This window comes from Rattus norvegicus, chromosome 17 (assembly GCF_021556685.1).
Source record: "Rattus norvegicus strain SHRSP/BbbUtx chromosome 17, alternate assembly SHRSP_T2T, whole genome shotgun sequence".
In the NCBI taxonomy this organism is placed as follows: domain Eukaryota; kingdom Metazoa; phylum Chordata; class Mammalia; order Rodentia; family Muridae; genus Rattus; species Rattus norvegicus.
The window spans coordinates 68,471,530-68,615,708 of record NC_141550.1 but is presented as its reverse complement, the minus strand read 5'-3'; the positions used below and the strand labels follow the sequence as shown (position 1 = coordinate 68,615,708).

Here is a 144,179-nt window from a genome sequence, read left to right as displayed (position 1 = left end):
GACCGAACCCAGGGCCTTGCGCTTCCTAGGAAAGCGCTCTACCACTGAGCTAAATCCCCAACCCCTAGACTCTTCATTCTTAGACTATAATCACCACAATACTTTTTTTTTTCGTGTTCAAAATCTTAACTGGAACTAGACCTTCTTGTCAACTAGAAGGTTCTGGTCTGTTGGTGTCTTCCACTGGAGGCAAATTTCGGAATAGTCCTCAGAAGATACTTGATACCGTAAACCGGGGACAGTTGGCAATTCTGTACATGTACTGGATTATTAAGTGTGTGCTAATGTATTACCTTGAGAATGTTGTGGGGTGGGTCTTAGCAGGACACATTGTGGCCGCCTTTTATTGTGTCCTTATAAGTTGGTTTTTATTTATCACTGTATTAATATGTTTTAACAGAGAGTCCCATGTAGCCTACTCTCTGTATAGCTGAAGATGACCTTAAATTTCTGCCCTCCTGTCTCTCTCCACCTCCCTAGGGCCAAGATTATAAGCATGCGTCACCATACTTAGTTTTATGCAGGTACAGTGCTAAGACTCAAACCCAGGGCCTCAAACATTCTAGGCTACCTCCCCAGCTCACCATGTGACTGTGTTTTAACATTAAATCTTTTCATGTTGCCTCATGAAGAATAGCCCCTGTGATTTATGCAATGTATTTCTACATCTCTAACCATAGAGAAGAATACGTTAAGCACAGAGAAGTCTTCCCCTTCCATGCCTGCGAGGATGTACCGCCATCTTACCCAACAAAATCCAAAGCCTAGCTAAGCAGTATGGACCCTAATGGTCTTTAAACACTTTTAAAACCAATCTTCAGTGGCCTGGAAATGGCCTACAGTGGATACCTACAGTAGAGTAAATGGATGGACTATAAGGGGGGAGAAAAAAATCTCAGGTCTAGAAAATGACTCAGTAGATAAGAGAGCTTTCTGTGCAAGCTTGAGGACCTGAGTTCAAATCTCTAGCACCTACTACGTAAAACCCAGGCATGGACATGCCTGCCTATGACTTCAGCATTGAACCACAGAGACAGGTAGATCCTGGGTACACACTGGCCAGCCCAGCCAGAGGGTAAGTTTCAGGTTTACTGAGAGATCATGCCTCAGGAGAGTAAGGCAGAAAATATAGAGGACACTGACATTTGACAACCTATGTGCATGCACATACACCATACACACTACACATGTAAACTCAAACGTATATAGCACTGACATACATAACATACACAAAAAAAGGAAGGAAGAGATGGGAAGAGGGAGGAAAAGTGGGGAGGAGATACAAAATCTACAGCGTTTCCATCTGTGTGTATATACAGGACTACCAAAAACCGTACCTGGAGTGTTGGCTTAAAATTTACAAAATCTACATGTAGTGAGCTCTTTTAAATATGTGAAAACATTTTCATAGAAAATAAATGTCTCCGTATGGACCAAAAAACAAAGAAAAGTCTGGGTGTCATATCATTATCTTATTAACGTATCCTCAAAGCCCCCATTCACATCCAAGGGACTGTGTGTTTGAATGTGATGGGGGTGGCCAATGGGGAACAAAAACAATCACCGGAAACAGAATAAAATGCAAAAACAAACAAAAGTGGCACAACTGAGAGGGCAGCCTTTTCACCATGACGCAGAGTGTTGTCACCATGCCACCCTTCATCACCCCACCATCATGGTCCTTCTCATGGAAAGAGGTAACCTGGTGTTGACCAGTGGCTAAGGAACTAGACTCCCCCTCACTCCAACACAACACCCAGAGACCATCTCCTGACACTTGACATTGTTGCCATCCTTGCAGGGTTTGCCCTACAGCAAAATACTGTGGTGCTGGACTGATGGGAATGCTCTGGGAGGTAATCATATGTTTCATTGCACACTGGTAAATCCACACATCGCATTCAAGTGAGTCTGGCACAGAGCTCCACCTCCTTTACTCTAATCAAAACCAATCATTAATTATAGCAATGCCAAAATTGTTCTGCTGGCACTAATATATTTCGAGTGACATTTCATTGCGGTGATTTTTTTTAAATGACATCAAAGGTTGGATTTCCATTCCCATCAATTGCTTTAGAGAGGATTTTTGTTCTTGCAGGCAAAGGAATAGAATAAAAATAATCTTTAAACTAGAGGCTCAGACAATGATAACTCCTGCAGAAGTATTAAAGGTAAATGTTGGACAAATGTATAAATGTCATAACGTGTATGTTTAATATAAAAATCCTCCTGACTTCTGCTTGTTGGTTACTCCACCCCCAGGATCAATCAGGTAATCTATCACTAAACCCGAGATATTTCCTGTCCTATAACTGGGAATATTTTGGTGTGTGGTTTGGAGAAGACTAAGCAGAGTAGAGGTGACCTTCAAATCATTCTTTAAATAACAATTGGTATAGCATTGGATGTCCAGACAGTGCTCTTTTCTACAGCATTTGACCTCTGCTTAACCTTATGAGATGAAGTTGCTGTCATCAGAGAGCAAAAGAAGAGAATGAATGATGTGTGCAGTCTTCAGGATGGAGAGAGGTTGGAAACCAGGTCTCTCCAGTTCCTAAGTCTTGAAACTTGTCTTCACGTTGAATCCCACAAGTCTATTAGCCTGCGGCTCCCATCCAATGTACCGCTCACGCTCCACTCTTCCCCTACATTCTCCATGGGTAGAAACGTGAATGTTTAGGGCTAACTTTCTGGGACAGCTGAAGCCCTGGCGAGTCAGACAGCCAAGGACATTGAGAGCAGAGCCCAGCAGCCAGGCAGCAGCTGAGCCTTCTCCAAGGCAGGTGCGTCTGCTTGCTGAGAGCCAATGGCGAAGCTCAATGCTGTCTCCAGGAAAGTAGAAACAGAACAGGAAGCAGAGGTGGGAAGAATTGCAAGGAAGGTCATGTGTTGAGATCAGGCATTCAAAGGCATTCCTCTTGAGTTCAGACTTTAGGATTTTGGAGAAGCCCCAAATACGTGCTTCAGTGGTCAAGCCCAATGTAAAAGCAAGGGAGATGAGAGACAGGGAAGATGGAGAGAAGAGCCTGCAAAGAACAGAAGAAATTGCCAGTCGACTGAGCCTGGCTGCCCACAATTCCAAAGCAGCTATCACATCCCTTTGTACCCAGTCGTCCCTGACCTCAACAGCTGCCTCTTCCTGCCAACATGGTCCCTGCCCAGTAGGACAGTCTATGGCTGCCAATGGGCCAGATTGTTTCCCCCTGCCCAGCTCTCAGGGGTGGGCAGTCACAATAGCAAATCACTTCTAGGGGAAAGAGCTGACGTGGATAGAATTTGCCTGAATGTCCAACATTGCCCATCCATGACCAGAAGAAGGTCACAGGGTGACTTTCAGTCCGGGCTCTGGGCTGTTTAGGTGGCAATTGGCAAAGTTAATGACCATGTGCTAAGAGAACACGTCTCCGTTCTACCCAAGAATACTGGACACACAGTTGAGCAGGTCTTCTGCTGAGATGGGAACTATTCCCACACATGGAGTTGAACACAGGCCCTGGCCTCCTGATGTGCCCTTCCAGTAGTGATTTATAGCTGGAATGCTTCCCAACACCTGGGCTTCTCTACTCAGGGTATCGCATCCCAGGAACACCTGAGCAGCCATCCTGCTGGAGTAAATACAATGCTCTTGCAGAAATCTCTGGTACCTCCTGGCAGGCTCCATACAGTCATGTGATAGACAAACAGACCTGAGAGTTCCAGGGTATGTTCATCCCTTTGACGCTTTCGGCACAATGTTTCCATCTGCAAAATTCACGTGAGAGAACCACACAAGTCACAAAATAAAATACAAGGACAACAAGGAAACAACAGGCTTATGTCCTGAGTGTCTTGTGGTTTGAAAGTGTCTATGTTCCCCATAGACGCTTGTTTTTCAATGCTTGGTTCCCACATGCTGGGGCTGTTTAAGAAGGTTGTGGAACCTTTAAGAAGTACAGCCTTGATGAAGGAAGTGGGGCACAGGCTTTGAGATTGTATAGACCAACGTCACTTCCTATTCGCCCTCTGCTTCCCGATCGTAAAGGAAATATGGCCAGCTAGCTTCCCACTTCCGCTGCCTGCCATGCTTTCCCCATCATGGTGAAGTGTGTCTCCTCCAACTGTAAGCCAGGAAAAAGAAAATGTTTCCTTCCTTAAATTGTTTGTCAGCCATTTTATCCCAGCAGTGAAAAAAGTAACTGGTGCAGTAAGTTACTGATTTTATGGTGGGCCGCATTCGTAGCTATCCTTGGCCACGTGGAGCTGGTCATGGTTAAACACGTCTCCTAATAAGTCCACCTGTCTAGTGTCAATGGCTAGAGAAACAGAAGAGAGTATGCAGGGATATGTGGATGGCAGGTTTGACCTACACAAAGTGAAACTAGACAAGAGGAGAGAGAGGTCCATCTGGACTGCCTTTGGACCAGGACTTATACAGGTGAATCTATAGGAACTGTAAGGGATGAGAGACACAAGAGACATGGCAAGAGGGCAACTGACAAGGGTTTCTGGGTTGGAAACAGAACCTTCCAGAACACCAGTGAAATGTCCAGACCCAAGATCAAATTCCTTGTCTGCTTATATTCATGGTGGGTCCCTGAGACTCTGAGCAAAGACTGGCCATACTGTAGATCGCTTAGGACATAGGATGGTGCCATTTGTTGTGCATGAGGTTGCGGTGGATACCATCTGGCAGCATTTATCTGGGCCACATGGCTCCAAACCATGCTTTTATCTACGTGATCCTTTCCCGGGGTGATGGGTCAGCAAACATAACCTTCAAAAGGGAAAGAAAATGAGAAATCACCAGACAGATGGCTGTGTTGGGTGGATCCTAAGGATGATCAGAGAGGGCAGGTATTCACTGTAGGTTACCAGAAACCTTCCCCCAACATTTCTGGGAAGTCCTAATCAAAGATGAGGAGTACTGCAAGATAACCAAGCAGGAAGTAAGGCTAGAGCTGAGCGTGTAAGCCAGAAAGCATAATGATATGCCAGGTTGCTGGGGAGAGCATCTCCCACAGTGGGGCGTCTTGGCTTCCTCTCTCTGCTCTGTGGTATGAAGGATTGCTATAAGGGTTGCACCCTACCTGGACTTCAGAATTCATGGTCTAACAGGGGAGGAGAGGTACTCTGTAAAACCTGGGTTTAATGAAAATTCTGGAAGGTTCATAGGCAAGATTCTTCATGAGTCCAAGATCCACCCAGGTACAAGGGAACCTTAGCTTAGAAGAACCCAAGCTTGGTTTGTTCTTTGTTGTCATCTAGAAAAATGGAGTCACTGTGCTGAGAATTGATCCTAGGGTTTCCTATGTGCTAGGCAAGTGTTCCGCTCCTGGGCTGTATGTCCATAGCCCTCTTGATTCTTTTATACTTGGAAGCAGGTATCTCGGCTGGCCTTGAGCTCAATTTATAGCCCTGTGTGTGGTGTGTGTGTGTGTGTGTGTGTGTGTGTGTGTGTGTGTGTGTGTGTGTGTGCGTGCGTGCATGCGTGCGCACATGCATGTGAGCATGTATGTATGTATGTATGTATGTATGTATGTATGTATGTATGTATCCTTTAATTAACTAGAGGTCTTTTCCTCAAAACTAAACCATAAGCCAAAGGGTCTTTCAGGAACTGTTTACTAATCTTGTATTTGTGGTATTGAGTGAGTGGCCAATAAAGTCACCTTCTTAGAATTTTCAAGTGGCTCTGGTCATTACTTCATTCAACAAACATATATTCACGGAAGATGAAAGATCTGCCCATAAAATCCTTCCAATTAAAAGGTTAGCAGCAGATCCCGGCAATGGGTTTTAATACAAGGCTCTCATCGGAGTTGAACTTAGCTTTCAACCTCCAGTTAGACAGGTAAAACCATGCCTTCGACACTATTTGTTATTTTGTCTCTTCCCCGCCCCTCCCCCCCAGAGCTGAGGACCGAACCCAGAGCCTTGGCACTTGCTAGGCAAGCACTCTACCACTGAGCCAAATCCCCAACCTCCTAAGTCTTCGAAAGAGGAAAAACAGGATGGTGTTTATGTGAATGTCTCATTCCAGTTCCAACCCAAACTTTACTTAGGATTATCTGCTCTCACAGGAGCCCTGTTTGAGCGGAAAGCTTGACTGCCTCCCATTTCTCTCGTGACAGGTGTGAGTAACGCCGAGGCCCGGCAGCCAGGAAAGTCTCCCCACTTCAGTGCCAACTGGGTCGTAGGCAGTGCCGACCTGGAGATCATTAATGCCACAACTGGGAAGAGGAGCTGTGGGGGTTCATCCCGGCTCTGCAAGCACGTGTTTTCTGCTCGGTGGGCACGGCTGCATGGTAGGGTAGGTCGCACCGGTCCTTTCCGGGGAGAAAATTAGCTGTACCTGGGCTCGGGTTAAAACCCCGAGGAAGCTCTAGGAAAAAGAGACATCATTTGGTCTGCAGTAACCACGAAACAGGATGTGCGAAGTGGTCCCCAGGGTTACTGCTGCCCAGGAATTTCCTCCGTGCCCTCACAGCTTTGCTCCCCAAATGAACCATCCGGGCTTGGTGAATGTGTCTCTGTGAAATCAAGTCGCAAAGAAGGTTATTGGTGGACACCTACTGCCACCACACTAGGCCAGTTGGTTTGTGCAGGGTGTCATAAGAAAGGTATATAAAGAGGCTGGAGAGAAGACTCTGTGGTTAAGTGCACTTGACTTAAACTTGTGATTAAGTAAAGCTTCAGAAATCGTGGCCACACACAACTGTCTGCAGCTCCAGTTCCAGGAGATCTAGTGCCCTCTTTTGGCCCCTGCAGGCACTGCACACTTGTGGTGCACAGCCATACACCCAAGCACACACATAAAATAAAATAATGTAATTATTGATTGATGTTGTCCGTAGGTGTTGCAGTAGAAAGAGAAGCTCACAAGATGCTTCATTTTCTGAAGGAGCAGAAGGGTATAGCCTCTCAGGGAAGACGGACACCCAGCAAGTTACTTTATTCAAACATTATACAAAGCCAATTGGGCCTGGGAAAGGTTCCAGCTACCAAAGTTATCTTGCCCTTTGCAGCTCATGAGAACAGACAACCCACATAAATCTCAATCCTTTTGACTATAGCTAGCCATAATCAAAAGTAAGAACTTCAATTTTTGCCGGGGGTGTCTTTAGGACCAAGATTAGTGCAGCTGCAAGCTCTCACATATAATAAACCCTTACCTATACTTTACTTGATGAAGTGCACACTTTCCAACAAGACAACATTTCTTCAAGGTCCAAACAGCCTCATGACAACTTCTCAGCCTCTACTGATTGACCCAAACATAGCAAAGGCTTTGCTGGAACAACATACTCAAAGTCACATACAAAATCTTTCATTTAAAGCCAAACCACGACATACATAGTAGATCTCTTTCTTAAACATTGAAAAAGAAAGAGGGGATTTCATACTATTCCAAGTTCATAGATAAAGAAATTACTCCTCAGAGAAAATAGACAAGGGCTGGAAAGGTGGCTTAGTGGACTCGCCACCAAGCTTGAGGACCCAAGTTCAGTCTTCAAGTCCTGCGTGGTTAAAGAAGAGAATTGACTCCCACAAGTTGCCCCCTAACCTTCAAATGCATGTTAGGTCATGTACACACACACACACACACACACACACACACACACACACACACACACACACGGGAGGAAGGGAGGGAGGGAGAGAGGAAAGGAAGAAGTAAGGGGAGAAAGTGGGTGATTTCCAACTAAATTTCAAAAATGTGACTGTAGGGGTTAGCATTTTCCCGAAGCCCAAAGGCTGCTCATTTCTACCACAAGAATCTTTCAGAATCTGCTTCCACTCATCAATAGATAGCAACTACAATTGGGTGGTTAAAACTGAAATGCAGGCTTTTATGTGCTTTTAAAGAATAGCAGACTATAATTAAAAATATAATGCAAATAGCAAAAATGGGCTAATGAAGAAAAGCATTTTGCTCATTCTTCTGTATTGGGATATAACTCAATCAATGAAACTCTTGCTCTGCAAGCACAGGGCCTTGAGTTCAAGCCCCAGAGATCATGAGAAAAGGTCCAGCAGGGTTGACCAGTAGTCCCAAAAATGGGGAGGCAGAGATTAATGGATTTCTGGACTTAGCTGTCCAGACAACCAGCCTAGCCTAATCAGCAAACTCTAGGCCAATGAGAGACACTGCCTTATAAAAAAAAAAAGAGAGAGACCCTGCCTTAGAAAGAAAGAGGAGAGAAGAGAAAGATAGAGACAGAGATAGAGAGGTGGAAAAGAGAAAGACAGAATAAAGTTGGCTGTTCCTGGAGAACAGTACTCCTGAGGTTGATCCATGGTCTTCATATGTACCTGCACACATAGGTTCACCCATATGACATGCACACCCAATAATCATGTCTGGATTTGTATATCAACCAGTAGAAAAGCAGATATACAAACAAACATTTTTGTCTACCCGAAGAATGTTAAAGGTTGCAGTTATCTATTTGGCTGTAACTGTCTGCCTTTCTGCCTCTGCCTCTGCCCCTGCCCCTGCCCCTGCCCCTGCCCCTGCCCCTGCCCCTGCCCCTGCCCCAGCCCCTGCCCCTGCCCCTGCCCCTGCCCCTGCCCCAGCCTCTGCCCCTGCCCCTGCCCCTGCCCCTGCCTCTGCCTCTGCCTCTGCCCCTGCCCCTGCCCCTGCCCCAGCCTCTGCCCCTGCCTCTGCCCCTGCCCCTGCCCCTGCCCCTGCCCCTGCCCCTGCCCCTGTCTCTGCCTCTGCCCCTGCCCCTGCCCCTGCCCCTGCCCCTGCCTCTGCCTCTGCCTCTGCCTGTCACAGTCATGCAGATGTGGGTCTAGGGCACAATATGCTGCAGTCCTGATTAGAACTCTCTGCCTTTTCTAATCCCTTCTCCCATGTCTCAGTTCTTCCAAAGAGTTTGGAAGGTTTGGGGAAGCACAGGCTCTTCTTGCTTGCTAAACAAATAGGTCCTCTTCTTCTTGTTGTCCTCAAAGTTGACACATTGGTTACAAACACTCTGGGGAGAGCTTGCAGTGTTATCTAAAGTTTCCCTACCGTGGGCCTGCCCTTTGCCTTCCTGCCCTTCTGTTGGGGAACTAAAGACATCAGTGATGTTCTCCCTGCCTCACATTGTTCCAACTTTTGCCTCCTATGAATCTGAGATCCAATAACATTCTACTTTTACTGCCTTCCCAGTTGACTAACAACATAACTCAAAGTCCTTCTCTCCTGCCTGCCATGATGCTGTTAGTACACAAACCCAACCTGGCAACCCTTCTCCACCTAATCAGGTTTTATTATCAATGCCATCCTGATTTTTTCTGGGGTTTACTGGGTTTTCCTTTTGAGTTGGGGTCTTCTTATATATCCCAGACTGGCCTTGAACATGGCTGTCCTCCTAAGCCTCCCAAGTGCTGAGATTATAAGTATGTGTCATTACACTCAGCTAAGAAAGCAGTGTGCAATTCTTAATAGAAGGTAAGTCACGTGTCCCATTATACATGTGCTAATCATCTAAACTTCTGATGAAGGAAAGTATCCTTATCAATTGGGTTTTTTACAAAATTTTCCAAGAAAACTCAGACAAATGCACTTTCGTTTAGTTTGATCTTTCACATGTATGTGTATGTGCGAGTTCATATGTTCATGGTAGAGAATGCATATGCATATGCACACGAGTTTGAAGGCCAAAAGTCAATGCTGGGTCTGATATAGGGTCTCTTGCTGAACTTGAAACCCACCAAGTGGCTGACTAGCTAGCCAGCTAATCTCAGGCCCTTACCTGTCTCCACCATCCCAGTGCTGCACAAACTCATCCAGCTTTTTACCTCATATCAGGGATCTGGACTGAGGTCCCCAAGCTTGTGAGCCAGGCACTTTACCAAATAAGCCATCTCCCAAAGCCCTGCCACTGTAGTGTTAGGAGAAGCAAAAGGTTGAGATTGAGCTAGTATTTGGCTTGTGAAACTCCTTGTGTTCACATGACAGGCTGAACAGACTTTCTCTTTCTTTCCACAGCTAAGCACACGGATCCCAGGCCACGGAGACACACCCTCCATGTACTGTGAAGCCAAGCGGGGGGCTCACACCTACCAGTCTGTTAAACAGCAGCTCTTCAAGGCTTTTCAGAAAGCTGGTCTTGGCACCTGGGTGAGAAAGCCACCAGAGCAAGATCAGTTTCTACTAAGTCTCTAAGTTGCTAGACTCCTTGGCTATTGGACCAGAGTGAGATGCCCGGAGAGGATGAAGCCGTATGATGGTGTGGTGTGTCCATCAGTTCTTGACCTTTGTTCTCCTTCATTGTTCAGGAACACATGGCCTCATGTGTGGATGAGAGACTACACTTGAGTTTGGGTCCTGCTGCTTCTCCCTGGGCTGTTAGTTCCAAGTACCTGTCCACCATAGCTAGAGATAGAAGGAAGCATCATTGTATCAGCCCCATCCCTTACTGGGTGTCAAAAGGAAATTATCTGTCCAGGCAAGGGGAGCCCAGAGGCGAGACTGAAAAGTGGTACTAAAGTGGAGTATCATGCACCTTCCTCTGGGCTTCCCTCCCCTTCCAAGGGCCTCTCTAGTGGTGTGATCGAGTCTCACCAGCACAAGTTTATATGGCACTTCAAGATAAGCCACAGGTGAACAGGAAAGCCATGGGCTCCCCAACTCCAAAGAACCCAACAGGAATGCTATGTTGTTCTCATTATTTATTCAGACCTTTCCAACTTTTTTCAAGAAGGACTTGAGACAGACAGTGTTGAAGAGCAGCTAAGGTGAAAGCTACGCTTATGACACAAAGGGATAGTTACCTGAGACAGGAAAGAGTCATGATCGATGAGCTAAGAAAACTCTGTTCTTAAACTGGTCAATGATAGAATGTTGCAAACAAACCCAAGCCTATCCACTTGATGACAATGTCTCCATTGCTTTTCACAGACAAGGACAGCCATGGAAGAGAGAAATATAGGGTGGTTAACCACTACCCAGTAACCTCTCTGCTAGTTACGAGTAACGAAGCTGAGTCTTAGGTCAAATTCTAAATTGTAAGTGAATTTTTATTAGAAAGAAGGCATGCGCGCGTGCGCGCGCGCGCGCGCACACACACACACACACACACACACACACACACACACACACACCACTCAACATGCTCTCAATCAATCATTTTAGGTTCCTTGATCATCATGTTGCATGAAGAAAATAACAATGATGATGATGTCTTACCATAGCGGCCGCGATTAAAGGGACAGAGTCATGCCACTTTTAGAACAGGCATCAGCGTTCGTGGGTAGACAAAGATTTCTTTAATATTTAGCCTAGATCATCATCCCTAAGAGGGAAAAATTACAGGCCAGGGGGAGGCATGCTGCTAACCAATGTTTCTTGAACTAATTGTTTTTAACACTCGGAGCTCGTTTCTAACATTCATCAAGCTAGTTAACATGTGTCTAATCTTTTCTATTTTAAGAAATCCCATCTGATGGGCTGGAGAGATGGCTCAGCAGTTAGGAGCATTTGCTGCTTCCATAGAGGGCTCTGGTTGAGTTCCTAACTTCCACACGGCAGCTCCATACATGACTTCAGCTCCAGTGACTCCACACATGCATGCAGTACACCTGTATAAATGCGGGCAAAGTATCATAGACATAAAGTTAAAAATAAACAACTCCCTTTCAATCCCATCTGAGATGCATTACAGTTTCTGTTTCATTTTGTTTTGTTCTTCAAGTATCAGAGAAACCACTTCTAGGATGTGGGATTCTTGATTAGAATTCCAGCTCCTCGGTCCCCAGTAAATTTCAACCATTACATCATGTCGCATTTATCCCATCCTATATTGCAGATATCATAAGAATGCAGCAAGCATGAAACACATTGAATTGCCACTATCTGGTTCGATAAAAAAGAAGAGCAGAGATATTAATTCCTTGGAATAATATGAGATTGCATCACTAGTGTCCTTTGAGAAAAGAATATGTGTGCCATTATAGGAATACTTTCAAGATAAACTTTCAAAGACATGCAGTGTTTCTGCAAATAAGTGACTCGGGTCACTCGCAAATGGAGAGTAAAGTGGAATCTTAACTCAGGGTAAAGGCTAAGATCAAAAGGCCAACTTACAGGAATCTCAGATACTTGATATATCACTAGGAGGAAGCTTAGAAACCCAAGAAACCTTGAGAGCTGAATGTGGCTTAGCTGCAGTCCTTCAACCGTTAGGCACACTTACTTCCTGGCTGGACTCTATGACCCACCCTCCAATCATTTGTATTCTGAGCTGTTGACTGAAGAGCACACAGCACTTCAGAGACGTGAGCTCCAAACGGTGTTGTTGGTTATAAAAATAAATAATAATTGGCATTAACCTCGAGGTCTAAAACAAGATGGAAAGAAGCAGAATGGGCCCCTTTCAGATTCTCATGAACACCCACACTTTGGCCATTGCATGAGACAGAGAAAGCAGTTGCTGCCCGGCACCATCGTGTGCATAAATTCCAGGGCTAGGTCCATGACTCACGATGTCTAAAGTGCTGTTTTTCCAAACACAACCCGAACTCTCCTAAAGATTATTTTCTCCTTCTGAACGGAGGATTCATTCCACCCCTGGGCACTAGCATAGAGATTTGTTTATTTATTTTAGTTACATGTATGTGTGTGTGATTGTGTGTAAGTATGTGCATGTGTGTGCAGGTGCCTGCAGGAGGCTGAAGAGGGTGTCAGGGCCACTGGAGTGAGATGTGTCAGGGCAGATGTGAGACACCCTGTGTGGGTGCTGGGAAGCAAATATGGGTCCTCTGGAAGATGCTTTTAAGCACTGAGTTAACTCTCCAGTCCTGAGAATCACTTGTTAAGCCAACAGGAGACTCCTATATAGGAGAGCTAGGGGATCCACAGTTTTTATAGTGGTAAAAGAATGTTTTTAACGCTACAAGTGCAATTTTAAGAAACTGGGGATTTTCCAAAGAGACATCGCAGGAAAAAAAATTTTTAAGTAGTTGACTAGCTTGCAAGATACTTGTCAGAGTGACTGTGAAATAAAGGAGGTGGGAGGAAGGAGGCAGAGGGTCCCTGGATCTCTTCAATGAAAAGAGGTGTACTGAAATGATCCAAAGTGAACCCTGCCACATGCTTGGAAGCAGAAGTCAGGGGAAGACGATCTTCAAGAAACTGGAAAACACAAAGAGGTATTAAGGACGAAGAATGAAAGGCTTGGGTACATTTATTATCTGAAGCAGGCAGGTAGCTACATCAGGATTGCACACCTCTACCATATTGGACCATATATGTGTAGCCCTTAACCTGCAGAAACCCCACCCACTCATAAGTAGTCAGGCACTGAATCTGGTGTAGGGTCTGGTGTGCATAGATGTACAGAGTGTGAATGGCATAAGACATTGGGCATAGCATCTAGTGTACGTGGAATAAACCCTGAAAGGGTCAGTGACAACACTGCTGTAGGCTGCCTTGCATTTTAACTACTGAGTTAGTGTCTTGGGGTGCCTCAGCGATACCCCTTCTGAAGTTTCCACGAGAGTGAAACGTAAATAGGTGATATTTATCTATTAGTCACCCTGAAAACAAATACAGTCAAACGAATCCAAAAGAATGTGGTTAGAATATAAAGAGGGCGGGCAGGCAGCTTAGCCACCTTGACTGTTTCTTATATATCCGATTTATCCCAAAGCCATCCCTCCTCCCCTAGCCCAATCTCTTTGATCTTCACACCCTTCGTTTTCAAATCCTCTGTCTTCTGTATCTACCTCCTTTGAGTCTCATTCCTAAACTCCATATAGGAGTCAGCATTATCTTTATCTGTCTCCAAAACACATGTTGCTTTCCTATTGGGGAGATAAGCACATTAGGGTTTCCTGCCAGGCTCTCAGTCAAAACACCAGTGTCTGATCATTTGTGAGCCTCCCCATAGGACTGAGGCCCATGGTAAAGGCCCCAAGGACACGAAAGCACTGCTCACTCACCTGTAGCAAAAGATTTCACAACAATGTAAAATATCAAGTTATTGGATTTAGGATTTCTTTGGATTGGGGTTTTTGCCAAGGAAAAGATTTGCAAGTCTCTAACAATCGTTTCCTTTTGATTTCTGTGCTCCTCTTAGAACCTGTATATATCTATCACACTATGATTGATTTTGTGATGTCCTTTTTGTCTCTCACGGATGTCAGGCTAAGTTGCTTTTCCAAAAGATGCATAGCTCATATTTTTTTCCATATAATTTCCTTCTCACAGGACAGTTCTTATCAATAAATTTAAGTGCTTTTTTGTATAGTGTTTACCATATTTGATGAGCCATGAACAGTAAATACATAGTAATACCAATGCCCAGAATAGAATAGTTACAGTATTTTGATGAAATACTATTTTTAGATTATAAATTTCAAGACGAGTCTATAGTATCTTGTTTTAAAAAAAATTTAAAGAGACAATTGAAATTTAAATATAGTAGACATTTTTTTTACTTAGGGAAACTTCTATGATCACTTTTAAGAAGCCATTCTAATAAAATGACCCAATTGGCCCGAAAGATAATAATGACCACTTTCTAATAGCAACCAAAGGAAATTTAGAAAATGTCTTTCCTTTTTACGTGCTACCATTTGACTGCTGTGACCACTGCTTCCCGCCCAAGTCTCAGCATTCAGCAAAGCCTGTTTCTCCATCACTCCTATCGAGGAGAGTTCTCAGAATCTACAATCTTGTATAGGACTAAGAAATCGACCATGCTGAACATTTCTAAAACTACCCCCAGCTCTGGATGTTTACAGAGTTCGTGAAGGAGTGGAGAATTCAAAGTGCTGCCCCGGGAAAGGTGATAGCACCAAAATCAACCTTTAGCTGGGGTGTGGGGCAGGGAAGTGATAGGGGAAACATGGGGTGCAGATCGTTATATTCTATGGATAGAAGGCTTGGAGCCAGCAGATTGACTCCTGGGCGCTGCCCATGGTTCTGACTCGTAGTTGATCGTGGAAACAACTATTTTTGGGAATGCTAAGGTATCGGTGGCTCTTGTTAAACTTCTTCCACATATGAAGCAGATAAGTGATGCTGGAGAAATAAGGAAATAGACACAAAATGGCATATGTGGAGGCCACCGGAGAGATGCCATAGAGAACAGAGCATTGTCCCCATACAGTTCCTCCCACCCCAAGTCTGGGAAACCAGAAAACGAGTTTGCTCATTTTCCCGGCAATTCTACTTCTTTAGACTCACTTCTCCCTTCCCACCACCACCTTCCTTTTGTCCGTGCTTCCCTCCTGCTAAACGTCTGCTGTTTGTTCTGATCCCCTGGTGTACCCGAGAGAAGTGAAGTACCAGACAGACTGCTGCTTACGGTCAGGAAGCTCCCTATGTGTTCACGTGATAGCGTGACTTGGGTGGATTTACAGCGATCCTTCTGGACTCCCAGAGCATGTCCATCTCATCTGACCTCTAACCAAAAGAATCGCCAGTGGCCATGTCGCAAGAAATTTCAACCAAACAATAGCGCCCCTGCAGGGAAATGTACAGTCTCAAAACCTGGAGAAAATACCACCTTATTTCCCAACTCGTGTTTTTTAGAGGTTGGAGAGATGATATACCCTTTTGAAAATAAAAATAAAAATTATCTGGATTCTAGTGCCTCTTTCACATGGGCACCCGATTTCTATCTCCCAGAAGTCTGTGAATCAATTTAAAGAAATCTTTCCCAACAGTGCCCAGCTAATTTTCAGCACTTTTTAAGTAAAATGAACATTAAAAAAAAAAGTCCATTCTTAGTTGAAGGTATGTACATAAAAAAAGCATGATTGAATGGCAATATTGTATCAATGGATGTATATTTGTAATATTTGTAAAATAAAAATCCAAAACCTTACAACATGAATTTACATATGTTAATTTGCCTCTTCTAAGTTCTGTAAATTGCACTTTGGTGATACCTGATAAGTGAATGTTTCTCTTAAGTGAATAAAAATATCAAGTAAAGTTGTTCTTTCCTGGATTGTCTGGCCTTTTTCATCAACCACTATATTAAGGGTTGTCTGAAACACTGTAATATAAAGGGCTTAGGTAAAGCCTGACGTGGGCCTACCTTCTTCAGAGAAATAGAATATTCATCTCTAAAATCTTTTTCTCTAGTAATGATCACGTCAGTTATCAGAATATGCCAGAGTAAAGGCTCCTAGCCCAGATGTTGCCCTTTTAGAATGTATGTACTCAAATTAGTAAAACTATCATGGACCTAGGAATGAAACTGCCTGTCTTCAAGCCTCGAGTGACTTCATGGGTAACTTTGAACCTCAGTTTTCTCACTGTTGAGTGTTGGAAATGAGATTTCTACAATTTTACAAGATTTCCCAGGGGATTCAAAGAAGTCACAGTGTTACAACGCACTAAAATGTTAACACATTGCCAAGATTCGATATGTTCTCAGTTATCAGATGAAATACGGTAATGGCCAACAACTGTCCAGTTGAACACTGATCCTAATGGATACTGGGGCATACAATAAGCCTAAAGCTTCCCCAGGGGGTGGCTACAGCCTAACTCTAACTCTGCATGGACTGAACACTCTAGAGTTCAGTCTAATATCACCCCAATAGCATATGTTGCTTCTTTCCAGAGACATGGGCTTAGGCACAAATATATTCATAAAGGGACATTTGCTAATGAAAAGATCTTTGGGGTTTTTTTCTCCCATTACCCTAGGAATAAACAAAAGAATAAAAAATATGTTGAACAGGTGTCCTCTACACTAACATATTTGAAGGACTGAGTAATATCTTTTGTTTCAAAGTATTCTTATCTTACAATGTATCTGAAATTCTACTACACATGCGCTTTAACCCAGAATACGGATTTCTCCCCCTTTTCTCATGTTATATTTAGTTTGCATTAGTGAGAGTGGTGCTCAGGTTAGGTGAGGGTGTGTGATGTGTCAGGCAGAAGTGGAAGTAGGATCTAAAACAGACTGTGGGAAGATCGGTTTCCTCCATACTCGGTTTAGTATCAGTATTCTAAGAGTGTGTGTGTGTGTGTGTGTGTGTGTGTGTGTGTGTGTATGTGTGTGTGTGTGTGTGGTATATGTGGTATCTGTGTGGTCTGTCTGTGTGTGTGTATGTGTGGTGTGCGTGTGTCTGTATGTGGTATCTGTGTGTGTGTGGTGTGTGTGTGTGTGTGCGCATGTGTGGTATGTGTGGTGGTGCTGGTGATGGTGGTGGTGTATGTGTCTGTGTATCTCTCTGTGTGTGCATGTATGTGGTGTGTGTGTATCTGTGTGTCTTTGCGTGTCTGTGTGTATGGTGTGTGTGTGTCTGTGTGTGCATGTGTGTATGGTATGTATGTGTATCTATGTATCTGTGTGTGCGTGTTTGTATGTGTGATATGATGTGTGTGTCTGTATGTGTGGCATGTGTGGTAGTGGTGGTGTGTGTGGTGTGTGTGGTATGATGTATGTGTGTGAATGTACATGTGCATGCATATGCATATTCAAATGAATATGGGCATATGGGCACAAAACCTGTGTGTGTGTGTGTGTGTGTGTGTGTGTGTGTGTGTGTGTGTAGGCCACTGGTTGATGGCAGATGTCTTCTTTGAACATGAACCACTTTATTCACTGAAGCACTGAATCTGGAGCCCACCAGTTTAGCTAGTTATAGGTAGCCAGCTTACCACAGAAATCCCTTGCTTCACCTCCTGAGGGCTTTTGTACAGGGTCTGGACACCCAAATGCCAGTGTCCATATTTGCACACAAACACTTTATCGATGAAGCCATCTCCCCAGCCCTGAGCCTGATGGTTAGTTACCCCTAGCGGAGAGAATACTAAGATAGGACTACTAGTACAAAATAAAGGATACCATCTGGGGGGTAGGGCTATAGTTCCATGGTAGCACTCTTACCTCGCATGTATGAGGCCTTGAGTTTAATGCCCAGTACATTAAAAAAAAAAAAAAATCCGGGCTAGAGAAATGGCTCTGTGGTTAAAATCACTGGCCATTTTATTTTTTTTCAAAGAGCCAAGTTTGAATTCCCAGCACGCACGGCCATCTGTCTGTCTATTTTCAGGGAATCTGATGCCCCCTGCTGGCCCCTGAGGGCACAGAGGATTCGTGTGGTGCCTGTGTGGGTAAAATCCTGTTCTCGGATAATAAGATGAAATAAAACTATTTCCACAGATGGTTTTTTTTTTTCTTAAGCTAGGCATAATGACTCACACCTATAATCCAGTACTAAAGAAGCTGAGGCAGGAGAATTGTCATGAATTTTAGGGCAGCCTAGGCTATTTAGTGGCAGCCTGTCTCAAAACTACAAACAACAAGTCGTTGAACGTGTGGCCAAGAGGTGCGCGAGACAGCTCTCGTGTGCGTCTGAAGTCACCCTGTTGGCATTACTAAGCTTCAAGAACTTGAGCATCAGCCATTAACAGGAGTTGCCTCCCATGTGTAGGAGAGAACGGTCTCTGAGCTAATTTATATTATCTCCCCGAAGCTGCTTTCAGTGCCGCTTTACCCATTGCTTGATATTACTCACAGCGAAACCCCCTCTTACGGGGAAAAATGGTCAACCATGTTTGGAAATGAGTGGCCAGGGTCTTGGTAACCCCTTTAAACTTAATAGTTCTACATACCCATCCAAAGCATTCCTCAAGCCAGTCAGATCCCTGCCTGCCCTAGCCTGGAGCAGAGACATCTTTCTGGTGGCATTTTTCTTTCTTGTTGAGATTTTTTTTTTTGAACACGGAACATGAAGTTTATGATATATTGTCTTTGTAAAAGGTTTCAGCTCAGCGTCTGTTCCCAAGGAGAGAAACTTAGAATCTACTCCAACTCTTAAAATGCGATCAGTACACATGAAGGTTGAAGGACGAAATGGCCACAGCTGTGGGTGTTCAGCTCTGTGATTGATCACACCCTTGTCTACTTTGGAGCTGTTAAATCAAGTTCCTTTAGTCGAGTTTCACACGATGACAGAAATACACTCCTTCCACTGAGGTTCGGAAAGCCACTCTCCTTAAAGGGCCAGCTTCAAAGAAAAGACACGCAGAAGATGAAATGCAAAGGCATGAGTGGGGTTGCAGCTCAGTTGGGAGCATCCTTGCCTAGTATGAATGAGATTCTAAGTTAGATCCCCAATACCACATCAACTGGTATGGTGGTGCGTGCAAGCCTGCAGTCCAAGAACTTCAGAGGTAGAGTCATTTGGAGGCTCAGAGGTGCTCTGTCACCCTTGACTCTAGATTGAATTTGAGACCAGCTTTGGCCAGAGACCTTGTCTCAAGAAGAAGATGAGGCATGAATAGAGCTCAAGATGATCGAGATGATGATCACGATACTGACGACGATACCGACAACGATGGCCAAGTAACGATACACCTCAAAGCAGTCGCTCTCAGCCCCCTACTCTTCCATTAAAAATTGCTTGACTACACCTAAAATCGAACTCAGAAAGAACTTCAGAGGTATGTCTGTGTGTGAACATTTTTGAATGTGCATGTACATGTGTGTGTACATGCATGTGGAAGTCAGAAATCAACCATAGGCATCATTTTCTTTCAGTAACTGTATAACTAGTCTCTGAGCTCGAATCTGGAACTCTCCAAGAAAGCTAGCCTGGCTGGCTAGTGAGTCCAGTAATGTGTGTTTCTAACTTCCCGGGGTTGGGATTATAAGCATATGCATATGCTACGAGTGCCTGGCTTTGGTTGTTGTGCGGTGCTAGGGAATGAACTCAGGTCTCTATGCTTATAAGGCAAGCCCTGTACTGAATGAGCTACCCCAGGCCCTAACACTGGCGTTTTTAAATGTAGCCTGCTTCCTTGCTCAGAACTCAGGTTAGCTATACCATTTTGACAAATACCTGGCCCTTATTCTAAAAAGTAAATTTCACGAACTCTTCGACAAGAGCTAAGTTTGCTTCTGAGAAGAAGTGAGCTCAGGCAAAAGAGCGGAAGCTTGATTCTTCAGATTCAGAAAATGGATTTCTAGTCCCGGCAGGGTCATCGGTCATCTCTCTGGCTGTCAAGCTGCTTTGCTCTGTCAGGAACTGTAGCCACACTTAACAGGTAGCTCAGGGGAGTGACTTACCTTTATAAACAACAACACTTAAAGATATCATAATATTAATGACAAGAGCATTAGTCCCCAAGAGGCAGGAAGTATTGGAGAACAGAACAGGGAATTTAACTCCCAGATGACAATGAGTTGTCCTATAGAGTAACATGGTGCAATTTTTAGAATCTAAGAGAAGAAGAAAAAAATGTCAGAAAAAAGTGATTGGTCAGGATATAGCTCAGTGGCAGAACACTTTCCTAACATGCATAAGCAACATGGATAAAAACAAAAGTACAGAGACTTAGAGCAATTGTTCACTGCAACTAAGAGAAGGGGTGTTAGTGTTAAGACCAAGATGCCATTAGACGTTCTGACTTTGTAAAATAAGGTGATACTGAGACCATAGAGAGAGACTGTAAATATAGGTGGTTCCTTAAGAGACTTCACTGGAACAAGATAGAGCAGTGGAACCGAGGAGGCTAGTCGGAGGGGTGAGCGTTCAACATACGGAGCTCAAGTGGGCATGCTCAGAAAAGAAGTTTGGATCTTCTAGACATAACCAGGACCATTCAGGGACCAGTACAGGCAGGGGAAACCTCCAGAATTGACCTTGAACATATGACCTTGTTCCCACTGCTACCCTGGACCCAACTCACCTTAGGCACAAACCAGATGTCACTGGAAAATCTTACGGGAGGAAAACCTTGGCCAGCATGGAAACTCTACCAAGACCCAGATTTGAGGCTTATGACTTTGCTCTGATTCTTTACTAAGGCACCCTCGGTGCTTTGCACACAGCTTTATTTAATAACTGTTCAAATAAGCAAAGGAATGTGCATTTCTATTGATGATGGGAGCAACGCAGTAGGCAACATAAAAGCAAGACTCGAGCAAGGCCAGGCTAATCTTTGTAGGCACTCGGCACAAATGCAAGCATTACTACCTTGCCATTTTAGCTTCTCTAAGTTAGACAGCACTCCGAGACTCAACACTGAGCAAACCTAAAAGTGCTTCTACCCTCTTTCCTTTTGAAACCAAGACCTTAAACTGGAAATGCTCAGGAACGCACCCCTACTGCGCATGCTCTATAATGTGCCTGACCCTATCACACATACCAACCCATACAGACACACTCGGGCTCCCAAATGAAATCCTCACGCTTCCTTCATTCAGAGAAGTCAAGCATTGGAAACAGCTCCTATGCATTCCTTAATGCTGGAAGTGTTAAACCTTTCTCCTCTTTTGTGCTTCTTGGATGTACTTATTCAGGTTCTGCGCCCACCACCATGCGAACCTATTGACTTTAATTCCATCATCTTCCCCATTCTCAGGGGAGTCCATAATCCAAGACTGGCATGGAAAACAAAAGTTGCCCTTCTTGCCCTCGGGGAGTGTAATTCTTCTTTACAATCTCCCCATGGAATCAAGCTGAAGCCCAATTTATCCCTGGCACTCTTCTCGATACCTTTGTTCTGAACGCACGAACGCTCTCTCAGTAAATCCCGCACCTCTGGCTTCCTCTCAGGCTCTGCGTCCGGCATCAGCCAGATGGGGAAGTCTCCCCGCTATGGAAATGTGTCCAGGAGCTTGGCGTCCACAACGAACTGCGGCCCTTTATAAGGAATCTTTTGCTGTGTTTAAAAAGGGGAAATATTTCTTCCTGCTCTTGAAAATCGTTCTTCGTTTTTGTTCTCAGCATAGCAAGGGTCACTTTTGTTGAGATTCTAAGCTTGTCCTGGTGAGTTAGAGAGTTTCTGAGAATCTGTTTTCAAAAGAGACCAACGAGACTTCTCGGCCAATACTTACGCTAAACTTCACTCAAGTCTACGGAGTGGGAGACACTCACGGTCTGTCCCATGCCTTCATCGTTGTGAAGTCATGAGACGGATGAAGAAAGCAGAAGGGAACGAGCTATAATTGTTCGTTTTTATTATTTTAAACAAATCTCCATAACATATGACTAAAAGGCAATGAAGCTTTATGCTCGTGCGACTAAATATGGAATGGAGAAAAGACGCGCCTTTACTTCCGCATGAACTCTGGAGGATCAAGAGAGCACAGGGTGCCTGAAGCCCTGAAGCCCAGATCTAGGGCACCTCCAAATGACAGGAATGCCCCCATGCACACCAACCAATATGGCTCCTAAGGAGCCCTCACACAATTTCTCAAGTAGGTAGCCTGGAATATTTTTGCAAATATTTAATTGACATAAAGAACCTTCCCCCACCTTAGCATATGAAGACTTTAGAGGTGCAGTTCCCAAATTAGCATGCATGGCAAGAGTCCAGGAACAGAGCTCATCTTCTCTGGAGGCGTGTTCTAATCTACTGCTCAGGAAAGGTGCCCATTGCCTTTCCTAGGTCTTCCTGTTTCCTAAACTTCTTGTCCTCACAGGCCCTGACCCAGGCATTCTTCCTAGCTGGAGTTTCTCTTTCAAGGAAAGCAGTCTAACTCCTGACTGCATAAATTTAACTCGGCCATTAAGCCTCTTTGCATAAATATCAAAGACTGGTGTCTTGAAATTTTCTGTTCCCTGGGAAGAGCTATTTGCATTTCAAAAGAACCAGTACTACCCTGAAAGATCACTTGTGAAGACAGGGGCTACTCTGTGGATGGCACAATCTATTATCAAGTTCAGATTATCATGTCCATCCGTCCAAAAGAAAGGGGGAATGTAAAATTCAGACTGGGATCCACTTTGCAACTTTACCCTTAAGTGCATTTTGTACATAATCGAGCTGCAGAACACTCTTCGCTGCTTTTCTTGCCCTGTGCCAGATTTGTGTGTGTGTGTGTGTGTGTGTGTGTGTGTGAGTTGTTTTCTGACAATGAGCAGAAGATAATTTCACAAAGGCCGGCTGATGTCAGAAAGACCTCTGTCCGCTGTGTTTTCCGAAAGCTTCCATACTTACTCTCTTGCACCTCCAACTCTTCACTTGTTAATAGAATGATAACACCTGCATTGAAGGACCATTACAAAGGGTGACATGAGATGAGGTCCTAGAAGACGAAAGTAAGCACAAAGTGACTAACAGTAATGGTGGAGTTAGAATCAAGGCAGATGCTTTCCCCCACGTCCTACTCTCCTGGATGATCCCCATTTTCCCACCATTACTGGAAAATCATCTGCTCATCGTACAAAGGGCTCAAGGTAGCTACCATAGTAACCCTTTGAGCTCCCAAACTCTTTAATAAGTAAATATGTATTGAGCCTTACTGAGAATAAATCACAAGACCAAGTCCTTGGGAATAACAAAAAGAATAGGTGTTATCCTGGCTAGCTTTAATCGTTATCCTGACCTGGAATTACCTGGGGAGAAAATCAATTGAAGAATTACCCAGGTCATGTTATCCTGCAGACATGTGTGTAATGGATTACCGTGATTGCTAGCTGATGTAAGAGTGGCCAAACTATTTTTGGCGGCACCATTCCCTAGGCAGGTAGTCCGGACTGCGTAGGGGCTGAAGAAATAGCTTAGCAGTTAAGAATGCCAGCTGTTCTTCTAGAGAATCTGGGCTCAATTTCCAAGCACCTACAGGGCAGCTCATAGCCACCTATAAATCAATCCCAAAGGATTTGATACCCTCTGTGGCCTCCTCAGGCATCAGAGGCAGACATGGTGCACAGACATACCTGAAGGCACAGCACCTTTACACATAAAATATTTTTTAATTAAAAAAAGAATCAGAGAATTTGCTAGCCGGCCTGCCTGCTAGCAAGAATACATCCGCCATGATTCCTAGCAGACTCCTTTAGTTGTGGAGTAAGATTCTTGGTCAGAAGCATGAAATAGCAGATAGACATGTCTTCAAGCTCCTGCCTTGACTTCCCTTAATGCTGGACTTGAAATTGTCAGCCAAATAAACCTTTCCCTGCCTCCTCATGTTGCTTTAGGTCATGATGTTTATATCACAGCAAAAGAAGAAGAACAAGAAGGAGGAGGGAGAGGAAGAGGAGGAGGAGGAGGAGGAGAAGAAGGAGAAGAAGAAGAAGAAGAAGAAGAAGAAGAAGAAGAAGAAGAAGAAGAAGAAGAAGAAGAAGAAGAAGAAGGAGGAGGAGGAGGAGGAGGAGGAGGGAGAGGAAGAGGAGGAGGAGGAGGAGAAGGAGGAGAAGAAGAAGGAGGAGGAGGAGGAGGAGGAGGAGGAGGAGGAGGAAGAGGAAGAGGAAGAGGAAGAAGAGGAGGAGGAGGAGGAGAAGGAGAAGGAGAAGGAGAAGGAGAGGAAGAGGAAGAAGAGGAGGAGGAGGAGGAGAAGGAGAAGGAGAAGGAGAAGGAGAGGAAGAGGAAGAAGAGGAGGAGGAAGAGGAAGAAAAGAAAAGAAAAGAAGCTAAAGCAGACACTTCCTGATATCTGGTATCAGAACTTGACAGATATGTTGATTAAACAGAACTTGAAAGCATAAAGAAATTGAATAGCAAACACGGCATAGAAGTCGTATGGAAAACCATAATAGCTCAGTGATAATGTAGAAAGCGTAGCAAATGAAAATCAAAGAAAACCATCAGAGCATTTCAAGCAAGAACAGACTGGAGCAGTGAGTGGCAGGTGATATTTGAGGAAAATAAGGAGACAAAGGTAGGAGGAGGAAACAAAGTCGGAGGCACGGAAAGGGACTCGGGAGAAAATAAAAAGCAGCGGTTTTATTTTTAATTAGCACACGAAGTAATAGGTTTCATCTGTTACGGCGAGGAGAAAGCACTGAGAAGCGGAGGGCCTCAGAGCGACTGCGTGAAGCACATAGGATAGCACTCAAAACCCGAATTCCTGGCGTATGTGAGCTGTCATTGTGAACAAAGGTTCTTGGAACCCAGCTGCACCTTCCACTGAACTCTCCACAAAGCTTAACTGACTAGAACTCCACAGTCATGGAGACGTTGAAACATTGCAAGTTCGGGCCCCTAAATAGCTCTGCCTTGGCTACCTAACCTAACATCTTCGTCACTAAGAGGTGAAAGATCTCTTGGAATACATCAGCAGTTTTCACCAGCAAAGGGCCAAGAGTTTTCTCGAGACAGCGTCTGAGGCCAGAGGTTGCCCTGCTTTGCTTTGGCCTCCCACCGATGTGTTTGAGAAGTGCCTTGATTCATGACTCTTTGTTCTGTCATTCATTAGACTCTTGTCACACTGGAACAGAGAACTTGAGGTGACCTGAAACTGTGTTCCCAGGCCGTGGTCATTCAGAGGAGAATAAATTATCCCTTATCACTGAACCCACAGTGAACTAGTCTATGGGGGGAGGGCGGCAATGGGGGGAGGGTTGGGAGGGGAACACCCATAAGGAAGGGGAGGGGGGAGGGGGATGTTTGCCCGGAAACCGGGAAAGGGAATAACACTCGAAATGTATATAAGAAATACTCAAGTTAATAAAAAAAAAAAAAAGAAAAGAAAAAAAAATTATCCCTTATCCCCTTTGAGGTGAGATATTGACAGTGCAGTTGCTTTGTTTTGTTGTTTTGTTATTGGTGTCATTGTCGTCGGCATTTAAGAGAGAAGGAAAATAAAGAAAATGTTTATTATGTATATATCATACAGCTTTCTGCCTGCATGGATGACTGCAGGCCAGAAGAGGGCATCAGATCTCATTACAGATGGTTGTGAGCCACCATGTGGTTGCTGAGAATTGAACTCAGGACTTCTGGAAGAGCAGACAGTGCTCTTCACCTCTGAGCCATCTCTCTTCAGCCCAAGAAAATATTTCACCAGCCTGTTAACTGACCCATTATTATTAGACATCAGGAGAAAACTGTGCCTTGTGTCCAGATTTATGTTATTCCCACTTTGTCTACACTGTATGCCGAAACAGCACCTCTTAGTCCTTGGAATAATACATTAACATGTGATCCAAAACTAAGAGCATTGCTAGAGGACCTAACTACACCAGAAAATTTTATAATAGATGGGCAGTGGTGGCACAAGCCTTTAATCCCATCACTCAGGAGGCAGAGGCAGGCATAACTCTGAGTTCGAGGCCAGCATGGTCCACAGAGTGAGTTCCAGGACACAGAGAAACCCTATCTTGAAAAATGAAAACAAACAAACAAAACTCGGTTATAGTTGGAATCTCATGGAGAATCACAGAGGCGACTGATTATACATGGATGGGTTTTGGGGTTATTCACAATAGCAAAGAAGCCGGGCCAGTGAGGAAAAATGGAAGTGGAGCTGTAGCGCACATGTGAGGAAGGGGGACAAGGATAAAATGCACGTGAAGTGGGGAGGAATTACTAGAGGCAAAATAGTCCAGGTGAGGACAGGAGGATGAGGGAGATCATGCAGAAGCGGGAAGGAAGGTCATAAAGAGAGAGCACTGTCTTGATACAATCACAGACGAGGGTGGTTCAGTGACCAAAAAGTTTAAAATATAAGGTTCCACAGCACATAACCGGTCCGGAGCAGGCGGGTCTGCATTTGCTAAGAAACCCAAGCCAGTTCCAGCGCCTGTAGTGTCTGCTGCTCTTCGGCTGGCCTGTAGAGGGGGCACTTTCCTCCATCTCAAGAAGCTTATCTTATCATCAAAGGATTTTTATTGGTCACTGAAGGAGAACGCAAAAAAAAAAAAAAAAACAGCGCTGGGAACGAGATCTTGTGTCACAGAATACACGGTGCTAGTGGGCAAGGCTGCCTGGTCCGAAGCTTCAGTCGACAGAGAATCGCTCACGACTCAACGTCGTTAGATCTGACTAATTGATGAGCGTCAACGGCGAATGCTTTTCCTGACCGTTTCAAGAGCCTCTAAAGACACAGCCTCTCCCTTTGAGAAATTAGAGATTTCAGTATACTTGGGGGAAAGAAAGGATAAGAAAAACCTAGTTCGTCTGCACAGTGTGATTTTCTTCAGTCACCAAGATGTAGACAGGAACACATAGAGAACTGAAGAGCATTACATTCTTAACATAAGCCAGGTTTGGGACGACAAATACCACTGTTTCCTTTTGTGTGTGGCATCTAGATTTAAATACGCGTGTGGGCATGCCTGAAAGCAGAGAGGGAACTGTGAATGAGGATGGAGACAAAGATGTTAATGGAAGGATATTTGGGGGAAATAACGGGTTACAGAATACATGTAGCACAGAATCAAGTGCACGAACCCGCCCGTGTGCTGGAAAGGGTCTGTGCTTCGTCACCGCGCAGAAGCTTCTGGACTTGGGATCCATGCACACTTCGTCCGTGTACCTCTTATCTGTCTCTTCATTATCATCTTCATAATAAGCTTAAATGTTTCCTTGAACCCTGTGGGTCTTATTAGCAAATAAACCCAATATATCCAGGTAGATAGTATCAAAACTAAACTAAATAGCACCCTGTAGGTGACCGCTGGAGAGATACGTGGTGTGGAGGGATGAACATGCATGTGATCGCGGTGCTGAGCTGTGAATGTGTGAATGAAACTGTTCTTCTTAACAGTGTGGCCTCATACTGTGTGTTTATATATACAGAATGCATGCATATTTCCTTGTTCTGGCCAAGAAATAATAGCCCTCCCTCCCTCTCTGCAGCAACAAGAACTACAAACACCCGAATCTTGGCTGCTGTACATCATCCAGGAGGAAAATGTCCTCGCCCAGCGATTCTATGGAGAATTGGGTCGTTTTTGGTCAGGGACAGGGAAAATGCACTATGAGCCTCAAATACCTTGTTGTATCAAAAGGTAATGGTGTCAAAAGAAGAAAGTGCACACGCACAATAGGGAGGTGGAGTCCAGGAACAGAGATATCAACCTGAAAGAGATCCTTCCAATAGCCATGCATGGAACTGCTGTAGATGGACAGAAAGGGATGAGTTCCGGGTCATAGCACTAAGTAACACAAATGCGCATGTAAACTGGTTATTTAAGCAAGGGGTAAGAGGCTGGTGAGGCCATTCTTCCAGAGGTCCTGAGTTTGGTTCTCAGCACCCACGTCAGGCAGGGCATAACCACCTGTAACTCCAGGTCCAGAGGCATTGTTCACCTCTGGTTTCAGCAGGCACCTGCACACACACACACACACACACACACACACACACACACACACACACACATAGACACATGCATACTCATAATCAAAACCAATAAAAATCTTAAAACTACTCAGAACAATGTAAAACACAAATGATTGCTGAGAATAGACAAATTTTCCTCATAGAATATTCCCAATGAAATAAGGAGGTGCCCCTCCCCCTTAGAAGGTAGAAATTACCTCACCCACACTCCCAATTCTAAGGAAAGGCTAAATGAAAGAAATGTTTCCAAAAACAGTTGGGGGGGGGGTACCTAGTTGTGGAGGCAGAACCTAGTTTTAAAACATATATTATATATTATATGTCATATAGTATACATTATATATTATATATTAATTATACATTTTATAATCTATATTATATGTTACATATTATATATATTAGAAAAAAGTGTGAATATGTGTGTGCAAGTACCACAGTGTGTAAGTGAAGGTCACAGGTTAACTTTGAGGGATTAAGTCGGTTCTATCCTTCCACTGTGTGGGTTCTGGGATAGAATGTGGGTCAGCAGGTACAGCAGCAAACATCTTTACCACCTGAGCATCTTGCTGGTCAAAAACCTAGTACTCTTAGAGTGGAGAGACATTAACTACGGCCAACTCTTTCCCATACAATAAGGAGGTGCCCCTCTCCTTTAGAAGGTCTTCCACCTTCTAAATGTGTCAAGTCACACTGATATGATGTGTCCCCAGATTATGCCATGAACATGAAGCATTCTTCCATAAAATATATCCCAACAGCCTAGTCTAACTGTGATACGAACAAGGTAGAAGCCCAAAGTAATGACTTGACCTCAAAGGACACCACTCCTCAAAACTATCAAAGTCGGAGAAATAGGACCAAGCTGGTGTCTTTCGGACAAATGACGGTGAAGTGCAGTGGGGGGGGGGGGGGTCTTGGACGGAACCCTGGGACAGAAAAATATAAGTGGGAAAACTCAGAAAGGCAAAGAGAAGTCTGAAGAGTTTAGTCTATGCTCTTGAGCTATTGTCAATCTGTTGGTGTTGAGTTTTCTCTAGTCACAAAGGGTATACACAGGAATTCTCCCTGCATGCTGTTTCCAAGTTTTCTGAAAGTCTAAAATTATCCCAACATATATAACATAAGGAAAAGGAAAACAAGCCCTTAGGAAATTTAACCTATTAAAATCAATACCAATATTAATTGCTTTTCCTTTTTTGGACACCATATAGAAATACTTTCGATTTTTTAAAATATCACGTGGGTGGTTGTGTCTATGTGAGGTAGCCTGTGAACAAAATGTCTGAAGAGGCCAGAAGAGGGCGCCAGATCCTGTGGAGGCGGAGACAGAGGCAGTGGTGAGCCACTTAAAATGGGTGCTGGGAACCAAACCAGGATCCTGTGCAGCCAACTGTAGTTTCAGGTCCAGAGGGTCGAACGCCCTCTTCTGGCTTCCATGGGTACTGTATGCATACAGTGCACAGACAGACATGCCAGGAAAAACCCCATACACATAAAATAAAAAGTTATTTTAAAGACCTAAAGCTCTCTCACCATGTATCGGAGTGAGAAATCCTTTATAAGATTACATAAAAAACTACATCGTCCTTGGGCTAGGCAAGGACTTTATGGATAAGATATAAAAATAAAACCTTGTAAAGGAAAAAAAAATAGGTAAACTTGAGAGATTAAAATTTTTAAATCCCTAGATTGGAAGATATGGGCAGCCTGCACAGTTGTCAAAATATCAGTTAATTATTCAAGGCGAAAAATCCAACCTCAGCAAAAAGTGAAACAGTTAGATACTATCCCTAACAGGGGAGATGTTCAGCAAAGACAAGGAAAGATCAGCCAAACCTCTGTGATGGCAGAAATGCAAATCACGAGCCGAGAGTAAATCTAATTACATGATAACCAGGCTAATACACGATTTAAACGTTTGAAAATGCCAGACACTGATGAAATGTCAAATATGAGATCATTTTCACATATGGCTGGCGGACTACACTCGGGTCAACAATTTTACATAATTCTCAAGACCAGCTGCCCACTATTCCTAGTACAAAATATAAAAGCAAAATCCCTACTGATAACACACATACGAAGACGGCAGTAGAGGTTTACCAAGCTATCAAGGTGGCCCCATATCCATGTACACAGGGGAAGGCCAAATTAGACTTAAGGAAGGAGGAGGGGGAGGGGAGAGGGGTAAGAGGGGGTGGGTGGGGGAGAAAGAGGAGGCGATGGGGAAGGGAGAGGGGAGGAGGAGGGAGGGAGAAGGGAAGGAGAAAGAAGAGGAAGGGGAAGGAGAAAAAGGAGACAAAAGGAATCGGAGAGAAGTCAGCCTTTGTACAGCAGCATGAAGTAGAGAAGAGGAAGTGAAGGGTGATGTGGAAGAAACTATGGGTGAGATGGGGCAGATCTAAGTGTATTTCATTACATACATGCAAAATAAGACTAAAGCCAGCAAGATGGCTCAGTAGGTGAAGATGCTTGCTAGCAAGCCTGACAGTCTGACTTGCATCCCCAGGATACCTGAAGTAAAATGAGGGAACTGACTCCCAAAGGCTGTCATGTAACTTTCACATGCACAGCACACACATGCACAGCACACACATGCACAGCACACAGCATGCACATGCACATGCACTAAATAATAGTAATAATAATAATAATAATAAAGTTTAATAATCAAAATCAAAATGGCAGTAACTGAACTATACATCAGGTGAAGACCCCTGTGTTCCCAAGAAGCCAGATCCGATTATAAACATGGCTAAACATGTGAATATCTGACAGCACATGCATTCAGCATCTGTGATTGGCCCAAAAGAATGTCTGTACATGCACACAAATAGACATATAATGTTTTGTTCATAACAGTAAATCTGCACTGTGCACCCAGAACAAGGAAGACTTAATGGGGAGCTCATAAGAAAGTCTGCACTAAGAGCGGCTGGAGACAGAATTGTCTCCGTCGTGACCCCAGAGCAGCAGGACTTCCTCAGTGTTCCTGTCCCTCCACCAGAGACCGTGGGTTCACGGCTTGAGGATGCCGGTCCTCGCACCGGGTACAGAATCCCTCCAGTGTGACATACAAAATCACCACGTACCACTCCACAGCTGACTCCACACTGAGTCATTTTTCAAAATAAAGCAAAGTGTCAGGCAGGTTTCCGAAATTCCCTCCCAGGCCTGGCAAGCAATGGCCCCGGGGACTCCTGAAGGTGTAGGGAGGAAGCCAGAGCTGGGGATGTGGACAGGCAGAGCCAGGACATTCTGAAGGTTGAAATTAATCACCAGATGGCCTCAGAAGCTCATTTCTCCACACACCACCAACAGGAGTGGAATTTCTCATGCAATCTCAGAAGCAAAAACAAATGGGTACTTGAAGAAGCTTGAGGGTTTCGTGGAACAGTGTTCAGCACCTCCAATACCTGGGGTCCTATGCTTGTTGCTAGGAGGTAGAGACAGATAAACAAGGCTACCTTTGTGTAGCACGGTGTTCTGCTGCAGAAAACAGGCAGGTGGGGTTTTACAGGACATGGAAATCCTGAGAAAGAGCAGCATCTGTCTGCTGATCACTATGGTAGGTAAATGCTTCTTCATACATGATACCGGGAAAAGGGCCTTCACAACCTGTCACTAGAACACACCAGATAAATCTGCATCCCAGAGGGCTAGGGTGCTAAACTTGGTCATACAGTTCATTTTTTAAAGGTTACCAGTGTGTTACAAGATCCTGAGTTTTCTAGAAAAATCTGGAACAAGCCAGTAATCCCAGATTTGGGGAGACAGAGACAGGAGAATACCTGGGTCTTGCTGACCACCCTAATCTAGTTTCGTTAATGAGACCCAGGCCAATGAGAGATCCTATCTCAAAGGAGGTAGACATTTACTTCCTGTAACTCCAGCCCCAGGGGATCCAACACCTTCTTCCAGACATCAAGTACAACTACACTCACATGTACACGCTCAAACACAGATTCACACACATACACGGTGTGTATTTAACAGTGGACATAATGCTCCTTCTGTGGTAAAGGATGAGTTTTGATGGTGAGGGGAAACAAGAGGAGAGGTAGCAGCTAGCCTGGCCACTGGGAACCGGGCAAGAACACAAACTCAAAGTTTCTCTCCTTGGGCTTCCCTGTGAGGCCAGCTGCTTTTGTTTCAGACGGAGAGAGCGGTGTGCTGACTCCTTCCCGTCTGCGTGACCCTATTTGGATCTCCTCTGTTGGTTATTTTTCTTACTGTTCTGACAAAAGCTTACGGGGAAAGCTTTCGTGCCACCCAACAGTCTGCAGGCACAACCCACGAGAGGGGAGATGTCCAGTCAGCGGCATGACATAGCCCAACATGACATTGCATCTGTTGTCGGGACCCCAGCCCACGGGATAGCACTGGCCACATTCAGCATGGGTCTCCCCTCCTCCCTTAAATCTTTCTGACAATACCTTCACAGACACCCCCAGGGGTGTGTCAACTAGCAGATTCTAATTTTAGTCTGGCCGATAGTGACATTAACCATCACACACAGACTCCAAAGCCTGGGGCTCTTCTGCACATTCCTTTCCGGCCCACCAACTGCGCTTAGTAAACCTATGTGCTTAGGTGCATGGATGGATATCTATGCCCATCAGCTGGCCCTCACATGGGTCCTGAGTTTATACAGATGCAGACAAGGCAATGCAGAGAGCCTGTCCTGACATGGAAGTCCCCTCCTCAGAGAGTAGCTGTAGCTAGATCTTAAAGTGGAGTCTTTTCTTTTGCGGGGGTGAGGGGGTGGGGGGAGTAGGGGTGGGGCTAATTGGCAGAGTCTTACCGTGTATCTCAGGCTTTCCTGGAACTTTCTCCCTCCTCCACCCCCTCAGGCCTCGGCTTGCAGACATGGGCCGTGCAGCCCAACTGAAGACATGTTGAAAGCCTTATTTCCAGTGTTTGCTGGCTACTGTGGGGGTGACCACAGAAGACCCAAAGGTGAAGGGTTTTCACTCTTAAGCTCCAGATCCTTCCCGTCTAACTTCTTCCTCCGGGGCCCACTGCGGCAGTGTTGTGAAGATATAGCCTTTGTGCACCAAGTTCCCTATGGGATGTGTTCATGCTACTCACCCTTAAGAGATCAGAAGAGAGGGAAATCGGCAAGATGATACTCAGGATCTCTGCGTATGGCTTAGGAGTTGCTCACTTAGATGTCTGTATTGACAGATAACAGAAGGTTGTTTTTTGGTTGTTTTTTTTTTTTTGTTTTGTTTTCCTCCAGAAGGCATCCCATATGGAGGCTCAGAAAATGGCGCTCTTCCTCTTGCAGTAAGAGAGTGCACATGCACACACGCATAAGCTAACACACACGCCTTGCTAAACTCTCCTGAGCCAGCTTTGGAGAGAGTGTCTTCCCTCCATTACCCTCCTTAAAACGGATATCCGTTACACATCGCATCCTTTAAAAAAAATTGTCTATGTATTAAGGGAAGCCATCGAATGCAGTCGCAAGAGTGCTTATCGGGCTCAGAAACAAAAACCACACCGCTGTTTTTGATGAATTTGTTCTGTTCGTCTAAACACGGTGTGAGGAAAGTTAATGAGTGAGGTCCAGGTAAGCCTGAGGGGCTTCTCTAAATCAGTGCATCAAAAGTCCTAGCACACTCCCAACGGCTTTAAGAGCGGCTGTTGATGGGCATATTTCAAAGCAAACAACACCGCTGCTCTGACAAGCCAATTATATTACCTTACAGTGCCTACAGGCACATAAATTATACACTAACACATTATAGCCTACTCCTAAGAAAGCGGGTGCTTCTCCGGCAGACCCGACAGCATGTCTGCCCTCTGGTGGGCTCTCAGGGAAATACTCTGTCCCAACTGCATCATGCCCAGGGAGCTTGTGGAGAACCAAATACGTGAGATCAGAGCCTTAGGACAGTGATTTGCATGCAGAGATCTGAAGGGTGAACCCAGCCTCAGAGTCTGTGGGGGGCGGGAGAGTTAGGCACCCTTTTAAAAACTTTTTAATTATTTTATTATCTTACGCTTACAAATGTTTTTCTTGCATGCATGTATGTGTGCCCGGAATTCCTCGGAAATCAGAAAAGGGTGTTGGATCCCCTGGAACTGGAGCTATGGGTGTTTGCGAGCCGTTATGTGGGTTCTAGAAACCGAACGTGGGTCCTCTGGAAGAGCAACGACTGCTCTTAGTTGTAGAGCCGATCCTCTGGACCCAAACAACCAGAACCCTAGGCTTCTGTTCTGATGTTAGGCACAAGTCAGGAAGAGATGGTGAATTCTCAGTCTTTCACAGCTCTCATCGTGGGTCCTGCCAGACCATCTCCGAAAGCAGTAGACAATTTCAAATCTTCTGAAGTGGCCCAAACAAATCTATTGAGAGCTTTCCTCTTTCTACACCCAGCTGCTACTCTCTCAACGGTTATCAGAAAAGTCCTGCAAAGAACCCAGGACTTGGGATGTGAAACACTGGTAGAGGCTGGAGAAGACGTTCAGTTGGTAATGTGCTTTAGCATAAGAACCTCAGCTCAGTGTCCAAATGTAATAATCCTGGTTCTGAAGAGGCAGACAGATCCCTGGGGCTCACTGGCCAGCCAACACAGCCTGCTTGTCAAGCTCTAAGCTATCGAGAGTTCTTATCTCAAAAATAAGGTGAATGGCACCTGAGGAATGACACACAGCATTGACCTCTGGCCTCCATGCATGAGGTATACACACTCACACACATACACATATGCACACATATATGTACACACATACACACATACATATATGCATGCAACATACATGTATATGTGCACATGCATACATATATGGATACATACATACATACATGGGTACATATATATACACATATGTGTATACATGTGTACATACATACTGTCTTAGTCAGGGTTTCTATTCCTGCACAAATATCAGGACCAAGAAGCAAGTTAGGGAGGAAAGGGTTTATTCAGCTTACACTGCCACATTGCTGTTCTTCACCAAAGGATGTCAGGACTGGAACTCAAGCAGGGCAGGAAGCAGAAGCTGATGCAGAGGCCATGGAGGGATGTTCTTTACTGGCTTGCTTCCCCTGGCTTGCTCAGCTTTCTTTCTTTTTTTTTTTATTTGTTTTTTGTTTTTTGTTTGTTTTTGTTTTTCAAGAGCTGAGGACAGAACCCATCATCTTGCTTTCTTATAGAACCCAGGACTACCACCAGCCCAGGGATGGCACCACCCACAATGGGCTGGGTCCTCCCACCTTGACCACTAATTGAGAAAATGCCTTGCAGCTGGATCTCATGGAGGCATTTTCTCAAGGGAGGCTATGTTCTCTGTAATAGCTCCAGCTTGTGTCAAGTTGACACACAAAACCAGACAGTACACACACATACACATATGCATACATACATACATACATGCATACACACATACGTGCATACATACACACACGCATTCACACATGCATGATTTTCGTGATTTTTGTTTTTAAGATTGTGAGAGTAAAGTGTAATCTAACTCCCATTTTCACTGGAACTCTTCAAATATGAACCACTGCCAATATTTCTTTCTACACCTGACGTGTATGCATATTCACAAATCAAAGCAATTTCCCATTTCCCAAACAAGCAGGAAGAAAGCAAATAATGCAAAACTGCTGTGTCCTCTGTGAGCATTTCTGGCTGAGTTCAACCTACATTTTACAGAGGTTGGCCTTGAATGCCAGGAAGACTTCCGATGAAGCCTAATGTTCTGGTCTCTCCCATTATAGACATTTGGTGCAAGAATTTGGTGCCGTTTATTGCTTTACCTATAGCAATATTATACCAGTTATTTCCACAACTTTAGGAAACATAGAAAATCTACTTACTGGGATTCATGCTGTGATACCAATTAGTATTAGGCTCACCATGACCATCAAAGAGGCGAAGTCAGTTCAGCATTATACTCTACCTTCCCACGTAGCAAACGGAGTCCTTTCACACCATTTCCTGTCGGCATAAAGCTCTGTGTTCCGAGTTCGGAGAAATTAGATTCGGGTGATGGGGAACTTTTGATTCATCCATTGCCAGAGCCAACAGTCTGAAGCTTCTAAAGAAGAATTCAAATGCTTGTGGGACAGTTTCAGCTTTCAAAAGAAGAAACTGGGAGGGTTTAAATCTCTGTGTGTGTGCGGGAAACTCGTGCACAAAATGCCAACCATATGGACATGGTGTGGCCTCGGTACGCTGTAATATAGAAAGTGAGCTTGTTGCAGTGAGGAAAAAATGATTCTCTTCCTCCAAGGACCTGAAGTTTTTGGAAGAGAGAAACCCTCCTATGTGGCTCACCGTGGCACAGCATAGCGTGGGTATCTCTTTTGGCTGCCCCTGAAGCCCCTTTTGCAATTTGGGAAATCCTTACTTTCTATGGGAACCCGATGAATGCGTGGAGGCCACGCCCTGGCTGAGGGTTTGTTCGACTGATGGTTATGAACACTACAATGCTCTCCATTTTTTAAAAATGTGTGCATGTGTGTGGGCTTGCACATGACACAGCATACAGACTGGTATGCACCGTAGAGGACACCTTTCAGGAATCAGTTCTCTGCATCCACCCTATGGGTCCCGTTGGTCACGACAAGAGTCCGTTCACACGAAGCCATCCATCTCACCAGCCCAGCAACATTAACACTTTTGATCAAGCTCTCTAGGGATTCCTTATGGGACGTAATCTTCGTTTACAAATGTTGAAAACTCAGGAAAGACTGTCATAAACCTCTGAATTGTGTTTAAAGGGGTAGCAAGGAACAATGGCGGACTCCTGGGACATTTTCCTCTTACTCCTTTCCATTACTTCTTGTTTAAAAATGTCTTCATTCCATTCACTATACGATGCATTTCTGCCATTTCATCCCACTGTGCCTCTCACCTCTCCCCCTCCCAGGGGAGAAAAATCTCTGGGTCTTAGTGGAAGGTGCATAATTCTCTCTGCCACGAATGACACTGTAAAAGGCTTAAGCTTCGACTCAAGACTGTTACTGGTTGTGCTGTGAGAGCTGCCATTCTTGGGGATGGTGACTTCCCACTATGTGGCCTTTACTAAGAAGACTGGAGCTGTCCCAGTCCAGAAGATTATCAGAATATGGTCAAAGTTTTTTTTCCCATTTAAATCCACAGATTTAATGAACCGTCATCTGAGGGATTTGGCTGACTCTTGCGGGTACCTGATAAACGGTACTGGTAGAAGTCCTGGTAAAGACCTAGATCTGTCTCGCAACTCATCCAATAGCTACAAACCACAGCGTCCCATCCCTTAAAGATTTAGCTCTTTTCACACAGCCACCTTCCACCCTCCAGTGAGTTCCCACATTAAGTCAAGAATTCAGGTGGCACTGCTCTTAAGACAGCCACTGCTGCTTTTGCTCTATGAGCCATTTGGGTAGGGAGGTGCTATGGTTACTCTTCACCGTCAACTAAACTGTACTGACGTACCTAAGAGGGGAGACTTGAGGCACATCAATGAGGTGTTTCCATAGATGCTTAACTAAGGTGGACCATCCATGAATTGAATAAAAGGGTGTGGGGTGAATAATAAAGCAAGCCAAGCACAAGAATCTACCTCCCTCTCTCTCCTTCCCTTTCTCTCTCTCCTCCCTCTCCACCTCTGCCCTGGCCACCAGACTGGAGGAGACACAGTGTGACTAGACATTGTACCATGTTCCTTCCTCAGCATGCCTTCCCTGTCATGGTGGACTGTGTGCCTTTCGTCATATCCTTTGCCACAGCAACCAGAAAAGTAACTAACACAGACCAGAGAGTAAGACTAGGTGCTGTGATAACCATTCACATGAAGAGTTTCTTTCTTTCTTTCTTTCTTTCTTTCTTTCTTTTTTTTTTTTTTTACTAATCTGCAAGAGGAGGTGGGAGCTGTTTGGAACCCTAAAAATATTGCGAACAGAAAGCTTGGTGGGCTGTTATAATGATGCTGTGGAAGACCAGAATGTGAAGAGACATGTGCACCATGAGATCCCGGCTCAGGATGTCTTAGAGGAGGACAAGGATTCTATTGGGCATTGGACTGGGCCGGTTCATTTTACAATCTGGCAAAATTATGGCTATATCCTGCACATGACGTGAAAACTAAAAGGAGACTGGAATACAAAATACTGGACTGCCTGTTTGACAGAGGAAATGTTGGGGGAGCATGGCAGTGAGGCTACCACACAGTTACTACTCAGCCCTGTGATGGGAGAATGGAAAGATAGGAAAAAGGCTTGGCAGAGAACAGAATGTGAGTCTTAAGATGCAACAAGGCAAACGGGGAAAGAGCAGCTGTCACTGCCAAATTGGTTAATGCCATTAGAGAGAAATCAATCCTCTCTACAGGAAAGGCTTCCTTAGGACAAGACAAGGAGCTGTAGATACAAGCATCACCAACAGAATACAAGAGATAGAAGAGAGAATCTCAGGAGCAGAAGATTCCATAGAAATCATCAATACAACTGCCAAAGATAATGTGAAACAGAAAAAGCTACTGGCCCAAAACATACAGGAAATCCAGGACACAATGAGAAGATCAAACCTAAGGATAATAGGTATAGAAGAGAGTGAAGACTCCCAGCTCAAAAGATCAGTAAATATCTTCAACAAAATCATAGAAGAAAACTTCCCTAACCTAAAGAAAGAGATACCCATAGGCACACAAGAAGCCTACAGAACTCCAAATAGATTGGACCAGAAAAGAAACTCTTCCTGTCACATAATAGTCAAAACACCAAATGCACAAAACAAAGAAAGAATATAAAAGGCAGAAAGGGAAAAAGGTAAAGCATCATATAAAAGCAGACCTATCAGAACTACACCAGAGACTATGAAAGCCAGAAGATCCTGGACAGATGTCATACAGACCCTAAGAGAACACAAATGCCAGCCCAGGTTACTGTATCCAGCAAAATTATCAATTAACATAGATGGAGAAACCAAGATATTCCATGATAAAACCAAATTTACACAATATCTTTCTACAAATCTAGCCCTACAAAGGCTAATGAATGGTAAAGCCCAACACAAGGAGGCAAGCAACACTCTAGAAAAAGCAAGAAACTAATTGTTTTGCAACAAAACCAAGAGAAGACAAGCACACAAACATAATCTCACCTCCAAATACGAAGACAACATGAAAAAACAATCGCTATTCCTTAATATCTCTCGACATCAATGGACTCACCTCCCCAATAAAAAGACACAGATTAACAAACTGGATACATAATGACGACCCAGGATTTTGCTGCCTACAGGAAACACGTCTCAGAGACAAAGACAGACACTACTTCAGGAAAAAGGCTGGAAAACGACTTTCCAAGCAAATGGTCTGAAGAAGCAAGCTGGCGTAGCCATTCTACTATTGAATAAAATTGATTTTCAACCACAAGTCATCAAAAAAGATAAGGAAGGACACTTCATATTCATCAAAGGAAAAACCCACTAAGATGAACTCACAATCCTAAATATCTATACTCCAAATACAAGGGCACCTACATACATAAAAGAAACCTTACTAAAGCTCAAAGCACACATTGCACCTCACACAAAAATAGTAGGAGATTTCAACACCCCACTCTCATCAATGGACAGATCATGGAAAAGAAATTAAACAGAGACATAGACAGACTAGTAGAGGTTATGAACCAAATGGACTTAACAGATATTTATAGAACATTCTATCCTAAAACAAAAGGATATACTTGTTCTCAACACCTCATGGTACTTTCTCCAAAACTGACCATAAATTCGGGCACAAAACAGGCCTCGACAGATAAAGAAAGATAGAAATAATCCCATGCGTCCTATCAGATCACCACGGGCTAAAGCTGGTCTTCAATAACAATAAGGGAAGAACGCCCACATATACATGGAAGTTGAACAATGCTCTACTCAATAATAACTTGGTCAAGGAAGAAATAAAGAAAGAAATTAAAGACTTCTTAGAATTTAATGAAAATGAAGGTACAACATACCCAAACTTATGGGACACAATGAAAGCTGTGCTGAGAGGAAAACTCATAGCTCTGAGTGCCTGCAGAAAGAAACAGGAAAGAGCATATGTCACCTGCTTGACAACACACCTAAAAGCTCTAGAAGAAAAAGAAGCAAATACACCCAGGAGGAGTAGAAGGCAGGAAATAATCAAACTCAAAGCTGAAATCAACCAAGCAGAAACAAAAAGGACTATACAAAGAATCAACTGAACCAAAAGCTGGTGCTTTGAGAAAATCAACAAGATAAATAAATCCTTAGCCAGACTAACCAGACGACACAGAGAGTGTGTCCAAATTAACAAAATCAGAAATGAGAAGGGAGACATAACAACAGAGCCAGAGGAAATTCAAAAAATCATCAGATCCTACTACTACAAAAGCCTATATTCAACAAAACTTGAAAATCTGGAGGAAATGGACAATTTCCTAGACAGATACCAGGTGCCAAAGTTAAATCAGGAACAGATAAACCATTTAAACAACCCATAACTCCTAAGGAAATAGAAGCAGTCATTAAAGGTCTCCCAACCAAAATGAGCCCAGGTCCAGATGGGTTCAGTGCAGAATTCTATCACACCTTCATAGAAGACCTCATACCAATATTATCCAAACTATTCCACAAAATTGAAACAGATGGAGCACTACTGAATTCATTCTATGAAGCCACAATTACTCTTATACCTAAACCACACAAAGACACAACAAAGAAAGAGAACTTCAGACCAATTTCCCTTATGAATATCGATGCAAAAATACTCAATAAAATTCTTGCAAACCGAATCCTAGAACACATCAAAACAATCATCCATCATGATCAAGTAGGCTTCATTCCAGGCATGCAGGGATGGTTTCATACACAGAAAACCATCAATGTAATCCACTATATAAACAAACTGAAAGAACAAAACCACATGATCATTTCATTAGATGCTGAGAAAACATTTGACAAAATTCAACACCCTTCATGATAAAAGTCCCGGAAAGAACAGGAATTCAAGGCCCAAAGCTAAACATAATAAAGCCATATACAGCAAACCAGTAGCTAACATTAAACTAAATTGAGAGAAGCTTGAAGCAATCACACTAAAATCAGGGACTAGACAAGGCTGCCCACTCTCTCCCTACTTATTCAATACAGTTCTCGAAGTCCTAGCCAGAGCAATCAGACAACAAAAGGCGATCAAAGGGATACAGATTGGAAAAGAAGAAGTCAAAATATCACTATTTGCAGATGATATGATAGTGTATTTAAGTGATCCCAAAAGTTCCACCAGAGAACTACTAAACCTAATAAACACCTTCAGCAAAGTGGCTGGGTATAAAATTAACTCAAATAAATCAGTAGCCTTCCTCTACACAAAAGAGACACAAGCCGAGAAAGAAATTAGGGAAACAACACCCTTCATAATAGTCCCAAATAATATAAAATACCTCGGTGTGACTTTAACCAAGCAAGTGAAAGATCTGTATGATAAGAACTTCAAGCCTATGAAGAAAGAAATTGAAGAAGATCTCACAAGATGCAAAGATCTCCCATGCTCATGGATTGGCAGGATTAAGAGAGTAAAAATGACCATTTTACCAAAAGCAATCTACAGATTCAATGCAATCCCCATCAAAATTCCAATCCAATTCTTCAGAGAGTTAGACAGAACAATTTGCAAATTCATCTGGAATAACAAAAAAACCAGGATAGCTAAAACTATCCTCAACATTAAAAGGATTTCCGGGAGAATCACTATCCCTGAACTCAAGCAGTATTACAGAGCAATAGTGATAAAAACTGCGTGGTATTGGTACAAAGACAGGCAGATAGACCAGTGAAATAGAATTGAAGACCCAGAAATGAACTCACACACCTATGGTCACCTGATTTTTGACAAAGGAGCCAAAACCATCCAATGGAAAAAAGATAGCATTTTCAGCAAATGGTGCTGGTTCAACTGGAGGTCAGCATGTAGAAGAATGCAGATCGATCCATTCTTATCACCCTGTACAAAGCTTAAGTCCAAGTGGATGAAAGACCTCCACATCAAACCAGATTCACTCAAACTAATAGAAGAAAAAGTGGGGAAGAATCTCGAACACATGGGCACTGGAGAAAATTTCCTGAACAAAACACCAATGGTTTATTCTCTAAGATCAAGAATCGACAAATGGGATCTCATAAAACTACAAAACTTCTGTATGGCAAAGGACACTGTTGTTAGGACAAAACGGCAACCAAGAGATTGGGAAAAGATCTTTACCAATCCTACAACTGATAGAGGGCTTATATCCAAAATATACAAAGAACTCAAGAAATTAGACTGCAGGGAGACAAATAACCCTATTAAAAATGGGGTTCAGAGCTGAACAAAGAATTCACAGCTAAGGAATGTCGAATGGCTGAGAAGCACCTAAAGAAATGTTCAACATCTTTAGTCATAAGGGAATTGAAAATCAAAACAACCCTGAGATTCCACCTCACACCAGTCAAAATGGCTAAGATCAAAAACTCAGCAGATGCTGGCGAGGATGTGGAGAAAGAGGAACACTCCTCCATTGTTGGTGGGATTGCAGACTGGTATGACCATTCTGGAAATCAGTCTGGAGGTTCCTCAGAGAATTGGACATTGAACTACCTGGGGACCCAGCTATACCTCTCTTGGGCATATACCCAAGAGATGCCCCAACATATAATAAAGACACGTGCTCCACTATGTTCATAGCAGCCTTATTTATAATAGCCAGAAGCTGGAAAGAACCCAGATGCCCTTCAACAAAGGAATGGATACAGAAAATGTGGTACATCTACACAATGGAATATTACTCAGCTATCAAAAACAATGACCTTATGAAATTCATAGGCAAATGGATGGAACTGGAAAATATCATCCTGAGTGAGGTAACCCAATCACAGAAAAACACACATGTATGCACTCATTGATAAGTGGGTATTAGCCCAAATGCTCAAAGTACCCACGATGCATAGAACACGTGAAACTCAAGGTCGACCAAAATGCAGATGCTTCAGTGCTTCTTTAAAAGGGGAACAAGAATACCCTTAGGAGGGGATAAGGAGGCAAAGTTTAGAACAGAGACTGAAGGAACACCCATTCACAGCCTGCCCCACATGTGGCCCATACATATACAGCCACCAAACTAGATAAGATGGATGAAGCAAAGAGGTGCAGGCTGACAGGAACCGGATGTAGATCTCTTCTGGGAGACACAGCCAGAATATGGCAAATACATAAGCGAATGCCAGCAGCAAACCACTGCACTGAGAACGGGACCCCCATTGAAGCAATCAGAGAAAGGACTGAAAGAGCTGAAGAGGCTTGAGACCCCATATGAACAACAATGCCAACCAACCAGAGCTTTCAGGGACTAAGCCACTACCCAAAGACTATACATGGACTGACCCTGGGCTCCAACCTCATAGGTAGCAATGAATAGCCTAGTAAGGGCACCAGGGGAAGGGGAAGCCTTTGGTCTTGCCAAGGCTGGACCCCCAGTGACCGGGATTCTTGGGGGGAGGGCGGTAATGGGGGCAGGATGGGGAGGGGAACACCCATATAGAAGGGGAGGGTGAGGGATTAGGGGGATGTTGGCCTGGAAATCAGGAAAGAGAATAATATTTGAAATGTAAATAAGAAATACCCAATTTAATAAAGATGGAAAAATAAAAAAGAAAAGAAAATCGTATTTCGTCTGAATGAAGAGACCCTGAACTTAGAATGTCAATAAAGTTCTGTCCTTAAAAATAACCACCTAGGAAGCCAAGGGTGGCAGTGCTCCCCTTTAATCCCAGCACTCTGGAGACAGAGGCAGGCAGGCCAGCCTGGACTAGAAAGTGGGTTCCAGGACAGCTAGGTCTGCTACAAGGAGAAATCTTATCTAGAACAAACACCACCTAGGGACGTCTTCCTCTAAGCTCAGCCACCAACACACACAAAGTCCACACAGCTGTGTAAAACGTACAAGTTCTGCATCAGATCCTGACCAAGTTATCCACATGGTGATGCTTCTGTAAGCATGCAAAATCCAGGTGTCCAGGGGTCATGGAGGCTGCGCCCCAGCACGAGAAAGCCGCAGGCTAGCGTTCTACGGCAGAGAGATCCGTACGCGAAGCTGTGAAAGCGAGGCATTCTCCGTTGCATTTACGACTCCGGGCCTATCGAGAGTGTTTTCAGAGAGGCTCTATGAGAAGATGTACTTTAAATGTTGGTGGAAACATGCCGGGGCTCCAGATTAAATTTTAAAAAAGTTTAAAGAGCGAAAATGAACTAAACACAAGCACTCACCTCTCTCTTCTACCTGAGTGCAGGTGCAATGAGGTCTCAACTTCCTGCTGCGCAGTGACAGCTGCCTTTATGGCCACACCCCAGACTGTGGGGTAAAATAATCCCTTCGTGGAAGTTGCTTTGGTCAGGAATTTTCCTATAGCAATGAGAAAAGTCACTAATAAAAAAAGCATTAAGGTCCCCATTTAGTCAATGTGACTGTATCCCACAAGGGTACACCCTCTCCTAGTTATCACAAACAGAACAGAATACATCCTCTAAAAGTATAGGGTGTATCTTATTTTAGAAAGACAGTTCAATTTATGATTCTGGAAAACTACCCATTGAACTGTGATGGTTTGTATCTGCTTGGTGCTCGGAGTGGCACTATTTGGAGGTGTGGCCTTGTTGGAGGAAGTGTGTCACTGTGGGTGTGGGTTTTAAGACCCTCCTCCTAAACACATGGAAGCCAGTCTTCCCCTAGCAGCCTTCAGATGAGGATGTAGAGCTCTCAGCTCCTGCTGCACCATGCCTGCCTGGATGCTGCCATGTTCCTGCCTTGATGATAATGGACTGAACCTCTGAACCTGTAAGTCAGCCCCAATTAAATGTTGTCCTTTTAAGAGTTGCCTTGGTCATGGTGTCTGTTCACAACAGTAAAACCCTAAGACATAAACCAATTCGAATTCTATCCTTCTTTTATTTTTCCTAAATTTCCTGAACTGGACCATGAAAACTATTGTATATGATAAATACGATTTAGTTCTTTGACGTGTCCGATGTTCTCATGGAGACTCTTTCTGTCCACTGCTTCTCATGAGGAGGCCTTCTGACATCACTTATCTTAGCTTTCTTCACCAGCAGCCTCCATTAGCTTAGCTAACCCCCCACCTCCCCACTTGTGACCCCTAGTCTGACAGGACGCCTTGAAGACTCCCCAGGCCTTCTTCCCAACTCCATTTCCTGTCACTTTGTAGGATTAACTACAAAGATCCACAACACCCTGAGAGTATCTTTCCAACCCTTTATGCTGCCAGCCACTCACTCATCCTGGAAGGCAGCACATCGATGACACCACGTTCCGTCCAAGACATGGTAAAAGATGGAGCGCCAGGGTCAGGGTATCTGCAACTGAGACAGGAAGAGCCACACAGGTGCCTCTGCCATGTTTCCGTGGTGCACATGTACATGAATCTCCTCAAACATGCCTGCATGTGACTACTCCCCTATATTCACACACGCAGTTGGTGTGTGGTCAGAGGTCATGTGTGTGTGCAGTGATGTGTGCTGTGTATCTCCATTGTATAGTGTGGTTGTATATGCATGTGTCTTCAGCACTGTTCTGTGATTGTGAAGAGACAACCATGACCGCAGCAACTCTTACAAAAGAAAGCATTTAACTGGGGCTTGCTTGTGGTTTTAGGGGTTTAGTCCATTATCACCATGGCAAGGAACATACAGGTAGACAAAGTGCTGGAGAAGTAGCTGAGGGTTCTAATCTGTATCTGCAGGCAGTGAGAAGGGAGACATACTAGGTCTGGTTTGGGCTTTTAAAACCTTAAAGCCCACCCCAGTGACCCATTCCAACAACACCACACCTCCTAATCTGTCTCAAGTCGTGCCTCTTCCTGATGACCGAGCACTCAAATATATTCACTCACCTGTGGGGGCCATTTGTATTCAAGCCACCACATCGTACCTACATAAGTATGCTGTGAGCCTGTATAGGCATGTGTGTGTGGTGGGTACGTGTTTATGCTTCCCTGTGCGTGTGCATATTTGTGTAGTGGGTATCTGTGTGAATGTGTGAGAAAAAGAGAAGAGAGAGGAGGAGAGGAAAGGGGAGAAAAGGAGGGGAGAGGAAAGAGAGGCGAGGAGGAGAGGAAAGGGGAGAGGAGAGAAGAGAGGGAAAGGAGAGGGAGAAAAGAGGAGAGGAGGAGGAGAGAGGAAGGGAGGAAGAGAGATCAAATGGAACTGAAGACCCAGGAGAGACAAACAACAAAAGGAAGCCCAAAGGCAAAGCTGACCGTTGTCTCTGAGCATCCCCTGCAGCACCGCTTACCAGCTCCAGGCCTGGGTCAGGCCTCCTGTGTCACATGGGCTCTTGAGACCAGTTAAAAATGTCCCTGCTGTCAGTTAGGATCAATAGCTTCAGAAGGGCAGAGATTGTAGAAAATGTTCCCTGTGTCCTTATTTCTCTCTCCTCCACAGAGAAAGGCAGTCAGAGCCCCTCAGTCTCACAACAGATCGGGGTGGGTTTTTGTTTTTTTTTCCTACCGGGCACTGATTTGCAGACAGGACTAATGTGCAGATTAAAACTGGACGCTGCTGAGTAAAGCGATTTCCACCCCGTGACATTTGAAAACACTGATAACTACCATAGAAACCCACCCGGTGGACATCAGCTTCATCAGCCGTGACTATGATGGCTAAGAGGTTAAGACAGTGTTTGTGCCAAGCCAGGCAGAAATGTGGCTGGGACACTTGAAAGAAATTGGATGCTTTTTAAATTAGGGTCACATTGAACGTATTTGTTTACTTATCCGTTGACTTGTGTGGGGGTCCTAGGAGTTGAACTTGGGGCTTTGTGTACGATCAGCATGGACCCTACAACTAAACTACAGCCCCAGCCCCAAGAATGCAGAATACTGATCGCAAAGGCTACATGATAGAAGTGCGGACTTCTCACTGTAGGAATCTTTCCGTTGTTTCTCTATGGCCTTAAGATTTGGGAGTCTGGAACTCTGTGGAAACACTTTTCCTGCTATAATATTTTTCATCCAGGGCCTAAAAAGCCTCCAACACAAAGTCTACCAGATGTTCTCAACCTGCTCACATAAAAAAAAACGACAACGTCATCAACAGAGCCTGTGCTGATGAACTGAGCAACTGAGTGTCATCAAAAGTACATTTACCCAAAACTGTCACAATGTTTCAAGTAAGTTTATAATTTTGTCCTGAGCTGTGTTCATCACTATCCAGCCACAGAGACACTGTGGATGATGGGTTGACATGTCTGACACCATAGAAGCTGTCTCTGGAGATAACCATCTAGGCAATGATTGGCACCCGTGTGATGGACATTCACAGTCCTTCAAGATCCAGGTGGTTAATGTCACTGAGCAAAGTAGTGTAGAGTTGCTCAGGCTGCCCGAGATCACCCTCAGCCATGCAAACAGACCCCTGGCTCTCAGCTCCAGCTAAATGAAATATGGAAATTCTGGTTGCATTTTGTCTGGTTCCAATATTTTCAAGACGGAGTGGGGTGGGGTGGAGTCAAGTTGTAATTTGCCTAAATAATGTGGTAGCACTTGCCTGGGTCAGTTCCTTTCTGCTGGCCCAGTTGTCTTCCTCCATGTGTTTCCGGACTATGAGACGGTAGGATGTTTCCTGTCCTCTTAACCAGTCATCTCTGGAAATGCCTTCACAGGTACAACCAGAGGTGCTTCGCTGACTTTCCAGAAGCGATCTTAAGTGAACACTGGGGCCGCATGAGGCAGAAGTGACAGTGTTTAAAGCACACTGACAGCAGTAACTGACGGGCTCTATCAGTTACTTGTCTCACTGCTAACACAAAGCGCCTGACAGGAAGCAATTTAAGTAAGTAGGGGTCTATTCTGGCTTACAGTTCAAGGGGATAGGGAAAGGAAATGGAGCCATGGTATAAAATCTCAAGGCTCACACCCAGCGAGCCACTTCCCCCAACAAGGCCCCACCCCTTCCACAGGGCCACCAGCTGGGAGTTCAAACCTACAAGTCTCTCAGGGGCCTTTCCCATTCAAACCACAGCACCAGTACCTTTTAAAAATTCTGCAGTGAGGGGTTGGGGATTTAGCTCAGTGGTAGAGCGCTTGCCTAGAAAGCGCAAGGCCCTGGGTTCGGTCCTCAGCTCCAAAAAAAAGAAAGGAAAAAAAAAATTCTGCAATGAGTAAGTCACACAAAAGTCTCAACGCCTATTGCTCTTCCAAAGGATCCAAGTGTAGTTCATGGTGCTCGCACGCCTGCTTTTTAATGTCTCTCCTCACAAATCACTGTTCACAAAAGGTGCTGCTGTCTCACTCAATCAACATACCTAGAGATGATAAAGTCTGTTTCTGACAACACTGACAAGGAAGCGTCATGAAATCACAGGGGCACATGATATCACAGGGGAAGAGAGATGTGAGTGGGAACATGGGCTCGATAGAGTTTTGCACCCAGAATACAGTGACTATTGTGAGATCCACAGAGATCCTACGCCATCCAGAGCTACTGGCGGTGTTCACAGCACTTCATTTGCACTCTTCCTACTGAATCAGCCCTGTGCATATTCCAAACAGAGGCAGACTTCAGCTCTTTTCAGGCTCTGATGTTTACAATTCTTTTAAATTCAGTTCTACATTTTGAAAATACACATCCATTCTTCAGGAAGTGACTATTTGATGATGTTTTGTATGGACAAAATTTTTGAGAAATATTATTTGGTTAAAGTAAACACAACCATAACAATAACCTTTGCCAACTTAACACAATCTAGCATCACCTGGGAAGTGTCTCTCAACAAGGGATTATCTTGAGTTGGCATGATCATGAGTGTATCTGTAAGAGGCTGGTTGTCATGAGTAAATTATTGGTGAAGGCACAGCCCTCTATGGGCAGGACCATTCCCTAGGCAGAGGGTCTGGAGTTATGCAAAAGTAGAGAAATACAGCACAGCTGACCAAGGTAAATGAGTATGTATACATTTGTTTCTCTCTGCTCTTGATTGTGGACATAAATATGATGTTGAAGCTGTTTGAAGTTCCTGGATATAACCTGGAAATGTGAACCCTTTCTAAGTTGCTTTCTATCAGGGTATTTTATCACAATCACAATGAAAGTAAATTACCCACCATTGGGTATTTTGTGTATGTGTGTGTGTGTGTGTGTGTGTGTGTGTGTGTATGTGTGTGTCTACTTTTATTAAAATGTTTTTGCTTTAAAATAAGAGGAACAGGGGTTGGGGATTTAGCTCAGTGGTAGAGTGCTTGCCTAGCAAGTGCAAGGTCCTGGGTTCAGTCCTCAGCTCCAAAAAAAAAAAAAAAAAAAAAGGAACAATAACCCAAAATAAAAATCATATATTATCAGTATTAAGAGATACTCATGAATATCAAGATTTTCATTATGTATTCAAAGCTGGCTTCAAACTTATAATCCTTCTGTCTTGGCTTTCTGAGTTAATGTTTCATGTGTGTATCAAGGCCTGCATGGTTTAATTCATCTGTTACAAATACAAAAATGGCCCGAGTTCTGACTAACCTTGCAAAAGCAGCTCAATAGCACGAAAGGTAAAGGCTGGTAGTGTATATAGGCCTATGTTTTCTCTCTGCTTTCCACAAGGAGTAGTTCGTGTAGTGTAGTGAGTTCTCCAGAATCTAGAGTCTACACTGAAGGAGGGCCCTTCACTTACCAACTGACCACTGACCAGTGTGTCCACATGAAAACAAACAAACAAACCAGAGACCATAAGAGACAGAGGAACTGTTAAAGATAACATGGAGTTAAGACTAATGAATGATTGTCCCCTTTAGACAGAGCAGTGGGCACTGTGTAGTGTCAAAAAGATCTTTCCTCTGTTGTATAAAGTACCTAACGTGGGGAAAGCATCATTCTGGTTCTACCTAACACATCTTAAAAACAAGATCCAAAACCAAACAAACTACAACAACAACACAAAAAAACAAAAACAAAACAAACAAAAAATGCATTTAAAAATGACCATATGACTAGCCCAAAATCAAGAATATTTGTAGAAATATTAAAATATCCAGCACATTAAAAGATAAAATTCACTAGCTAACATATAATCAAATCTCACCATCTATATAAGAATACAAAATTAGAGTTAAAAATGGAAAAAAATCTGACCTAGAGTTTCCTGTTGTTAGATTTAGCAAACATACTAAATGATATTTTAATTATTCCCCATGTTATTATTATTCCCCACACAATAAAGTTGATGAGTAGAGAGAAAAGAAGACACTAGCTGGAGTACCAGAGGTGACCACTTCAGTCCAACTTAACAGACATGAAGCTAATGTTAAACACAAGGTTACAAAACACAACACACAAGCATCAGGTTTATTGCAGAGACAGTGTTGGTGAGGATGTGCAGGAAAGGTCATACTCTCGCACACTGTTGGAGAAAGGTTAGGTAGCATATCCACTAATAAAAGAAGTATGAATATTCCTTACCCCAAATAAAAACAAAACCATCAAGTGATCCAGAAATCCCACCACTGGGCATTTATCCGAAGCAGAGGAGAGAGATCTGCATCCCCAATGTTTACAACAGCACTCCTCCCAACAGTCAGGAGATTAGGTCAAGCTGATGAATGCTTTAAAGAGACTCTGGCATACACACACAGAGACAGACAGACAGACAGACAGACAGACAGACACACGGACACGGACACGGACACGGACATGGACACGGACACGGACACGGACACGGACACAGACACACCATAGGGACACACCACAGGGACACACACACAGACACACCAGACACAGTGGCAGACAGAGAAATTCACAGTCATACAGAGAGACACATGAATCCTTTTCAGCCATTGAAAGAGATGAAATCAGACCCAACCGCCTGGTCAGGTGGGCACTCCTGAGGCTGCAGAGCGGAAGAGACCACCAACACTGCTCACCCCTGCCCACATCCCTGGCCCAAGAGGAAACTGTATAAGGCCTCTGGGCTCCCGTGGGGGAGGGCCAAGGAGCAGCAGGACACCTGCCAGAGACACCGCCGGACCCTGAAGGAAACAGACCGGATAAACAGTTCTCTGCACCCAAATCCCGTAGGAGGGAGAGCTAAACCTTCAGAGAGGCAGACAAGCCTGGGAAACCAGAAGAGACTGCTCCCTGCACACACATCTCGGACGCCAGAGGAAAAAGCCAAAGACCATCTGGAACCCTGGTGCACTGAAGCTCCCGGAAGGGGCGGCAAAGGTCTTCCTGGTTGCTGCCGCTGCAGAGAGCCCCTGGGCAGCACCCCACGAGCGAACCTGAGCCTCGGGACCACAGGTAAGACCAACTTTTCTGCTGCAAGAAAGCTGCCTGGTGAACTCAAGACACAGGCCCACAGGAACAGCTGAAGACCTGTAGAGAGGAAAAACTACACGCCCGAAAGCAGAACACTCTGTCCCCATAACTGACTGAAAGAGAGGAAAACAGGTCTACAGCACTCCTGACACACAGGCTTATAGGACAGTCTAGCCACTGTCAGAAATAGCAGAACAAAGTAACACTAGAGATAATCTGATGGCGAGAGGCAAGCGCAGGAACCCAAGCAACAGAAACCAAGACTACATGCCATCATCGGAGCCCAATTCTCCCACCAAAACAAACATGGAATATCCAAACACACCAGAAAAGCAAGATCTAGTTTCAAAATCATATTTGATCATGATGCTGGAGGACTTCAAGAAAGACATGAACACACTTAGGGAAGCACAGGAAAACATTAATAAACAAGTAAAAGCCTACAGAGAGGAATCGCAAAAATCCCTGAAAGAATTCCAGGAAAACACAATCAAACAGTTGAAGGAATTAAAAATGGAAATAGAAGCAATCAAGAAAGAACACATGGAAACAACCCTGGATATAGAAAACCAAAAGGAGACAAGGAGCTGTAGATACAAGCTTCACCAACAGAATACAAGAGATGGAAGAGAGAATCTCAGGAGCAGAAGATTCCATAGAAATCATTGACGCAACTGTCAAAGATAATGTAAAGCAGAAAAAGCTACTGGTCCAAAACATACAGGAAATCCAGGACTCAATGAGAAGATCAAACCTAAGGATAATAGGTATAGAAGAGAGTGAAGACTACCAGCTCAAAGGACCAGTAAATATCTTCAACAAAATCATAGAAGAAAACTTCCCTAACCTAAAAAAAGAGATACCCATAGACATACAATAAGCCTACAGAACTCCAAACAGATTGGACCAGAAAAGAAACACCTCCCGTCACATAATTGTCAAAACACCAAACGCACAAAATAAAGAAAGAATATTAAAAGCAGTAAGGGAAAAAGGTCAAGTAACATATAAAGGCAGACCTATCAGAATCACACCAGACTTCTCGCCAGAAACTATGAAGGCCAGAAGATCCTGGACTGATGTTATACAGACCCTAAGAGAAAACAAATGCCAGCCCAGGTTACTGTATCCAGCAAAACTCTCAATTAACATTGATGGAGAAACCAAGATATTCCATGACAAAACCAAATTTACACAATATCTTTCTACAAATCCAGCACTACAAAGGATAATAAATGGTAAAGCCCAACATAAGGAGGCAAGCTATACCCTAGAAGAAGCAAGAAACTAATCGTCTTGGCAACAAAACAAAGAGAATGAAAGCACACAAACATAACCTCACATCCAAATATGAATATAACGGGAAGCAATAATCACTATTCCTTAATATCTCTCAATATCAATGGCCTCAACTCCCCAATAAAAAGACATAGATTAACAAACTGGATACGCAACGAGGACCCTGCATTCTGCTGCCTACAGGAAACACACCTCAGAGACAAAGACAGACACTACCTCAGAGTGAAAGGCTGGAAAACAACTTTCCAAGCAAATGGTCAGAAGAAGCAAGCTGGAGTAGCCATTCTAATATCAAATAAAATCAAATTCCAACTAAAAGTCATCAAAAAAGATAAGGAAGGACACTTCATATTCATCAAAGGAAAAATCCACCAAGATGAACTCTCAATCCTAAATATCTATGCCCCAAATACAAGGGCACCTACATACGTAAAAGAAACCTTACTAAAGCTCAAAACACACATTGCACCTCACACAATAATAGTGGGAGATTTCAACACCCCACTCTCATCAATGGACAGATCATGGAAACAGAAATTAAACAGTGATGTAGACAGACTAAGAGAAGTCATGAGCCAAATGGACTTAACGGATATTTATAGAACATTCTATCCTAAAGCAAAAGGATATACCTTCTTCTCAGCTCCTCATGGTACTTTCTCCAAAATTGACCATATAATTGGTCAAAAAACGGGCCTCAACAGGTACAGAAAGATAGAAATAATCCCATGCGTGCTATCGGACCACCACGGCCTAAAACTGGTCTTCAATAACAATAAGGGAAGAATGCCCACATATACGTGGAAATTGAACAATGCTCTACTCAATGATAACCTGGTCAAGGAAAAAATAAAGAAAGAAATTAAAAACTTTTTAGAATTTAATGAAAATGAAGATACAACATACTCAAACTTATGGGACACAATGAAAGCTGTGCTAAGAGGAAAACTCATAGCGCTGAGTGCCTGCAGAAAGAAACAGGAAAGAGCATATGTCAGCAGCTTGACAGCACACCTAAAAGCTCTAGAACAAAAAGAAGCAAATACACCCAGGAGGAGTAGAAGGCAGGAAATAATCAAACTCAGAGCTGAAATCAACCAAGTAGAAACAAAAAGGACCATAGAAAGAATCAACAGAACCAAAAGTTGGTTCTTTGAGAAAATCAACAAGATAGATAAACCCTTAGCCAGACTAACGAGAGGACACAGAGAGTGTGTCCAAATTAACAAAATCAGAAATGAAAAGGGAGACATAACTACAGATTCGGAGGAAATTCAAAAAATCATCAGATCTTACTATAAAAACCTATATTCAACAAAATTTGAAAATCTTCAGGAAATGGACAATTTCCTAGACAGATACCAGGTATCGAGGTTAAATCAGGAACAGATAAACCAGTTAAACAACCCCATAACTCCTAAGGAAATAGAAGCAGTCATTAAAGGTCTCCCAACCAAAAAGAGCCCAGGTCCAGACGGGTTTAGTGCAGAATTCTATCAAACCTTCATAGAAGACCTCATACCAATATTATCCAAACTATTCCACAAAATTGAAACAGATGGAGCCCTACCGAATTCCTTCTACGAAGCCACAATTACTCTTATACCTAAACCACACAAAGACACAACAAAGAAAGAGAACTTCAGACCAATTTCCCTTATGAATATCGACGCAAAAATACTCAATAAAATTCTGGCAAACCGAATTCAAGAGCACATCAAAACAATCATCCACCATGATCAAGTAGGCTTCATCCCAGGCATGCAGGGATGGTTTAATATACGGAAAACCATCAACGTGATCCATCATATAAACAAACTGAAAGAACAGAACCACATGATCATTTCATTAGATGCTGAGAAAGCATTTGACAAAATTCAACACCCCTTCATGATAAAAGTCCTGGAAAGAATAGGAATTCAAGGCCCATACCTAAACATAGTAAAAGCCATATACAGCAAACCAGTTGCTAACATTAAACTAAATGGAGAGAAACTTGAAGCAATCCCACTAAAATCAGGGACTAGACAAGGCTGCCCACTCTCTCCCTACTTATTCAATATAGTTCTTGAAGTTCTAGCCAGAGCAATCAGACAACAAAAGGAGATCAAAGGGATACAGATCGGAAAAGAAGAGGTCAAAATATCACTATTTGCAGATGACATGATAGTATATTTAAGTGATCCCAAAAGTTCCACCAGAGAACTACTAAAGCTGATAAACAACTTCAGCAAAGTGGCTGGGTATAAAATTAACTCAAATAAATCAGTTGCCTTCCTCTATACAAAAGAGAAACAAGCCGAGAAAGAAATTAGGGAAACGACACCCTTCATAATAGACCCAAATAATATAAAGTACCTCGGTGTGACTTTAACCAAGCAAGTAAAAGATCTGTACAATAAGAACTTCAAGACACTGAGGAAAGAAATTGAAGAAGACCTCAGAAGATGGAAAGATCTCCCATGCTCATGGATTGGCAGGATTAATATAGTAAAAATGGCCATTTTACCAAAAGCAATCTACAGATTCAATGCAATCCCCATCAAAATACCAATCCAATTCTTCAAAGAGTTAGACAGAATAATTTGCAAATTCATCTGGAATAACAAAAAACCCAGGATAGCTAAAGCTATCCTCAACAATAAAAGGACTTCAGGGGGAATCACTATCCCTGAACTCAAGCAGTATTACAGAGCAATAGTGATAAAAACTGCATGGTATTGGTACAGAGACAGACAGATAGACCAATGGAATAGAATTGAAGACCCAGAAATGAACCCACACACCTATGGTCACTTGATTTTTGACAAAGGAGCCAAAACCATCCAATGGATAAAAGATAGCATTTTCAGCAAATGGTGCTGGTTCAACTGGGTGTCAACATGTAGAAGAATGCAGATCGATCCATGCTTATCACCCTGTACAAAGCTTAAGTCCAAGTGGATCAAGGACCTCCACATCAAACCAGACACACTCAAACTAATAGAAGAAAAACTAGGGAAGCATCTGGAACACATGGGCACTGGAAAAAATTTCCTGAACAAAACACCAATGGCTTATGCTCTAAGATCAAGAATCGACAAATGGGATCTCATAAAACTGCAAAGCTTCTGTAAGGCAAAGGACACTGTGGTTAGGACAAAACGGCAACCAACAGATTGGGAAAAGATCTTTACCAATCCTACAACAGATAGAGGCCTTATATCCAAAATATACAAAGAACTCAAGAAGTTAGACCACAGGGAAACAAATAACCCTATTAAAAAATGGGGTTCAGAGCTAAACAAAGAATTCACAGCTGAGGAATGCCGAATGGCTGAGAAACACCTAAAGAAATGTTCAACATCTTTAGTCATAAGGGAAATGCAAATCAAAACAACCCTGAGATTTCACCTCACACCAGTGCGATTGGCTAAGATCAAAAACTCAGGTGACAGCAGATGCTGGCGAGGATGTGGAGAAAGAGGAACACTCCTCCATTGTTGGTGGGATTGCAGACTGGTAAAACCATTCTGGAAATCAGTCTGGAGGTTCCTCAAAAAATTGGACATTGAACTGCCTGAGGATCCAGCTATACCTCTCTTGGGCATATACCCAAAAGATGCCTCAACATATAAAAGAGACACGTGCTCCACTATGTTCATCGCAGCCTTATTTATAATAGCCAGAAAATGGAAAGAACCCAGATGCCCTTCAACAGAGGAATGGATACAGAAAATGTGGTACATCTACACAATGGAATATTACTCAGCTATCAAAAACAACGAGTTTATGAAATTCGTAGGCAAATGGTTGGAACTGGAAAACATCATCCTGAGTGAGCTAACCCAATCACAGAAAGACATACATGGTATGCACTCATTGATAAGTGGCTATTAGCCCAAATGCTTGAATTACCCTAGATTCCTAGAACAAACGAAACTCAAGACGGATGATCAAAATGTGAATGCTTCACTCCTTCTTTAAATGAGGAAAAAGAATACCCTTTGCAGGGAAGGGAGAGGCAAAGATTAAAACAGAGACTGAAGGAACACCCATTCAGAGCCTGCCCCACATGTGGCCCATACATATACAGCCACCCAATTAGACAAGATGGATGAAGCAAAGAAGTGCAGACCGACAGGAGCCGGATGTAGATCGCTCCTGAGAGACACAGCCAGAATACAGCAAATACAGAGGCGAATGCCAGCAGCAAACCACTGAACTGAGAATAGGTCCCCTATTGAAGGAATCAGAGAAAGAACTGGAAGAGCTTGAAGGGGCTCGAGACCCCAAAAGTACAGCAATGCCAAGCAACCAGAGCTTCCAAGGACTAAGCCACTACCCAAAGACTATATACATGGACTGACCCTGGACTTTGACCTCATAGGTAGCAATGAATATCCTAGTAAGAGCACCAGTGGAAGGGGAAGCCCTGGGTCCTGCTAAGACTGAACCCCCAGTGAACTAGTCTATGGGGGGAGGGCGGCAATGGGGGGAGGGTTGGGAGGGGAACACCCATAAGGAAGGGGAGGGCGGCAATGGGGGGAGGGTTGGGAGGGGAACACCCATAAGGAAGGGGAGGGGGGAGGGGGATGTTTGCCCGGAAACCGGGAAAGGGAATAACACTCGAAATGTATATAAGAAATACTCAAGTTAATAAAAAAAGAAATGAACATGAAAAAAAAAATAAAAATGGATTAAAAAATAACATCTGTAACTAAAAGTGTAAACATTACAGCATAAGTGCATTTTAATATCTTCTTTTGTATTTATGAGCAATGCTTTCGTCTTATTTGCCATTTTGTTATTGAAATTTCATATGCAAAACAATGAGTTGTTATGCAGAATATCTATACCGTCTTGCATGGAGGTAAATATCAGGGTAGGACAGGTCCAAGAGAAGGTCTCTAAGGAGTGGTAATTGGAAGGGGCAGAATGATGACTCTTTGTACATACAATTTAATGCTGCCTTAAGTGTTAGCCATTGTATATATTCCCTGCACAATTGTATAAAAATAATGTAATTTTAGAAATTTACAATGTGTAAAAAATAAAATTATTCCTATACACTTGCTCCCCCCCCCAATAAAAAAGAAAGAAAACCAAAAAAAAAAAAAAAAAAAGAAAAGAAAGAGATGAAATCTTGCTATCTGCATCAATGTGAATATAATCCAGCGAGTCACGACAAATCCAGAAGGGTAAAGGGCACACAATTTCCCCACACATGTGTGGTATACAAAGACTGATTCTCTAGAAGTTGAGAAGTAGAATGGCAGTGATTAGAAGCTGGACGGTGAAGAGGGAAGGAAGGGATGAGGAAAGTCAGCCAATGGTACTGTTATGATTAAATAGGTTATGCTAGTTCTGCTGCAGAGCAGAGTGACTGTAGGATATATATATATATATATATATATATATATATATATATATAAACTAGGATCAACAGCAAGAAATGTTTGTAGAGATAGTTACACAATTTTAACACTATACAATGTACCCTTGTATCCAAACATCACATGGCACTTCATACATATATGAGGTTATATATTGGGATATATACATATATAGGGATTATATATATATATATATATATATATATATATATATATATCTGTATCCAAATATCACATAGTACTCCGTATGTGTGTGTTTGTGAGTATATGTAATAATATTGTACTATAGTGTCAATTTAAACATATATATTTTATGTGTCAATTTGAAAATCCAAAATTGGCCTAGCAAGATGGTTCAATGGCTAAAAATGCTTGCTTCCAAGTCTGACATGAGTTCAAGCCCCAGAACCCACACAGGAGAAAAGACTCTCATTAAGTTGTCCTCTGACCTCCACATTCATGCCATGGAGTATACACACATAGTAATACATACATACAACATACATCAAACATACATGCATACATACATGCATGCATACATACATACATGCATACATACATACATACAGGATCTCATTATGTAGCCTTGACTGTCCTGGAATTTGCCATGTAGATCAGGCTGGCCTCGAAAGCACAGAGATCCTTCTGCCTCTGCCTTCCTAGTGCTGGGACCAAAGGCATGTCCCATGATGCCTGGGTAAATATAAAACTTTTTAAAAATGCAGAATAAAATGTTTTGGAAGAAGAAACAAGTGAAAAATCATGAAACATGAGACACAAGGAGAAAAGGGACTAAAAGAAAATTTGAAGAGTCCATTATAGAAAACATCAGGCAATTGGATGGATAGATTGATTACTGGGGCCACCGAAACAGAACAAGGAACAGAGTGAGGTGAAATATTTGAAGAAACCATAGGCGAGTGAAACTTTGAAGGCACAGACATTTAATCCTATATTACAACTGCAATCCCAGTATGCAAGATTATGAGCTCAGATTGAACCCCCTGGCTTACAGCAAGACGGGGGGGGGGAAGGGAAAGAAGAGGGAGATGGAGTTAAGAAATGAAGGAGGGAGAGAAAGGGAAGCAGAGAGCATAATGATGGGTAAATATGTACAATAAAACTCAAGCTCAACTCTTGAACTGTTTAGTGTCGTGTGTCCATGACAGCAAAACACAGCTGCTGAAAAACGGAGGGGAAGTGAATTTAGCTCCATCTAACAGAAATTAGTTACAGGAGAGAAATACATTTACCAACTGTACATTTTGCTTTCCTGCAGGGCTAGGGATAAGACCCAAGCACCACACCCCTGGGCTACACCCTGGCCCTGTTGCAAAAATGTTTTAGTATTTTTGGAGAAGCAACTGGAATCAGAAAATGTGTGTAAAGCATACGTGTGGGAGAAAATGGTCCGATCTTGCAGAACATCCCCACCTATCCCTAAGATGCTGTTTTCACAAAACACAAACTCAAAGAATAAAAATGCATCTCTGCTCAACACAATTCTTGGACCGCCTCCCAGATCTGCAATGATCTTCGGTCTCAGTGTAAGAGCAACATAAGAAAACGACTTTGTTGTTTTATGTTCACACCTGGTAAGTGAAATCCTTATTACAGTTGCTGCTTGGACACATGGAGTTGTAAAATGTATTTGAAAACAGCCCAATTCTGACACAGTATATAGCATACTGCCTTTGTCCAATTTCCTTAGTGACCATTTTTTCAAGAACACAAAATTGGCTTCATGGCCTCTTATGGGATATGTACAAACTGAATGACTGAGGATGAGCCGTCCATAAACGACGAAAGAACTGAAGAATCTGAAGTGAATAAAATAGACTATCATGAAGCATCAGCATTCACTTTACACACATTTGAAATAGCACACATTTTCCTTTTAATAATTACTCTTAATTATATACTATTATGATACACTAAAGGAATATTACATGTTATGAATTATGAAAAACCAAAACACCAAGATCTGTCTTCTTACCATCCTTAAGGACAGGCGCAAGATGGCTCACAATCAGAGTTCAATCCCAACAAACTACGTAAGCATAAAGAGAAAGCCTACTTCACGAAGGCGTCCTTTGACCTCCACACGTACGCCCTAGCATGTGCACGCATGCACACATACTTCTTAAAACTTGTCTTCACGGGGTTGGGGATTTAGCTCAGTGGTAGAGCACTTGCCTAGCAAGCGCAAGGCCCTGGGTTCGGTTCCCAGCTCCGAAAAAAAGAAAAAAAAAAAAAAGAACCAAAAAAAAAAAAAAAAAAAACTTGTCTTCACACAAATTAAACATGGGACTTGCAAAGCCCGAGCTTTCCCTATTTGACCCTCTGCCTTCCTAACCCGGCCATGCCAGTCCAGAAAACGTTAGACTAAATCTTGCATTTTGGTTTCTGTGTGATAACAGATAAGATGTGTAATTGTGATAGACAGACTTACATCTTCACTCACCATAAGGATCCAAAGAGCTCCTTGGGTTTAGCTGATAGCAATATTTCAGTGTGTAGACTTACCATCACTTATATATATGCCTGCCCCCACAGATATTTGCACCTTCTAACTGCCGGATTATAGAAATAAACATTGTACCATACGACTTTCCAGAGACTGCAGTATCTCCTATCCCAGCCGACAATGTGCAAAGGTCCAGTAGTCAGTATCATTAGTAGCTCCTTCAATCTAATGATGGGTCTCATTCCTGATCCCGGTCTTCATTCTTACCTGCTGCCAGCTTCCGGTTCTCCTGTCGACATGTACAACTTTGATACAATACTCTCACGTATATCGACTACTGACTTTCACCTCACTTTGTTTTTACAATGTCTCGTAATGAATGAAATCCATTATTTTACTTAAAAATAAGCAAAAACCCCTTTGCCTTTAATGTAATTTTCTTAAACCTTTATAGCACAGTCAACACATTTTTGTTGACTGCTCTTTTTGACAAGTTCACTCATATAAGCGCACACACACTCGTGTCTTTCTTTTAACGCTACCTTTGGTAGTAACTGATGGACTGAGTAACCACTTTCTATTATTTTAATGTGTTATTTTGTGTGTCTGTTTGTCCAAGGAGGCTGGAGAGTGTATTAGATCCACTGGAGCTGGAGTTACTGATAGTTGAGAACTGCTGATGTGGGTGCTGGGAACCAAATTCTTAGTCTTATAAAAGAGCGGCAAGCACCACTAACTGCTGCTGAGCCACACTGAAGTCCACGTGTTTTTATTTTTAAGTGATTGCACTTGAAAAACTTACATTTACCAATTTAAAAAGACTGCGATCCCTATCTCAATGCCCCAATTAAAGAAAGCTAAAAAGCCAGTAACATTAATCAGACATAACTGTCTGCTGATGCCTTTGGTTCATTTTAAAACCATTTCCTCCCTAACTTATTTCACACTTATTCTTCACATGTAGTTTCTCGCTGAGAACACACTTTGAAACACTCCCTGCTGTTTTCCCCTCAGATTAAAAGCATCACTAATAATTCTTGGAGCTTTACAGTTTACTTAAGAGAGAAACTGGCTCAACCAAGTCTCAGTCCAAAAGTTCAAGGGAGAGTCCTGATTGGCCATAGAAAAGAAGGGACTGGGTTGGGGATTTAGCTCAGTGGTAGAGCGCTTGCCTAGCAAGCGCAACGCCCTGGGTTCGGTCCCCAGCTCCGAAAAAAAGAAAAAAGAAAAAAAAGAAAAAGAAAAAGAAAAAAGAAAAGAAGGGACTGCTCCTACTGTGTGTTTGTGGCTGAGTTGCGGGCACTACGTCAACTATGCCAACACTAGTGACAGTGCTAAGTGATAGTGACAAACTATCAAATTAACTTAGCAATGCTAACTTAATGTCTCACATGGTTGAAATTTCCTAATGTATTGTTTTTAAGGGGGAAATCCTTACCATCAGTATCTTAAATGACTTAGAGACCCTGACGAATGTGTTCACGAAGGTAGAATAGGCAGCTCTTCAGATACGTTCTGGATTGTGGCTGAAGTAATGCTTTCTTCCTGCAAGAACTACCTGTGTTAGCCCCAAAATAAACCTCAACCACATCTCCATGAAGAAGGAACAGATGGGGAGTGAGATGGTACCTGGCCCCAGGTAACCCACCTCACCCTGTGCACCGCCACACTGTGGTGAGTGCCTGCATCCCGCCATCTGTCTGCGCAGCAACCTACCAGGAAGTGGTCCTGCAGCTTCTTATCTACTTACAACATTTAGGCTTTGGTTAAACGTTGTCGTAACAAAGGCTTCTTGGCTAAACGATGTGACAGAGCTACTGAACGCCTCTGGACCTAGGCCCACAAGTCATGAGTCCCTAGGACACTGCCATCATTTCTTTCACACAGGATGCCCAGCATGCCAAAGATCCCTGCAATCTACTGTCATTTTGACCAAAGCTGCTGAACAAAAGCTATTTTAATGAAGCTAAAGTTAAATCTTGCAACCTCCATGACTTCATTTTCAGCTCCTTTCCACAACATGGCCCATACTCTTTTGCATAAGTGAAATGTTCCCAGTTTTGAAACATTTTTTTAATCCTAAGTTATTAGCAAAACCCAACATCTATAGATCTTATGCTATGAGAGATAAAAGATGAAAAAATATAACTGGGTTTATGTCTAAGATAAAAATATTTTCAAACAGGCATTATAAGCAATGCATTCAATTTCTGGACAGCTATGATAGTTCTGTAACTCAGCAATGCTTCACAAAGTAACACATGAGGGGCGCAGTAAGAACACAAGACTCTCAACAACATAAGTCTTTATAATAGTAATTATGGAACACAGAGGTTTTAATGAACTTCGTATTTCAATGAAGACACTGAACGTTTACAAACAGTTACATCAATACAGTAAGGATAACTGATTCCACAGAACACTTATAAATGCACTTTTCCCTCAAAAAAAAAAAAAAAAAACCACAAAACAAAATACAACCTTTTTTCACAGATTTAAGTAACAAGTGATTTACATAGTCTTCAGATTCCCAAATATGTACAAAGTTTTTTCCACTCTACAGAAATCAGTATGCATCGGTTACGGTGGGGGCTGGGATATTCTGTTCAACAAATCTCTTGGGAAATTTTGTATTAATGCACATTTAGTAACCACATATTTCCCCTCCATTATTAAGTGAAATTCTGGACACTCCAGCACATAATAGTTCCAAACACTACTTCTGATAAGAGGACTTGTGGCTGACAGCTTGACTTATTGTTAGCCACATGCACACCAGCCTACAACATTCATGAGCCCACGCCCGTGCCAGTCACGAACTCTTAAAGATAGCACTGTGGTCACAGCAGCAGTGTGATGAGAACAGATGACGAACAGCAGCTAAGAGAAGTCACATCCCGCTCCTGAGCTCTCATCGAGCACCATTAGGGTCTTCTGCCCTCATGGAATGAGTGAGGAGCCTCGATTCTGGGTCAGAGGCTGGTCCCTCCAGTTAGCCAAAGAAAACAAGCAGCCACTGGCAGTGAAGATCACTGGACTGCACACAAGTCGATGGTCACCAGGAACGATTTCTAAAGCTCCAAGACTATCGGGTAGGTCTTCTGTTTGACTCTGCTGCTCCCATTTGCATGCACATTCTCAATGCTCCTAACTATACCTCGACCTTCAGATTAAGATGCCAAGAACAGAAGAATGTGGCTTGTCACCGACATTAACAACTCTGAAGAGAGTGGACTGGAGGGGATACAGAAACCTGCAGTGGCTGTGAAGTAGGCCACTAGGAACATCATCATACAGTACTCCACCATCAAGCAAATACATTCAAGACAGCCAGAGCTGGCTCTTAAAACTCTAGTCATCTACAGTGACCAGCCTGACTCAGCTCTCAAATACGCCGTGGTGAGACTTGTCATCAGAAAAGGTCAGACTTTAAAAATACAACCTCTTTTTTTTTTTTTTAAGTTGAAAAAACAAAATTACTCAAAGAATCTCTCTAAATGAGTCAGACACAAAGTTCCTAAGATCAGCAACTTTGGCGCCCGAGTCAAAGATGCCAATGACCAAGTTCCCAGTCGTGGAAAGTTACACATTACACATCTTACAGCCGATTCCTACCACTGAGTAGTTCAGCTGCCCTCCTGTGCCACCCGAGAGAGAACCAGGGCTAGGGGAGGGCAGGAGGTGAGGTAACCATAACAGCATACATCACTCCTCTTCTCCCTAGACGGTCACTCTCCAAAGGGCAGTATGGACAGGATTAAGATACGAGGGGCAGTAACTGAGATGTCTCTTTATCAAAACTGTAACTCTGTACGAAACACAAACTCACGAACATCAGATGAACAGTGATCTCTAGAAGGCGAGAACAAAGGCTCACTCATGCAGTAGAAGGACTGGTTTAAGAGGTCTCCAGGCTGCTCAAGACCTGTGAACTATCTGATATCACCTTCCGGCTACCTAGAGAGCCTTTCACCGTCAAGGTACATACGGTATGGTTGTCTTTCTCCTTCTACCTTGAAGTCAGTATTCCAGCTTTAAAGCAAGTGCTTATCCAGGCAGCAGTGAGACTCCAAAGGTTTCCCAATATTTATTTTGAGGTAGTGCTCATTTATTTGCATTCTTGGCTCTCAAACACCACCAAGGAAGTGAACCCATTTAAAAATATGAAAACTAAAGATGTAGAAAATAAATAAGATTTTGTCTTCAGGTAGCAGGGCCTTTGTATAAAGGTCAAGTCACATTCAATGGATAAATCATTTGAAACTTCTAAAAACTGTTTATAACCACAGCTATAAATTAAAGTGCTTTGAATTTTGTTTAATGTCTAAAATCAGTGATTAGAATAATCGTATTTTAAAATTTGCTTGTATGAGACCTCAAGAGATTGAAATAATTTTCTATAAAATAGCAGAAACATTTTCTTCTCAAAAGAAATTCTGCACAAACGTTGCAAATCCAGGTTACTTTTACAGAACTGGAACAGAAATCAAGAGTTGAAATGGAATTACACGACAGCGCATTCTACAACTTCACATAAACCAAGTACAAAATCCGTCTGTCCTGCCTCTTGCTAGCCTATGCGAATGAGCTCTGCAGTCTTCCCAGGACAAGGCAGTTGTGCAGTTACTCCAGACACGGATACACAGTTCACATTGGATTCATACAATGTAACGTAATGCCCTACTGCTCATCCCTCAGCATCAAGAACTCAAAGCATTGTGTATGCTACGTGGGAGGTGAGCTTCACTTCTACTGACCAGAGGATGCCAATATACACAAGACAAAAATAAAAACAGAATCACACATCTCTCTGTACACTTCATGCAAGCTGGGCACAATGTGAAAAGAACATATACAAGGCACCCTTCCCAGGGTCAAACGCTCACTAAAATGGCTGATTAATATGCAGAAGAGCCTGCATCAATCAAAAGTCCATGGCAAACTTCGAGCTAAGGAACATCAGTGACTTATTTTTCTTGTAACAGTGCAGGAATATTGATGTTCCAACCAATAGCTTGCCTATCGAACCCACAGGTAAACAGATTGCATATGGGGTGGTCTTCACTCCACGCTGAGCAGCACACCATTCGTCTGTGACCCTAGGAACGAACACACAACACAAAATTAATGCATTATTCCTGAAACAAAATTTAATACTTGTGCCATGCTAGCTACCATCCTTAAATGAATAATGTAATAGCGAAACCCAACACACATGTAGCCAAGGGGGCCAAAAGCTGCTGTGCATGGCAAGGGGCTTTCAGAGCCAAGCATCAGGTGGGCAGTGTGCCAGAATGGGGAGTGGATGGGGCTCGCACCAAATCATCACTAGTCTCTTGACAAAACGACTAAGTGTGCAGTCATACACACAAAAATGGTCACTTTGAAATTTTTAAATGAACAAATGAAGCTAGAAGACATATTTTCATACACACTAAACCAAATTCACTCAAGGACCTCAAATATCATATAATAAAGAGTTCCAATAATAAAAGAACTAAGTATGTGTGTGTTACACATACATATATACATATATACGTACATATATATATGATACAAAATGAAACAAAAATAAGAAATGACCTTTTGTCTAGATTCTAGAATCATCAGGATTTCTAATTAAATATCAAAATATTGAAGGAAATTACTACAAAATAGTTTTGTAGTTTTGACTAGCTCATCATCTCATAAAACACATGCTAAAGTTAATTTTTATGTCTTCTAAATGTTTTAATGTATCCTGTTTCTATTTCCCCATGGCACCACTGATGTAAAACCGGAACTGTAAATTCCTTCATGTTCGTAATGAACCACCGTAACCAATACCTGTCGGCTGCTCCGGGGGAGCCGTGCCAGTCGCACGCCTGACATGTCAAACAACCGCACTTGCCGGTTGTCATGGGGGAGAGCTATGATTTTTTGCCCAACACATACATTGATCCTACAAAGAAGATACAGAAACAAGTTTGTAAAAACACGACAGGATAATGTTTTGAAATTACAGAAAATAATTTACATTTCAAGACAAACTAAATGAGTAAACCATAGGGCTAGTCCATCTATGACACTGGACAGAGATTAAGGCACACTCGACTGCCAGATCACAAGTGACCCCACACACATGCGCAGTACAGTCACACACTGTCCAATAGCAGACAGGGCCTCAGAGAGTTATCAAAGCCCTAAAACATCTGGCTACCAAAGGCCATTTCTGATCTTGTCTTACTACACTAACATACTACACAAGTGAGTAAGTTTAAGTAGTCACAGATACTGAATTCAAATAAGAGGGTTCCCCAGGAAGTTGAACCCTCTTCCCAAAAACTGTATGATCAAACAAGACAATAGATTACACCTAACCCTTACCTATTAATGGCAGAGTCTGTACGAATTGTTGCAATTGGAGATCTCATATTTTTTAAATCCCAGACTTTTACTGTGCGGTCATCACTGCCTGAAACGACGTTGTCTCCCACAGTGAACACAGCAGAGGTCACAGTGCTACAAGTAAAGGTTAGACACAGTTAGAGTTCAGGATGTACCCATTACCCCCTCACAGTACATGCTACACAGTTTTGCTTCCAGAGCGAGCAACAGAGGGCAAGGAAGTTGGAAACGTGCAGGCTTACAGTGTCTTCCACTCTGCAAGCCTGTGCCCACTTCTTAAATTCTCCTTGTATATGTTAAAGACCTTCTTTATGTCCTAATAGAGGAGGCAAAATGTACTGTCTACTCTGTCCTATCATCCTCAGACAGTGCAGCAAGATATTACTAGAAAAATATGGATTAAACAACCTACCAAATATCGATATAGTGGGATGAATTAAATAAAGATCTAATCCAACTGCAAATTTCAATTCAATCAAAACACAAGATTTGCAGAAAACACTGGGTAATTCACAAGTGGCAAAGTTCAACTGAGATTTTTTCCAAATAAGACACACCCATGAGATGGCTCTGTCAGTAAAATGACTGCCACACAAGCATTAGTCCCAAATTCAATCCCCCAGATATCCCATATAAAAGCCAGGCATGGCGGCATGTAATCCTAGGGCTGAGGGGGTGAAGATTGGAGGATTTTCCTGTCTTCTGAAATCTGTGAACTCCAGATTCAGTGAAAGAATCTGTCTCAAAAACTAAAGAGAACAGCAAATGAGTGATGAAGATACTAGATGTAGACCTGCAGCCTCAACGTGCACACGTGTACACTTACACACACACACACACACACACTCACACTCATACACACACGTACTCACACACTCATACACACACACACTCACACACACACTCACACACACACACACTCACACACACACACACACACACACACACACACACACACAAACACACACCACCACCACCACCACCACCACCACCACCACCACCACTAGTCATTAGGAAAGTTGTCTCCATTAGAAGTGGCCACAGCCTACTGAGTTAATGTGTGATGCAGCCCTTCCTTTCAAGCCAAAGTCACCAACCATTTGCTAAGAAAGGGCTAAAATAATAAAATGGCACCTGAAGAAAACAACCTCAACACAACTACCTCTCTTCACTGGAGAGTTCTGTAAGAAACTATGATACAAGCCTACGTCCCATGAACTAAGGACTGATAGTCCATTCCTTAAAACGCAACCTGGCACATCATGTAGGAATACTTCAGGGACTGCTACTGTTTTGACTTCATATAGGCCAGTCTCCTCCATTTTACCATGCATCTCTGTAGTAGAACTGTTCAGGCCTTGCTTCCTGCCTGGTACAGTGTGGGCTGTGTGTGTTGGTTAATGTTTTAATATCTAATCTCCCCAGGATCAGTACATAAAGCAGAACACTGCCTGATTCCAAATGCCCAAATCAGCAGGTCCAAAGATGCCAACGCAGAGGCCTTTCAAGACTGCAGCTTCACCTACGGTTGCCTCCCAGCACTACAAACCCCAGGGCCATCCCTCCCTCCCACAGGAAGGCTCAGCACTCAATGTTCCCTTCCAGGTGACATGCAGGTAAGCTTGGTTATGGTGTCTTTTTATCCTCACAAATCATTAATTTGTAGAAACAAAAGCTTTGTTTCTGTTCCAAAATTTACACATCAACTGCTAAGAACTCAGAATTCCAATTTAAATGATACTTGGTCCTGTTCCACAATCTGTACAAAGATGTGATTTTATGTTCTATTTAGACTCTTGAGAGGAATCTAATCAGTCACTAGGTCCGATTTATGAAAACTCTATTAATGTGAATAGGCACAGCTAAGTTCTAATTAAGTCTAAGTTCTACTACATTAATCAAGGATTTTAAATACCACCACCAATGTAGCTACTAAGAACCAAAGGATTTCAACAAGATCTGACAACAAACTATGGTACAACACTGAAGCCCCAGAGCACAACCAGAACTAACACTGGGCTTGTAAGACTATCTTCACATTAACACATCTTGCCTTATGCAGGACAGCCTTTGCCACGGCACAGGCATTGGCCACTAGAACTGTCTGACGGTGTACGTGCTGGACACTGAAGTACTGCAGCCTTCCTCCCTCTACAAGATGATACCAGCAGGTACCTCCTCCCTGCATGTGACAATCAATGACTCACAGAACCATCTGTGTTAGAAACAGTGCACTACGTTTGGATGGGCATAAATGACACATAATACACAGAAAGATATGATACCGGAGAAATGGACATATAGACAAACCTGTAAATCATGACTGACCAATCTGTATTATTTGATGATTATCTTTATTTTGAATGCACTGGGGTTTTGTCTGTGTGTATGTCTCTGTAGGATGTCAAATCCCTGGTACTAGTGTTACAGACAGCTCTGAGCTGCCACATAAGTGCTGGGAACCGACACCAGGCTCCCTGGAAGAGGAGACAGTGCTGTTAACAGCTGAGTCATCTCTCCAACCCCACATATTCTTTATTTAAATAAGTAACAGCATAGGCCTGACTTTAAATGATGTATAGCAGAGGTTACAGGAACATTTAAAAACCTTTTTATACTGCCAGAGATTTCAAAAGCATGAGGTAAAGATATCCACTGACTTCTGTTTGCAGTATATTCTATATTCTAGGAGGTTTTGGCCAAGTTAAATTTCAGCTAGCATCTTGCTCAATTAATACAAAGGAAAAAAAGCCTCAACAAAAAGATCATCTGACCCTATGTTAATGAAATGCTAGAAGACATTAGGTTCTTAATAAATCACGATCCTGACAGGTATTGTAGGACATCAAAAGAAAAACCTGGCAAAGAGGCAGTAGTTTTAAAGGCACCCTTGGACCATGGGTCCCACAGGGAGGCTAGTGAGCTACAATCACTCACTGGAAAAGCTTCAGACTCTGCCAAACTGCAGCAAAGCTCATTTATCTTGTCGTGGAGGGCAGCCGAGCATGTACTTCCAGCTGACAGAATGGTACCTTCTCACCACACACCACTGCCTGATCTGGAACATTCTGCTCCCTCCGTGGGGCCTCAATCAACGGCAATACTGTAATGCTAGCACTCCTCATTAGGACTAACAGCTGTCTTCCCAGTCACACAGAGACACAAAACTGTTTTGCATAACAATCTGCTGAAATTTCACAGCTAAGAAAAAAATATATGATGTGGAAAACACTGGACCATGAAATGCTAATGCAGTGTGCTTTTCTGGCATCATCTCAAAACTGACTACCAGGTCGCCATCCCTTATTTATTTATTTATTTGTTTGTTTGTTTGTTTGCTTGTTTGTTTAAAATTTCAGCTCCTACAAAACAACAATTTTGTATCTGTGGAGCAGTAGACCTAGTGTTTACAGAAGGTAAGCAGTCCCTAAGCAGAAACACAATTGTACAAAACATCCCCTATTAGAACACAGGCTTCTGTGTTCCAGCACACATAATCCATCTTTGAAAAGAATGTGTTTCTCCCCCTGTCCACTTTAGCATGTCTACTGTTGTCCTTGCTCAACTCATGTTTAGGCAGTCCTGTTGATGTGACTTATGGTTATCCCCTCTGACACTACTAGGAGAACAATCTCATAGATAATCCCCTAATCCCCTTAACATCTTTTGGGAGTTGTTGTGGATGTAGCATAGAACAATAAAAAAAGAGGCCGTGAATTTGAAGAACAAAGAAAGGTACATAGGAAGGAAAGAGGAGGAAAGAGAAGGAGAAATAATACATTTTAGTTATATTATAATCTCAAAAGCTATTTTAAAAGACATGTACAGGGAGCTGGAGATGGTTCAGCAGGTAAGAGAACTTGCTCTTGCAGAAGACTCGGGTTTGGTTCCTGGAACACAAATGGTAGCTCATAAACATCAGTTTAAGAATACAAATATATTTAAAATTATTACTAAAAAGTTAAAATACTAAGATTCATACAATAAGCTAGGCAGTGGTGATAAACACCTTTAATCCCAGCCCTGAGGCAGATCTCTGAGTTCAAGGCCAGCCTGGTCTACAAGAGCAAGTTCCAGGACAGCCAGGTCTACACAGAGAAACTGTCTCGAAAACCCAGAAGGCTTCATACAATGTCATCCTTGCAACAGCAAATGGCAAGGCTTATTTGCTTTCCTGAAACCTGGTCTTTCTGACTTAGAGCAATTGTAAGTTTAGAACACTTTTAATTATATCAATAATTTTAAAGAAACTGGCAACAAATATATTTAAACTTAGTGAAAAGTGACCTCCCTCAGCCCAGGAAAAAAAAAAAAAAGCTATAATGGCATTCTTGCAACCTCAAGGGTCAATTTGTTCTTTCTTAAAACCTGGTCTTTCTGACTTAAAAACATTGTATAGAGTGTTTTATTTTATTCTAAAGTAGTTTAGAATATTTTTAATTATATTGATAATTTTAAAGAAACTGGCAACAACTGTATTGTTTGAACTTGGTGAGAAGTGACCTCCCCTGGGTTTTAATTATTTAACTTTCCATTTATTTTTTGAACCCAAGATACTGACTGTCAATTAACAGTGACCAGCATCTCAAAAGCAGATATTATGAATTCATTTTTAAATATAAAAATTTGAAGGTTCTATTTTTTGAAATATTATAAATTACATTCTATAACAACTTTTAATATAATAGAATGCTTGGGCTGATGAGATGGCTGGGAAAAGAAAAAGGTGCTTCCCACCTGACAGGCCTGACAGCCTGAATCTGATTTCCAGAACCCATATGGTGGAAGGAGAAACTGACTCTCAAGTTGACCTCCAGACACCTGCCTAAGAGCCCTCTCATGTTCATACATATATGCACATGCACATGATACATACAGAATATAAGTACCTTAATATAGTGCAGAAAAGACATTCACTAGAAAGAATAGAGAAAGTGAAGCTACTACAGCATAAATTTTTTTACTCTTAAATATTAACAAATTAGAAAAACCTCACATGTCAAAACAAAACTCACTCCTGCTTGAATAAACAGAAGATAAGGCACCACACAGAGCAGAGTGGGCCACATGGGGTACTAGTGCCCAGGCCTGGGTCAGCAGTGACTGTTCCAGGGCCTGAGAAAGGCCTTCATCCCAAAACAAGGAAGCTGACCAAAATGATTCCCAACTTGAGAATGGGGTTACTTCTACCTAATACTGGACTGAGTGTGCTGAAAGCAGCTGGCTACATCTTGGGCCACAAGGAGAGAAAAGCTCCAGATACCACGAGAAAACCTCTCAGAGGTGGAGTACGGTGTATATATCTACATGTGTGCACAGTATATATGTGTAGAACATTCCTACAACCTCCCCCAGACAGAAATAGATGCTACCAACAAGTGGACAAGGAACCCTTTAAAGCAAGGTACACTTGATTCTGCCCCTCATTGAGAAGGCTAAGGGAATAATAAGATGGTGTCAAGAAGGACCCGTGGGTTCTAGGCTTAGGCAAGGAAGAAAGACTGAAAATAAAATGTCACTTTTAAAGTTCAAAATGACATTAGGCATCGCAGTTCATGCCATAATTCAAAAGATAAAACAGGAGAGTTACCAAAAGATTGAAGCTAGCCTGTGCTACATAATTAAGTGCAGTTCAGCCTAGGTACAAGTTGAGATTCTGTTTCAAAAGGACAAGTCCACAAAAAACCTTCAGAGTGGGTTATCATCACAACTCTCTAACACACAGGAATTCTTTAAAGAGAGCAAGCCAAGAAAACAGCTCACTGCTTTCCCCCAGCATGTGGAGCATCCACACCCTGTCTACTTGCGGTTATTGGAGGACTGACACTTGATGGCAACCTTTATACGACATCAAAAACCCTCCATCCTTTACAATATGATGATGCCACAATGGTAAGCAGCCCTAGAGTGTCCATCATCAGACTGCTGGCAGAAATTTCTATAACTGTCCCTCCAACCTAGAAAAGAAGTGTGTCTCCGTCCAGCATCCCCACCAGATGTGACTGACACAGGAGCAGGGAAGAGTTGTGACTGAAGCTCTGCAATGGGAAAGCCATGCCCTACTCATATTCATCAAGCTGGGGCCAGCACAAGCTAAGGCTCAGGTATCACAATGAGTGACACAGGCCAATCGACTTGCCTTCAAGGGGCCCACCAGCGCTGACTGGTAGGGAATGGCAGCCATGGTGCTATTGGTTTCTTCCTTGAAAGTTTCAGAGTCCAGACTACTAGACATTCTAATAGACTCAAGGTAGCTACGGATCTATAATCTTCATGACACCTTTGTAAACTTCCTCAATACGCTCTAGCCTGTCTGACTTCATTTGTGTTCCCCTGGAGAAACCACAACCTAATTCTGCAGCTCTGCACATCCCACACCTGCCTCTCCAAAGAAGATGCAATGGCCCTCCTGCTCCTGGACATGCTATGCCTGCTGATGCGCCACACTACCCAGCCTCAGATGCCTGCCTACTTCTTCCCTTCACTGTTTACTTGAAGAGACTTCCATACCTAACTTCCAGGAAACGCCAAAAGCCACAGAGACCATTCAACCACCAGATTCTGCATTACCATCTGCCTGTGTGTGACAGGAAATGGCCACCATGAGGCCTCCCTCTGCTCTCCCAAGTGCTCAGCTCCAAGGCATTCTCCCAAAACCTTCCATCTAAAAACAAACCTTTAGAGTCCTCTCCACACCTCTTCAACAAACTTCTCAGAAATCAATGCCTGACCCCACAAAAGGAACAGGTAACGTCACTGCCACCAGACAAGCTGTGACACAGGACGCAGCTCTACAGTTAGCCCCCGACAGCCATGGTGGCAGCTGGCCTAAGCTTCACTTCCACCTCACTGCCAGTAACTATCCATTTCACACTGAAGAACTAATTTTGTCTCATTCTTTTAAAATGGAAATTCATACCTACACCATTCATCAAAGATAGGTGTTTTTCCTAGTGAAATTTCACAGCTGTGTAATATGTGACATGTTTCAAATCATCTTCTTAGAAAAGATGCATACTGGCACAAATATAGTAACTTACTTTTTAAAACCTTCTCCACAGTACATGTTACTTGAAAAGCTACAATACTAACACCCTACAATATGCGGCAGCTTCCCTTCAACATGAGGCAAATGACACTTTTATTATGAACCAAATTTAACTACTTTTCTGAAACTGATTATAATTACTACTCTGAATACATACAAAGTTTTACCTTAGTGCCTCAACACTGCAAACATAGTGACAGCCCTTTGGAGTTATTAACTAAGCAGAAGAAAAGCATAGCATCTTGGTCATTTTACAAAGGGAAGCAGAATCACTGTAGAAATGCAACCCACAGTGCTAGAACAGCACTCTGCTTGGTGCTCTCTAGACTAAGCAGCAGTACTCATCTACCTCAGTGCTCTCTAGACTAAGCAACAGCACTCATCTACCTCAGTGCTCTCTAGACTAAGCAGCAGTACTCATCTACCTCAGAGCTCTCTAGGCTAAGCAGCAGTATAAAACTATATGCTCTTGGCCCATTTTATAACACAGAAGGGAATACCTAAAACCCACACAATCAAGTCCTTGCTTTATAGGAATGTGCCTTAAGCTATTACTTAGAATTGACATATGTTGATATGCCACCTGTGATGGTTTGAATATGGTTGGCCTGGGAAGGGGCACTATTAGGAGGTACAGTTTTGTAGAGACGGACTTTGAGTTTTGTCTTAGAGTTTTATTGCTGTGAACAGACACCATGATCAATGTAAGGTTTATAAAGGACAACATGTATTTGGGGCTGCCTTACAGGTTCAGAGGTTCAGTCCATTATCATCAAGGAGGGAGCATGGCAGCATCACAGCATCCAGGCAGGCATGGTGCAGGAGGAGCTGAGTTCTACATCTTCACCCAAAAGAAGCCAGGAGCAGACTGAGCATCCTCAGGCAGCTAGGAGGAGGGTCTCCAAGCCCACCCCGACAGTGACACACTTCCTCCAACAAGGCCACACCTTCTAATAGTGCCACTCCCCCCGCCAAGCATATGCAAACCATCACAAGATCCTATGCTCAAGCTCTTTCTTCCCAGTGCAAAAGAAAGCCTTTTCATGGTTGCCTACAGAGGGAGTCTCTCCTGGTTGCCGTCAAACCAAGATGCAAAACTCTGAGCTCTTTCTCCAGCACCCTGTTTGCCTGGACACTGCCATGCTTCCTGCTATGATGATAGTGGACTAAACCAATGAATCTGTAAGGCAGCCCCAATTAAACGGTGGCCTTTGTAAGAGTTGCCCTGTCATGGTGTCTGTTCACAGCAGTGGAAACCCTGACTAAGACACTATCTTAAAATGTCAGGAGCAGGCAGGAAAATAACTCAGTGGCAGAATGATTCCCTACCATATGAGGGTCAGAGTTTAATCACCAATATTTCTTCACCCTGGTATATCCATATATATATATACATACAAACATATTTATTTCTTTTAATATATGGAGCAGTAAATGAAGAAAATGAGGACTAAAAAAAAATATCTTTAGACATTGTTTTAGACACTGTTCCATTGGCACCATGACCAAAGAAAAATATTTAATTGAGGCTGGCTTACAGTTCAGAGGTTTAGTCCATCACCAGCATGGTGGGAAGTAGGGCAGCACACAAGCAGACACGGTGCTGAAGAAGCAACAGGCAATTCCAACATCCGGATCCCAGGGAGCAGGCCAACAAGACCACACTTCCTAATCCTACTCAAGTAGTGCCACTCCCTAATGACTAAGCACTCAAATATGAGCCTATGGTAGCCATTCCTATTCAAATCACCACAGACATTAGCACAAAGAACCATAACTGACTTCCAAAAAAGCCAAAACAAAAGACAAAGCAGAATGCAAACCTCAAAATGCACCAGTCCATTTGATGTGGAAACAACATAATTCATACAGGATTCCTCAAGGTATCCACATCTGTCTTGCTTTACTCAAACATGATATAGAGGAGCGAAAGTCATTTTCAAAGTTATAGTTCTTAAGATATTTGCAGATTTGAGTTATTCATTTGTTTATTTTTACTGTTTCAGAATTTCATACACACAAAGACTGTGTTTTAATCAAGTCTGGGCACCATTCCCTCCCTTCCAACTCCTTCCCTAACCCTTGTCACCATTTCTGCCCAATGTCGTGTGTGTGGTTTTAGCGCACTGAGTCCAGTCAGTGCTACAAGTGTGTGCACATGAGGGCCATCGACTGGCACATGGACAGCCTTTGAAGAGCCAAGTCCCCGGAGAACTCAGCTGTGATTCTGAAGCCACTGCAATCTTACACATCTTTTTATTTCTCAAACAGCCATTTCTACTTATGAACACACTTCTGGAGTCATACTGTCCCTAGAAAGCATTACTCACTAGTATCTGTGATCCCAAATTACTTCCTCCTCACACAGGAGAGGGGAAGGCTATTGTGGTGCTCACCTGGGAGAGAAGTTCAGGCTTACCCTCAGCGATACATTCAGTTCAACGCTAGCCCGAGTTAAAAATAAAAAAAAAAAAGATTTTAGCATAGATTTAAGTGTAGTTATTAAGGAAGAGAGAGGCTCCATGAAACTCTGTCTCGAAAAAAACACAAAACAAAATTTAAACAAATAATGACTAAAATAAAAAAATAAGTACCATCCTCTAAACTCTCCATCATGAGGCGGCTTGACAACAGAAAGCCATCCACTTCTCCCGAGCCTGTACCCCAGTGATTCCCATATGCTAACTTGGACAAAGAACAAAATACAGTTCTAATTAAAATCGATTGCCATCTAGGTAAAAATGTCATTTTCCAAATATTCTTTCTTAAAAGCAAAGAAAAAGATCCTGTTGCTATAAGACAAAGCTTCTTCCACATTGCCAAGTCTACCTAGAATTAAGCATTTAGTAGTAACTACCTCCCACCCACCAGATACTTTCCAATAAAGGCACACGAAAATCTCATAGCCTCAAAATAATCATTATGATTTCAAGATAATTCTTTTGTTTTGTTAGGTGCATTTCCGTTTCCTTAGAAGAAACCACCAAAGCTCACATTAAAAATAAAGTTACAGTTGTGTATAAGAAAACGTCAAAAAAAAAAAAAAAAAACCCTCCCGTTCTCAAATATTCGTCCATGCTGAGCTAATTTCAGACTGTTCTCAATGCCAAAGTTTATTCACACTTGTAAATAAACTGTCAGTCGGGTATAAACTAGAGTCATTGGCCACCCATTGAGGAAGTTTAATGACCAGTGACTGCCTCAACTGTCAACTCCTTCTCATAGTAAGAAAAACAAAACAAAGGGGAGGGAGGGGTGGGGAGGGGAGGTTCAGAATGAGGAATGGGGGAGAGTGGAGGGAAAGGGAAAATGCCAAGCATGCAGACGACGACGACGACGACAACGACAACGGTACCAAGAGGATGCATCTGAGAAGACTGGAGTTGGGGCCTCAGGTTACTGTAAGCAATCAGTAGTCATCTGCAGTTAACCTAACAACCTCCATACTGGTAAGAGCCCCTGCACATGCACGTCATCCACATAGTTCAAGACCTGTGTAGAGCCCAGCTCAAGAGGAGAGTGCTGGGTGAAGAGGGGAAACACTGGCTTGGGAAGTACATACTTGGGCTACTAACACTACCAGGTAAAAAACACATTATTATATAAAAGGGCCAATTCAGAAGAAAAACACTGAATTTTCCTGCCAGCTTAAGATAGAAATTCATGGAAAACAATCATTTCAGTCACTAGCTGAAATTCCTATATCAAATTTTTCAAAGTAATCATCTATTTTTCCAAAAGCAAGGCATGCAGTTTTGCATTCCTGCTACTAGGAGAAAAAAAAAGCTATATAGAGTACCTAAAATTATTCTGTAAACAAACTGGTATCCACAGAGCTACCAAAGACGAATCCAATAACAGATGCACCATTACATTCAATGAATACTACAACAGTAGATTTCCTATTATAATGAAGAAATACAGGATGAAAATCAATGGAACACATCAAAAACGTGTGCTAGAAGTAAGAGCCTTGAACACAGCTGACATCAAGAGCTCTGTCTGTACTCAGCAAACATAATGACAGTATACATCTCAAGGGACCATTTGGCTAGGTTTTTTTTTTTTTTATCTTACAGTGAAGTATTATATCTTAAGCCCTAGTTTTTCAAAAAGGCACCCACACCACAGAAAAGTAGAGTGATAACAGAAAGAGAAAATGAAAAGGGAAAAAAACCTCTCTCAATTCCTTGAGAAACTGAATCACAAAACTGAGCTAACAATCTTGATGCTTATATAACTACACTGCCTTTAAAAAAAAAATCAATATACAGAAATCCAGAATAACTAGACAGCTGTTAATTGTCCACACTAAAGGTATTGGTTCTTTATAAAGGACTTATGGTGAATTTCCATAAATAAGAACATACCTTAAAATACCATTTTCAAAAGAGCTGCATACCGTGTTAATAGGGAATATGCAAGAATGGCCTCTGTAGAAATACTGTCTATCTCTAATCAAAGATTCACTAAACAACCTTCTCATATTCACCTTTTAGAGCTACACCAGTAAGAACAGCAAACCTAAGGGCTGAGAATGTGACTTCTGCTTGTAAGCGTTCAGGAAAAGACTCCAGAAAATCATCTTTGTTAGACTGGAAGACCGCACTGATCTCCGTGAGTGTGGAAAAGCCCCTTGCCTTCACTCACTCAGAGGATCCTCCAAACAGAGCATCAGGGTGCTACAGTCCACTGCAAGAGGCCTGCAGGGCCTCCGAGCTCTGCAACTCCACTGAATAGTAAAGTAGGAAGGCAGGGCCTGTTCTCTTAAGTCATGTTCAGAACAGCAGACTAAATGACTGACGAGAACACACGCACACTGCAGACCCTGGCCATTCTTCCATTCTTAACGGAGTCTGCTTTTAATAAAAGTATGCCCTTTATGGATCACAGATGCACATCTATATGCATTTATTACCTGCTATTTGGTTGTATAGCTCAGCCTTCCGGAATCCATGACAAAGGCAGAAGGCAACAGTCACTATGAAGATCCCTCAGATAAAACCACAACAAATGTTTTGTTTCCTGTTCTTCTAAATGTGAAGTGTTTCTAAAAGCTTACTGCTTACCGATCATTACAAGAAATATTCTGTGTTCAGTAAAGATATCTGCAGCTCCACCTGCTGACCAAGTCCTAAACCCACACAAGAAAGGCCAGCGGCTACTTTAACTCGGCTACGTTTTTTAATTTTATTTTATGTGTATGGGTGTTTTTCCTGTGTGCATGTATGTGTGTCCATCAAAGATCTGCTCACTTTTGCTGAGTGTGTCTGATTTTTAAAATAGGGACTTGTGTGTGTTGTTCTGAGGAGGCCAGGAGAGTGCTTTGGATCCCCTGGACTAGCGTTCCAGACTGTAGGGCTGGCAATCAGACCCATCTCTTGTACAGAGCAGCTAATGCTCTTGACCACTGAGCCAACTACACAAAGTCTAGAAGCAAAAGAATCCAGCCAACTCCCGCCAATCCAGACAGGGCTTAAAATTTTTAAATGTGTCCTTTTTGACAGAGCAAGGAAACTAGTATCAAAGAAAAACCATTTGGATGCTTTTTAGATATACACACCAATGCAATTCTAGTTCTTGACTAATCAAGAAAGAAAAGAGAAAAACGTAAACAATCTGGGTTAGAATAACACTGATTCGTATATTTTACTCTCATTAAAACTCACGTTTATCCTGTGGCTAAAGCCAATCTAACAATATCCTACATCTCAGGAAAGCTGGTGGGGAGACAAGGCTCGTGTGAATTAGAGACAATTACTTTACAAAGTGAGTTCCAGGACACTCAAAGCTATGTAAAGAGATCCTGTCTCAAGGTGTGCACCTGGAGTTGGGGGTGGGGGACCAACAAACCTGTGAAATAGCCCTTGGTCTTTATTAAAAATAGGGACTCAAGAGCTGCCCCTGCCCCTGCCCCTACCCCTACCCCTGCCCCTGCTGGCTGCAGCATTGGGTGAGCCAGCCCATGGCAGGGCTGGAGAGCTCGCCCTGGTGGTCCGGGTGCAGGAGACCAACTCAGCGAACCCAGGCCCAGACGCAGGGCTTTGAGTTGAGCACCACAACACTTACCTCATCTATAAACAACTGAACAGTGTCAAGAAGTCAGTGTGCAGATGCAAAGCTGCCGGACTTCCATGACACAGGGCAACAGGGTATCTGAGAGCAGGTCCTAGTGAGGGTCCAGTACTGATAGTGTAGCAGAAGCCAGAGGCCTCAAAGCAGAACAATTACTCACTGCCGTGTACAGGTATGTGGACAAAAAGGTATACTGTGGGTCACATTACAGCTTTCATGACAAGATCTCATTTCTGTTTTGTTTTGGGTCCTTTTTTTTGGGGGGGGTGTTACAAGGGTAGAGGGCAAATATGAAGGAATGGGGAGACAAGTGGGATTGGGGTGCATGATGTAAAACTCACAAGAAATAGATAAAAGGTTATAAAAAATGAATGAATGAATGCTCCTTAGGCCAGATGTGGTAGCACATGCCTTTAACCAGTGCAGGAGGATCTCTGAGTTCAAGGTTAATCTAGTCTATACAGTGAGTTCCAGGACAACAACAGCCACATTGTAAGACCTTGCCTCACAAGGGGGGTGGAGGGGGTGTCACAATCAGTAATGTTCCTCATGTTGCTAAAACAACTTCTATTTCATGTAATAGCAAGACCTAAAAGCAGAAACATGCATCTCCATCAGTTACCAATAATGTAAACATATTCTCCTCTCAAAGCATGAAACACAAAAATATTTTAAATAACCCGAGTGTGAATTTTAAGTCTGTAAACAGCACCATGTGGCAAGCTGAAGACAGCAGAAGAGAGTAATGTAGAGCACTCCCTTAGAATTAAAGCTCACTGAAGCCAGGCTGCCCCCTGGCCTCTCCGGCTTACTTTCTCTGGAATGAAGATGATACCTGGCAACCTCAGATCCAGCCTGGGACTTCTGACTGCATCTGGGCAGGCACACCAAGGACTACGGAACCGTGGCTGTCTGTACCTTTATCTGGACACAAGTCTCCAGCCTTCACCAGCTCCCCACAACTTCTATTCAGTCCTTGAAGCGTGGTTAAAGACAAGCTAGCCAGTGTCCCTTCCCTGTGACCCCCATCTGCTCTACCCTACCAAGTAAAGCTGTCTTACTCTCTGAAAACAAAACTCTCTTCTTGACCCAACTCAAATCTCTGATAGATTTTGCTTGCTCCAGTACAAGTAAACAGAACCACCTGCGTGAGATACCAGTGCTATTTTCCAGCCTAGGGCATCATCTCAGCATAGGAAAAGGACAGCAATGGCTACGGACCTCGGCCAAGTAGAAGGTTCATGGCACCAAGAGCCTAAATTAAAATGACAATGAAGGACAATGACTATCAAAATGACAAGCATATCCAGAAATTTGTGTTTATTCTCAAAGGGTGAGGGCTGGCCATTGGGAGTGAATGGCAGAATGAGAAACCTGACCCCAGCACAACACTCTGGTACTAAGTTGGCACTCATCATCAATGTTAGACTCATGTGATAAAAGCTGCTGGGAAAAAGATAGCCACATATCTCAAAAAGTGTCATTTTAGCACCTCTAAACTGGAAGAATAACTTTCCAGAGAGGGACCTGGCAGACATGCCCTTAACTGTGTCACGAGGAGCTGATAAACAGTCTCCTTGTTTATTGAAAAGACCAAAGAATATACGTCTGTGAAAGACTGTTAAGGTAGCCTTGACGGGAACGAGAGGGACACACACTAGACTGATGACACATACGCTTGTGTGCGTATACACAGGTATAGAAACCTCCTCTCACTCAGTGTATCCATGTCTGTGTTGGGAGCCATGAGAGGGGCTGGAAAGTAGATCATAACGGAGGTGGGAAAGAGAGTGTTGGAGTATGTAAGAGGAAAGCATAAGGAGGCAAACTGGAGAAGTAAGGGAGCCAGGTAAGGAAAGGGGAACATCTGAGAATAAAGTATAATGACACATGGGTATGCCACTGCCATTATCACACCCAATACTCTATTTGCTAGTCTAAATCAACTAATTTGCCAATCAATTAATTGTAAAGACAAATTACCATAATTTGTGAGTAAGCTGTGAAGAGCTTAAATTGGGCCCCTTAACAGATAACAAGGAGTTTGCTCCCACTAACCATGCCTGGAGTACTTGTTGATTTTTCCCTCACTGAGCCACCCACTCCCAGCCCCTGCCAGATTCAATCCCATTCAATTTCTTGAAAGACCACCAGAGCCTTCTTTTATAGTCTTCTTCTATGTCTTTGGAACCACATACCAAAATGTTTAGAGACAGAGTGATCATTGTGAAAAGGAGATAAATTTCAAACAGTAGAAATTAAGATTAAAGTTTCAATGGCAACCTACAAAACTTTCTTCACAGATAGTTAAGATCTCTAAAGAACTGTAACTCACTCCGTGTGTCCTTGGAAAACATTCACAGAGTGGATGGAAGGGTCCCTGAAATCCCAGAGACGGAAAGTTGTGTCACGGGAGGAGGTCACCACGAGCCGCTGGGTGGGGTGAGTGCAACAATGTGTTAACTCCTGGTCATGCCCTACAACCAAATACAACAAGATACAAGGTCATCCACCTGCAGACACACAATGACAGTGAAGCTTTTTAAAAACATAAGAATCAAAAATGTCTACCATCTTTACAGGCACCACTAATATCGGATGGAAAAGTAAACCTTGAGGAGTTACGTAAGTGGTGTGGAAGGCTATCTCTTCAGATGCCTCAAGTCTCTTCGCTATCTACATAAAAGAGTAGGGAACTAGATAAATCATAGCTCAATTTCTAGTCGTAACAGCTAGAAGCTCAGACAAATTAACAGGCCGGCTGCAACAAGAATAACTGCTAATGGTGCCATTTTATAGGCCATTGGAACACCCTGTCTTGCATTCGGGCAAAACCTGTAAATATATCTGTCTATAAACAGAATATACACTAGACCAAAGGAAATATCACATATGTAACTAAGGTCCCTAAATCAGTCAACTCTCTGTTAATCAAAAGAAAGGCCTGATCTAAACCACTGAAAAGACCAAAGTCCACCCAGAAACTAGAGAATCCAGGGCAACCGAGGCATGTCCTGCTGGCCTACAAGCCAGCACCCTGCATATGGGAAGGGGCCTTTCCTCAGACTCCTGGATGCTCAGACGAGACCCTAACTGACCACTACAAGGAGACACCCACAGCTGAGGAGCAGCCACCACAGGCATAAAAAGGCTGACAAGGAAACATTGAGTTAATAGTCTCCTGTTATTTAAGTTTACTTAAAAGGGGTGGGAAGCTTATCAAAGAGAAACAGAATACCAAGCACCACATTTGGGTACAAGAAACTGAATGGGTTTTCTCAGGAACCAGTGAGCATGGAAGAACTCCAAGTCCCAGAGACCCTGCCCAAGCTGTACCTTCACTTCGACCAAGGAGACACCCAGAGCTGAGGGGCAGCCGCCACAGACACAGAACGGCTGACGAGGAAACACTGAGGTAATAGACTCCTGCCTGTTGTTTAAGTTTATTTAAGAGGTGCCAGGGGGTGGGGTGGGGTGGGGTGGGGTGGGGTGGGGTGGGGTTGAGGGTGTCAAAGAGAAACAGAATACCAATATGACCATATTTCAAATGTTAAAATACCACATGCTACAGTTAACCTCCTGAAGGTAAGATACAATTAGCTACAAAGAGTTCTATTAATCAATCAGAAAGGGTCTCCAGGATGACAACAACCAAAGAGTCAAGAGCATTAAAACTAAGAGAGTCCTGGCCTGGAAGTAATTTATAAGTTCGACATAAAAACAGCCCAACCAGGAAGAATTTCAGATGTTTACTGCAAGATACCTGTCAGAGAATGAACAAGTTCAGATGTCTCCACATCATACAGGTTGGCGGTTCTGTCCCATGAGGCTGTCACCACTTGTTTCCCACCAACCAGCCAGTCAGCAGCAATAACCACGCCCTGATGGCTTTTGAGAGATGTCAGTGGGACGCGGACAGTAGGGCAGTCACTGGACACGTCTCCATCAAGGTCAGGCTCATCTTTATCAGAGCACTCTATTTCATCTTCACCAGAAATCTGTTGCTAAGGGTAAAAATCAGAAATAAAGACTTTGTAGGAATCTTTAGTTTTTTTCTGAAAAGGCTACACCATATTACCTTTCTAGATTTAGTCACCATTAGGGTCAATGTAAGCATAGCATCTGACATGTAACTGGTGCTTAAGGAACGTTTTCTCAATGTTAAGTCATAGCTATAAAAGTCAGAGCTATAATATCCTGAAAAATGCTAAAGCCACTATGGCACCAAAAGAATTAAAGTTCATTTTCACTAATCAATAAAACAGCAAATAAGCAATTTTTAACATTTTCCATTTTTACCACTTAATAAAAAACCCAGTAAGAAATTTAAAAAATACATTAAAAGTCAATATGTCATAATACAAAATGCATTTTGATTCTTAGGAGCCTGTTTAAAATACTTAAAAGACTTCTAAGTTATAATAACTTATAATTCCATTGTTTTAATGAGAGATCACTTAATTTTCCTGTATCAATTAAATCTTTTGTTAAAAACCAGATAACACAAAAATGTAACAGCCAGTCTATAGTCCATCTCTTCAAGAAAATGTTTATTCGTTCAATAAATATTGATTAAACTGTCATGCTGTTTATACAGCAGAGAAGACAGAGGACATCCATCATACCTAAGATGATGTTTACTCTAAATGATAAAAATGCTGGCATAAATACAATTGGCAAAGTTCCTGTCCTTAGAGGAGAGAGGTACAACACACACCCACAAAGCATACAAACAGTGGCTAATATAAGAATGAACTTCATGGGCTGGAGAGACGGCTCAGTGATTGCTCTTGCCAAGGTCCTAAGTTCAATTCCCAGCAACCACATGGTGGTTTACAACCATCTGCAATGGGATCTGATGCCCTTTTCTGGTGTGTCTAAAGACAGTTATAGTGTACTCACATACATACAATAAAAAAAAAAATTTTAATAAAAAAATGAATGTCATGTGTGTATACATACTAGTCTGAGCATATATCTCCTGAACAAAATACACAAGGAAGTATGTCGTCCATGTCTTCTGGACTCACGTGGTACGGAATGCACTGCATGCACAATCAGGTGGGAGTGAATATGTTGAAGAAAATAAGAAAGGGAGCGGAAGACATAGGCAGCTGAAGGACTGCTGTCTTACACAAAATTACTGAAGAGAGACTAACAACAACTGAGTCCAATTCTGGAGAACAAAGGAGAAAGATATATAGACAGTGAAGGAATATCCTTCCAGGGAGAAAACTAGTATAAAGACTTTTCTCTGCTACATAACTAGGCTTGCTAGTATGTGCAGGGACACAGAGACAGGGTGAGAAGCAACGTAGCAGGTGATATGGAAAACCTGGTGAGCCATGGAAAGGACTCTGCTCTACTCTGTACGTGGTAGAAAATCATCACTCTGAGCAGAGACATGTCACCTGAGTTAAACACAGGAAAACGAGAGGAGGCTGCTGTGCACTAAACTGTGCCACCCACACACTCATATGCCTAAGTCCCATCTTCAAGACCTCAGAATGTGACCCTAATAGAAAAAAGGTCCTTAAGAGGCGATTAAAATTAGGCTGAGTGTAGGATCTAGTCTACCATGACTGATGTACTGCACTCAACATTACAATAGAGACACAAGGAAAGGTCATGCAAGGCACAGTGACAAGGTGACCACCTGCGAGGCAAGGACAGAGGCCTTAGAATAAACCAATCCTTCTGCTACCTTGCTCTTAGACTTCTAGTCTACAGACTGTGGGAACATTAATTTGATGCTAAAGTTACCAGCTATGGGAAGAACCAGGGAAAATATAACTAGAGGAAAGAGAAGTCTCGATGTGGGTATAGTAATGAAGGTGATATCCACATGGAAAACACACACGTACACACACGCATGAGTGCACACGTACACTTTGAAGACAATTTAAAGGTCTATGGTCCAAACTCCTGAGTAGACTGGTGATAGCACAGCTGAAATGAGCAACAGGAAAAAAAGCAGCAGTTGGGGAACATCCAGAACCCAGTAGCAAATACAGGACATCCAAACCAAGTAGGGATTAGTTACCTGAAGTCTGGAGTTGAAAGGAAAGTCAGTATACAAATTTTGAGACCCACAGCAATAGCTGGTGCTTAAAGCCATAGATGCCGAATGAGACCAACTAGGACTAGTATAAGAAAGCAACCACAGTTACAGCAGTGGGTAGAACACCAGAGAGCCACCCAATAAGATTTAAGGGAAGGAAGAACAGGAGGAAAGGGTGTGTTAGAGTCTCCAAAAGCAGCTTCAGTGTCTGCTGGAGGAGCAGCCATGAAGGCAACACTGATGTCAGCAGTTGGGGGACACTAAACCAGACAGAGTGGGACTCAGGGGGGAAAAGTGAATTTTCACAGGCACTGCTGAAGATGATGGTGTGGGTAGGGAAGTCAGTGAGCTAATAGCTCTGGGACAAACATGTGCTGGTGTTATAAGAACTGTTCTAAGGACACAGGGAAGCACTGCAGAACATCATCAACAAGAGGAAGCAGAACTCTAGTGACAAGGAATTAATTACCAGACTGTGCTAACATCTGCTAAGACTAGTGTAACTCTTCACGGAAGCCACACATGAGTGGCAGGAGAAGGAAGGAGAGCTTGGGGAAAACAGGTAGAGCCCAGGAAAGGAAAGAAGGTGATAGCTATATGGCTTTAAGCGTAGCCACGTTCAGTATGGGTTAGAGTGCAGAAGGAGTACAGACTAACCCCAGAAAGGTTTACAAAGGGAAACCAGAGTAGACCTCTAGTCCAAGAATGCAATAACTCCTGCCTATAATCCCTGCACTTTGGAGGCTGAGGCAGGGTTACCCTAAGTTCAAGGCCACCCAGAGTTAAACACTGAAGCTGTTTTAAAAGCAAACAACAGAAAGGCAAAGAAAGAACTCCATCTCAGAAGCAAAAAGGAGCCACTTATGTATGTATCAGCATATCCATTATTCTAGAAAGACAACTCCTGACAAATTATGAAAGGGAGCCACAGTGGGATGCCACTAGATTAGATTTAACTGGCTAATATGGACAGCCTAAAAACTGTGAAAAGGTTAAAGGTCTGCAAAACCAGCTCCCTTCTGCATGCGATGAGCACTTCATTCCCAGGTTGTGCAGGTCAAGAGAATAATGACTCCCAGCATATAAACATATCAAGACAGGAAGGGCTGCTACAATCACTGGAAATGCCTGATGGGAACTTCTGCTGCAGCAACCCTAGGGCTCTGAGCTGTTTCTGGATGCCTTCCAGCTCTGCTGTTGATCGCACTGTTCAGAAGCCTCCCCCCATCTACCCCCCCCGGTCTTTGTCATGGGGCTCCTCAGCTCCCACACCTGCACCTGAGAACTCTTACACCCTGTGCCTGTACTGCTGCACAGATCTGGACAGCTCTGTGGACAAGGATCTCTTTGGCTAGGATCCCAACACGGCTTCAACAAAGAATATTGAATCTGACACATGGTCTTGTCTCTGTCTTATACTTCCTAGGTAACTATGTCCAATGGTGACCCATAGGAAAACTCAATGGGTATCTCTTTTGGATGCTATATAACTGTTTCCCAATGCACAGAAAAGACTGAACAACTAAACCCTTAAGATTTCATGAAGTAGCTAGAAACAGAGCAGGGAGATAAAAAGAGTGTGTCATAGAGAATTCCAAACTTCATGATAGGTGTGTTAACTGCTGGATTCCTGACCTACAATAGTGAGCACAATAGGCTTTCACCTAGAGAACAAAAACATAAAAAGACAGACAGGCAGGCAGGCAGACAGACCTCGAATGGAGTTAACTCCTCAGCTCCTCAGACAAGCAACACACAGAGGGGAGGATTTGAGAGTTAAGACCATGTATATGGTTTGGGCCATGTGTAGTATTAAGCACCTGTTCCACTGGAGACCACATAAAAAAGGCTCAAAAAAAAAAAAAAAAAAAAAAAAAACTGAATCCTCAGGTTGTAGAAGGTGAAATGGCAAAGGTTAATTTTGGAGAGCAGACCTTGCTTTCTGATGAAAGGTCTTTCCTGTTGAGCAAACAGCTGCCTTTCACAGAATGGGGAAGTAAGAAAGCAGAGTCTCTGATGTCTTAAGAGCACTAATGTCATCAGACCAAGACCCCATTCTATGGTCTCATTAACCTGAACTACTTTCTTAAAGATATTGCCTCCAATTATAGCCACATTAGCATACAAATTTTGGGGTGACACAAACACCCAATTGTGGTTTGAATACGAATGGTAAGCCCATAGACTCATGTGTATGAATGCTTGGCCTACAAGGAGGGCACTATTAGGATGTGGCCTTGTTGGAGGAAGTGTGTCACTGTGGAGGTGGGCTGTGAGGTCTTAGAGGCTGAAGCCAGTTCACTTCCTGCTGCCTGTGGATCAAGATGTAGAATTCTCAGCTCCTTCCCCAGCATCATGTCCACCTGCATGCTGCCACCATGCATTCTGAGATGTTGGCAGTGGACTAAAACCTCTGCTGAACCTGTGAGCCAGCCCCAGTTAAGTGTTTGCCTTTATAAAAGTTGCCTTGGTCATGGTATCACTTCATAGCAATAGAAACCCTAAGACACCATCCATAACATTCTAACCCTGTGCCTCCAAATTATAGAGCTTTTTTACACTGAAAAATATATTTATTCTATCCCAAAACATCAACTCATTCGAGCATTAATACTGAAGTCAAATGTACATTCCTAACAAAATACCATTCAGACTGGGAAGTCTGCATGAGAATCAAGGTATACTTCACACCCAGGGAAATTCAAATCTAGCTACAGACCACAGAAAACAAACAAGTCATATTTATATAAAATATAACATCGAAGAAGTTCAGGACAGGTAATTCTATTTCAAAAGAGAGCTAAAGAAAAGAATGGGAGGACAGTGGGTTCCAAACAAACCCCAAGTCCAGCAAAGCAAAATCCATTAGAGTTAAGTCTCAACATCAATGCTCTTAGGCTCCATTCCTTACCTTTCAGATCCACTGAGGTAGCGTCTTTACCAGTGACAGCTAGCTGGGCAGCCACACCCACCCCTGCTGTGGCTTCCTACCTCCTCCCCAAACCAGAGAGAGGCCAGATAGACTGGCACAGGCTTATAATCCCAGCTCTAAGGAGGCTGGGGAAGAATGCAAAGTCAAGGTCAGCTTGGGTTGGGCTACAATGAAACCATGTCTCTTAAAAAGAAAAAGGGAGGAGAGAAAGAGGAAAATAAAACAGAAAGGCAGGGAGGATGAAAACCAAGAAGCCAGCTCTTTCAAAATGAGGATGAGCCAGCCCCAGGACTATGAAATGGGAGTGACTATCTCTTATCACTAAATCACTTTCCGATCCTTGTTCCTCTGTCCAAAGGAAGGAGCTATAGCCAGGCCGTTCCATTTCCTCATGTCTAGAGAGCCCAGCACTCTGACAGCCTTCTTCCTTCTCACCCAATGTTCTGTTTCCTTCACCCCATCTGTCTACTAAGGTGGCTGATTAAATTCACAGTTCACAGCTACACTCATCTTTTAAAACATAGGTCAGTTAAGCCACATACAACCACACCAGATACGATCAGCTTATTCTAAAATTTGAAAACATCCAGTCCTACATGAATAGACCAACAGAAAACTGTCAAGAGTAAGTAAGCATGCTTACACTAGTGTCAGCAACAGGCTGAGGTGTCGGAAGCTGTACCACGTATCTCCAAATATGAGCAGTCTGATCTCCAGAAGCTAAAGAGACAAATGGGGAAGATTATGCACAGGGCACACCATGCATAAAGTATGCGCTTCTTACACTTGTGGCCAAACACCAACCATGCATTTCTAACTCTCTGATCATTTGGTGAAACAAACATACTTTACTTAAACAGTGATTTCTGTACAAGGCTATTAATAGAATACATGTATTAAATTAGGATTATTATTCCTAATACTAAAGAAAATAATCCCCTTTCATTTGAGAGAATTTTTGAGGATTATAGATATATAGATATTTTAATCTATGTAGTAAATGTCCCATTGCATTACACTATGGAGTCCGACATGTTTCCGGGACAGGGAATGATACCTTCATCCATTCATTACTACTAGGACTGTACAATAAGCACCATTCATTCACGTTTGTGTGCTCTCCTATTCCTGAAGCAGGAGTTTGCAAGGAAATGCTTTGACTAGGAATGAAAGACAAAGGACAACCACACAGGACACTGAAGACCCTCCCTCTTCAGAGTGGTTACTCTCACCCCTCACCACTCCCTTCACTGCTGCACAACTTACCTAAAGAAGTTACCATGTGCTGAAAGAGCATGTGTAATGGCTGAATGAGCGTCCTGACTTGCCAATGTCTCTTCAGTCAACACTATGTAAGAATTGCAGTCTAATTTTCTTTTCTCCTTTAGCTGTCTCAAAGTTCCTATTAGTTCCTTTTTTAGATATCACTTGGTTTCACCTCTCCTTTCTAAGCCTTTGTTTGATATCCAAACACATCCAAATGCCCACTGGTTTGCTGTCCTCTCTCTCTACCAATCACATAATAAACCTTCAGGGTCTTACTCACTTTCACTCCTCAGATCTGTATTAAAGTAAATAAATCTTGGCTGTGACCACCTAGGACTGGAAAAATGGTTAGAGAATCTTCCCACTACATCCTCCCACATGTGACTGTCTGACCAAAATGAGTAATCACTGTACACCACACATGAAGAACTCATGTTGGACTCCATCTTTAATACATCCACCTACACAAAGTACCCACCCTGTCACCTCAGCTTGCAGACACTACAAGTCAGCAGAATATGGCCCATGGGAAAAGCACAGGCACGTCCCAGTTTTATAAATGAACAGTCAGGTCCCTTCACCTGCTGCGGATATATACTTTTGTGCTACAAAAGCAGGACAGAGCAGAGACAGGTAGATACGGTCTTTTTCAGAAATATACCAACCTCTGGCCCATCAAAGCCAACACATACTCTCCAAGTTTATCATCTGTATCCCAAAATATGACCCCACAGCTGACAATTTTATAGAAATAATCTTCAGTAAAAAAGGCTACCTTCCAAAGACAGTAAATGAAGCTATGTTTTTAATTGTTTAACTGGTCGGTTTGGTTGTTTTTTGTGACAGGATTTCTCTGTGTAGCCCTGGCTGTCCTGGAACTCACTCTGTAGACCAGGCTGACCTCAAACTCAGAGATCTACCTGCCTCTGCCTTCCGAGTCCTGAGATTAAAGGAGTGTGCCAGCACTGCTAGAGCCAGCACAAAATGGGATGCATATAAGCTACTAAAGCTTAGATAAACAACCTAGAGGAATAAAGTAATTCATAAAATATCTAACTTTCCTAAGTACCATGGATAACTTTGCTAGCACTAACAAAATTAAAATTATAGTTGTTTTAAGATTATTAATAATTTCATTCAAGAAAGAAGAAAAGCCAACATACCAGTAAGCGCCAACTGCTCTGAGGGATGGAATTTTATAGAATTTACTGCAAAATAAAAATATTACAAAAACAGGTTTAACATAACAAAAACATGATGCTAATATTTATTAACTATTTTATATATTACAAAGTTAATTATAAACTTAAAAAATTATGATAGTTCATTAGATCCTCTGATCTGATTAAACTATGAGTTAAGAATAGAGGTATAATAAAAAGACTAAAATATCAATTAACTTGCAAAATTACAGAATATACAAGAAAGAATATTACTAATCTACTTTTATACACAGATTAAGTAATTTAGAGTTAAAATAAATCAGGATGAACAAAGAAAACGAGGTTATCTGACAAGAAGCAAAAGCAAACTGTAGTGTACAGTCACTGCCCACTGGCCTCACCCTGAATCTTCCCCAGCTTACAGAAACCTTATCTACTCCACAGGAAAGAATTTCAACCAGACTCAAGTATGAATGGGGATTCCATTCTGTCCTCTCATTTTCTTACCCACCTTCAAGACACTCAAAGGTTAAGTTTTAGCAATGTTTCCTGAGGAAGTTTTCATTTTCTTAATAAGAAAGGATAAAGCCAACAAACAGACCCCCAGAGCCCCAGCAGCCTTCTGCCGTCCTTCTTTGTATTCGGCTGGACTATTTTAGTGGCTGGTCAGCAAGCTAACATGCATGCACCCAACTCAATGGTCAGGTACTAAAAGATTCTAGGCCCATCTCCCTAGTCAGGACTTTGCTAAAGCAAACCCCAGGCTTTAGAATAGACTGAAACCAGGATTAGTCTAACCAGGAAGCCAAGAAGAAGCAACCTTCATGACTCTGCTTCACAAAGAAAATGCTTATCCCTTAGGCAGAATTGAAAAAATTCTACCAAACCTCAAAAAATTATGTCAGTACAATTATATTAGCTATGCCTTTAAAATGATGGTATACTAAGAAACTACATTAAAGAGAGAGAGAATTCTATGTGTTTTCAATACTGGAATATAAATAATGTAGTAGAGCTGGTAAAAATGTTGTCATAAGTATTAAATGTAAGCTATAATGCTACAAATAAGCAAATTTATTTTAAAAGTAAATTGAGAGTGGGGGATTAAGAGCTCCTGCTATTCTTATAGAAAACCCAGGTTTGGACTGAAGAGATGGCTGAGCCATTAAAGGCTAGGCTCACAACCAAAAATATAAGAAAACCCAGGTTCAGCTCCCAGCATCCATGTAGCTGCTTGCAAGCTGCTGTAACTTGCATTCCAAGAGATTCAATACCCTCTTCTGACCTCCTTCGCACCAGGCACACATATGGTGCATATATTTTCAGACAAAAACAATACACATAAAATGAAAATAAATATATTTTTTAAAGACATGGAGAAGGTAACACATGTTTTACAAACTTTTTTTTCTTTTTTCGGAGCTGGGGACAGAACCCAGGGCCTTACCACTGAACTAAATCCCCAACCCCTACAAACTTTTATCATAGTTTTGAGTCCCTAGTAATTAAAAATATACTTTAGGCACTGTATTTATAAACTAAGAAAGAAAAGACTAGGAAGAAAGAAAAAGAAAAAAACAAAAGAGACAAGTAGCAGCAAGAACAGCTAAAGAAAAAGAAGAATTGGGGTCTACCAGTTAGAGCCCTCTCCATAGAGCACACCACCAAGATGGTCAGGAAGGTGCTGGATTAAATTAGGATTCATTCATGGGTGTGGCTTTGCACAAGCTAAAAGGTGATGTTGAGTCTATAAATGTGAACCTAGGCTGAACTCCAATGGGAGCAGAGATATTCTCAAGAAAGACACTTGTATCCCTCTCTTTGGCTACCAAACTCTAACCTTTTCTCCACTGACAGAGCTGTCATGTTTTAACAGACATGCTGGAGTCCAGCTGAAGCTGACCTTCTCCAAAAACAAAAGGCTTCCACTCCATACACATAACTTAATCTACAAATAAAAAACGCTCAGGACTGGAGTGGGGATTGTATATATCCCAAAAGAGTCCTTCAAAAGTGAGATCTTTAAACTCCCTCTTTGGCTGAGACTTAGCACAAAGTTTCTGTGAGGAAACGGAGAAAACCTGGCTAAGTGGTAAGGGATCCTGCTGTTCTCGCAGAGAACCCAGAGTCAGCTTCCAGCACCCATGTAGCTGGGAAGCACCAAGTTCCTTCCCTAGAGACGGTCTCATTGCTAAATTCATATTATGTTCTAGCCTTTGTCTTGTTGACTTCTATGAATTAGTGCAATCTTCAAAAGCACAGTGGAGAAGAATTCTCACATACTCACACACACACACACACACACACACACACACACACACACACACACACACAGGTTCATGGACCTGAGTGCCCAATATCGAGACTATCTATCAAAGCTAAGGAACAGTGGAAGGGGGTGCATAGGTTGGCAGCCTTGCACAAAGACTAGATAAAGACATTTTAGGTGGAAGAAATTTACGTACATTTAGGAGAAAAGTACAAAAATAAAATTTGGTCAGAACACTGCTAATACCTAGGTATAACTGAAGGCAGAAGAGCGCTACTATAAAATATTATAAACTACAGCGTCAAATACACAAACAGTGGGAGCTTGACCAAAGCATTACAGATTAATCTCTAATACATGGTTTACAGTAAATAATTATAAAGTTATACAATGTAGACTAATATGTAGCAGCACTCAAACATTAAGCTTTTTCCCTTTATTACTCATACAAAGTAAAAACCAGTTTATTCTAGTCTCTGACTACATTACACTGTACCCCGACCACCAAAATATTAAAATTTGTATCAAGTGTAAAACTTTCTACTAATACTGTTAGTACTGTGAAAATTTTTAAAAAGAGGAACCAGGTGAAATACAAGTTCTGATTATTGTGTTCATTGAGGTTAATGCTTACCTGAGCCCACATGGCCGGCATATTTGACAAGACATTTGCCAGTCTCTATGCTCCACAACAAAGCCGTGTGATCTACAAAATGAAGAGTCATAGTTTAGCCATCACTAATTTTATAGACCCTTTATAAACACAGTAATACTCTAAAATGGCAAGTCACATCACCCCTAACAGTTATTTTTATTTTTATTTTATGTGGATGGGCATTTTGCCTGCATGTGTACCTTTGTATGCAGTACCCTTAAAGGACAGAAGAGGGTACTGGGTCCATTGGGACTGGACAGTGTGAGCTTCTGAGTGGGTGCTGAGAATCGAAAGTTGAACCTAGATCTCTGGAAGAACAGCCAGTGCTCTGAACCACTGAGTCATCTCTCCATCCCTCAAATAGTTCCTGCAACTCTGATTCTACTACTCTGTACAATTCAAGTGACCTAAGAAAAGTTTCCAACATCAGCGAGGCATGAGGCTGTGGCTTGTCTGAAGCCACAGAACTGGAAATGGACAAAAGGACTTGGTCTCATAACTAGACCATTACACCAAGGCTATCATGTGTGCAACTGGCACACAGAAGCCATTTATACCACAGTTACATTATTTTATCCAAGTATTAGAGCTTTCCAGAACATCTTATCATTCTCGAAATCAGTTGTCTCCAAATTCAGTTCAATCATGTGAAATAACAGCTGTTCCTCTGTACTTTGTCCTCTCATAGGTACTAAGGGGGGGGGGGGGGAGAAAATTCTGAGAAGAGTTGCCAATTATCTAAATGAAATTTCAGAAATATTAGAAAAGTCATGCCCTCTTCTTTTAACTAATACTTTCAAACCATGGAAGATGTTTAAAGGATGAGAACAATTTCAAACAGGAAAAGAAACTCTCAAACACTCTAACTAGGTTTCATGTGTTATTTTACTTTTAAAAGTCAGAATCTAGTGAGAAAGTAACTTCTCACAAGCTAAGAAAGTCATTTTCAACGGCCAACCCTCATTTTTAATTTGGTAATTTTTACCTGAAAAGGTAGCATGTTAACTAGTCTGAGTTTTCACAAACTATGGAGCGGGGGTGAGACCTGTCACTCCTGAAGAGCAAACTCCTCTGACAACAAAGTTGGATAGAGAATACGCAGTTTTCAGTTGTTAGCATAACACTTTTATTGGTGGAAGAAAAATGACAAATCTGTCCCCAAATCAGAAGGACCTCTGGCTTGAACAAGAACAAACCAATCAAAAAATAAAATGTAATGTTTAAAGCCTATCGCCCCCATGTTGCTCCTACCATGTAAATATTGATACCCTCACCTAATACATAACACACTTAGCTAAAGCCACGTATCCGCTTCCTCAAAAACAAGAGTCCAGCTTTGGCCGTGACATCCACCATAAGACTGCTACCAAGAAGACTACAGGTCTCAGGAAAACCGGGCATTCCTAAGTCAAAACGAAAGCTTCTCCTTTCCTTTTTCCTTCTTTCCCCTTTAGCTCATCGTTTTGTCTGAGACAGTGTGACAAGGTTTTTACGTTGCAGCCCATGCTGGCCTAGAACTCCACCCTGCCACAAGTGGATCCAAAAGCTCGAGCTTGGATAACTCTTCCAGCACACTGTTTTGTCCAGGAACTGCTCTGCTGCTGCCAACTCAAAGTCACATCTATCAGTTATCAATCAAAGTCCTATCTTAATGAGCCAGCTGCAACAGTGTCTGGCTCACCGGCAGACGCTGTCCCAAGAACAATAGGCTGTGTCCTTGCAACACTGACGTCCCAGATGCCGTCCCTGTGGCCAATATACTCCTTCACAAGCTGGCAGATGGCCCTGGATGTGGTAGTCTTAAAGCTGGAGACAATCTAAATTGAGGAGAAAAGAAGCACTTTTAAACACTTACTAAATTAAATTTCTAAGTTAAAAAATGCAAACATCAAAAAGACGTCTTTAAAAAATATGTTAGTCACTTAATAGACTATGGTAAACACCACCAGAATATAATACAAGCATGAACAAAACTGAGATGCTTCAAACGGTAAGACTGGTCTCGCTCAGCTTGCTATCAGAGGCTTCAGAAACATTTCCCCACTCCACTAGTGGACGGAAGTCAGGCGGGTAGCTAATGTCTAACTGGATAAGAAAGGCACAGATGGGCCTTGTTAAGACATTCATCCCCAAATCTCAATCACCAAACAAAATTCCCCATCTTTAGAACATATACAAAGAAAAAGAGACAGGGAGACAGAAAGAGAGAGAAAGACAGTCAGGGAGACAGAATCATAGAAACTAAGAGAGGGGGTTGGGGATTTAGCTCAGTGGTAGAGCGCTTGCCTAGCAAGCTCAAGGCCCTGGGTTCGGTCCCCAGCTCCTAAAAAAAAAAAAAAAAAAGAAAAGAAAAAAAAAAAGAAACTAAGAGAGATAGTCAAAGAGGGAGAGGGAGACAGAAAGAGACAAAGACCAGACTGATAGACAGACAGAGATATAAACAGACATGGAAAAGTTGAAGAAGAAAAAAAGTACCCCAACCTAATAACACTAAAGAAGGGTGCTCACAAAAGAACGTTCATCTTTTTCTGAATGTGATCATTTTACACCAACCACATTTCAAAACAAAAAAAGCCCATGATGTAAGAGGAATCAAAAGACCACACTTGTAACAGATGAGGAGGTTTGTTAAAGATTGTTTATTGAGCACTTGCTTGAAGCCACGTGCTGCATTAGATGAAGACAGCTGAGAGATACAAAGACCTTTTAGAAGCTCTTGGTCTAATGGAAACAGACATGAGGTGATACAGACAAGGAACACACAATTAGATACTGTCCCATTTAATGACACATAATGAACAACTCTCATTTCCCTCATAATGAAGAATATAAAGTGAGGAAGATACTAAATGCAAAATATTCTTTAAACTTTGTAGTAGTGAAGCTGTTCTCAGATAAATGATAAAGTTTCAACTGTTAAAGTAAAACAGAAAAAAATATAAAGAATAATGAATCTATTAAATCAAGCAAAAAAATCAGAATTTAATGAATTCATACAGCTTGCTTTTTAACAATTCTGCAGAGCCCAGGACATGTATATAAATTTACTCTTACATAAATATATGAAGATACAATCTATTACATCAATTAGGAATGTGCTTTCAGATTATCCCCAACACAGTAAAGACAAAAATAGAAAGCTCAAGAGACTGACATTTTACAAGTAATATAAATCAATTCTATTTACTTGGTTTAAACTTTACAGAAAACAGAAAAGGACTTGCTCAAATCTCAAACCCACCACTGTCAGCTTACCTTTCTGAAAGCTAGCCTCCCTCCTACAATCAAAAAAAGCATCCCTCTACAATGCATAAGAGCTCCTGTTTACAGAAAACACCACTGAGATGCCCAACAGTAGTACATTTTAGGGGAGAGAAGTCACAGACCACATAAAACTTACTACCATCGTAAGTTATGGTAAATATCAACATTTCTAATATAAAGAATGCTAGAATAAGAACTACTGAGTCACACCGCTTAGCTACCCCACTCACAGGGTAGAATGGAAGTGCATTACCATGGAAATACAACCTTGTACATGAGACACAGGACACTCGGTGCTCATAAATGCCGTGGCAGCATCCCATCTCCCATGCTACTTCCACATGCTCAGTATACTTTACAAAACAAAGACACTGACTCAAGCCCGGGCAGGGTGGAGCACACCTTTAATCCTAACAGTCATGAGGCATAGGTAGGAGACTCAGTTCTAGGACAGCCTCATTCACATAGGGAGTTCCAGGCCAGTCAGGACTACATAGAGAGACCCTGTCTTAATAAAAAAACAGACAGACAGACAAGCAAACAAACACTGACTTGGTCAAGATAACAAAGAGAGCCAAAGACACAACTAAATTACTTAGAAGGAACATTTGGACAGAACAGCAGCAGAGTAACAATGGTAGGATGGTTTCCTGTCATCCTAAATTTTTAACTAGAACACAGCCTACAGCACTTTAAAAACAAATCAAAAAGGGCCTTTTCCACTACAAAAAATACCCTCTAAAGAATATCTGCAAACATTTCCACAGGTTTCTTTAAAGTAGTTTTCAGAGTAGAGTGTCTCCCCCATCCCACCCCATAAGCATTAGCAAACAGTTATGAGCTGCCCAGGCAAGGGGAACCTCTGTGGGTTGACTTCATACACTTCTGCGCTCCCACTGTCTCACCAACATGCTACTTGCCTTTCATGGCTCTGAGTCACAAGGAGGGCAAGTACTGAATCTAGACTGTAGCATGTTCTTGTGGCATTCGTGCTTAGCTCTAATACCAAGAAGCCATGCTGTGGTACAAATCAGAATATAGCGTTACCAAATTATCTCTTCCATTTAGATGTCTTGCGTTTCATTATTTTTAAGATGAGTACATACAGCTGTAAAGTTCATAGGAATATGCTTCTGACATATTCTAATCCTAAAATGCCTGCCATTAAATATTGTAGAACTCTAATATATTTTAAAGCAAAATACTATTGTGCATGCCCTTACCTTTGTCCAAACTTTGTTTTTTATTGATCATGGTAAAAGACTGCTATATATAAGCATGTCCTCCTCTACTTCAGAAACAACCAGAAATCATAAGACCACACATTGTATACACAGAATTGTAAACATCAGAATAATCTAATTTAATTCAAATAATTTAATTCAAAATAATGTAACAAAAAATGAAGAACATAATTTTGCACTTCATTTTGAAGAAAAACTGAATTACAAATTTCAAAAGTAAGATGAATTAGACATTACAACAAACAAAAATCCAATGAAACAATTTACATTCCAGATGTTATCAAAGCACACAATAGCAAAATGTCAACAATACTCATGTTCTCTCCTAAATAAAAATTACCAAGAATTTCTAAATAAGGAGAGCAGGCAGAAAGGCTAGACTTGTCCCCTTAACTGAAGTTTTCCTCAGTAGTCCTGCCGAATAAATGACTGTCAGTCCAAGACGATGAATTGTAAAAGTGAAAGGCTGGGAGTATTCATGTAATCACGGCACACATTTCAATTTCTCCTCTCACATTTAACCAGAGGAGTATACATTCGCCAAAGTTAGGTAATTGATTTATCTTTTATATATTCAAAATACTCCAAATTTGATATGTACAATATTACATCAAAATACTATTATACAATAGATTTCCAAACAGTTAACTCCTTGCCACTTCAAGTCAGTCCTAAGCATTGTAAAGGAAAACTCCTTGAACACCCTACACGCCTTACAAGTAAGCCCTCACTTCCTTCTAGTACTTAGAAAATAGAAAAATAATAATGAAAATTAATTTTAGCCAGATAGAACTTTCCCCCTATATATTTATCAATTATCTATCTCTCTGAATCCATATACTTTTTTATCAAGCCAATCAGCAGTACAAAAATGTTGTTCTTCTAATAATAAAAAATTGCTAATACACAATACATAGATCTCACTGGAGTTTGAATCTAAGTTAGTATTTAAGCATCTACATACTGTAACCATTTGGCAATGGTTGTTTCTAGAAACCAGACATTTTCCTATTACACATTTCTAACTGGAAAATATGCAAGTTAAAGTACACATCTGCACACCGCAAGCACCACATGACTGGCTCCAGAGCCAGTGCCTTGCATACCTTGCTGGTAGAAGCCTTGTAGGTGGTCTTAAGCTTCTGAGAAAGCTGACTAGTACTGTGACTGGCTGTGGAGACAGAGAATCGATAATCAAACACCCTCAAACTCAAGAAGCACAGCACGCCAACGTGCAGCAATGTCTTAGAAAGACAGGGAGACATAAAGAAGACACGGGGACAACAGCAGCACTAGTGGGGACCCAGGCTCTTTCTCATCTGACTTGTACCTGAATTATGTATTCCAAGTCTGGGGAATAGTAGAGAGCAAAGAGTCAGAATCCTCCATGAAATCCCAGTTTCCTTGATAAGTAATCTACATGCAATACCTTATAAATATCTTACCTTTTGTTTTGAGCTGGCCCTTACTCAATTCTGCCCCATCAATCGCTTGTCCTTCACCAGCTAAACGTTCATTAAGACTATCAATTTCTCTGCGCACTAGAAATAAAAACATTTTTAAATAAAAATGCATTCATCACTTGTAAACTAAAATACATGAGTGTTGAATTGGGACTGTCAAAACAAACACATGAAAAATATTCTAAAAAGCAAGGTGATAATTTATACTTTCCAAACACTCAAGCCATCATTCCATGAACAAAAAGTCAGGGCTGAGGATGCAGCTTGGTTGGTGGCGTGCTCACCAGCATGTGTGAAGAGCTGCTTCACCCACACACCACACAGACTGCCTGTGGATGCCTACAATCTCACACTTAGAAGGTGGACACAAGAAAACCAGAAGTTCAGGGTCATCCTCAGCTACATTTCAAGTTCAAGACCACTCTGGGCTACATGATACCCAATTTTTAGAAATAAATAAATGGAAATTCACTCTTGTGACCTGTGAAGGTGTTACTGTCAGGGTCTTAATCACACCACTTGCACATATCCACATTCTTATTCAGTACAGCTTCTTTTTTGCTAATTTCATGCACTTAAAAAACATTCTGATACTATCTAAAATTCAGTAAAATATTTATAGTTTACCTGTGGATACTGCAACTGAGAAAAAAAACATAATATGTAACCACTGTCACATGACACCAGAAAAATCTCCACATCAGAATTATGTATAACCAAGATTTTAACATTCTAGAATGAAAAATTAGTAGGAAATTCAGGATTGGGAGTGTCAGGGGAGAGAAACATAAAAACTGAAGATACAGAAAACTCTGATCCTCCTTGCTACCTGAGGACATAGGGAATAACCTCAGGCATCCTCACTATAAACCCGAGAAATGACTTGCCCAAAAGTAATTGGTCTAAAAGCACCAAGTTGTAACCTAGCACAACTAGGACCTGGTTTACACACGTCATCCAGCTCCAGGGCCTACATGCTCACCAGGACACCGTGAAGCCTCCTGGGACTGCAGGATACTTGTGAGGAACAGGCTAAGGACAAGGGCTCTATCCAGAACCCAGATTAAGCAATGAGGGCTTTATCTTATGGGCACCAAGAAGCTACAAATTCTCTCATGCTAGACAACATAAGATCAAAGCGCCTTTCAACATTAGTAATTTTTAAGGATTTATTTTTAACTGGGGTGGGGGTGGAGTGTTTTGTGAAAGAATGTCTTAAATCACAATGAAAACATCAAAAATATTTCAGTTGTTAAAACTCTGATGCTTATTAGTATCCATTCAATTCTTAGAGAAAGCACAAAGTCCTGTGATAGTTCATTTAAATGGTGTATGTGTTATAACCTCCCCCCCCCCCCATGAAAACTACCCCATAACAGAACACCAAAAGGGATAAAAGACACTAATTTCCCAATGGTGAAGCATTAACACATCTGGTCTCATCTAAAACTGACTGGAAGAAGATTACTTATGCTCAAAGAAACAATAACCAGAGGAACTCAAAGCAGCAAAAAAACCAAAACAACAACAACAAAGGCACAAAGCCACAGTTAATGCATTCTGTCATCACACAAAATAAGTAGAAAATGTTTGTCCCTGGAGGTTCCAGAAAGGAACACAACTCTGCCAGGATTCAACACCATCCTGGAAGACTCACTAGGCCCATAGAACTGTAAGATTCTTTTTTATGCATATGGCTTTTCTCCTGCATGTATGTCCATATACTACATGAATGCCTGGTGCCCTCTGAGGCCAGAAGAGGGCATCAGATCTCCTAAAACCAAAATTACAGTCATATGGATGCTGAGAACTGAACCCAGGACTTCTGGAAGAACAGCCAATGTTCTTAACAGCTGAACCACTGCTCCAGCCCCAATTAATATGATTAAGTCGGCATGTTTTACAACAGAGTGCAAAGTGAATAGAGTGATGAATCTTAACCCACAAACACTGTTCTCAGAGACTTCTATGGACAGGTAAGAATTTCTTTCTAAAAATACATTAAGATAGGAGATACTCACATTCTAAGTTTTCGATGTAAAGATTTTCAAATTCTCTTTCTATCTGACCAAACAGTTCCAAAAGTGTACTGCGTACTGAGGACGGTAGTTTAGAATCCTGTACAAGAGAAATATTTTCTGTTTAAAATAAATGAATAAATCATTTTAATACCAGGCAACAATATATTTTTTCAAAGTGAATTATCTTTATAAACTCTTACTTTATAACATCATATAATGTATTTCTTATATGTATGGAGGCTTCAAGGGTTTAGAATTGGCTAGGGACACAGCTGAGGGACATAGCTCTGTGAGAGCATGTACTTAACACAGGTTCAATCCCTAAGACTCATGAAAATCTAAGGCTCAAGTTTCTACAAAGTTGACAATTATCAAAATGTATTCCTAAAGGGATAAAAGATTTAAGAGCACAGAATAACCTAAGCTTTCCTTCTGCACATGTGAACATACTTCTCTGAAGAAGCTGCGGATCCTCAAGACTGACTGAAAGAAGCCACGCACCTTAACTGTGGAGATGGAATGCTTCAGACTGAGAACCCCAGTGATCTTTTTAACAGCTATGTACTGTCAGCCTCTGTGCCTACCTAACGTCCTGACTGCTCGGTAACCTTTTAGAGTGCACTGTGACTGCACACCCCTAGGTATTCACCAAGCCTACAGCTAAGACTGTCAGAACATCTGACACCTACAGCAAAGACTCCCTGCTTTGCTAGGGCCTACCTGCCAGATGTCCAGAGAATACATGTGGGTTAGTGCACTGATGTATGACCTTCCTCTGTTGTGTGACTGCAAAAGGCCTCCACCCTCTTCCACAACAGAATGTGTTATACAGGTGAACATAATCTGTGTTCTTGGGCCTTGGTCACACACACTAGGCTTAGAGTGAACTTTTTCCCACTGAAGGAAAAGCTCTGTTTTGCACTGACCCAGAGGGAACATGAGTTTACTTTATTCAAAATGTCCAAATTTGTAGAGAAGCAAGGCCATTCCCAAAAGTGAATCTGTTACAAATGCCTTTAGACTCTACCACATGCTATTAAAAAACAAACAACAGGTATGTCAATTGAGTATCTCAGTGGACTATACACATTAGGAGAAAGAAGTACCTTACCACCTAATTAGATCCATTGTGCTTCAATCTAAACAAACTGAGACCTCCTATAACTCTGAAACTAAGACACGATAAAGGGGGTGAGGCAGGTAGAAGATCTTGCCTACAATAGGAACAAAACATCTAGTAGTTTAGTCCACTTATAAAGCAGGTCCCACTTGGGCCTCATTGCTCGTGCCTTTGCACATCGCCCCTTCCTTCTTCGTCCCTAAAGCAAACTGAAGGCAACAGGAGGCAGCAGCTCTCCAAGGCACCAAGCACATTCACGAAAGAATTTACTTTGCCCAAACACTGAGTAAACAGTGACTAGTTGATAAGCCATCTACTCTACTCTACTCTCCACATGGGCATTATCTCCATCATAAGAGTATGTGTGCCCCACCCCTCCTCAGCACAAAAAGTGTATTTCAAAACTAAAAATCTCAAATACTTCTATATTAATATTCCAATATTTAAGTAACATCAGTATAATCTTCAAGTGACTTTTCAAGTTTATATACAGCACCAATATTTATTAAATTCTACCTCAAGTTCACTTCTTAGAACTATAAATTTCAGGGAAAAGTAAACATTTCCACAATTTGAGTTTTTCAATAATCATGTATTCTCATAAATTTCATAAACCACTTAAAATAAATACATGCTAGCTTAAACAATGAATCTGGTGGAGATGGCAATCTTAACATCCCTCTAAAAGTTTCACATTTACGACTTCAAGACACAGAACATTAATATAATCCCATGGAGAGTAATGGTCACCTTCTTTTTGATACTGTTCCCTAATAACGGAAAGGGCAGTGCTACACTGAGACTAAATGACCACTCCAGTACATCAAGACTACTGCCATGCAGTGCATCTCCACTCTCCCACTCAGTCAGTCCACTTACACCCACCATGCCAGCTGCAGCGTCAGACACCATCACTCTCCTCCCTCCTGTAAAGGAGAGGGTCACACTGGCCACTTATAGAGCCATCTATCATGCAAGTTGGTTCCAATTCAAGTAACTATACTCAGTAAACAATAGGCACTATCTAGCTAACAGGGGAAACTCAGAGAACCCTAAGAGCAGCACACAGGTCTGCGTTGCTCAGGTGAAAAGAATTGTGAATCACCTTGTAACAGTTACTACGAGCTACAATTATTACCTTATACTCCATCACAATGGAAGGCAACACTAAAAACAAAGTCACCTCATGTGGGAGTACGTCTAGAATATGCCAGCAAACAAAGTAGAATTTTCACTGGTAGAAATATAATTGTTTATCTCTACTGCCCAATTAGTAGCCACCAGCCATATATGACCATTTAAATTTCAATGTAATTCATGTTTGTTTAATCTACATTTTAAATCCTAAATCATACCAACCATGTTTAACTGACTACATGCTATATCCACCCTGTGACACCTTTATCAAAAGTGACACTTCCACCAAAGAAATCCTACCATGCAGCTGCAGCTTTACTCTTTCAAATAGACTGTGCCCCAAACCTGAATACCCCTGAATGTAAGTATATCAGAAGTCAAGATCTTTACTGAAGTGACCAATAAAATGCAGTCATAAGGTGATCCTAATTGATGATGACTGCTGGAGTTCTTAAAAGAATTAAGGAAGGGGCTAGAGAGATGGCTCAGAGGTGAAGAGCATGGACTGTTCTTCCAGAGTCCTGAGTTCAAATTCCAGCAACCACATGGTGGCTCACAACCATCTGTAATGGGATCGGATGCCTTCTACTGGTGTGTCTAAAGACAGCTACAGTGTACTTATATATAAAAATAAATATAAAAAAAAAGAGTTAAGGAAAACACACAAAGAGGAAAGACCATGAGGATACAAGAGGTGACAGTCGCAAGCTCTAAGTGAGGCCTTGGGAGGCCCTTGATCTTGGATTTCATCCTCCAGAATTATGAAAAAAAAATTATGCTGTCTACCTACCTAATTTATAGCACTTTGTTACAACCTAACAAAGGTAAACACTGTCAAAGCTACTTTTATATTTTTATATCCACCACTAATTAAAATGTAACTTTTTATATAAAGCAGACAGGGCAGAGCTGAGCTTCTGTATTCAAAGTTGAACATCCATAGAGTCAACCAACTAACTGTAGGTGAGAAACATTTAGGCAAAAGCAAGAGAACACACAGCATGCCTATAATCCCAAGGCATGAGGAACTGTGACCAAAGGATTCCAAGCCCAAGTCCAAAGTCAGACTGGCCTATATATAACAAGACCCTCTCTTAAAACAACAGAAAAAATATAGCATGCACATGTGTATGTGTGTGTGTGTGTGTGTGTGTGTGTGTGTGTGTGCACGCGCGCGCACGCTGTAGCCAAAAAAAAAAAAAAAAGAACCTGTAAAGAGTAGCCTGTACTGAACAAGTAGCAACCTTTCATCATTATTTCCTAAAGACAGTGTAACAATTACTTTCCCAGCATCGACACTATAACTCTACAGCAGGCCATAATTCTTCTGGTTTTTTAGCTGAGCACTACTGCCAACAGTATTAAAGTATGGAATATAGAATTTATATACGAGAAGTCACATGTAGGAAGTTGCTTACACGGTTCTAATAAGATCCAACATTCATTTCTCATATTCAAGCCTTTTTATCCTACAGAACTATTGCTGATACAGTCTAATTGTGGAAAAAAATGCTACAAAAGTGTAAGTGCATTCTTACATAGGTAGCACTATATGATTATTTTAATTAAGTCTACTTTATCTAAATATCACAATAATACCCTTCAAAAAAAAAACCTACCATTTTTTGACATCTATAAAGGCACTAGAAAAGTATAGGCAACACTTAACATTATTGGTCACATATTAGTACATTCATTCAAAGACAGTATAGTCACTATATATAACAGAGACAAGGACAAAGCAAGTCACTTCAGAAGCAGAAAGAGCATCAAAATTTTAATTCCCCTCTTTTCTTGAGAGCATTAGAAACAAAAAAACTTGGCTTGAAAATCTAGACAACTAAACTATACAAAGAATAAAATAAGTTCTTATTGTAACTGTCACACCCATACATTTTTGTTATAAACATACTAACCTTAGCCAGGCATGGTGGCACATGCCTTTAATTTTAGCACTTGGGAGGCAGGGTCAGGTGGATCTCTATGAGTTCGAGGCTAGCCTGGTCTATATACCAAGTTCTAAGACAGACAGGACTACATAGAGAGACTGTATCTCTAATAATAATAATGATGGATGATGATGATGATGGTGGTGGTAGTGGTGATGATGATGATGATAAATAACCGAGAAATCTAATTCTCTCCGTGTGTATGCTGCCAAATTTACTGCATTCTGTTTGGCCGTGTAAGCCTTCCTTCGGCTTTAGAAACCTACATGCATTAGTTTATTTCAATTACACTACAAGCATGACAGTCATCTGTAAGGTGGGCACTGACCAATGCTGACTTACTTGTCCTTCTAACATTTCTCTTGGTAGTCCAGTCCTCTCTTGTTCTGAGCTGTTAGTTCTTCGTATAGAAAGGCTATGAGATTTGCGCTTTTGTTTTGCTTGGCGAGCAGTTGAACAACTTCCGCTTTCTGTGGGCATTACTTCTAGAAGGCAGTGTCCTGGTCACTCCTGCAATGCGCTAAACAACAGCAGGGAAAACAGTGCTTCATTTCTGACACAGCAAATGCAAAGAATCAGCAGACAAGGGAAGGATTTCTTACTAAGGTTAGAGCTCACTAAACCACACAGAACTCAAGTTGAAGTCAGTTAAAATGATTCTTGTTTAAATCTTTCTCAAAATTGTTTAGCTATTCTAGTTCCTTAATATAACCCTCTAATTTCAAAAGATTTTTTTCACTCTCAAAAACTGCTGCTTTGTGGGTTAGAGATCACTCAGTGGTAAAGAGCCTGAGAGTTCAATTCCCCACACCCACGAGGTTGGCTCAGCACCAGAGTTACCTTCTATAACTCCAGATCCAGGCGATCTGGCCTCCACTGGCACCAGGCCCACATACTGCATAGACATACATGAAAGCACACCACCCATACAAGTAAAACTTTTTCTTTAATTCTTGCTATAACTTTAAAAAGAATTTTGCTAACTCTGTTATCAATTTGGGCCTTCAAACCAATGAAACATTTAATCTTTCATCAGTCTCCAGTTTACTGCTAAATGAACAACCCAATTCACTACAATATCTTTTATAGTTTTTAAGCATTTTAAACACTATTTTCCTTTGCTTTCATATGTTAACTGCTAATATACAAAAATATAAACGATTACTGTGTATTGAGCTTGTATCTGGCATTCTTACTGAATTTCTTTATAAATTTTAGGAAAAAAATTCTATAAATTACTTTGTCATGTTTTTTAATGTAAATTACCGTTCCACCTGAAAGAACAAGGACATTTCTTTCTTTTTAATTTGCAAGTCTATTTCCTTATACTTTTAGCTAGACATTTTAGTATATCCTTGCTTTTTTTTTTTTTTTTTCTCCAATTTCATCCCTGAGAATAAAGCTACCTACAGGTTTTCTCTAGTTATTTCCCCGGGTGATATTTCTTTCTCATGTATTTTCTATGAGCGTGTTTCCTAAGTCCTGAATTGCCATGCTTTCTCTGTACAGATTAATATGAGGCCATAGATTCTCTTTGTTGACCTAAACAGGGTTTCATTACATTGATTATTTTCAAACACAGAGCAATACTGATACCCATGGGAATTCAGTCTGCCTCTATCTCTACTTTCTTGTAGATTACCTAAACATGTTTAAACTTTTACACTGGGGACAGGGAGATGGCTTGGCTAACAACACAAGCTCAACCCCTTGAACTCATGAACCAAAACAAAAGACAAGAAACAGAATGCTGTGGCCCAAATCTCTAATATAAACCCAGGAGCTGTCAAGCTAGCCCATACAGTACTATTATAAAACATGCTTAGCTTTCTGAGGACTCTCCCACTGACTGACAGCGTGGATGAACTGGTTTACATTCCCACCAACAGTATACAGAATCCACTTTTCTCTACATCTTAAACAACATTTGGTTGTTTGGTTGGTTGGTTGTTTTCCTTTAAGATAGGTATACTGGCTGACACAACTTGACACAAATCTAGACATACCTGGGAAGAAGGCCTTTTAACTAAGAGTATGTCTCCACAGACTGACGACGTAGGGCCCAGCCCACTGTGGGAGACACCATCCCTGGGTTGTGTAGGAGAGCAAAGCAGGCTAAGCAATCCAAGGGGAATAACCAGTAAGCGCACTCCTCTGCGATCTCCACTTTAGCTCCTGTCTCCAGACTCTCGCTTGAGTTCCTCCTTGGAACACACTATTATCCATATATCAATTATACCCTTTGCACCCAGAGTTGCTTTTGGTCATGATGTTTAAGCACACAACAGAAAAACCAAGTAAGAGTCAGGTGGTGTAGCACTTGAAAGGCAGAGGCAGAGGGATCTCCCAGTTGGAGGCCGGCCTTGTCTACAGATCAAGTTGCAGGGCAGCCTGAGCTACATAAACAGTTTCAAAAAACCAAAAATGAAGAAAAAAAAAAGAAGAAGAAGAAGAAGAAATTAGAAGAAAGACAAAAGCCAACTAAGATAACAGGCATTCTAACCCGGTGGAACAAAATCTCAACCTAGTCTGGATTTGCATTCACTGATGGATAAAGATGCTGAATATTAGCCATTTATAGTTCTTCATTTGAAAAGTATTTGGGGTTGGAGAGATGGCTCAGCAAGTAAAAGCACTGGCTGCTCTTCCAGAGGACCAGGGTTCAAATCCCAGTAATAGGGCGGCTCACAATGCCACATGTCACATGTCTGCAGGAGAACTGACGCTCTCACACAGACATACATAAAAGCAAAACACCAATGCACATAAAATTTTAAAAAGATAAAGTAAAAATTATCTTTGAAAAAGTATTTACTCAATTCATTTTTTCCATGTATTGACTTTACTGATTCAGTTGTTTTTTTGGTATGTAATTTTTAAAGTCTCTATATTCTGAATATTCTCTTTGGCTAGATAAATAGGTATCCAAAAAACATCCTGCCATTCTAAATGGTGTTTCTTCACTCTGATGTTTCTTTTGCTGTGAAGCACCTTTGAATTACTGAAACCCCACCTGTCAATCCTTGTTATTTTCATAATAACTTTAGAGTCCTGGTGGGAAACCTCTTAACTGACTGTATCTTGAACTGTTTTCCTCTAGCAGTTTCAAATTTCCCATCTTCCAGGAAGATCTCTAATGCATTTGAGTAGATTTTGACAGGTTAGAAGGTTCTAATTTCAATCTTCTACATGTATATACAGAGTTTTTTCAACACAAATAAATGTTTTTCATACCTGTCAAAAATCAGACGCCTGTATTTGCATGATTTTCCTGGTTCTTCATACACCAACTGATTATTAATTGAAACCCTGACCCTTTGGACATGATGCTATCAGTCTTGGGATCTGTTACAGCAGGCCTTTCCTAGAACTGCTTTGACAAACAGGAGTATTGCTTACTGCTGCAAAATGAGTAAGGAAAGCAGAATTGAATGAAGGCTCCTTATTCATGTGCCATCACATGGGGAAGACTCCTAGTAACTTCTGAGAGGTAACACAGTAGGTCCACCTCTTCTCTGGCTCTCACTCAGATTGCCACGGCTGAGGATGCTCATTAGTGTTCCCCACAATTTCCTTGCCACTACAGAGGGATAGCCCATTTTGATTTTTGAGTGTTTTGACTGCATGTATGCCTAGTGCCACCAAGACCAAGAAGGGCATCTGATTCGCTGGAGCTGCTGGAAATCAAACCACGGTGCCCTGCAAGAGCAACAACAGGTGCTCTGAACTGCTGAGCTACCCTCTGCCCCGGACAGATATCTAGTTGATTTCTTTCTTCTGTTCTGTACTGTTCTTTGCCTGAGCCCTTTTGCTGTCCCTGGGTTGCAGACTTCTACAGCATCAAAGCAGGAACATGTGATGGAAAAGGAAACTAAATTGTATCTCACGTTTCAGATGCCAAGGAACTTACCCAGGCAATCTATTTACCTCTCCAGCTTTCAGTCTTCCATTCTTTTTATGGACAAAACTGGGCTTCACTTTTTCTCTGTGGGAAATTATTTTTGTTAAGTTTTCCCCAACCTTTTTTCCCCAAAAGCAGTGTTTTTATTTCCAGAGTTCTACCCTCATCAGTGGTGGAAAAGTACAAGGATCTTTTATCATTTCAGGGGCCTCTATGCTGATGTGTTATTAGCAAACATACAGGCATGCAATATGCTGGGTTTGATAAACTAATGACAATATTTAGTCTCTCTCTAGTAGAGCAACAGGTGTCAACTGGCCTTTGCTTCCATAGAATCCTGGATTTAGGATATTCACTTACAATTTTTATTTGTGAAGGTTTGGAAACAACTGAGAGAATAGTAGGCAGGAAAGAAAATGCAGTTTCCACCATGTAGTCAAATATCCAATTAAATTTCTTCATTTATTCTTCAAGAAAACTGGCTGATTCATTGCTTTAAATCCAGTCAGAATATGCAAGATCCCACTCATAGATCTGAAAGCCTTATTCTTCATCTATTCCAATTAAAGAATACATCACAGTGCTCTCATTTTAGCATCCTCTGTGCAATTCTTTTGCATAGTATTGACAGTTTATTTCCAATTACTGCCTCATATTTTCTGTAACTGGGATATGTTGTCAGCTGTCACCCCAAGAATCAGAGGTATCTAGTTGATTGAATAAATGAGACACTATTGGAACCCAATAACTTGTCAGGTGCTTTTTTTCCATATGACATTCTTGTCTTCTAACAGCCACTGATGTTAAGGTTACTATTAATAGCCTGAAAAGCAGACTGTAGCTAGGAAAGTTAGCCCCAGGTAATGTGGTAATGTGGAGGCCAAAACCAGCACTGGACCTACCAGACATGTCTGCAACCACAACTTCAAACTCAGCCTCTGAACCTGCAGCTCCTACCCTAGGACACCAGCTCCTCTCAGTAGCTTTATCTGTCATCAGACACTCTCTGTGACAACTTCCTCCTCTTTACTTTTGCTTCTAGATTTATAACCTCTACCTTTCCCCTCAGCAATCTGTGCTGGTCCTGTGCCTGTTGACTTAACTGACTTAAATACAGAGGAATGAACCACACATTTGATTGCATCTGTGAGATAAAATCTGTGAGAGAGCGGAGAGGAAGACACACATCCTAGTCTGTACATTGCCAGCTCTTGGGCTGGGGTCCGGGACTGAATGAAAAGAAGGAAGAAAGCTAGCAGAGCACCAACTCTGTGTGCTTCCTGACTGGTGCCATGGACTGGAGCACCCCTGACAACATGCCTTGACGGGCTGTATTCCTCTCCACTGTGAACCAAAACAAACCTCCCTGCTTTAGTTGCTTTGTGTTAGAAAGTTGGCCTCCGTGATAAAAGTAACTTCCAGGTCCTGTTATCATTTCCTCCCATTCACACTACATCAAAATATTAAAGAATATGAAAGCTCTGCCCTGGTTCCAATGAGCCTGGTCCTGAGAGTGGGAAGTGTGGCACATTGGAGTGGGCGTGTCCTTGTTAGAGGAAGCAGATGCCTCCTAGATGCCTACAGTCTTCTTCTCCTGTTTGACTTCAGAACAAGATGAAGAACTCTCAGCGACTCCTGTACCATGTCTGCCTGGACTGAACCTCTGAACCTATAAGCCAGCCACAATTAAATGTCCTTTATAAGAGTTGCCCTGTCATGGTGTCTCTTCACTGCAATGGAAACCCTAACTAAAACAGCTTCCAAACCATGTACTGGTATTAACAAAAAAGTAATCAGAGAAGAAGTGGCAGGAGGATCAAAATTCTAATCTAGCCTTGGCTGAAAAGAGAATTCAAAGCCATCCTGGGTTACCTGAAACCCTGTCTGAAAAAAATAAAAAGATGACTCAGAGGTTAAGAGCCCACGGTGCTCTTCCAAAGAATCCAAGTTCACTGCAAAAACAGTCAACTCACCACTACCTGCAACTCCAGCTCTAGGGTAATCTTGACCTTTCTAATGCTGCAACCCTTTAATACAGTTCTTCACTTCATCATGACCCCTAGCATAAAACTGCTTCATTGCTACTTCATAACTGTAAGTTTGCTATTGTATGAATCATAATGTAAATATCTTTGTTCTCCAATGGTCTTAGGCAACCCCTGTGAAGGTCAGAACCCAAAACTGAGAACCTCTGCTCTAGAGAACCTGATTTCCTCTTCCGTCTTCTGTGGCCACTGCACTTACATGGCACTGATGCAGATACAATTAATCAAATGTTTGAATTACTAAATTTCAGAGGCTTGAGGTTTGTTATCCTAGCAAGAAGGTACACAAGGTAGTAATTACTTGTAAAAGAAATACTGAAACAGTATGCACAGACCCAAGCTAGACAAGTGAAAACAGAAAGAATTGAGAGGAAAGGGGAGAAAGTCGATTGTGGGAAGACTGAGGTTGAAAAACTACCACCGGCTGTTGCTTATGAGACTGAAACTTGATTAACAAATACAGAGGCACTGATCCTCATAAAAAACCACTGTGAGGAAGAATTTTCAAATTCAATTCATAGTCTGATGGTATTTTCAAAACTAGACAGTATTAAAAAGGTAACTGAAAAGAGAAAGAAAACTCTTGCACTCTGAAAATAAGATAGGTCTACCTGAGCATAATGGTGCACGCCTTTAATCCTAGCACTGGGGGGAGAAGGGGATGAGTAGAAGCAGGTGGATCTCTGAGTTCAAGGCCAGTCTAATCTGGTCTACATAGAGAGTCCCAGGACAAGACAGCCAAGACAGAGGAACTCTGTCTTAAAAGGAAAGAGAAAATGAGTCACAGGTGGGATGAGCTCAATGGGAAGGAGACTGATTGCTAATCACGGCTGAGACCTTGGGTTTCCTCACCAGCACCACACCAAAACATCATTTTCTAAAGTTACTTTTACTATGCATTACTTCACCTATACATGCTTTTAAAAGGAAATCCGAAGCTCCAAAAGGCAATTACTTTCTTTCAAAATACATCAATTCACCCAATTCAGTAAGATGTAAAACTACAATAGGTTCCTCCTGCACCTTAACTGATGGCCTGTCAAACTCATTTGTCCTTAGTACGAGCTGTCACGGGCATCTCCTCTCCTCTGCGGTTTGTAAGCAAGGCAGAACAATACTTGTCCAGGGCACATATTTAACAAATGAATAGCACCTCTACACACGCTGTTAGATTACAGAATTCACCACTTTGGCAAACGCTGTAACATTAAACAGCATCAGTGAACTCTTAGCTTTCTCTTTTCAAAGGCTCTTTTTAGTATGTACGCTCAAAGTAAGGTGTTACAGCATCACATTTTTATTAAGTACATAAAACCAAAAAGGGAGCCTGCTGAAGTACTTTTTACAAGCAATACAACAAACTCTTAATTTGTGCTTTTACTTGAAATAATATAAAACACTGCTTTCCATTTCATACCTTGGAGGAAGAATTTTTAATTTTCTTTCAACAAGAAAAAAAACCTGATTTATTTCAAAATAAATACCCGGTTTATTTCAAAAATGTTAGTTATATATAAAAGAATGGTTATATAATTTGCAGATGGTAGTATAAACTATAAAATGCCACTGAACATCCAGAAGTTCAATAAAGGTACTAATATTATTAATATTTTAAGTGTTTATTGTAATAGTACTTTTAAAATTAATTTCTAGAGAGCTGAACACCAACTCAATATCTAATTAGAAACAGAGAAGAAAATGGTCTCTACAAGCAACCTTGGAAATCTATCACTAGAATTAAGTTCTTTAAAATGCTCTGTCACTGGTGAGATGAAGGCACAGAATCGCACACTTATCGAGTCTAAGGATGACACTGAGCTCATAGGCAGCATTAATTAAATAAGCTATCACCAAAAATTTTCTTAATAACCAAAAAAAAAAAAAAAAAAAAAAGAAATTCAAATCTAGAAAGCATATCTTTCCTTAGAGAAATCAGGACAGGACAACTAATCAAACTCTTTAGTTTCACAGTATCACTGCTGGGGGAAATACCCAACCCCAAGGATTTTAGCTCAAATCAAGGGCAAAGTAAGTTAACGGACCAACATACCTATACAAAAAGAAGTATCAACACAGAGTAAGAAAACCGAAGGAAACATAGTTAGGTCTTGTGTCCTGAAATTTCTGCAAGAAGGCTCGATATACTCAACCTTCCAACTGCAAAAATGTAGCTATCATAAACATCAAGGTCACATTGCTAGTACATGTGGCTACTGCCCACACTGCCCTGCTGTCACCCATGGGCAGCACTAACAGAAGGGCTCTATTTACTTGGTCAGGATACACACACACACACACACACACACACACACACACACACACACACACACACATGTATATATATATATCATGCTCAAGTATGGGGACTAGATGTCACAAACACTTGAATCAGCGAAGTTACCAAAACAGCAAGGAAGGTACCATTATAGAAGACTTCTTAGAAAAGGGAGAAGTATCCTGGAGGCTTATTATCATCAGCTGCATTGCTTGGAGGTAAAAAGGTTTCAGTAATGCTTTGATGGCATACTTTGTAGGTCAAAATAATCAATGTAAAGAAAACCCATCTGAACTTCAAAGAAATTGCCTAGCAATCTACATCCGCGCAAAACAGTGGTGTAAAGCTAACGGTCCTGGTCTTCAAGCACAAAAAACGTCGAAGAGTTCAAGTTAGATGATAAAACCTCTAAGAACCTGATCAATCGTTCAGTTATGTCTGCTCGTAAATTGGAACGGCATATTTATGCAACTTTTTTGGTAAAACTGGTCCATTAGGATGCCTTAAAACTTCAGAGATGGAAGTGTACGGGAAAGAAAAAGAGGAGTCTTCAGAAAGAGAAACAAAGGCGTGGCGGGGTTTTACGACTTCAGCATCTGCTTACCTCCCACTCTCTGCCCCCCACCCTTACTCCTTCCCAGAGGCCATACCCCGTCTTTGCGGGATCGAAGGCCACCATCTTCGAAAATCCTGGGCTTCCCTCAGGACACAGGTAGTCAGGCAGCCGCCACTTGAGTACACAGGGAGCCAGAGAGGGCGCGCAGGGTTAAGACTGTATCCTTCGTCCACCTCAAAGCCTCATTCCTACCCCCACCCCCACTCCCTGCCACCCGGACACCTTACATCCCCCGAGCACCCGAGAAGGACGCCAAGCCAGACAGCTGAGAAGATGGCGTCACCTGTCACAGCAGCAGCACTCGCGTCCGCCTGGAACCAGCCTAGGTCGTACTCAATTCGTAGATTCCGCCCCCGACGAGGTTCCCAGGACAGACCCAGAGCAGCAAAGAAAACCGGCCGACTACCGCACTGACACGACCCGGCGACCCGAACTGGCGCGCCCGCACTTCCGGTAACTGCGGAAGTCCCGCCCCCAAATGTGTTCATTAAAAAACAGACCGGAAGCTCCGCCCCAGGCTCAACGGCTGCGGAAGTTCTTTCCTGGTCTCCTTCGCACAGTTCCACAGGATTGTTCCATGCGGATAGTCTCCTGCTTTGGCTTTCGGCCTTGACGCCCGTTCCTGGAGACCTGGACTATGGCCTAGCTGTGCGCTGAGCCAAGACCCAGCGAATGACTGCAGAACGAGTATGGCGTCCCCTAGTGGCGCAAGTAGGTTCAGCGCTTTCCCTGTTAGAAGCTTCTCCAAGATGCCAGTCACAGGCACTACTAGACCCCAAATTCTGCACCACACACTAACGGTACACGCGATTGTTGCATGAATTGCTCCCCGAGACCCCGTAGCGTTGGTAACATGGGAAAAGCACACGCAGCCATCGGGGCCGTGGGTACTTACCACTGCAGGGATTCCGGTGAGGGATCCACGGTCAGGCAGGTTTTAAGTCCATCTGCCCTAAAAACTCGCACAAGCCCAAGAACTGAAAAGGAAAATAATCTATTAAAATGTAGAGTCAAGTGTACTATTTAACGTAATCGGTTTCAGAATCTCTCCAATCCAACTGCTTTACAGGCTGACTTGCTAGGAATGGCTTCTCAAGCAGGGCTCAGTGGGAGGCTTGCTAGCTGGATGCAGGAGAGCCTGGTGGAGATAGAACTATTAATATTTCAGCTTATCTGCAGAAGATGACTCACCCAGTTTCCTTCTGAAATATCTGATCACCATTGGCTAAGAAGGGAAAACAGAATCAGCTGTTCACTGCAAAAGGTGGGACTTGAGCTGCTTTTTTTCCCCTTTAATCTAGGTTGGGAAGACCTACATAATAACAGACTGGAACCGTTATATAAACAGCCTTGTCTTTACGAGCAACTTTAACTGGATGTATAAAATTCACCTAAAGTAAAAGCACTAAAGTATTTTCCTCCTATATGGGTCAACATTTTTCCTCGTCCTATAAGATAAAACTAAAGGTTCAGATTCAAGAAGCAGAAATGCAATGTTTGCTGGAGAAGAAACAAATTTATCGCAGTTGGAGACTCGAATACCCAAAACATTTTGTAAAAGAAAATGCGGGGTTACTTGTGTATTAAGTATAATATTCAAAGCTTATCGATAGTAACAATTCTATAAATATGAACTGAGGGAAAAGATTTGGCTTCTCACAGAAGTTACTGTCAAACTTGGGGGCCGTGATATTTAAGAATATTTTAACTAGTAACAATGGATATATAAGCCATTCTCCTGTTGATGGTAGCCAGCAGAAAGGACTATAAACCACGATTCCATATCCAAGCAACATTCCACTAGGTTTAGAACAAAGCAGCCACGTGTGGATGGCACTTAAGATATTTTTAATGGAAGTACATTTTATCTTTGATATATTTAGAGTTCCACAAAAAAAAAAAAAAAGCAATAGGGTGTGGTGGTTTGAATAAAATGGCTCTTATAGACCCATAGGGAGTGACAATATTGGAGATGTAACCTTGCTGGAGTAGGTGTGTTGTTGAAGGAAGTATGGGCCTGGTGCAGATTTGAGGTCTCAAGTTCAAGTGTGGCAAGTAAGTCTCAGTCTCCTGCTGCCTTTGGATCAAGATACAGAGCTCTCGGCTCCATCTGCAGTACTATGCCTGCCTGCATGCTGCCATGCTTCTCACCAAGACGATAATGGACTAAGCCTCCGAACTGTTACCAGCTCCAGTTAGATATCCTTTGTAAGAATTGCAATGAAACCCTAAGAGGGAGCTGTCTGTTAAGAGCACTGAGTACTCATGCAGAAGACCCAAGTTCAATTCCCAGCACCCACATGATAGGTCACAACTGTCTGTTGTTAGGGTCCAGAAAGTGCATTACAAACCATATTAACACAGATCCTAGGTGAGAAAGAATGGTTTATAGAACACATACCACAAGACTGATCAGTCAGGACCATAGAAGGAACTCAGGAACCTAATTTTGTGGTACCAGTCTGTTCTTGGGGCAGGCTTTTTATAGGAAAACCAGGTTCAGAGGTTTAAAAGACAAGGCGGGAGCAGTACAAAATTTTGCCTAACTAGACAAAAGTAGTATCAGCTAACCTTTAAGCTGATTGGTCCTGAGTGAGGTAAGAGGGGTGGTAGTAAATGGGAATTTCAGAGCACTGAGATAACAGCATAAACATTATAATCATAACGTTTTGGCTTATTAGTGGCATTGTTCAGCGTCAGCTATGAATCATTACTTCTGGGAAGTGGAGTCTGAGAACCTGAACTTAATTTCACCTTATGAGCAAAATAGAGACTGAATGCAAAATGGCTACACTTATGTTAAAAAGGAGCAGGCCTCAACATCTGCAGTGTTATGAACTCCAAGGCCTTTCTTCTGATCTCCTCAGGTATGAGACACACATATGGTATACATGTATGCAAAATATTCATACACATAAAATAAAATTCAAAAACTTTAAAGAAAACAATCAGCAGGGCACCAGCCTAAAGTCACAGAATAAGAGGCGAAGTGAAACTCTGCATAATAGTAGGCATTTAGAAAGGGCTGAATAAATCTGAGTTACATAAGGGAGCATAGTGTCCTGGTGTTATATATCTCAAACTCTATGTTTCACCATCTCAAGAGTATATACAAAGACATCATTGTGAAGATATCATCCGACCAGATCTCATGGCAATACCTAAATAACAGATTCTTCACAAAGTACAGTTGAAATGCAAATATGATGATAATGTGTTAGTTTTCTATTGCTTGGTCAAGATGCCTTTTATCAAGATAAAAAAGGAAGGGATTTCCTCTGGTACATGGTTCCAGGGGAATTAGCTCACAGTCGCTTGTGCAGGATATCATGGTGGTAGAAACATTTGGCAGAAGAAACTCTTAACCTAATGCCAGACAAGAAGCAAAGAATAAGGCAAGGAGGCAAGGAATAATACACCCTTAAAGACTTATCTCCAGTCTTAGACCCCATCTACAGAGTATCCTGACTCTTCCAAAGTAGCACCCCCATCTAAGGAAAATGCACCCAAAATGTAACCCTGTAGAGATCTTTTTATTTCAAACCATACCATTCTGCCCTTGGCCTCCAAAAATTCATAGTCACCTCATAATGCTAAGTGTGTTTAGTCTACTCCCAAGAGTCCCCCAAACTCTGTAACAATTCCAAAATGTGCTCCAAAGACTAAGTTCAAGATCTATAATTTTTAAAGTATGTTCGTGTGTGTGTGTGTGTGTGTGTGTGTGTGTGTGTGTGTGTGTGTGTACATGACTACAGTTGTCTAAGGAGTCCAGAAAATAGTGTGGATCTCCTAGAGTTATAGGCAGTATAAGCATTTGGACATAGTTCTAAGAATCAAACTTAAGCCCACTACAAGAGCAGTTCTTACTGTTAACAGCTGAGCAGTCTTGACAGCCATCTCAAATACTTAGATTCAAGTTTCTTCTGAAACCCAAAACAAACTTAGCTATGAGCCCATATAAAAACAAGTTACATCTTCCAACATTCAAAGGCAAAAAAACAAATGTTGCTATTATACAAGGATGAATGTGAGCCCAAGATATAATTCCCGAACTTCATCTTTGTATACTTCCCATATAGAGAGGTAGTTGTATGACTCTGAATTGCATAAAGAGGCCTATGCATGCAGAGAAGACGTCTATCATACATTCAGAATCATGCATTTGCATTGGACCAAAGCAAGACTGCAAATCAGCATTGGAAGCATTAACACATGGAAGAGGTGGGGAAAGGACTAAGGAATCCAGAGAGGATAGGAAGTCCATAAGAAGACCAAGACCGGGTTGGGGATTTAGCTCAGTGGTAGAGCGCTTGCCTGGCAAGTGCAAGGCCCTGGGTTCAGTCCCCAGCTCCAAAATAAATAAATAAATAAATAAATAAATAAATAAATAAATAAGACCAAGACCAAGACCAAGACCAAGACCAAGACCAAGACCAACAAAGTCAACTAACCTGGATCCTTGGGGACTCCTAGAGACTGAACTATCAGTGAGCACACAAGGGCTGCACCTAGGTCTACCCTGACATAGGTACTGTATGTGCAGTTTGGACTTCATGTGAGTCCCCCAACAACCGATGCGATGGTTTACCCTGACTGTTGCCTGCATGCCCTTATGTGGCCTCAGTGGGAGAGGATGTACAGTCATCCAATGATAGTGGATAGTCGTGTAGTGATTTGAGGTGCCAGGATGGGTTGGTACCCAGGAGAAACCTTCCCCCTTCTTAGGGGTAAAGGGGAGAGAGGAATGGGGGAAAGGGTCATGTGAGGGGGAGACTAGAAGGAGAGGACCTACAATTAGGATAAAAAGTAAAATCAATTAATGGAAAAGGATACATAACTCCATATCTGATGTTCACAGTGGGACTTTTGACAGCCTTTTGGGCTGATCACTGTGGCTTTCTTTAGCAAATATTCTGTATTTCTAGCATTCTGGGGTCTCTATTGCAGCTTAAGACTCACATTCATAGCCCCCTGTATCATCTCTCAGAGGCTGTCTATGGGGGATCCTGACCTGATGAACATCTCCTGTCATCTGAGTCCTTCCTGTGAAATCTTGGTGGAATCCTCCATGACTACATCCATTGTTGTTGCACCGTGTAAGCCTGCAAAACCAGTATCATGTGGGTAGTACCAAGTTCAACCACAGAGACCCAGACCCTTTGGGTCACAACAGTACTGGCCTCAGATTCTGGGTGGCTGACTTCAGAAAAGTATTTCTTGAGGTGGCCCTATACCTCTCAAGAGAATGTCAAAATGGATTTGTAGTTTTACGCCTGAGTTCATGGTGGGAAGAGTTGGCCGATTCCCAAAATCTTCTGAAGACGTCTTCTTTACTGTCCCTGTGCACACTGCATCTTTCCATTTTGTTTGTTTTGTCTTTGCTTGAGACAGGATCTCATGCAGCCCAGGGTACCTTCAGACTCACTATGTAGCCAAGAATTTTGAGACCCTGTCTCAAACAAATATAAGTGCTGAGATTATAGAAACTGCATCTAGTTTTCTAAAAAGTAAAATTGTCGTTGGCCTACAAAATAATGGTTTCATTATGACATATATATTGTCTACCCCAAAGTATGAACACTAAGCTGTCTTGAATTTTTGCTGTTTAAAAGTAATTAGTTCATTACCTTTAAACGCCACACCTGTGAAAGTCTCAGGATGTGGGCAAAAAGTAGGCAAATTCTTAGCTAGAACCTAACATGAGTGGCCTCTGGGATGATACAAAAAATTGTATTTTGAAATTTTTGTAACCACTAGAGGTCTCCAGAGCATTGCTTCCTGTCTGCTTTCTACTACATTCTGGTCTACAGAGCTCATACAGAATAGCAAAGCATTCTAAGCCTTCTCTAGACTACTCCAAACTCTTACAAATTCCTCCTGCAAAGCAATACCAGTTGTTACTGGGTGTAGTGGCTCAAACTGTAACTCCGGACCTTGGAAGCTGAAGTAGAATGATCACAGATGTAGACAAGCCTAGGCTATGCATAGCTCCAGGTCAATCTGAACTACAAAGTGAGACCCAGAATAAACAACAAACAAACAGTCAACATTGTCAGACAGTCATAGCAGTGATTCTGCTTCCTCCACTTACTAGTGTTTATGTCTCTGTCACCAAATACCTGACAGAAATAACTTTAGCATGTCCTGGGCTTGTGGCAAAAGCATATGGCAGTAAGGAGAAGGCCAGGGTAAGCTATAGCCCAGGCCTGTCCTCAGTGGCCTACCTCCTCCAGTAGGCCACCTTCTCACCTTCACCACTTGCTAATACCATAGTAATTCCACTGTTATAAATCTATCACACATTAGGCCGCAGGCCAACCTCAGATGGCATTCCTTAGGCACTGTCCACCTTTCACTAGAGAGAAGGTCTCTCCCTGACCTGGAGCTCATCAGGTAAGCTAGGCTGGTTGGCCAGAGAGCCCCAGGGATTTATGTATCTCCCCCTTGAGAACTCTGGATTTACCAGAATACCCACCATTCCCAAATTTTGTTTGTTGATTGTTTTTGAGACTGGGTTTTCACTATGTAGCCTTGGCTGGCAGAACTCACATTTATCTCAAAAGTCCATTTATCTGTGCCTCCTGACTGCTGGGATTAAGGTGTGTATCAACAGACACAGTTCATACTCGTCTTTTTTATGTGGGTTCTGGGAATCGAACTCAAGTCCACATGCTTGCACTTCAGTACCTAAGCCATCCCCCAGTCTTCAAATGCTGTATTTTAAATATTCCAAGAATATTCTTACATGTTTCATTGTCCCTTCCTAAAGGATTCCCAGTATTCAAAGAATATAGAGTGAAGTCATAAGATAATGAAAGAATCAATAAGCTTGCAGCTCAGATCTGTCCCACACTAACTCAGGAACCTGAGATGGGAGGACCACTTGTCCAGGGACTGGTTCATGGTTTTTAAAGTGAGAAGAAAGGGGTGGGTATGGACCGAGCCCAGTGGTGCACTGCTCAGCTAACATTCATGAGGCCCCAGGCTCAGTCTTCAACAATGGGTATAAGAACACCTCTGCAGTGCCTAAGATTTTACTGTGACACTCACTGACTAGTTTCCAAACTGAGTGTGTTCATGAGTGTTCCATTTCAGTGATCACACACGAGAGTAAAGAAAGGAGTGTCAGACCATGGTCATGAGGCCGTGCTGACCATGGGCCTGTGCAAACAAGAAGGCAGTCATAACATACAGGGCAGGACAGAGCAAAGCTGACCCAACCTTACTGAAGCCAGAAGCGCATCAGCAGAAACAAACCATAATCTTCAAGAACGTGTACCCAGTAAGTTCCTCCAACTCAGCCCCGGCCTAAAACTGTCAATTAGCGCCTAACAATCCCATCAGTTGCCAGTACAATGGGATTAACCTGTTGAGAAGATCATAATGCTCATATTAACATGACCCCAGGTTCAACCGTTGACTCCTGCTGTATTGCTACGTTGCGGACTAAGCCTTCAACACATGGCCTTTGTGGGCAATTTTCTATCCAAACCATGAACAATAAGAAAAAAGAACTTCCATAAATGTGTTTCTTTTTTAAGATTTTTAAAACTCAGTCTATTGGTTGGATTATTCTGCCACTTTGTCTCTTGCTTCATCACCCATAAATACATAAAAACATAAAAGTGCTTACAAAACTAACCATAATATAGTATGCAACAGTTGGAGAAAGCCCTGAAATAATGCCTAGGGTTCAATGCCTGTACACGACAACCATATGGAATTAGGAAAAAGGGTAACGATTATATTTCTAAACTCCTGTACTGTTCATCTCTGCTTATCCTTTGAACCTTACACTCACATTCTTCTTTTTTTTCTGATTCAGCCTTATTTTAATAGAAAGGTTCTATATGTCTGGGTTTTTTTCCATTTTTTTAAATTGGGTATATCTTATTTACATTTCAAATGTTAACCTCTTTCCCAGTTTCCTGTCCATCAGCCTTCTAACCCCTCCACCTCCCCTTCCTTATGGGTGTTCCCCTCCCTATCCTCCCCCCATTACCGCCCTCCCCCCAATAATCACCTTCACTGGGGGTTCAGTCTTGGCAGGACCAAGGGCTTCCCCTTACACTGGTGCCCCTACTAGGCTATTCATTGCTACCTATGAATTTGGAGCCCAGGGTCAGTCCATGTATAGTCTTTGGGTAATGGCTTAGTCCCTGGAATCTCTGGTTGGTTGGGATTCTTGTTCATATGGGGTCTCGAGCCCCTTCAGCTCTTTCAGTTCTTTCTCTCATTCCGTCAACCAGGGTCCCATTCTCAGTTCAGTAGTTCGTTGCTTGAAAGGTAAAAGTTTTAAAGTTGTCCCCCTAGACACAAAGTTTAGAGCAGAAAACAAAAAAAAAAAAAAAACAAAAAAAAAACAAAAAAAAAAAAAACAAAAAAAAAAACAGGTTAGGCCCCAGAATTGTATGTTCCAAGAAGCCTCTCCTAGGGCTATAGAATGGATAATTACATTGGCCAGCTCAACAGCTTTCTCCCAGAAACTAGCTGACCATAAATCTTAGAGAACAATCTTGAGAAACAGGAAACAACTTCTCCTAGGAACTAGCGGACCATGAAGTTAAACAATCTGAGAAGTAGGAGACAGCTTCTCCTAGAAAACAATCTTGGGGGACAGAGAGTTCTTCCTTGTGATTTTTCACTGTTATTCTACACACTTTCCAATGACGCCATCCCTGCCCCCTCAGGTTGTGGTTTCTCCCTTTAAATACCTCTTCTCCCATCCTCTTGGGGTCGAACTCCACTGCCCCTGCGTGGGATATGAGTCTCGACCCCAGTGCACTGGTTGCTATCGATAAACCTCATGTGATTACAACAAGGATGGTCTTGTGTGAGTTCTTGGGGGGGTTGCGTCATCCCGAGACTTGAGTGAGGGTCTCCCCACTCTGAGGGTCTTTCATTGCTAGCATTCACCTATGTATTTGCCATATTCTGGCTGTGTCTCTCAGGAGAGATCTACATCTGGTTCCTGTCAGCCTGCACTTCTTTGCTTCATCCATCGTATCTAGTTTGGTGGCTGTATATGTATGGGCCACATGTGGGGCAGGCTCTGAATGGGTGTTCCTTCTGCCTCTGTTCTAAACTTTGCCTCCCTATTCCCTCCCAAGGATATTCTTGTTCCCCTTTTAAAGAAGGAGTGAAGCATTCACATTTTGGTCATCCTTCTTGAGTTTCATGTGTTCTGTGCAATGTGGATAATTCGAGCATTTGGGCTAATATCCACTTATCAGTGAGTGCATACCAAGTGTGTTTTTTCTGTAATTGGATTACCTCACTCAGGATGATTATTTTCCAGTTCCATCCATTTGCTTATGAATTTCATGAAGACATTGTTTTTGATAGCTGAGTAATATTCCATTGTGTAGATGTACCACATTTTCTGTATCCATTCCTCTGTTGAAGGGCATCTGGGTTCTTTCCAGCTTCTGGCTATTATAAATAAGGCTGCTATGAACATAGTGGAGCACGTGTCTTTTTTATATGTTGGGGCATCTTTTGGGTATATGCCCAAGAGAGGTATAGCTGGATCCTCAGGCAGTTGAATGTCCAATTTTCTGAGGAACCTCCAGACTGATTTCCAGAATGGTTGTACCAGTCTGCAATCCCACCAACAATGGAGGAGTGTTCCTCTTTCTCCGCATCCTCGCCAGCATTTTCTGTCACCTGAGTTTTTGATCTTAGCCATTCTCACTGGTGTGAGGGGAAATCTCAGGGTTGTTTTGATTTGCATTTCCCTTATGACTAAAGATGTTGAACATTTCTTTAGGTGTTTCTCAGCCATTCGATATTCCTCAGCTGCGAATTCTTTGTTTAGCTCTGAACCCCATTTTTTGGACCCTGATCCCCATTTTTAATAGGGTTATTTGTCTCCCTTCAGTCTAACTTCTTGAGTTCTTTGTATATTTTGGATATAAGCCCTCTATCTGTTGTAGGATTGGTAAAGATCTTTTCCCAATCCGTTGGTTGCAGTTTTGTCCTAACCACAGTGTCCTTTGCCTTACAGAAGCTTTGCAGTTTTATGAGATCCCATTTGTCGATTCTTGATCTTAGAGCATAGGCCATTGGTGTTTTGTTCAGGAAATTTTCTCCAGTGCCCATGTGTTCGATATGCTTCCCCCCTTTTTCTTCTATTAGTTTGAGTGTGTCTGGTTTGATGTGGAGGTCCTTGATCCACTTGGACTTAAGCTTTGTACAGGGTGATAAGCATGGACCAATCTGCATTCTTCTACATGCTGACCTCAGGTTGAACCAGCACCATTTGCTGAAAATGCTATCTTTTTCATTGGATGGTTTTGGCTCCTTTTTCAAAAATCAAGTGCCCATAGGTGTGTGGGTTCATTTCTGGGTCTTCAATTCTATTCCATTGGTCTATCTGTCTGTCTCTGTACCAATACCATGCAGTTTTTATCACTATTGCTCTGCAATACTGCTTGAGTTCAGGGATAGTGATTCCCCCTGAAGTCCTTTTATTGTTGAGGATAGTTTTAGCTATCCTGGGTTTTTTTTTGTCATTCCAGATGAATTTGCAAATTGTTCTGTCTAACTCTTTGAAGAATTGGACTGGAATTTTGATGGGGATTGCATTGAATCTGTAGATCGCTTTTGGTAAAATGCCCATTTTTACTATGTTAATCCTGCCAATCCATGAGCATGGGACATCTTTCCATCTTCTGAGGTCTTCTTCAGTTTCCTTCTTCATAGAGTTGAAGTTCTTATCATACAGACCTTTGACTTGCTTGGTTAGAGTCACACCGAGGTACTTTATAGTATTTGGGACTATTATGAAGGGTTGGACTCACATTCTTAACACCGTTGATTGGGCCAGAATGGGATTCTGACACAAAAGCTGAAATACAAATCTAAACCAAGAAATATATAACAAAGATCAATTCAAAAAGAGTACACAGGGCTCTCCAAATAAGTCCTCTAGAAAGTTCAATTAAAATAGAGAGCATCTGACAACTGGGACTCAAGTTGAAAGGACCCGAGACACCAAGGAATGCCCAGGAGACTGTACCATGAAGTACTCGAGGCCGGTAGCCAGTTTGAAGTCATGACATGCTGCTGGGTTTCCCGTTAGTATGAGAGTCTAGAACTGTCTTCCTTCTAACCTTCAACCACAAAACACAGCTAAAGTTCCTATTCTCGGCCTACTAAGTTCTACTTCCCTTCTATCTTTACACCCCTCCCCCTTTTCTAGCACTTTTTGGATCAAATAAAAACAGAGTAGGTTAAAATATTTCCAGCCAAACGCGGTGGTGCACGCCTGAAATCCCGGCACTCAGGCAGCCCAGGCAGAAAGGCTGGAAGTACAAGAGCAGCCTAAGGCTGCATCCCATCCCAAAGACGTTCCTCAGCAACAGAAACCTTTACTACCAGTGTAAAGCCAGCCTGGGGCTACATGACATTTCAATCACTGCCCTTGCCATTGAGGAACACCACTAGTTCAAGGCCAATCTGGATGACTTAGATCTTTTCAGCTTAGCCTATGGTACATAGCACAAGACACTGTCTTAAAAAAAAAAAAAAAACTCCAGTCGCAGGCCTTTGGTTTGGTCATTTGAGAAAATGCTGTCACTCTTATTTCCTAAGGCTTTAAAATTTTTATGTGAATGAACTTTTGCCTACATGTATGTCTGTGAAGGCAAGGGAAGGTCTCAGATCTCCAGAATCGGAGTTGCCAATGGGTATGATCTGCAGTGTGGGTGCTGGTAACTGAATCCAGGTCCCCTGCAAGAGCAGCCAGTTCTTCATGGCTAAGCCTTTTCTCCAATGTGAACCTCTCCCCATCTTGACAGGAAAAGCTGAGGCTTCTGATGACAAAAAAAAAAAAAAAAAAAAAATCTGCCATAAACCATTCCAAACATAACATTATAGCTGCAGGAGCCATGCTACAAGAGTGACACTTCAGCAGTGGCACCTGTGCATAGCTTCCTCATGATGCCCTGAGTATTCAAAATGACTGGAGCTAGCATGAAGGTAGTCCAGCTAGTTAGTTAACTGGTTGGTTGGCTACCTGGTTGGCTGGTTGGTTGGGTGGGTGGTTGGTTGGCCGGTTGGTTGGTTTGCTGGTTGGTTGGTAGTCCTTTGTTCAAAGAATTCTGAGCACCAGAGAGGGGATATCAACCCCCCACTTCCCATTTCAGCTCATATAAAGAAAAAATAACATTAAAAGGAATATTAGGAATAAGGGGTTATTATTATCATTATCAATGACTTAATAGTATTTAGCAGTGTTTCAACAATGCTTCACTCCTTGAACCTTCCCAGGGAAAGGTACCTAATGTGTCTCAAGATTATTAGTGATAGTAATATGATTGCTTGACAATGAATAATGAAATGTGCCAACATTTGGAACACTTGCTTAATTAAGTAACTCATTATTTTCTAAATGGCCAATGCGTATTACAAAATCATACATGGGAAATATGCACTTGAGTTCCACATGCATTGGGCAGGGAAGAAGGTTCAGGTGAATGGTGAAAGCTTGAAGACCTGAGCTCAGATCCCCGCACCCATGGAAAAAGCCAGACATGTCAGTGTGTATCTGCAATCCCAAACATGAGGATTTGCTGGCTATACGATCTAGCTAAATCAACACGGTCCAAATTCAGTGAGATACCCTCTCTCAAAAAATACAGTGGAGAGGTTGGCAAGATTGCTCAGTGGGTAAAGATACTTGCCCCCAATCCTGAAGACCTGAGCTTGCTGGAATGAGAACTGATTCTCTTAGCTGTCCTCTAACCTCCACTAGCCTCTGAGCATTGTGCTATGCCCACATCCACTCACAAACAAAATATTAATGATAATATTGTGAAAACAAAATGTTAATAAAAAGTAACAGAGGAAGATATTATGCACCTTAACACACATATGCACATAATGCATACACTACACATATATACTACAAAATAATAAACGTTATTATGTAATAGCTTAAATGAACTTTTTCACAACGACATCACATCTTATAATAATTGCTATTATTAGAACTAATTATTATTATCATTATTATATGTATTCATGTATTGACTTGGTTGTTCGAGACATGAACTTTCCCCCAGTTACATAACATAATAATTAATTCATTTTTCCAGACAGGGTTTCTTTGGGTAGCTCCGGCTGCCGTGGAACTAACTCACTTTGAAGAGATCCGCCTGCCTCTGCCTCCTGAGTGCTGAGGTTTAAGACATGTGCCACTAAATCTATAAAAACTTCACATACAATCTGTAGAGAAAGATTCCTAGCCTATAATAACCTTGAGTCACTGAATTTGTTAAGAATGGACTGCCACACGATAGTTTAATGACTGTCAAATCGAGTACAAACTCTATTTTCCCAACCGACCTCTGCTTCATTTAACTTTGCTTTTATTCCGCATTGCAAAGCGCCTTGGGAATTATCGCTGCTGCTGCAAATCTACAGGATCTTCTTACTGGAAGTAGAGTGGACTAACATGTTGGGGAGGCAGGATGAAAGCTTCAAAACTAACACATTAACAGTGATTTCTTAATTTTCCTTAATATCCATCAAGACCAACCCACAAGAACTCCGGTAAGAAAACTGTAGTTGTCAGAGCGCGCACCTCAAGGCGTCTGACATCATCACGCACACGCGCACACAAGCTGAGTCAGGGGCCTGCCCTAGCCTTGCCTCCAGCTGATTGGTGAGCCCGGGCATGGTCGAAGATGCCATTGGCTGGCGACCGACCAGACCGATCCCCCTCCTCAAGAAGTCTCCCCAGTGAGGAAGCTTCCCCACCGCAAAGCAGCTAGACGTGCGGGCAGTCTCAGCTGTCCACTGGGAGTCGCCAACACCATCTCTTGGGCTCCAGGGTCGCAATCACTACCGGGGATCTCCAGCAAGTCTTCCGGACCCACGCGTAGAGGAGGTGGTGCCACCGCGCGCAAACCTGGCGCGGTCGTGACGTCAGGACTACGCTAGATTGGCAATTGGCTGGAGGCATGTGGCGCGGACGGGCACTGGCAGGAGTGATTGGATCAGCTCTTAAGGGGCGGGGTCTGGAGGCGGAGCATGCTGCCGAGAGCGTTGAAGTACGGCGCTCCGCACAGCTTCTCGACACTCCTGTCTGGAATCGCTGGTAAGCCTCCCTTGTGCTTGGGGAAGGATGGCGAGAGGGGACCAGGAGGGGTCGGGTGGCTGTATGAGGCTGAGATGACCCGGTTTCCCAGCTTGGCTCGCCATGGTGGCCTTTGACGTTCGGGGCTGAGTGCCTGGTCCTAGAAAGCGTTGGGTGGTCGGATGCAACCCAGTAGGGGAGCTAGTCCTCAGGGTTGTCCCTGGAAACGCCCTGAGAGCGATACAGCAGTCCGGGAAATGTAGTGGTTCATAACCCTTGGGGAGTTGAGAAAAATCTGGTCTTCGCCCCACTATGGAACACTTGACTTGTCTTCTTGCAAAAATGAATAAATAGGTCTACTCCTAAGCTTTCTTCTACCATAAGAGAGATTTGCAGGTGTTGTGGTCGGTAACTGTCAACGTGGGTTTTATTGATGAAAACGCTTCTCTTATATGTTCTTAGGTCTTTTTCTTGAGTTCGATGATGTGCATTTGTACTTTCCGCGTCTTTAAATGAATGAGAAAATGTCACTTTATCCTGTAATCATTGAAGTCCATTCTTTATATCCTGGCATTATGAGTTAAGACGTTATTTCAGAAAGTCTAATACTTCTGCACGTTAGACATCTACCTTAGCGAGGATTTTAAATTAATTTATAAGTGTTGTAGATAAATCCTGTGAGTTGAAGTCCACTTTCACTTCTAACAGTGCTTGTATTAGAATGTCTGTACTACATTTACATGCCATTTAGAAAACCGTAATACAAATGACTTTTCTCTTTCTTAGTGTTCTAGGTCAGATCAGACATTCTGTCACAATGCCTGAAATCAATGCCAGCAATCTTGATGAAAAACAGGTTCAGCTTCTAGCAGAGATGTGTATTCTTATTGATGAAAATGACAATAAAATTGGGGCTGACACCAAGAAAAATTGTCACCTGAATGAAAACATTGACAAAGGTACTGTCTTAAGGTATTCTTTGTTATAAAGTGATTTGTCTAGACACTTCTAGTTAGCTGACAAAAATATTGAGATGAAAGGAATGCTTTCTCTTTTTGGGGTTTGGAAAGAATGTCTCACTGTGTACAACTCTGGCTGGCTGGTTGTCATAGAAATCTGCCCCCCTGGAACAAAAATATTCATAGGAGATATGGAGACAAAGTTTGAGCAGAGACTGAAGGAATGGTCATTCAGAGCCTGCCCCACATGGGGATCCATGTGTGTGTGTGTGTGTGTGTGTGTGTATATATATATATATATATATATATATATATATATATATACACACATATACAGCCACCAAACCTAGACAATATTGATGAAGCCAAGAAGTGCATGCTGACAGGCGCCTGATAAAGCTGTCTCCTGAGAGGCTCTGCCAGAGCCTGACAAATACAGAGGTGGATGCTAGCAGCAAACCATTGAACTGAGAATGGGATCCCTGTTGGAAGAATTAGAGAAAAAGTTGAAGGAGTTGAAGGGGCTTGCAATCCCATAAGAATAGCAATGCCAACCAACCAGAGCTCTCAGGGACTAAACCACTACCCAAAGAGTACACATGGACAGACCCATGGCTCCAGCTGCATATGTAGCAGAGGATGGCCTTGTTGGGCACCAATGGGAGGAGAAGCCCTTGGTCCTGCCAAGGCTGGACCCCCCAGTGTAGGGGAATGTCAGGGTGGGGAGGTGGGAAGGGGTGGGTGGTTGGGAGGAAGAACACCCTGTTGGAAGAAGATGGGATGAGGTCTTATGGACCGGAAACCGCAAAGGGAATGACATTTGAAATGTAAATAAAGAAATATGTCCAATTTAAAAAAAAAAAGAAATCTGCCTCCCCCCCCCCCAAGTACTAAGAGATCCATTTCTGAATGCTAATTTCCCTTTCATTCCAGTTAAATGGTGTAGAAATAAAATCTACCTTTCTACATCTCCTGTAATATTTCCCTCTTTTATTTTGGAATCATAAGGAAGGAATAAACCATTAATGATAGTTCTCATGTCTGTCTTTCTAAAGAGTACAGAAAGGAGTAGTTATTGAAGAGAAATATGGACCTACACACACACACACACACACACACAGAGAGAGAGAGAGAGAGAGAGAGAGAGAGAGAGAGAGAGAGAGAGAGAGAGAGAGAGCGAGAGCGCAGGATACCAAATGGCCTGGGTTAACTGTCGTGGGTTAACTATTCCTGAAGGAGCATCTGACATGCATCAAAGCTCCCATCCCTTTCTCTTGAGTCTTGCTGGTTTTCTAGAACTATTCTCCATAACAGCCACAGAGAACTTCCTGTTAGGAGACTGGAACACAGCTGCACTGTCAGCAAGGTGCCTTCTCAACTGCAGGAGGGAGAAGTGGAGAAATAGCCAGCACACTCTGACCAATCATATCTGTTTTGCTTTTAGGACTAATACATCGAGCTTTCAGTGTCTTCTTGTTTAATACTGAAAACAAGCTCCTGTTACAGCAGAGATCGGATGCTAAAATTACCTTTCCAGGTTAGTGTACTTAAGGAATAAGGGAGACTTTGCTGGGAACTATATTCAGTCTGACTGAACTTCTTGGAGCCAAGATCCAAAAGAAACAGCCAGGCACCTGGCTTCATTTGTATTTTATATTAAATAATCTTATCCAGTGAGTATAATCTTAATCCCTGAATTATCTGTATATTTTGATCTTGATTAAGAAAGCATTAAAACTTACCCATAAATGTCTTTCAGAAAATATTTCTGGGAACCTGTTATAATTAACTTTTAAAACTATCTGATTGCTTATAAAAATTTTTCCTTGGTCTTTCAAGGATTTGAAGATAATTCTTCTTTGTTCATATTATTATTTTCCAGGTTGTTTCACCAATAGTTGCTGTAGTCATCCATTAAATAACCCCGGGGAGCTGGAAGAAAATGATGCCATGGGTGTCAAACGAGCAGCACAGAGGCGCTTAAAGGCGGAGCTGGGGATACCCTTGGAAGAGGTAAGGGGTCTCATCTCTGTCACCGAGCAGCCCACAGCCCAGCTCTAAGCAGGCTGAGACTGGTTGTTACCAGGAAGAAGTTCTCAGCAGTGCTTCCAGGGAACCCAGAACTGTGTACATTCTTGGCGAGTGCGCTTCCAGTAAGAACAGCATGGGGCCAAAGCTTGCCTTAAATTCTTGATGCTTCTGCCTCGGCCTCCCAGTCGCTGGGATTGCAGTAGTTCATGGTTTGATTTTCCAACTTCCTGATGGATAGAATTAACCCCTCAATAAGGATGTCGTGTGCATTTTTATTGTTTTGGTTTGGTTTTATTGTTCTGGTCTTTGCTGCCCAGCTCTCACTGGCCTCCAACCAACAATATGCTTGGTTTTGCTTCCTAAATGCCGGGATTATTGGCACACATTCCAAACCCAGCTAAGTTTTTATTCTCTTTTTTAAGAAATACCTTTTTAGATTTGCTTATTTTATTTTGTATGTCTGAGTGTTTTGCCAATGTTTATATGCACCATATGTGTGCCTGGTGCCCAAGGACACCAGAAAAGAGGGTGTTAGACCCCCGCATGTGTGCTGGGAACCGGATCTGGATCTTCTGGTAGGCACTGCTGAGCCATCTCTTCAGCCTCTTTTTTTTTTTTTTTTTTAAACAATACTGATTTTTACTTTATGTCTGTTTTCCTGCATGTATCTCAATGTGCGCCATCTACATACAGTACCAGAGGAAGCCAAAAGAGGGAGGTGAATGCCTTGGAACTAGAGTTAAGACCAAGTGTTAGCTGCCGCGTGGGTGCTGGGACTCAAACCACAGTCCTGTGGAAGAGCAAGACAGCACTTTTAACTCCTGCGCTACCTTTCCAGCCTCCCTCTTTTTTTTTTACTTTATCTTATTATTTATTTATTTTTGAGATTCAGTGGATCGGTGAGATCTGATGTGGCTCAGTCTGACCTTGAACTTAAGCTGTAGCTGAAGATGACCTTGATCTGATGAGCTGCCTCTATTTTCCTAGTGATGAGAGTGTACACCATGGTTCTGGGGATGGAACCCAGGGCTTCATCCATGCTTGGCAAGCCCTCAGTGAGCTAAATCCCAGCACTCAGGAGGCAGAGGTAGATGGTTCAGAGTTTCAGGTCAGTCATATCTATGTAGAGAGTTCTAAGCTAACTAGGGCTGCATGGTAAAACTTCACCTCAAGAATAGGTTAGGTAGGTAGGCAGGCAGGCAGGCAGGCAGACAGACAGACAGACAGACACACACATACACACATACACACACACACACACACACACACACACACACACACACAGATTGATAGAAAAATGTTTTTAGAAGGAACAATTCCAATTCCAAGGAAAGAAAAGTTTATTTCAGTTCATTCAGATTTGTGTGTGGCTCATGTTCCTAATGAAAACATTCATTAGCTCTGATTTGATCAATTATAATAGCCAATTTGATCAAAACTATGTGGTTTTAAGAAACAGATTTTAGGGCTAGCTAGCCTAGAGCTCATTGTAGACTAGACTAGCCCTGAACTCCTAGAGATCTGCCTGCTTCAGCTTCCAGCCAGCATGCTAGGACTAAAGGAGTAGAGCACCAGGCCTAATTAAACTGTCCTCTTTGAAGATTAAGACAAAGTGTCTTCTCATATGCAGTTAAAATGGTAAATGTTCTTCTGTAATAGCAACTATAAAAAACAGATGCTACATTCTGGCTTGAGCAACTACTTTTTAATATTTTGAAAAAAATTAACTTATGTTGGGTCTCAGGAATAAAAATTTTAGACACTCAAGACTAATAATTTTTCCATATATTCAAAAGCTCTGATTGTGAAACTATGCTGCTGTCATTCAAGATACTGTTGAAGGACTGGAGAGATGGCTCAGCTAGGAGCACTGGCTGCTCTTCCAGAGGACCCATGTTTAATGCTCAACACCAACAGGGCAGCTTACACTGCTCTGTAACTCCAGGTCTAGGAGATCAGTTACCTGCTTCTAGTCTCCAGGGCACCAGGTACACACCTGGGACACAGGTACACATGCAAGCGACATACTCATACACAAAAACATAAATTTAAAAAATAAGATATTCTTGAGACAGATGTGTTGATTTTAAGTTCTGTTTTGTCACTAGTCACTTTTTCCTTCTCTTTGGCTTTCTGTTTGTTTGTCTGAGACATGTCTCAGTGTGCATCCTTACTAGCTTGGAACTCACTGTGCCCTAAACTCAAGAGAACCTCTGCCTCCTGAGTACTGGGATTAAAGACTGCACCACCTTACTGATAGTATTATTAACTGATATTTCTTTTTATGTTGTAGGTTGATCTAAATGAAATGAATTATCTAACAAGAATTTACTACAAGGCCCAATCTGATGGTATCTGGGGTGAACATGAAATTGATTACATTTTGTTTCTGAGGAAGAATGTAACCCTGAATCCGGATCCCAACGAGATTAAAAGCTATTGCTATGTATCAAAGGAAGAACTCAAAGAAATTTTGAAGAAGGAAGCCAGGGGCGAAATTAAGTTAACTCCATGGTTTAAGATTATTGCAGACGCTTTTCTCTTTAAATGGTGGGATAACTTAAACCATTTGAGTCCTTTTGTTGACCATGAGAAAATACATAGAATGTGAATGTGTAAATGATTTGAGATTTTTTTCTACCTACTAAGAATGGTTTGATTTTGTTTTAAATTGGGCTCCCTTGTATGACACATAGATATTTTACAACCAGAATTTGTTTTGAGAAAAGAAAAAAAAAAAAAAAAGAAAAATTCAACTATCTTACAGTTACATACATATATATATATACATATATATATATATGTATGTATATATATGATGCTTATAAAAGACATTTAGGAGAGGTTATTATGAAATTATGCCATAAGGAAAACTTAATTTAGCCTGTACAAATACCTGGCTATGACAAGATTAAAGGAATAAGTAGAACTCCTCATGTTTTACATTCTGACACTTTCAGAACACTTTGCTAATTGCCAAGTGTTTTTTTTATATCATTAGATTTTTATCATAGAAAATTGAACAGAGGACACTGCTTAGCTGCTTTGAAACAGCACTAAGAGATTAAACGAACTTGGGGTACAGCTCAGTGGTACCATGTTTGCCTTGCAGGCATGATGTCATGGGTTGTCGAGTCCCTAATCCTAAAGATAATTGTAACAACAATAATAACAGACAGCAGGTTCAGAGGAAAGCAGGTGGCTCCCTCAATCTTCACACAGGATGATGAATTTCAGGAACTCCTGTATAACCAATATTCTGGATGCTCAAGTCTATAGAAAATGATAGAACTTATATACATCTTCCCCACATTTCATCTCTGGCATGGTCATAGCACTGAACTCAGTGTAAATGCTAATGTAAATGATTGTTGTACTATGCTTTATGATAAAGAGAAATCTGTATGTGTGGTACAAATCAAATATTAATATACAATTGCTTTGAGCCCTTGAGTGTTTGACCCACACATTTGAAAGGTCAGTTCTGTATACTAATTTTTGTCATTCTCAGTTGATTTTGTGCTTTAACCATCCTGAAATTATTTTACTATTTAAAGATGACTGTTACATTTGGTAGTCATGGTAACTGATTAGCTATTCTGCAATCTGTTTACAATCAGAGTGAAAAAGATGGGTTAATCTTAAGATGAGAGTGAGCTCTGCTTTAAACAGTTGAGAAAACCTTTGGCACTACCACTGCTGGCCTGGCTTGTCTTTGGGTCTGGCCTGTGTTGAATGATTAGTAGCATTTACACCCCTTTGTTAAGACAACCAAAAACAAGAAAAACTAGGGAAGTGGGAGGGGTGTTTTGAGACAGGCTAGCCCTGGCTATTCTAGAACGCAGTCTGTAGACCAGGCTAGCCTCAGAACTTAGAGATCCATCTATCTGTTAAGTGCTGGGATTAAAGATGTGTACCACATGCCCAGCAACAACCAGAATTTTAATGGGTGATACCAAGGGTCCCATAATGGGCTCACTGCACCATAATCAGGGCTTAATTTAGAGGTGGAAGTGGGAGGGAGTGGCAATGAGGGATGTTCGGAATAGTCACATGCTAAGATTTGATGTTATAGAATAGGCATATACTGATATGTGTTTTCACTAATCTTTAAAACTTTCCACAGGTGTGTAAAATTTGAGCTCTTCAGACAGCTTTATTCTTAAATGGTGCATAATAATTTTTTTCTTACAAAAATTTTATAAATCTGATTTCTTGGTAACTCAGAACAGTTGATTTATCATTGAGGATATGACTATGTAGCAAGTATTTATTGAAAATTAAAAATAAATTATTTTAATATTGTCTGGCTTGTTAATATCTGGATATAATGGTTAATCTGTGTATTGTATCTTAAATATGATAAATGCTATGTACCTTTAGCATTTAAAATACTTGTAGTTTTATTTTCTAAGAATTGGCTGACTGCACATGACTAGTTCCCAGTAGTTTATAAAGCTAGTGGTTATTACACTGAACTATAAACTATAACCTGGGACTGCAAGGGTTGGATATTGCTGTATTGCCAGAACGATGGGAGGACGTGATGTGTACGAATAGCTGGGTCCCATAAACTCCTTAGTACAAGCATGCACACACACACACACACACACACACACACACACACACACCCTCCCTCCCTGGAGCTGAGGACCGAACCCAGGGCCTTTGAGCTAAATCCCCAACCCCAAAAGCATCTTTTATAATAAGGAATTGTATCCCTCCCCCAAAGCATAGCTACCTCTGACCTTAGGACTGTAACACAGATGTGTTAGTTTTGAAGGATAGTTAAGGTGTTTGGTTGTTTATTGTATTCCTTACCCTACTGGATGGGGGTGGGAACAGTGGCTTTTGAGTGGAGGAAACACATTAGCACAACACAAGGAATCCTAGCTAAAGTTGTCTTTATTCCCTGGGACCTGTCTAGTGAGGTGGTGACATTCCCTCAGTTGGATCAGCCTCGTCCATTGGACCCTTACCAGGGTAAAGGGGACAGAAATCTTATTGGTTGACTACCTGGCAAAGGTAAACTATTTTTTTTTTAAGGTTTTTGCTTTTGTTTTTTAGCCTTAAGGATGTACTTTCTACATAGTAAATGTGGGCATATTATACTTGTATATCTGGCAGACAGCTTTCTGCCTTAAATTTTTATATTCATGTATGTGGTATTGTTAAGGTCAGGAATTTCCAGAGAATAATATCCCAGGCTCAGATAGTTTGCAAAAGCAAAGGGTGTTTTTCAGCTGAATCTCCTGCATTCAGCGGTCTCCCCATTTGGGAATGGAGACGCCTTGTGAACTCTCAGGCCCAGCTCTTTCTGTTGGGAATTCCAGGGAGGGGTTGTGCCCTTACATCTTGAGTGGGTAGCTCTGTCTCTAGGGCCCTGGTGTAGGAGGTTGCTTACTCATTATAGCTATCTTCTTACTCCGGGCCAAATGACAAGATATCCTCGGATTGTCTGCCCGAGGCTGTGGCTGGCTACCACAGGTTCCTGGATCCAGATTCTCATTTCTGGGACACAAACTAGGCCTAGTCTCCCAAACTGCCAGTTTGCAGCCTGTCATGGAGTCAGCCTGGCTCTGGCTAATTCAGTCCTCACAGTATGTATGCACATGTGTGCCAGGATGCCATACATGTAAAGACTAGAGGAGGAAGTTAGGCGTCTTAGTCAATTGCTCTTCGCCTCAGTTTCTGAGGCAGGTCCTCTCTGAACAGGAAGGTAGGCTTGCTGGCTAGTGAGCTCCTCTGATCTACCTACCCTTGTCCCTGATCTACCTAACAATGCTAGGTTATTGGGACAAGGGAATCATGGCTTTTACATGGGTACAGGGGGTTTGAACTCTGGTCCTCTTCCCAGCAAGAGCATATGCCTCCTGAGCTGCCATCTCCATCTTCACATCCTTTATGCTAGATTTATGGTCTACATGGTTGAGAGTCCCAAATGTACATTTTAGCATAGAAATCTGTTACGTTCATAGAATGGGATGAACGAACAACATGGAGCATTCAGACAAACACTGCATGCTAGAAAGAAATGAGCTACGGAGAGGACGGATTCAATCCGTAAAGTGCTGGCTGATAATCATGAGGCCTTGGTTTTGGATCCCAGCCACTCCTGTGACAGCTGGGTACTAGGCATGTATCTTGAACCCAATGCTGACTGAGGGCAAGCAAAGGTGGATTTCTGAAGCTTATTGGCCAGCTAGCCTAATCAAATCAATAAACTCCATGTTCACATGTTCAGAGAGAGAGAGAGAGAGAGAGAGAGAGAGAGAGAGAGAGAGAGAGAGACTGCCTCAAAGAACAAAGTGGAGAAGTTGAGCGTGCTAACTCATGCCAATCTCAGTGCCAGGTGACAGAGGCAGAACTCTGAGAATAGGCCTACAAATGAGAGCCCATGTGGAAAACAAAGCAAAATAAATCCAACATTTTAGAGATGAACCTTACCATACACACACACACACACACACACACACACACACACACACACACATACACACACACACACATACACACACACACACACACATACACACACACACACATACACACACACACACAAACATACACACACACACACAAACATACACACACACACACACATACACACACACACATACACACACACACACACACATACACACACACACACACACAAACATACACACACACCACCCTGTGATTGGTATGTGTTGCGTTGAAGGAGAAGTTTGTACTCAAACCCTGCCTGATGAGAGACTTACCTAGAAGATTGGCTTGACTACCATTTCTTAATCGTGGCTCAGATTCAGACTCTTGCCCTCATTAAACAAACCCACTGGCATTTTTCTTGAGCCAAGAAATCAGTGACACACTCACATTCTCTGAGAAACTAGATCTCTCCTAGGTTCTCAAATTAACCCCTCTTTGTATATAGGACCGTCCTAGAACTTGCTGTGTAGACCAGGCTGGCCCCCATAGAGGTTCTCCCTCTGCCTGCAAAGGGTTGGAATCAAAGGTGTGCCACCATACCCAGCAGTCACACTACCTTTCAATAGGTGATACACTGTGAGTCCTTCCGTCTGTACCTGTGTCTATGTGTGTACACCGACCTATGTGTAGAAGTCAGAGGTTGAGGTCAGATGTCTTTCATCCATCACAAGCTACCTTATTCGTCGAAACAAGGTTTCTCACTGGATCCAGAGCTAACCAATTGGCTAGTTCTGCGTGGAGCAGAACTCAATGACACACCACTAGTGTTAGGGTTACAGACATGTACCACCACTCCTGGCTTTTACCTAGGGTGCTAGGGATCCAGATTCAGGCCCCCAAGCTTACATAACTCCTCATGTTTACGTAACAGGCACTTTACCATTTTACATGGAGTTCCTACTAGCTTATGACATCCCAGCTGAACAGGTATAATGAGTAAATCCTTGGTGCTTATGACTTGCTATCAAGCAATGAAAAGAACAAGTATCGTACCCACAATAGTAGAACAGGCCACTCTAGCATAGAAGCCAGAAACAAAAAGTACATGTAAGCACTCCATTACGACGGCTTGAAGTTCAAAGACAGGCCATTGAAGTTGGAAGCCAGAATAAGTGTCTATGTCAGAATAATCAAAGCTTAAGGTTTGTTCACGGTATATGTTAGCTGAATAAATGAAAGAATGTAGAATTAATGTCAAGTAGGGGCAGCAGCAGTGGCCAATCATCAGCAGTAGACTTCTGAGGACTGCTGCCTACTGCTTCCTGGTATGAGATTTAATCAGTTGGTGGAGCCACACGTCACCTACGTAGAAAAGAGACGGTAACTATGGGTATCAGTCCCTAAAGTCCCAGCAACTGATCACTGTGTTAACCTGCACACATCTCATGAAAACAATACACCACCCTCAGAAGAGACTGTTCATTTGGCCATGTAATGTATGATGTGTACACAGAGTCCCTGCTGTGTTCCGTTTATGAAGAACAAAAGAGTATACACAAACTGAGGCAGAGAATGGTGTCCACTTAAGGGAACAGGTATAGCACCAGCTGGAGGGACTCTTTACCTCTTGGTTTCAAGGGTTAAACTTTTTTTTTTTCCCGGAGGTGAGGACTGAACCCAGGGCCTTGCGCTTGCTAGGCAAGCGCTCTACCACTGAGCTAAATCCCCAACCCCAAGGGTTAAACTTTTGCATCTAGAATACGCATTTTTTATAATTTTTCTTCCACCTGGAACATGTGTTCTCTTAGTTTGCACCTGGTTGAATTTGACTCAAGACTTAAATCCTTAGCTTCCATGTCATTCTGAACAGTTCTTCTAGACTGATGAATTGAAGTTATGAAAGCAACCTGAGTGGATCTGCCTATTGGTCAAATGAATGAATGAGTGAGTAAAAATTTCAATACCTACAGGTGTCCCTCTTGCATACAGCAACCATAACTTTCAGGTCAAAGGCTGTTGGTATATTTCTTCAGGTAGACATCCCAAGAGTTCTAATTTGGTTTCTGTGGTTATAATAAAGCAGCTTTGACCAAAAGGAAAGGGTCTATTTTATCTTACAGACCACAGTCCTTACAGAAGGAAGCCAAGGCAGGAGCCTGAAGCAAACCATGGTGGAATCCTGCTTACTGGATGGCTTCCTAGCTTATGTTCAGCTACCTGTTCTATAAAACCCAGTCCCACCTGCATAGGGATGGTGCTGCCCACAGTGGGCTGAGCCCTCCTACACCAGGCAACAAGATGTGATCTCTCTGGCCTAGAACAGACTTCAGAAATTAGGTAGCTCTAAAAACCACTGGACCAAATTCCAGAGATGGTATTCTATGCTGACTCTGTCATGGTGCATTGCCTAATTCAAGGAAAATAACAGAAAGGTGGAAAAATGGAGTACAGCTTTTGACACATAGGAATAGGGAAGCAAAGACCAGAAGTCCTGCTGAGAGTGCTGGTTCAAGTTGGAATCCCAGGATTAGATCCTAGAGGAGCAAGAAAATACTGATTCTCACTGGAAGTTAGGCCCAGCCTGTAACTACCTCAAAAAATATCATCTCTGAAAAGGAACAATATTTCACAGACTCCAAGTTCTTTTCCCATAGTGTCTATTGCTCAAACTAATACTCATTAAGAATAATTAGTGTCTTAGGGTTTTGCTCCTGTGAACAGACCAAGGCAACTCTTATAAGGACAACATTTACAGGTTCAGAGGTTCAGTCCATTATTATCAAGGCAGGAACATGGTAGCATCCAGGCAGGCATGGTGCAGGAGGAGCTGAGAGTTCTACATCTTCATCTGAAGGCTGCTAGCAGAATACTGGCCTCCAGGCAGCTAGGATGAGGGTCTTAAAGCCCACACCCTCAGTGTCACACCTAATGCAACAGGGCCACACCTTCTAATAGTGCCACTCCCTGCCGCTGAACATACACAATCACAATTAGATAAGGTGACCTGTTCACAGTAACAGCTCAGAAATTGTTAATGGGAGGAAATAAAGGAGGGAAGCCTGGTGTTTATAAACAGTTTACTGAGGAGGTGTTGGAACAGGACCTGAGACATGGCCTGAGCCGAGCCTTTTGCTTTGGGCCCTTGTTGAGCAAAGGTGTTTCTGCGTCTGTTTTCATGGGTAAGAACGTTTCCTGACAGTATCATGCACAGCCCAGAAGAAAGAAAGGGACAATTTACAAGCCTATCCCATCAAGCCTGAAAGCCACTTTTCTTTTAAAATCTCTAGATGTTTATGCTTCTGGCCACCAGCATCTTCAGAGTTTATGGCCTTCATAATACGATCATGGCATAAGGGCATCCTAAGGTACGCACATGTAGTTTGAAACATTCCTCAGAAGAACTTCAGTGAAATGTATACTACCCATTGCTTGGGGCAGTCAAGTTTAGCCAACAGATCCATGGAATCTACTTCAGATCCTAATCTTTGGCCTTTACCATCCATGAGCTCAGGATCTTTTTATTTTGTTGTTTATATTTAGTTTGCTAGTTAGTGTGTCTATATGTTACGGCACTCATATGGGCATCAGAGGACAAGTTGAAATATGCATCTTTCCTCTCATTCATGTTCTGAGGACCAAACTCGGGTCATCGGGCTTTGTGGCAAGAATCTTACCAGAATGCAAATTTTAATAAGTTAGCTTCTCTGATTCTGAGGAGCGATCTAGTCATGGGAGTTTGGCCAGTTATACTGACATCCAGCTACTTATTATCTATTAATAAGGCAAAACAAAATGTTAAATATATAGAGATAAGTACATATGTGCACTCAAATCAATTGAATTGCTATGTCTCTAATGATTCAGCATCCTAAGATAGACAGGACATGTTGAGTTTGACATATATATGAGTGTGCATGCATGCGTGCGTGCGAGCATGCATGTGTGCGCGTGTGAGTACGTGAGTGCCCCTGCATGCCTGCGTGCCTGCATTTCAGACAGAATTTCACGTGTCCTGGGCTGGACCCGTGATAGCTGGGGAGTGTAAGAAGCAGCCTGCGATGGTCCACCTTCAGTATGCAGTGTGCTTAGAGTTCATCAGAGCTGTGGATAAGCAGGAGGGTCTAGGCCCGTCTTTACTGCAGCCGCTGCTGGTACATGGCTCTCACAGAACTCGGAGACTTGGAAAGTTCCAGGTCATCTGGTGAGTGATTGAGCCCCCACGATCAGAAAAGAGGACAATCCCAAAGGCTTAAATTATTAACTAGACAAGCCTTTGTGTCCTAAACCAATGAAATGTGAGATTTGGGAAGGGGGCAAGTCCTGGCTTATGGGAGAAAAGAACAAGAAATTCCCCAAGATAGAAGACCATATAGACCAGCGTTTTGCATCAAATCATCACACCAGCCATTCTCTCTGCTGGCTTTCCGTTCTGTAGAACTGTAGATTTAAAACTGCTCCATTTCCCCCAGTCTCTTGAATTTGTTGTGATCATATTCCAGCAAGAACAACTAAATTTCTGATCCCCTTGCCTACCTCCCCAGTGCTGGGATAACAAACGTGGACCACCACACCAAGGAAAACCTTGTTTTTTATTTACCTTTAGCCACTCTATTGCAGCCCTTCAACCTTTACAACAGTTTGATATCTACAAAGTTCACGCTGGAGAACTGATGGTTAAATTACATAAAAGCAAAGAAAACCTCAAAGTTTTAACGAAGTTTATGATTTATTTGCATTGGTGTTTTTCCAGCATGTATGTCTGTGCGAGCATGTTAAATTCCCTGCAACTGGAGTTACAGACAGTTGTGAGCTGTCATGTAGTTGCAGGGAATTGAACCCAGGTCCCCTGGAAGAGCAGCCAGTGCTCTTAACTGCTGAGCCATCTCACCAACCTCAAGAAACATCTATTTTCTGCTAAATGTGAATGCTAAATACTTACCCTCTGGAAATATTTCAACCATTCTGCTTCATGTTCAAACGGTGTCTGCTGAACCACACTGCCATCGGATCTTTCTGATCCAGCCACTAAAAAAGCCAATGGTGGTTTTTGCCTTGGAAAGCATTCAAGGCCGGGCAGGGGAATGAATGCAAAGGTGAGCCAACCAGTGCAAACTACTCATTCACTTTTAAAGACGATGATGCCTAGGGACTGGGAGATGGTTCTGCAGGTAAAAGCCATTCAAGTCTGCTGAGCTGACTTCAGCCCTTGGATGTAGTGATGCACAGCTGTAATCTCAGCTTTCCCAGGGTGACACGGGAGCACAGGCAGGAGACTTGGCAGGAAACTAGTGTGTAAGGAGAGAGACCCTGCCTCAAAACAAGAAGTACTTAGCTCTTCACTTTTTCTTCCGGTGTTTTGCAAAGGAAGGACAAATTAGTACTTCAG

At 42.1% G+C, this 144,179-nt stretch overlaps 3 protein-coding genes across 11 annotated transcripts in view; 2 read left to right on the top strand and 1 right to left on the bottom strand.

The window, feature by feature from the left end:
* Adarb2 (adenosine deaminase RNA specific B2) overlaps positions 1 to 10,290 on the top strand; it is a 538,180-nt gene extending 527,890 nt beyond the window's left edge. Inside the window, 2 exon segments of the mRNA NM_133302.2 lie at positions 6,111 to 6,289; positions 9,959 to 10,290. Coding sequence (NP_579836.1) covers positions 6,111 to 6,289; positions 9,959 to 10,135 — 356 coding nt within the window. The 3' untranslated portion in view covers positions 10,136 to 10,290.
* Positions 10,291 to 62,708: 52,418 nt separating this feature from the next.
* Wdr37 (WD repeat domain 37) lies at positions 62,709 to 129,140 on the bottom strand. Of its 9 annotated transcripts, none has more exon segments than NM_001399297.1 (14): positions 62,709 to 65,517; positions 66,245 to 66,359; positions 66,785 to 66,919; positions 82,264 to 82,405; positions 83,692 to 83,932; positions 89,565 to 89,641; positions 91,351 to 91,395; positions 94,254 to 94,325; positions 95,956 to 96,091; positions 99,889 to 99,953; positions 100,228 to 100,323; positions 102,267 to 102,363; positions 106,815 to 106,992; positions 115,593 to 115,770. In NM_001399297.1, coding segments are annotated over 13 exon segments (1,491 nt in total). In that variant the 5' UTR covers positions 106,953 to 106,992; positions 115,593 to 115,770; the 3' UTR covers positions 62,709 to 65,385.
* Idi1 (isopentenyl-diphosphate delta isomerase 1) lies at positions 129,041 to 136,700 on the top strand. Its single transcript, NM_053539.2, is given in 5 exon segments — positions 129,041 to 129,413; positions 130,179 to 130,351; positions 131,796 to 131,888; positions 132,234 to 132,364; positions 134,676 to 136,700. Coding segments are annotated over 5 exon segments (852 nt in total). The 5' UTR covers positions 129,041 to 129,276; the 3' UTR covers positions 134,994 to 136,700.
* Positions 136,701 to 144,179: the final 7,479 nt, after the last annotated feature.

Excerpts from the sequence above, each read along its gene's own strand:
- Wdr37 (XM_087590761.1), bottom strand. The coding sequence starts at position 106,952 with ATGCCCACAGAAAGCGGAAGTTGTTCAACTGCTCGCCAAGCAAAACAA. Across the intron at positions 96,092-99,888 it reads ACAAGGCTTCTACCAGCAAG|ATTGTCTCCAGCTTTAAGAC; the intron begins GTATGCAAGGCA and ends TCCTCAATTTAG. Across the intron at positions 83,933-89,564 it reads AGCCTGTTGCTGACACTAGT|CAACAGATTTCTGGTGAAGA; the intron begins GTAAGCATGCTT and ends TTTTACCCTTAG.